Here is a 126,971-nt window from a genome sequence, read left to right as displayed (position 1 = left end):
CTTCACATAGTACAATAACATTTCATAACTTGATAACACTTTAATTCAATAGATAATGCATTCAAGTCCATGTTCATAATACATTCCATAATTAAACACCTCCACCATAAGTGGATCAAACTAAGCAAGAACAATTTTATCCATAATAAGAGATTAAGCCAACTTACCATCCTCCAAAGCCATAATCAACAACACTCAAGTCCCAACCATTTTACTTACCACAAGAGAATTCATCCATAACTTGCCCATAAGGCCACAACTTTCAATTCATCCATACATCATCAATTCATCATAGATAGATGTAGAAAATCATAAGAGTCACTAATACAATCCAATCCAAACACAATTTCATAAACTTGAATCATAAGCAAAAGACCCACTTCATAAGCAAATTTAGGAATTTAGGGAAAACATGGGTTCTTCAAGGAATTCCATACGAAATCATCTTAAAAAAAATATTAATTCTTCAATATAATGGCTTAGAAAACGTTTTGCCAATGAACCCATGCTTAGATTAGAATTTGAGATTTTTGTTTTTTGAAACACTTTTGAAACCCTTTTGATTGGACTCCTTGAAAGAAAGATTCATCAAGGATCAAGGGTCACCATACCTCTAAGTTGAAAGCCTACGAAAAATTGAAGAAGAAAGAACTCAAAATCTTCAACCCTAGCTCCAACTTCTTCTTCTTCTTCTTCCTCTCTTCTTCTCTTCTTCACTCAAGAACCCTAACTTTACTCTTTTAAAATGGAACAAAATGATCCACAATCAGCCTAACACAATAATATAACCTCAAAAGAAAAGATTTGTGAAATGACCAAAATGCCCTTAAATTTCCGGACGGACTCCTTGCCAACTACCCAACTTTCAAAGGGCATAACTCACTCATACGAACTCGGAATCGAGCAAACTCGGTGGCGTTGGAAAGATCATTCCAAGGGCTTTCCAAACATAACTGGAACTACTCCTGGATCATCCTGATCTAGGAGTTATGACTGCTCAAAGTTGGCCAAAAACTCACTGATTTCCCACACTTAACCAAATTTCCAGATTCAGAACTTATTTTTTCCAAAAGTGACTACTTCCAATTTATGCTTAAACTTTAAAAATTCATACGTTAGGCTCTAGTTTCACCTATCTATTTTTAGGGTCGCTACACACACAAATCCTCCGGTGGAAGAACTATTACTATAACTCAAACAAACAAATTTTATGAAAACTAAGACATTTAAAAATACGGAAGCAGGTTTAAATGACTATAAAAATGGAGTCCCCAAAAACTCCAAGGTTTTAACAAACAACTAACCAAACTAATGCAGAAGAACAACCCCTAGAACCTGAAAGTCATTGTATCAAAACTTTACTAACGACAAGTCTAAGAACAAGGGGTACAACCCCGAAACAAAACAAACACCTTAAACAAATAGTCTGAGTCTGAAAAGAATGGACTTAAACAAGAGAGATCCATGGCAGCCTAAAAGAACTGGCTCACCCTTGAATCAGGTCACGCTCAATAGTCACCTAGTTGAGGTCTATCAATAGCCGCCTAAAGATGTCCTGTACTCAACAAACAACAAGAGAGTGCAGTATCAGTACACAACCACAGTGTTCTGGTAGGATCACGCGGCTATCCCAGAGGTGAAATATACATGAGCAGTCACAACAAAGTAAAACACACATATACAATATTAGTCATCACTTACAAATAACACACAATTTCACAAGTCTCAAGAGATACAATTATCCTTTTAGAGCAACATACAGTCTTCCAATATCAATCATCATTAGATACGAACGTAATTATCACAAGTATACACACAACACAATTCAATGGTCCTCTCAGGGAACCCAATACAATGGTCCTCTCATGAAACCCAAACTCGAATTGTTAGCATATCGGTTCGTGGTATCTGATCCAAGTTAGTGCGCTGGAATGTGGCAACTGATCTCATGTTTATGCTGGAACGCGACAACCGATCCCATGTCTGTGCCGGTACGTGGCAACTGATCCCATGTTTATGCCGAAACGTGGCAACCGATCCCATATTTGTGCTGAAACATGGCTATCGATCCATTCAACAAGCCACAATCACAATCACAATGTACATTCTCATAATCATACAATCAAGTGTTGATTCATGACATACAATCATTCGTTCATACTCAATTACGTTAGGTGTGATCAGTAGGTTTCATACATACATGCATTACAATGAAACAATTACAAACATATATCGCACCAACATGAAATCACAACCATGACCTACCTCGAATCCAAGCTTAAATCCTCTAAGGCACTTGAATCTTCCTTTCCGGATTCTTCTCGCTTGTTCGTGGTCTACAAACAACAATTCATACGCAATGATCAACAATCAAAGGTCTAATTATCCGAATTATAACAAACTCAATAAACCTAGACCAAACCCTTGATCCCCATACCCAAATTAGGGTTTTTTCCACCATAAATTACATATCAAAACCCCCCCTCGATAATTACATAAGAAACTAAGTTCTACGGATCGAAAAATAGATTCGGGGAGTGAAAACCTTACCTTTAGCCTCAAGAATGGTGAAAACGGTCAAGAACTCATCTGGGGTCTTCTCCTAGCTCTCAAAGTCGAAAAGTGCGGAATAAAATACTTTTGGGGTTTTATTTCTGACTTAAGTCACGTCTATTCTGTTATGGCGGCCCCAACCCGAAACAACGGCAGAAATCCCGCCCTAACGGCTTGCATGGAACCAGTGAACTATTTTAATAATTCCAAAATCCCTATTTCACAACACACATTCAATTCAGAAAATACCCATTCATGACACTCAGAAAATAACTGTTCACGCTAAGTTCAATTTCGGGAGTTCTAATAACCCGAATTCAATTCTGTAAAGTCGTACGGGTTTCTTAATGTCTTATCTATCTACTCATGTGATCAAATTCATAAATAGATCACCCAATTGCTACCAGATTTTCCTAGACCTCACTGACTCCGATTTCGTCCAAATCTGAACTAGGTTAGGAAATCTCAAGTTACTATGAAAAAATTTTCTGACCCCAATTCTTTCCCCATTGACTTTCCCATAACGATGGAAATTTGGTCGTTACAATACATCATTTTTTTCCCTCTCAATATCAGGAAAAAAATAATCACCAAAATAATCTTCTTCAAGATTTAAAAGATCAAATTCTTTAATCGAATTGTAATGAAACAAGATTAGTTCATTTACCATTTTTATGAATATATATTTTCTATTTAATAATTTACTGGGTGAATTCTATAAAAAAAAATTGAGAAATATTTGTTGACGTTAGTTGAGTGGTTGGTGAATATTTACCTTTTTTTTTACTAAGAATATAAATACGCGTTGACTAAGTACTGACAAATTTATGAATGCTAAATCAAATTATGGGCAAGTCAATAATTGTGTATGGTCAAATAATTTATTCTTACTTTATATTTAGCTATTAAATTCAATTTCCAAATATGAAAAAAGAAGAAGTCAATTTCAGTTGGAGTTAGTAATTAATAGTCTAAATATATATATCCATTTTTAGTTGTGCTGGTCAATATACGTGGTCACTTCTTACAAGTTTCCTTATCTCCCGTTTCAATTTATGTAAAGATATTTGATTGAATACGTAATTTAAATATAAAAAAGATTTTAAAATTTGTGCTCAAGACATATTTTGATTATTTGTATGATTATGAATCATCTTATTAAAGATAAAAAGAAAATTTAAAAATTAAATTATTTTTTATTATAGAAATGTGACATACTTTTTTAGATGGGTAAATTAAGATAGAAACAATACTAATTTACTACTATTAGTTTTTTCTTTTTAACACAAAGAGTCTGTTCGAAATTTAATTTGATATCTATAATGAAGTCTGATTTTATTCAAATTCATGCCATATAAGATTTCATTTGAAAAAAAAGCATTTCCTACTATAATAATTGAAAATTGCCTTCTTCGATAACGACCACAAGAAAATAACATTATATATATGTCATTTTTTATACTCTCCTTTTAATTTATTTATCTTGAAATAAACAAATATTTGTATAAAAAAACATGAAATTATTAGGTAACAACATAACCCACATGAGAATCAAATTTTACATAGTCATCATACATATATTATCTTTTCTCACCAACCCCCTTTCTTCCTAATTCATATTAATAATTAATATCAACTTAGCTTTCGTGTCCTAAATATTTGTTTTTTTTCCTATTATAAAATGCCAAATGGTTTAAAGTCATTTTTCTCAAAATCTTATCCAATTATAGGGCCCACTATATTCAACTTTCCATCTGTGCATTTTGTCCTGTTTTATTTTTTTTGTCTAAAATTTGTGGAATTTAAGATGTGGTGATATTTGTGGTATTTTTTGTGGTATTTACTATGTTATATTTTCTTGAAAATTTATCCAATTCCTAATGTATTCATTATTTGGAAAAAATGATCAAAATGGTCCTTCATTTATAGGAATTGAATTATTTTGGTCCTTTATATATATCACCTTATTCAAATAGTCCTTAATGTATAGAAAAAAAGTATCATTTTGATCCTTGACCCTAAAGATTAACTGAAAAATAAAAAAGTTATTAAACTTAACAGTGGGTCCCACACTTGTTGGACCCTTTCTTCCTCCCTCTTTCTTCTTCTCCATTTCTTTCTTCCACCATTTTTTCTCCAATTTCCATTTGATTTACTCTTCTATTCACAGCCAAAATCCTCTCTTACATACAAAAATTTCTTCAATCTTTTTTAAAAAATGTTAGTAAATTTTTATTTTCCATCTGTCAGTTCAGTTTTTGTATTTGTAATTTTAAAAGATATAATCGTGCATTCGCTTTGCAACGTTGGGAGACTGAAAAAAGTGTTTGAATTACTTAGAGAGAACGAAAGTGACATTGTTACTTACAACACTTTGATATGGGGGTTCTGCATAATTGGATTTATTGAAATGGGTTTTGAATTTATAAACATTTTTTGAAATATGGAGAAACTTTTGTATGTAAGAGAGGATTTTGACAGTGAATAGAAAAATAAATCAATTGAAAATTGGAGAAAAAAATGGTGGAAGAAAGAAGATAGAGAAGAAGAAATTGCAGAAGAAAGAGGGTGGAAGAAAGGATCCAACAAGTGTAGGACCCACAATTAAGTTTAACATTTTTTTTACTTTTTAGTTAATTTTTAGGGCTAAAGATTAAAATGATACTATTTTTATATAGGGAAAAGGCATAAATTCCCCCTTCAACTTGTACCGAAAAATCAATTACACACTTCAACTATTATGACGACCTATTACACACCTTTACTACTTAAAAGTGAATTTATTTACTCCCTAAAATTGACGTGGCAAAAAAATAAAAAATAAATAAAAACTGGCGTGTCAGAAAAAATTAAAGTTAAAAAAAGAATTTAAAAAATCAAAATCTTCCTTTCCCCTCCCATTACCCTTTAGAAAAAGAATTAAAAAGTCAAAATCTTCCATCCCCATCCATTACCCTCTTCTTCTTCATTCTTTAATTTTCATCACAACTTTTTATTTTTCATCACAACCTTAAAGATTCACAATGACGTGAGTGTAGTAGTGGTGTTGTTGGTTGTCCAGATTATTTGTTGGTTTTTCAAATGAAAGTATGGAGCTCTTTGGAACTTCATCGGAGCCATGGCTGAAGCTTTGAGCTTTCCGACGCACCTTTAAAACAAATCAAAAGAATAAAATCGCAAAGGGATAAGGTAAGGGGGTTTGGTTTGGTGTTTGTTGGTGATTGATTTGGATTTTGAGTGGCTGTTTTGTGGTGGTTGTTTGGTGGCTGATGGTTCGTCAAAAAAGAAGAACAAATGGCGTTGTGGAGGTGGACTTATGGTGGTGATGGGTTGGTTGTTCTTTGCCGGAGAAGACAAAGAAAATTCTTGTATAAAATGAATGATTTCTCCGATGAGATTAGAGAAAGTGGGTGGGATTATAAAAAAGATACAACTATTAGAGAATTTTAATAATTAATTAGAGATTAATTAGTGTAAAATAGAGTTAACAAAAAGAAAGTTAATTAATAAAGAATAGAAAACAAAAAGAATAGAAAAAATTATAAAATTTGACGTGGCACTGACATGGCAATGACGTGGCAGCGAGTGTAATACACTACATGCTGTGAGAGTGGTGTTACACGTCTCAGGGAGTAAATAAATTCACTTTTAAGTAGTAAAGGTGTGTAATAGGTCGTCATAATAGTTGAAGTGTGTAACTTACTTTTCGGTATAAGTTGAAGGGGAAATTTATGCCTTTTCCCTTTTTATATACATTAAGAACTATTTGGATAAGGTGACATATATAAAGAACCAACCAACCCCTATAGATGAAGGGCCATTTTGATCATTTTCTCTCATTATTTGTATTGAAATTTTGATTAATTTAATTAAAATGAGTCACTTAAATTAGGTTAACAAGAAAAATATTTCTTATCAAAATTTATAGGTTCGAATTTGATATTAGAATAAAAGAATTTTATTCATTTCATCATGATTTTTAATATTAAATACATGATTTTAAATATATCACAATATTTAAATAGTTATTAAAAATCATGTCATTAAATATTAAATTTAATTTTTAAATATTGCAAGAAATTGTTATATTTGGGCCTGTTATTAAACTAGTGTATCATAAAAACGGAGCAATAATATTAATTTAGAGGTGAGTGTTCGATAGTGCGAACTAAAAATGAAAATTAGTTTAATTTATTGGATTTTTGGATTGAAGAAACTAAAACTCAAATTTAATTCAAATAATTAAGTTTGGAGTTTAGTCCGTTCTTTTAAATTTCTTTAATTAAAAAAAGTTCTTTTAAATTCAATTTTAGTAGAATTTAATAATTTCGTTGTTTTAAATTTATATATTTGTCTTTATATATTTAGAGAGAGTGTATTACGCTTAATTAATCGTACGTCTTTTGCCAAATATAGTTTAAACAAAGGTTATTTTGCACCTACTATGGATAAATGTTCAGCCATAATCATTGATTAGTGTCACAATCTAAAATTAATTACTAGCATTTTTTTTTTCCAATCAAGTAGTGAAATGACTTTTAAATGTGGGATTATTAGTCCTTTCGATACGTGGACAGCACTAAACTTTTATTTGTTTTTTCAAAAAATATTATTCGTGTGTTATGTCATGCTCTTTATTTCACATTATTTCGTTATTGTTACTGCCCTTATTTTTATATACCTATTTTCAAATTGCTTTAATTTGCTTTATTTTAAGTCTAGAGTCCATCAGAAACAATCTGTCTTAAGGGTAGCATACAATTTATCCTCCGCAAGCTTAATTTATAAGATTATCCTGAATATATTGTTATTATATACTTCATTCGCTACCCCACCCCCTTATCGTGAATAATATACGTGTTTGTATTTAGGAATGATGACATAATATATATTTAAATTCAATTAAAATTAAAGGCAAATTTAAAATTTAAAGTCTCTATAGTAATCTCGAATTAATACATGATTCATAGGCCTTAACGCCAATAAAACAAAAGATAATATATATATATATATACAGAGAGAGAGAGAGAGAGAGAGAGAGAGAGAGAGAGAGAGAGAGAGAGAGAATGGTCAAATGTCCCCCCAATCTATTATCGGATTCTCAACTACATACTTAAACTTTACGGGAGTCCTATCACCCCCAAACTATTTAAAACTGAAATTATCATCTCCCTAAACGCTTATGTGGCAAAGTGAGAGAGTGATTGAGAGAGTGAGCACTAAAATCAAATAGTAAACTTTTATTTTTTATATTTCTTTTCGAAATGCTTGTATTTATAATTATTCTTTTTTCTTTACTTCTTTCTTTCTTCTTCATTACAACATAGACCAAATTCCACCACTCACCATCTCTAAATCTCCATCGCCACTATTTTCTCCATCGTCATTGTCACTACCATCTCCACATAATTGACAATGAAATTTTAGTATTCCTCTTGATTCTTGAATTTTTATTTTTCAATTTGTGCATGAAATTAGAAAAAATTGAAAATCAATTCCTTATTGATATTATTGGAGTTGTTAATCATCACTTTACATGCCAATCCACAAGGCTGATTGGTTCGGAAATTCATATCTTGATTATTCAATGCCTCAATTTGGTAATTTTATTTCAAAACCCAGAAAGAATTTTGGGTTTTCGATGAAACCCACATGTGATTTTGAGAATGAAATTGGATAGATAAATGTCACATTGTTATGTATACATAGCCTCAATTTGAGCAATTTTACAGATACATCCATAAAAATTATCTAGTATCAATTAAATAGTGTATGAAACATATATAAATCAAAAATTTTGCTGGTCTTTTCCTCTTTAAAATTGTCATTGCTACCGCCCGTTGACTATAGCAGCTAGCTGGGTTATTTTGTGATAAGATGGTGTGACGCTTTTTTTAAATAAGTTCAGATCTAATGATTTCGAAAGATAGTTAGAAATTTCCTTTTGCTATCATAAGTCATCAAATTGTTTAGAGTTCCACCAAAAAGATATGAATTAATTTATGGGCAATTGTAAAGAAAGAAAAGACGCATTAATAATTGAGGTTTTTTGATATGTCAAAAGATTTAGAACTTGGTAATGTTGGTGAAAAGACTTTTCTGAAAGAAAAAAATGGTGAAAGCATTAATTTCTGTTTGTAGTGAAGGAAAAAAATGGTGAAAAGATTTTGGTGTTGGAAGGGAAAATGAAAATATAGGGGGAAAAGGTAAAGAATAATAGTTTTTTAAAAAATCCACGTGTTAAATGCGTGGGTTTTACCCGTCAATATAAATGTGGTTATTGCTTTTTAAGAATGTAATAATTTCAGTTTTAAACAGTTTAGGGTGTGATAGAACACACGTAAAATTAAAGTGTGTAATTGAAAATCCGGTAATAGATTGTCGGGCATTTGGCATTTTCTCTCTCTATATATAGGGATATATTATCCATTGATCTTTACGGATAATTGAAACTTTCTTACTCTTGTTTTTCTATTCTATATATGCACGCACATATATTCTTTTCACATTGTATGCACATCTTGTATTTACAAAAAAAATTAGGTAGTCTTTGTTGACAAAAATATAAAACATTTATATATTACCAAAGAAAAGAAGACAGGATCGTCCTCTTCGGATTCACGTGAATTGAATAATATTTCCTCAATCATGAAATATGTATAAAAAATAATTTACTAATTAAATATTTATAAATTGTAATTACGAATCCAATTATTATTAATATGTATTAACTTGATGTTATTATAAATTTATAAAATTTAAATTTTGTATTTATATATATTAGAGATAGAACCAAAATATAAAGGTTCTGAATTTAGATTAATTCAAGTCATTTTAAATTAATAATTTATATATATTTAACTAATATTTTAAAGATATTTATAGAATTTGAATCAAATTCCTAAATTCACGAAATCATAAATTATATTCTAGCTTTTCCCCTGACTTTTGTCAAAGTACCCTTCATTATTAAATAGAAATTTCATATTTGAAATAAAGATAGAATTGATTTTACTTTTTAGTATAAAACACTTTGCTCAATAAAGTAAATTTTGCCAACATGAATATAAATGAGTTAAATTCCAAAATAAATATTATAGGTCACTAAGACAAGGGAAATATCCTATTAAGACCTTGTCAATTAGACATTGGTGGTTGGTGAGTCAATCAAAGTTCCTATAAGTTTATTCAAAAATATATAGTTAAGTTTTTATAATATCTATATCTATATTAATAAAATAACGGGAAGAAAAGTAAACAAATTTTTAGGTACACTAATCCATAAGCTTTTATGACGTGGACAACATAATATTTTTAAAACTATAGTATCTGAAAATATTGGAATATTGATTATTTTATAACAATAACAATGACTAGATACAAAGCAATTTAATGGTTACTTGATTTATTTATTTTTTGTAATTGTAAATATGGTTCCTTGATTATTGATAAATTTTACTTATTGATTCTTATGTATATAAAGTAAGCACATGATTTAACTTTTAATTTATTAAAATTTGTATCTTTGGTCCATTATGTATGAAGTACGTTAATCTGGATTATTCTTATATTACCTTTGATTTGTTTATACAGATATAGCTATACCTATCTATAAAAAATCATCTTTCTATAACTACATTTCACTATAAATGTCAAGTTTTTTTTGCAATTATGTTATATTATATGTTCTCTATAATAACATTTTGCTATAGCAATAAAAAAATATCAGAACAAATGATGATGTTATGGAGAAATTTGACTGTATCAAAAGAACCAAAATTATAATTCATTGATATTTGAAGGATTATAAGTGCAAATTTCCCTTTTATTTGAAATTAATTAAAGAAAACGTCAATAGTAAAGTTTGGTGAACTCAATGATATATTTTGACCACAATAAAAACAAAACAAAAAAAAAATAGTCAGTGTATTTCCTAGTAGGCCCTTGATTAATTGTCATTTGGACAATTTGTGGTTGGTAGGTCAACAAAATCTTCTATAAATTCAACTCCAATTTCATAAACTCCTTAGAGGACTTCAAATAATAATTTTGAACCCTCTAAAATATCCAATAGCCAAAAACACAAAAAACCATTTGTTTTTATAAAAAAAAAACTTGAAATAATTTCCATGGCTTCTTCTTTTAATAATAATTCTTTTATTTGTGTGATTATTTTGTTAATTACTTCATTTGGACATGTTCATGGATGTTATGAGTCGATAATTAGCTTCGGCGATTCGTTAGCCGATACCGGAAACTTAATTCGCCTCTCAAAATCCAATAAAATTGTTGCTTCATCAGTACTTCCTTATGGTGAAACCTTCTTTCATCATCCTACCGGTCGATTTTCCGATGGCCGTCTCGTTATAGATTTCATCGGTACGTATTAATAATATTTCGATATTTTTTTATCTTTTAACTAACGTGATTGTATTAATTATATATATCAAAGAACGTGTCCCATTCTTCTCTCTATACATTTTTCCCTATGGCTTAACGGCTAGCTATGTATCCCATTACACCATCAAATCAGTATTTTTGACATGGAACATAAATATATATATATTGAGAATTATGAAATTAATTTCTAAAAATATTAAATGTTGAATTTTCATATATTTTGAAAGCTACTATTATTTCAGTACTGAGAACTTTATAGGTTTAAATTCATCAAGTTTGAATTCTGATCAGTCTATTAATGTATACGTCCTTTCGTCTCGATTATGCAATACTATTTCATCAAGCTAAACGAAAAACTTCTGAAACTTTTGATCTTCTTTACAGCGGAGGGTATGGGATTTCCACTTGTGCCACCCTATGTTGGTGTTATGAAAAACATGTCACGTAGCAAAAATTCACTAAGAGGAGTGAATTTTGCAGTGGCAGGAGCAACAGCAGTGGATATTTCATATTTAGAGAAAAGAGGAATCAAGAATCCAGCCACTAATGTTTCACTAGGAACTCAATTGGAATGGTTCAAACAAATGTTACCAATTTTGTGTGACTCACCAACAAGTAAGTCCCAATGAAATAATGGATTAATTTTTTTTTTGGAGTTATTCTAGTTTTTTTTTTTTTTTTTGCAAACATCCAAAGTGGACCAAACACCTAACAGATGACATGTCATTTTCACCACCAATTTAGTTGTGGTGGAATCAACATGATTTTTTCCTTCTAAATAAGAGGTTAAGAGTTAAAATTTTGGATAAGAAAAGAAATCTGATAAAAAACGTTTTTCCTCTTAACTGGACCAAACACCAATAAACATATTTCAGTCATTTTCAAAAATAGCAACCAGGGTATGGTGGGATTGAACATGATTTCTTCACTCTTAATTAGATGCTTTGGATTTAAATGTTCGACACAGAAAAAATCTCTATAGGGAGCGTTATCGCTTTAAATGGATCAAACACCATATATAGTAGATGACATGTTATTTTCATTACCAAAGATGTGGTGGAATGAACACGATTTTCTCTTTTGGATTTGAAAAAAAATTCTAATATGGAGTATTACTGTACACATAAATTCAAATTCGTCAAGCCAGAAAAAAAAAAGATACTATATCGTTTTCGTAACAAAGACGTAAAAAGAATACAAGAAAAAAGAAATTCTAAGCAGGTTAAAAATAAAATAAGATTGATATAACCTTAACTTAAGGAGTACAACCTATAAATATTATTATTCATGTTAAGCAACCAATTTATTGCTTTTTCTCTACTCCAATTATTAATTAGTACTATTAACTTATATTACATATTAGTATAATAATCTTTTATTGAACTTTATACAAAGTCATTAATCTTGATCCCGGTTTAATGTTGCGTAACACATTTTTATGAGTACACCACATCATTAAGTATATAGTTTGTTTCAATTTATATGGCGTAATCTGATTGAACATGACGTTTAAAAAAATAATTTTTTTAAAAAAATTTGTGATTTTAAATATGACATATTAATTGTGACCATAAACCTTTTGAATGTTGTTCTAGCTCCTAAATATATCATAAATATTTGTTATTAAGGATAAAATAAAAACTTTAAACTAAATTGCTTTTAAATTTTAAAATATGTTTATTCCTTTTTTTTTTTGGAATAAGTGAGGCAAAAGTCATCACTCTCTTAAACTCACAAATAATTCAAGTGGACCAACCCCTGTATTATTTTTAGCCTTACATTTACTTAATGGAAAAAAGAATAATTGATTTAGAAAAGACTTGACAAGGAGTAGTTGAGAAGTTGATCCAACTTTAAGTTCAAGCTTTAATTAAGTAAAGAAATGTGGTTGCTAAATTGACAAATCAAAGATGAATAGAGTTTGTCAATAAGAAAAAAAAAAATTTAGCTAGTCATACCAAGTTAATTATTTTTATAGACGAATTCAATATTTAAACTTATATATCAAGATGTATAAATTTAATTATTAAAAATTACATTAAAAAAATATTATAAGCCACGGTAATTAACTTTTAAAATTTCAATATTGCCACGGATCCGATAGTTGATAAACCTAAAGACTAATAAAGTATAGTCTTTAAATCAAATACACTTTTGTTTAGGATAAAATCTTATTCCCTTCATGATCAACCACTAATAAAAAGTAATCAAAACTTATCAACAAGAGTAATTATATATTTGAGTCCTAATAAAAAACGTAATTACTGGATTAGATATATGGACAATATCCTTTATTAAGAACTAAAGAAACAAAAAGAAATACATTAGTGGCCTAGTGGGGACACCATATTAAAAGTTTTTTTTTTAAATGTAAAATAAATAGTTTTGTGGATGATATATTTTTGTAAAATAGAAAACTAAAACTATTACACATATTATTAAATAATATTCTCCATCAAACCCTAAATATGCATTTATAATATAGTACTATACTTTAAGTGCACTAATAAATTTAAAATAAAAAACAAAGAAATACGGTTCTAGCTGGATTTTAATGATAGTCTTATGGACAGTTTCTGTAGCTTGTACTAGTGGCACAAGGTTAATTTTATACTCCTTATGGTGAACTGTTAGTTATATCCTAGTTTTTGTCCTGTTTTTCGAGATGTTTCTCGAGACAGTCTTGAAAATAGTAATTAGGAGGAAAAATAGATGATTATATTTTTTAAAAAAGTATGTGAGCCATTTGATTTTATTTATATATATTTTTTTCAAGGTGCCTCTATAAATCATTATTATTCTAATTATATGAAATATTAATCAGGTTGCAAAGAATTTCTTGAAAATTCATTATTTTTAATGGGAGAAATTGGAGGAAATGATTATAATCATCCATTTTCTCAAGGAAAATCAGGAGAAGATGTTCAATCATTTGTGCCTGCAGTTATTTCAGCCATTGGCCTAGCCATTAATGTAAGTATCAATTATTTTTTTCATTAAACATTCCACTTTTAAAAAAAAAATAGAATTAGTAAAAAATATTTTAAGAAAAACGATAACTAATTCTCGCTAAATAATTTGTCATATAATATAATTTTCTGATGATCTATCACTAACTCTTTTCTCTTTTGAAAGACTTAGTAGTACATTATCAGATCGTGATTGTTCATATATTAATATATTCAGCATATCTCCATCGAAAAAGATTTTCCCATAATAACCATGAACAATAATTGTCATGAGGTGGCCAAATAAGCTAAGGCTTAACTAATCGTATCACTATCAAGTCTAACATAAACAAGTACAACTTGACCTAATTTGGAGGGAGGTCCCCTTTTTAGGCTATACATACATTTTCACAAATAAATTGTCCAATATTAATTATTGTTAAATAAGATAAGTCATAATTTTTTTTTGTTTAACCATAAAATTTATCTGTCTCTAAAAATCATACTCCCCCGTCCACTTTTAATTGTCATGGTTTTCTTTTTTAGAGTTAAGCTATAAGAACTTTAACTAATATTTTACGATGTATTTTTTCATCATATTGATATGCAAAAACTTGCAATTTATAGTGTTTTTTGTATAATTTTTGAAAATCTAAATTTTTTGTTTAAAATATCGAATTAATGTAATCTAATTTAACTTTGAAAATTAGTCAAACTGACTTTTGAAAAGCATAGCATGACAATTAAAAGTTGACGGAGGGAATATTATATAGTTTTCTAGTGTTACTTAAACATTTTTTTTAAATTTCTATGAATTAAGATTTATTTGATTATATTTGCAGGAATTAATTGAACTTGGAGCACAAACATTGATAGTACCTGGAAATTTACCAATTGGATGTTCAGCTTCTTATCTAACAATTTTTAAAAATTCAAATAAAGAAGATTATGATGATTCAACTGGTTGTATTAATTGGTTAAATGATTTTGCTGAATATCATAACCAATTACTTCAACAAGAAATTCATAAACTTCGTGAAATTCATCCTCATGCCAACATAATCTATGCTGATTACTACAATGCAGCCATGCAAATTTACAAATCTCCCAAAAAATTTGGTAAGTATATTTTTTTTTACATTTTCATATATTTAACTTGTATACTCTGACAATAATTTTTATATATATACTATCAATGTATTTAACACATTTCACTATTGGAATGGGGGGGGGGGGGGGGGCAGATGAATAGTCAACTCCGAAATATGATTTCAGTTGAGAGTATATAAAAAATAATCACTACAAAAAACACTTTAATTTTGATGGAAATGTCTGAGGTAGGTTCGTCGAAAGTTTTTCTGACAGACCTATTAAATTTTCGATGCACCTCCCTCAAAAATTTGCCTGTTTTTAGTGGTGTATTTGCGATGAGATCGAATTTCTGACAGAGTTCTGATAGAAAGTCCATCTGAAATTTGCATTTTTTCAAAAGTGTTTGTCCAATTTCCCAAGTTACTAATTCAACTTATTCTAGTCAGTTACTCGTATTTCATTTATCTTTTAAATCATTAAAAAACATGAAAATTATTTAAACTGTCAGCACATAAAAGTTAAACGTCATCATTATTTCCATAGCATAAATTTGGAAGGTCATTGATCACAATTTTTTTGTAAATTTTTTTTATGTAGGTTTTACAAGCACTATTGTAGCATGTTGTGGAGGAGGAGGTCCATACAATTATGACTCAAAGAGACCATGTGGATCACCATCCTCAAATTATTGTGATACACCTTCTTCATATGTTAGTTGGGATGGTGTACATTTGACAGAGGCAGCATACAAATTAATTGCCAAAGGTTTATTACAAGGTCCATACACAATTCCCCAAATGAATAATGGACTTTGTAATAAGGGAATATCAGACCAATAGTGTATACACTACAAGGGATTGTGTATATATAATTGTCCAATATATATTAGAGACTTTTATCTTGAAAAGTTGGAATTGTAACATACATAATACACCAACTTTTAATTAGCTTGTTTGAAAGTAATCTTGTAATTTAATTTGTTCTTGATATGCAAATGTAACTTTATTTAAGTTTACAATTATTTGATTTACTATAGTCTATAGAGATGTACGTTTTTACGTGTATTCAGTTTCAATTGTTACTAATTTTGTATATAAGAGGAGTATTATGTATTTTAAGAATACATCATATAATTCTATTGGTTTTACGTTGATTGTTGAACTTTATATCACCTTCTTCTTTATTTAGATTTAAGGCAGACAATGTGAGCGTGTTGATAAGAATCACGTTATGGATTCAAGAACTCAATAAAGAAAATCAAGAAACGTGAGGAAGCTAACAAGAAATAAGTAGAAACAAAAAAAAGAAACTGAAAATAAAGATAAGATAAATTAAGAATAAAGAAAATTCAATAATGTTGCTATAATTTATTTATAAATAGTGCTATTTATAAAAATTTCCCAAAAGAAAGTTAAAGGGCTGGGCCGAAAAGACTGATGAGAGAGTGGGCCTATGGTTAGCCCAGTAATATATGTATATAATAGTATATACATATATTATATACTATTAATTATATAATATATGTGGGATATATTATATAATTAATACTAATACCTAGACATAGAGAAAAATATATAATGAGTAATGAGTTGGGATATCACCTAAGATTAGTTGTCTCACTTTTTATATGGAATATCTGACCCACACAATTTTTAATATAAATGGTTGGATAAATTTAATAATTTTAAAATTAATTAATATTCATAATTAAATGTGATAAAATAATTTTATATTTTTTCCTACAATAATTATTCTTATCCTATTAATCAAACGACTATCTACTTTTGTCCTTCACCTACTTCAAGTCTATATATTTAAGATTTTGCTTTTCCCAAGCTTACTACCTGTATCATTTATCACCACCACCAAAAATAGTAGCACAATTTAATATTCATACACCTAATATTTGACCAGTGCTAATAATTGCTACAAATTAAAATTGACGGAAATTTATCGGTTATGATCTAAAATCGAGTAAAAAGAGTTCATTTTATAATTAAAAAAAATTGATGTTGTTGAGAAATCAATATCTTTCTTTATAACTTTGAGTGAACTATAGCCTGACAAATTCTTACGCATTTCTCATTCGTCTATCACTTGGAACACCATTTCTTTTCGTGTTTTCTGTCCGACTTGCATGTGTTAAATATGTTGTGAGCGTTCATTCTGAATCAAGATCAAACCGTTCATGAAATTCATTTATAGTTGCATTACTTATAACTTTCTTGTTTGTAGACAAAGTAGATACGAATGTTATAACATGTTTAAGTTCAAAAAGTCTTATAGTGTACACAAATATTAAGAGATTCTCAAATCACAAGATTTGTATTTTTTATTTCTTTCTTAAATTTTATCAATAATTAAATTGAATCACGTAAATTAAGACAGATATAACAATATTACTTTTTAATCCAAAATATACAACACATATTTTCCTTTGTACCAATTATATTGATGTTGTTTTTACTTTGTTAAAAAAAAGTCATATTTTTATTTTTACAAATAATTTAACATTAAATTTCTATTTTTACCTATAATGGGATAAATTATATTCATATAACTATTTAAGACTTATTTAGACCACAATTTTTTTTAAAAAAATATTTCTTTCTTAAATAATTAAATTTCGTACAATAGTGTCACCACATCCATTCATTTCCATGCATCGCCTTGCTGTATATAATCCAAATTTCAAACATAACCTTTAAAGTTTAATAAATATGAACACAAGTTGACAATAAGAAATATCAGAAATTAATTTATGTTTGAGGATTTTTGTTAAAATTGACTAAATTAAGGAGAGGAAATATTTATATATCATGCCCCACCTCAACAACCAAAAGGTCTCAATAAAAAGTGTCATGAAATAAAAATTGGCCCCCACTAATTTGAATTGAAATTTCGCAATCGCGTAACATTCATTTAAAAGAGGATCTTAGTCATTTCACTATAATTTTTGAGAGTTCAAAATACTCCATTTAAATATTGTTTATACATTTCATTTTATGTGATGGAAATTTATATTATGATGATCAAACTACTTAATTTTCTTTCTGAAAACTATACAAAATGAGCATCAGTGATTGTGGTGGGATGTATAAGATTTTTATCCTTACACGATATAACCAACTCCTTTTAATTGATCTTACGTAACATAAATTTAAATTAATCGAGACTTCAAAATAAGGTATGAAAAACCATTTAAAAAATAAATAATATAAATTGTCCTCTCTTATTAATAGTAGTAGTGAAGCAAACTAAGAAAGAGCTTTGTACTCTTTTTTTTTTATTTGTTTAGTGATAAAAATGTCTATCTTCATGAAAATTATCATCTTCTTGAATATTGTGTTTTGTTCTTTGAGCTTAGTTTCGTCCCATCCACAATCTTATAATGCAATATTTAGCTTTGGTGATTCACTCGCCGACACCGGAAACTTCCTTCTCTCCGGCGCCATGACTTTTCCGGTAATCGGAAAACTCCCCTATGGAGAAACATTCTTCAAACACGCCACCGGCCGGTGCTCAAATGGAAGATTAGTTATTGATTTCTTTGGTAATGTTTCTTTTGTTATGTTTAGTTCAATGTTAGTATATAAAATGTCAGTAGTCAAGGGTGTGACTTAGTAGTCAATTAGTTAAAACGAGAACTATGAGGTTTTAGATTCAGATCTTAGCGAAAGGCTAACAATACTAGGTAAATTTTTCTCGTATGATTAAATCTTGGTAAGTAGAGTCAGTCGATACCTGTGCTAATGAGAGGTAGCAAATATTCGATGAAATAGTTAGTCGAGATGCACATAAGCTAACATAACACTAGTGTCATAAGAAAAAAGAGAAGTTTGAAATAGGGTGGAGATACATGATCCAAAGAGGTATGATTTAGTAGTCAATGAATTCTTGGACGAAAATCATGATCTTAGCGAACACAAAAAGCACTAGGTCAATTTTTTCTCATATGCCTAAATTTTGATAGGTAAAGTCCCTCAGTACTTGTGTTGATGAGAAGTAACAAATACTCTATGGAATAATCAGTCGAGATAAAAGGGGATTGCTCATAGAGTAAACACTATTATAAATGAAGTTAGGGGGGTTTGGATGAACTTCTTTTGCCAGAAAATTATACTGAATTACTGAATATTAATTAATTTATTTTTATGTATATATCATAGATATTGATTAATCTTCTTAATTTCTTCATATATTATTTCATCATACAATTTTTTTAAACGAAAATTCTGATTATGCCGCTAATACTTTTACTATATGTAGCTGAGGCATATGGATTGCCATTTCTTCCACCTTATTTGGCATTGAAAAAGGGCATAAAAGCTGAAAATGGAGTGAATTTTGCTACTGCTGGAGCTACTGCTATTGCTGCTGAATATTTCTACAGTAAAAATATTAAAATTTTATGGACAAACATTTCTTTAACTCACCAATTGGGATGGTTCCAAGAAGTGAAGTCTAACATTTGTGCCACCAAAAAAGGTATGGTTATAATTTATCTTTTGCAATTTACCATGAACGGTTTACGTCCTCTGTTTTATTTTATGTGACGATAATTAATGGATATGTAAATTGAATATATGTAAAGTACCAAAAATGTCATTTAAAATGAGTGATGTAAGAAGTTCAAATGTCTTGTCATTTTTTATGAATACTGGTTAAGGTTCCAATCAGAGGCAAAACTAAGATTTTGAGTTTTGAATTCTAGAAATACAACTTACTAGATTCTTGATAAATTATTTATATATATTGAATATTAAGATTTGAGTCAAAGCGATTGAGTTATGCCGAACTGTAAACCAATGTTTTAGCTTTCACCCTAGTCCCAATAACTCATGTCATTAAGGGTTGAAATAAGATGCAAAAAATATTTTTGGGAATTTTCAACAAAGATCATAGTTTTTCTTCCTTCCCCTTTGTGTTTTTAATCTTTAAATTTTAATATTTTTATTATTTGTTATGCAGATTGTAGAGAATATTTTAAAAAATCTCTCTTTATAGTTGGAGAAATTGGAGGAAATGACTATAACTACCCCTCCTTTCTTGGTGGAAGCATTAAACAACTTAAAGCTCTTGTACCACTAGTTGTTGAAACCATAATTGAAGCAACAAGTGTAAGCTTTGACTCTATTATTTCAAATTTCTCATCTTTTTTTTTTTGTGAAGTACAGTTTTGAGTAGACATAATATATAAACAGACATTTAAACTTGACTTCAATCGGTAAATGAATTTCCAACTTTGAGTATACATATTTAGACGCTTAGACTCATCTCTATTGTGTGAGTTGAGCGCAATTGATCAACTTACAAAATAATTATTGAAATTTATGTATCACGTCAATGCCGGGTGTCCACGAAATACAACTCAGACAAGTTGGAGTGTTAATTAGTTGCCAGTTGAGAGAAAATTAAGATGTTTAGATGTGCACTCAAAAAGTTGAAGTGTTTAATACTTGTCAGTTGAAGTCAAATTTAAGTATATATTGTACCTTTCAGTTAATATCTAAATTTATTATTTACTTTTTCTAGTCAATATACATAAATTGTCATTAATTATACACGCATGATACATTGTATAAAGAGGAAATCAAAATATACCCCTCCGTCCTCTTTATGTGAAAGTGTTTTTGTTATTGGACTCAAATAATACCTTTTTAGAATATTTTGATTCATTAGCTATGTTGACTTTAGCACACTTTATTAATGTGTCTATTTTTTACCGTTAAAAATTATTTTGTTAGAGTGAATTAGTTGTCATGTTTGGTCTATATTTTAAAATGTAATTTTTTCGTCATACTAAAATGAGAAAAATTGTGATTTGTAATTATTTTCATGTACTTTTTTATTTTATATTTTAATTTTAAAATATTATTTGAATCTAATTCAATTTAGTTAAAAAATTAGTCAAATCAACTCTCGAGAAGCGAAACATGCTGATAACTAATTTGGGACAGATGGAATAATACCTTGCGTGTAGTTTTCGAATATGTAAGTTTCATTCTAAATATATATAAAACAAATTTACCATTAGACAGAGTGTCTAGCGGTCTTTTATAAAAAAAAAATAAAAGATATCAATAGGGATAAGTACCACAAGGTGGGCTAGATCTTACCTCACCAATCCTGATGAAGTACCTAACTTCTACTAACTAACAAGTATGAAGAAAATAAGTGCAAGAGAGCACTAAGTATGTATTTTGTGATCACCACAGAGTTTATAATACACTCTATGACGATATTACAAATGAGGATGCTTAAATAATGTAAAAATATGACAATCAAGAAGAAGATTGAGTTATCAACCTCAAACTTTCTGTTGCGAAAACATGAATTAAAAAAGATTGATTGTCCATCAAAAGTAACTTGAAGTATTTTTCTCTTGTCTACCTCTTCAAACATATCCAACAACACTTGATAATTCATACCTTATTTATGGATTTATTGGATCTTGTTAAACCTATTGATACTGTCATATGGTTCTGCTATGCCTGTCGCATCGCTAGGTGCCTTGGAACAAACTCCTCAGTCACTTTACCGTCCCAACTATGTTACCTTCGATGTGTCTTCCTTTTACTTTTATTGTTTCCACTTCTTTGTTGTCTAAGTCACATAAATTATATTGATACATAGTATTAACTATTTCCCTTTCATAATTTGTTCTTAGGTATTGATAGAAGAAGGGGCAGTTGAATTGATAGTGCCTGGGAATTTCCCAATTGGTTGCTCAGCATTGTTCTTGACCATATTTGGCACTACAAACAAAGAAGCATATGACAAACATGGATGTTTAAAAGCCTACAATGCCTTCTCCAAATATCACAATGCTAAGTTAAAACTGGGAATTGAGAATTTAAGAAAAGAATATCCTCATGCAAAGATCATATATGCTGATTATTATGGAGCTGCCAAGAGATTGATTCATTCCCCAAAGCATTATGGTAAGTTGATGTTGAACTTTAGATTCTTGTTTTTTTAAAAATTACCCAATCCTTGTGACTTTTTTTAATACGGGATAGTACTAAGTTTTGAATATTGAATGGTTATATATAATATTTGATATATAACCATCAAGGATTATGGTGTGATGGACATGATCCTTCAGTCCTTAACTAGATATCTCGGATCTGAATCCTGAGAAAGCAATCCTGAAGAGTGTGTTTCCTCATTTAAATGTGCATGTGTGTGAGAGAGAGCATGTATGCATGCTAGATAAAAGCGAATTTAAGACTTAAATTTGATAGATTCAGAATTTAAATTTTTTAGAACTAAAGTTATTTTACCTTTGAGATTATGATTCATGATATAATATTTGTTAAAACTTTAGTCCTTTTGAAAAATATATATATATCCATATTTTGTATCGAGAATACTTAATTATGTTGAACGGCATGTCGCTAATAAGCTATATCTGCCTTTGACTTTTGAAAAACACTCAAAACAAAGATGCATATATACCCACGTCTTTTAACAAAAGTGATGCATATATATATATATATCTTCGTCGTTCAACAAATAATGCATATATACCCTTGCCCGTTTAACAAAACTTTGTTTAATTAATTTCTTCTAATTTTGACAGGATTTTCCAATACACTAGTAGCATGTTGTGGAGGTGGAGGTCCATACAACTTCAACAATTCAGCAAGATGTGGTCATATTGGCTCTAAGACATGTTTGGATGCTTCAAGTTTTGCAAATTGGGATGGAATTCACTTAACAGAGGCAGCTTATCACCACATAGCCAAAGGATTGCTCAATGGACCATTCATTTCACCGTCTCTCACATTTCCTCCCATCAAACAAATTTAAACTGAGTAAGTAAGGTTGCATACACACCATCCTCCTCAGATCCCATTTGTGGGATATACTGAGTATGTTATTATTGTCATACTAATAATAATAATATGTAAGATTTTTCATTTCCATCGGAATATCGTTGGTTATTTGGGATTTTTCTATAGGAGTACTCTGTCAGAAATATTTTCATCTCTAATGCAAGGATAGGTCGTGATTTTTCCCTTCCTTGTACATCATCGTGTGTGCCTTTTTATTTGTTGTTACGTTGATTGTTTGCCTTCTACTCTTAGCTATTCTCAGTCAGGAACCTGGTCCCTTGACTCGTGGTGGACTCACACAAGCCATCAAATGCAAATATCGTAAACTTTAAAATCCTTCTTTTTTCTATAGTATACTTCATATTATTAGGGGAATGAATAGAAATAAATTGCTTACATAAGACCTAATGTATGAGATTGACAAAAAACTATAGTAATAAACTAAAGTATTCCACAAATAAAAATGAATTGAATTTCAAGAATCCCAAATAGGACCAAATGCAGGAATTCCAGATTTTTTGCAAGCATTAACCACATCTCTACTCCCTTCTGGATTGCTAGTAACAATTACAACTTCAGCTCTCCATTTTCGCGCTGCTTCAACGCTCATTTCTGATACGTTTGGACGTCCTAACAAGGCTGTATCGTGTATAATCACTTTCTCCTTCAAATGCCCACTTAACATCTCTTTTATTTCCTTACCATAATTTTGTTCCACCCCTTTTGTCACCCATAGAAAACACACGTTAGCCGCGCTAGGTTGCAAAAGGAACGATAAAAATACACATATACCAGACCCTGTTGCAACCACTAGTACCCTATTGTACATGTTCACTAAATAAGGCAACCCCGCGAAATGAACTTGTCGTACCCATAAATGGCTAGGGGGGTTCGATACTAAGGTTTTCGTGAAGTCACCAACTGCCCCTGCCAACATCATGTGCTCATCCTTCCCATCCGAAATGATCCCAAACGCGTGCCATTCAGAGAGGGGAGAAGGACTAATTCGTCCTAATATCCCTGCTTTGACTCCTCCCTCAAATTTTATAATCGTTGCATGTCCTGATGGAGACGTGACCTTAACTGGGACACGTCTCACAGTCATCCAAGGGATGACTATTAGCAACGTTATAGACAATGTGAACAAAAATTCTTGTTGTTTGATAAGTTTGGAGCCAATTTCCGCGTTGTTGTAAGATTTAGTTTTAGGATCATAAGAAACCGTTAAGGTAATGAAAATCCAAAGAAGTGATAACGCTATCCATCCAACAAAACGATGAATCCTCTCGAAGAAATTATGATGGAGATGTCGAACGAGAGGAAATGCAGCGAGGGAGGAGAGGGAGAGAAGTGAAAGGATTGCAAAAGCAACGATAACGATTTCAGGGGAAGTGTTTTCTTTGTCATTCAACGTTAGAATTAACGCGTAAATTAGCCATGCAATTGATGAAATTGCACAACCACTATGGATTCCACCTAGTGACTGGAGTAAAGACGTAACAATAGTCTTGATTCGTGTAGGAATCCAAGACCATCCCAAGCAATTCACCGCGACCCAAAATACAACTCTTAAAAATGCTTCGCTTCGACAGAGTGTCAAAGCGAAGATATTGCCAATTGAAAATAGGACAACTTTTTTTCTTGCGTATGGGAAATTTCCCGTACTAGCAAGAATTAAAAAAGTCATATTTAGAATAAAAGATAGCGTGAATAATTGCTTGTATACTGTAAACAACCCTTGATCAAGAAGGATGATGGATAATCGCGATGAAAAATTGTTATTTTTTTCGCGTTTGCTTAGTGTTTTAGGAGGTAGAAATGGTAATGGGGATGAACCCTTTTGAGGAATTTGTAAAATTAACCCCTCCTTGTCATAACAACCTTTTTCAACGTAAGACAAAGTATCAACGTCTTCATCTTCATTTGCGTCTATATCTAGATCACAAAAATGACTACTAGTACGACTCATTGATCGTTGCATGAAAGATGAAGACGATGGGACGATTTTTTTGCTAATATTTTCCCATGGTAGCCAAAATCTATTGCTACCATGGGAATTAGCTTCACTAGTAGGTGGTTTAGGGACGGAAAATGGATCGTTACGAGGCTTTATTTCGAAAGCTACACCTCTACAACTTGAAAATCTCTCGAACTTGTCTCCAGTTTTCATTTTTTTCTATTGCGAAAAAGAAGAAGGAAGTTATATGAAAAAAATGAAATAATATAAGCTATGGATGAAGAATTTAAGTTAGGATATGGAATGTAATTGAGTTAATGTATTTATAGTCCAATTTATGGCTCGAGTAGACATTCAAAGTCCAATTATGATATTTTTATTTATATAATATTAAAAAAATAGGCGCATTATGTCTTACTTCATATTTCTTTTATAACTTCAATAGATATAAACCAATCGTGCATTAACGTTGTGGAGGACAACTCTCCACTTTTAATTAGAGTCTCATGTTCACGCTTTGGTTATAGAAAAAATCTTGTTGAAAGCAGAGTTCGTCGCTTTATGATGTGCGACAGTCTACAATACGTAAATTTGGATTAACCAATTGAATTTCAATATCGAATATCAAATGAGAAATAATTTTTATAATATTTTTTTTTCAATATATATGGTTTGACGTTCTTTTTAGTTTATATTATTTGTCTCTTTTGGATTTAACAAGATCATAATTCTTTTATTAAGGGGTTGCTCCCAATGTTTTTTATCCTTTCCTTTTTTGAGTGCATTCAAGTGATCGGCTACTTGAAGAAAAAATTAATGTAGTAAATAGATATTTATTTGTTGTAACGGGTAATATATGCGATATTTTTATAATTTATATGTATAAGTTTCACATCTTAATCTATAAATATCATTTGTTTATACAATAATATAAGAAATATGTTTATTACATATTCTTCTGGTCAAACTTATTATATCAAATTTATTTATTATAATTTTACTTCTTCAGTATGATTTGTAAACTATCATAGTGGAGCAGAATTTATCGGTAACACATTCAAAGCGCACACATTATAAACTTTTCTTGTAAACCAAATTTATAATATTTATATTGATAATGAATTTAATGTAGATTTAACCCTAGTTTGGCTTGGTGGGAAAAACAATAAGATAGGTCGATGTTAGCAAAACAACTCAACATCTTTTATGTCTTAATTATATTGAGTTAAATTAAATTATAATATTTTAAAATTAAAATTTATATATTAAAAAATTATAGAAAAAAAATATTATTAAGTTACATTATATTCATATTAAAATATAGCGTAAAGTTTTGATCTTATAGCATCAATCATTGACATAGTCAAATTCTCAACTCAATAATGACTGTGCAATTATCAAACATATCATACAACATCATAAATATATTCAAACACTCAACACAAATATATGTATATATCTTAATTCATATAGTATCATCATAAATATATTCAAATTAAATAGTCAACTCAAAGATCTATCATTATGCAATTAACAAACTTATCATAAAAACTTCAAACATTCAACTCAAGCAATAATTATATTAAGTACGTACCTACATAAATTAAATTACAGTGAGATGGTTGAGATTCTTATACGACTGCAATCTTAACTGACTGTCTAGAATTCAAACCTCTAGAATCGAAAAAATCATATTGAAAGCGTCGCACCTCTAAAATGGATATTACTATACACGAATCCAAATTTAATACAAATATCAAATACATACCGATTGAAAATAATAAAAAGATCTATATTAAGTCAAATTAAAGCTGCTTATATATAGTGCCAAATTATTCATCAAACAAATATAATCAAAGTTTTGATAAAAGTCCATTCAAAATTCAACAAGTCAAATTTGATGATACCACTTGTACCCCTTGGATTTTGTATTCCTGATATATAGATGGACCAGGTCGACATATAGGCTAGTTGAAAATAAAATTTTTAAAAAATAGGATCCATTATTTTATATTTTTCAAAGAACAGTTCGATTGATTGATAATAAATATAAATATTGTATTTACTAGCCACTTTATATCACATCTGAATTATATGATATGTGAGTTTCTAATGTGAACTATTTATTAGTTATTTATAAAAGCACATTTTAATTATTAATCGTTTTTTTTTTTTTTTACCTAAATGATGATGATATTTCAGGTAGAAAAGAAAACAACTGATAGCTAAGGTATATTTTGATAAATAGTTAGGTTCAGATAGAAAATTCGCGCATGCACTTGATAGTTCATTAAAAACTCAAAGTTTAGATATGTTTTAACCATTAAGTCTAAAATAAAATAGAACTTGTTATATCAACAGTTTGAACCTATCAACTCCGATCTTAATGGATAGACTTACTCGATACATATACATGTGTTTGTTGCATGGCAACTTAATCAAGCACTATACCAAAAATATTTTTTAACGACAATAGCTTAATTGCTTCTAAGTATATTCTTTTAGCGGCAATTTACACTCTTTTAAATGTTTCTAAAGTCTATATACATTGAATTCAATGACAATTAATTAATGTCATTAAAGACTTTAATACTTTTTTTAATGTGTATATTTATTGCTGATGATTTTATTATAGTTAAGGTGCACACTAATTGATCTCAACACTATTGTTATCAAAATAACTTAATAAATAACACAGACGAAAACTTGAAATAAAGTCCTCTAGCAGATAACTTGTCTTAATTTCATTTTTTTTCCATGAACGATTATTCGTACATATCATTCTGATTGACCTGATAGTATAAAAGTTACTTTATACTGTCTGTGTATATAAGTTAAATTCTAATTTTACATAACTAATGATGCATAAAGAAGTTGGTTCCAAGTGTCTGGTAGACCAGGAAGACACCAATGGCTACAATCATTACCAGGGTGTTGTCCACTATATGCTGATGGATGAGCATCTTTCCTTAATTGTGACAAAAATGTAATGTCAAGTAGATAAACTTGTGTCTTAATACTACTTAATACTTTGTTAACAACAATAGTAGATGATGGTAATCCTCCTGGATATGTTGATCCTGATAGTGGCACTTGCTCTGAATTGCAATTCTTTGTTGATGAGCCCCATTCTTTGCCCCTAATTAATCAAAATGTAACATAATTAGTTGATGTGACTCATAAGTTTTGAAAGTTATAAATTCAGGTATGTTTGATACGACGAAAGTCATTTATTTCATTTTCTTCTTCCAAGCCCTTCTTAGAAAGCACTCACTGAGTTACTTACGAAATCTCAAATCTCTCTCGACGCCGAGAATTCTTTATTTATTTCTTATAAGAGGATATATATTAGAGATTAATAATAATATTAGCCAATTGGAGATTGTTTTGATGAATCTTTTGAGTAATACTAGAGATTAATAGTAATGTCTAAGAGTGTGTTAGGTACGATGGAAAATATATTTTACGAAAAATGTTTTTTTGAAAAATTAGTAATTTTTTAATGTATTTTCTAGTGTTTGATGATGAAGAAAAAGTTATTATACGAGAATAATGTATATATAATCTAGGCAAATATTATAGGATGATGATGTTGGGCATTTGATTGGTAAGGGTGGGGTAAGTGTGTGGGGTCGGGCATTGAGGGGGCGCTACGATGGGATATAAAATGTTATTTATGAAGCTTATTTTCGTATTTTCACTTTTAAAATCATTTTCCCAATTTTTAAAGAGTCAAACATGAAAAATTGAAAAAAAAAATTAGAATCTTCTTCCATACCAAACTCATCCAAGTGTTGGTTTAAACAAATAATATAAGTTAAAAATTACAATTATTATAAGGAAAATGACTTCCTTCGTCCATCGTCCACTCACAAGTATAGATCCTTCCTTTGATTTAAAATGTTTTCCATTAAAAATAACTTTTGTCTTATTAAACATTAGAAAATATTTTTCTAGATTTTTTCTTCTCATACCAAACACACCATTATTGTATATAAAATATTCTTTCTAGATTTTTTCTTCTCATACCAAATATATATATATATATATTAGTTTAACATTTGAAGAAATTAATTAAATATAATAAAAAAATAAATAAATGAACTTACATATAATGAGTGGGAGAAATGCCTTGGAAGAAGACTTTGGTTTTAGAAGAATCAACATTTTGATCAATCCATCTTGCCCAAGTTGTTAGGCCTTTGTAAAATGCTGTCAAACGGTCCATATCTTTTGACACTTTTGTGCCTTCTTGCATATAGTCCCATCTACAACAATAAAAATTGTAAAATTGGTCATTTCATGTGAACCTCTGCTTCTAATTAAAACGACCGCTAAGGTTATTCACTCGATTTTCTCAATGGCTCTGCTATGATAGATCAAGATATGTTGCTTGCCTATGTGTTAGTGGTGGATATGCCAAAGATGTTACTCTATGGTTATAACTATGGAATATAAAATTAAGTAAATAAAAATATGTTGTGTAAATACTTAGGTGTTTAGATGGAATGATTATACACTTCAATATAATATCACAAGTAGTTAAAGGTCCTAGGTAGAGACGAAACCAAAATTTGAAGTTTATGAGTTTTGAGCTTGCCACCAAACTCATAGTTTTTTAGTTAATAGGTTCTCAACTATATATATAAAAATTCAAACCCCTCTTTAATATTGTAGCTCTGTCCATGTCCAAATTCGAGTCTTGTATCACCTATTATCAATTACTTCTTAACTAATGTATTTGACTTGTAAAAAAGAATCAGACTTACACGTACTTGATACATAAAAAAAAATCAGCCTCGCATATTAATGACTCATTTCTTTGTGTATATCTTTGGAATTATTTGAAGAGAGATGAAAAGTGGAAAGTAGATATAATATATGTTACCCTTGAGATTTTCCCTTGTGAGTCCACCAATGCCATGAGTTGAAAATCAACATATCCATTCCTTTCCAAGCATCACCTTGTTGTATAGAATCCAATTTCAATACTCTACCAATTTTTTCTCTTACTATATCTACCAAATATGGGGTTCTATAAAGGAATAAAGTTACTCCATAATCCTGTGCAAATCATTAAGAGAATTAGCAAAAGAAAAATGTTGGAGCAGGTAGTAACGAAATCAGAATTTTCACTAAGATGATTTAAAATATATAATAAAAAAACAAAATATATGAAGAACCTAAGAAATTCAATATTATATATGCAACGTAACTTTCAACAAAGAAGTTTAGATGAATTCCTCTGCACTCTCCTAGCTCCGTCCAGGTGCAAGAGAGTAAACATTAAATCATTGTTCAGGGGCTAATTAAGCTAGGATTTGAAATTTATGAATTCTGAACGGCCACCGAACTCATCTAGTTCTCAATCAAATGTTTATATGTATGAAATTTTTATAATACAAATACAGAATCTAATCAATCAAATATTTAATGAAGTTTATGGATTCTGAGTGACTAATGATTTCTTATGATTGATTACAATTTGATTAGAAGAAATTGATCCTACAAAGATCTACTGAATTTTATTTATAAAATCTCTTATTATATAACTAAATAACATCTATAATAAGATATAAAACAAATTCTAGACCACAAATATAACAGAATACTCTTAAAGTTTCAATATATATAAGCACAAGTTGATAACAATAAATATCAGAAACTAATTTTACACAATCAAGTCAATGACTTTTAATGTTAGGTTTGAGCATTTTGCTAAAATTGGTTAAGGGGAGAAAATATTTATATGTGCCATGAAATAAAAATTGGACCTACCACTAGTTTGTTACAATATTCTTGAATGTCAAGTGGCTAATCGCATCACGTAAGATTCATTAAAAAAATAATTTCTATTAATATATTTTTTTCATTTCAAGACTCGAGAAAGAGATCTAACTCATTCCACCATAATCCATAATGGTTCATAGGCTCAAAGAACCTTTGAATATTTTTCTTGATTTCATTTTATATGTCGAAGATTTATATATAGTACGATGATCAAACTACTTCATTTTCATTCTAAATTTAAGTGTATAATTTTTTTTTTCAAGTCTTTAAATATAATATTTATATATTGAAAACTATACTTCCTCTGTCTCAATTTATGTGACTTACTTTCCTTTTTAGTCAGTTAAAAAAAAAATGACACATTTCTATATTAAGTAACAATTTAAATATAAAATATCTATTCTACCCTTAATAAAATGATTTACAGCCACACAAATTTCTATCATTCATTTTGAATCACAAGTTTTAAAAGTTTTCATTTCTTTCTTAAACTCCGTGCCGAGTCAAACTACCTCACATAAAATGGGATGGAGGGAGTATAAAATGACCATCAATGATTATGGTGGAATGTATAAGATTTCCATCTCGATTTCGAATCATAATAAAACAAAAAATATTGGTAAAAAGTGTTTTCTCCCCTTAATTGGCCTCACGCGAGACATATTTAAATTAATCGAAACTCCAAATTAAGGTACCAAAGACCAAGCGAATATTCAAAACAAAATTCAAAAAAATATAAATTGTTATAATGAGACTATATAATAATGGTGTTTAAGGAGAAATATTATTGCTCCAATATAACCAAAAATAACAAAATAATAATTTCTTAGCAAATTGGAAACATCAATTTTAAAATAAAGTTAAAATTGTTGTTCACGCCTCTGACAAATCACGGGTTTTTACTCAATAAAAAACAAACATAAAAACAATAAAAATTCTTGTCTCCCATGCACATTCTGAGAAAGCTAAAAATGGCAACTTCTAGAAAGAAAAAAAAAAAAGCAAAAATATCACAGGCAATTTTTTTTTTGTTTAATTTTCTTTCGATATTCTTATTAAAAAACTCGATTAATGTTAATTCGCATAAAAAAATCTTACTTATTAATTATTTTAATAAAAGTGACTCTATATTTAATGCTTAAACCTTGAAACAAGGTAACAAAGAAGTATTTAACATTCCATAATAAATAGAGCGAAGGATCAAAATATACCTAAAGTAATTTCGTTTTTAAATGTGTGAGTTTTTTAATCTGAATTATCACTAATTATTTAGTAAAATACATTTTAACTATTAGTTTATTATTACTAATTATTTATTAAATTACATTTTGACTATTAATTTTTCTATTTTCCTATTCAATATTTAAGATATATTTTAATAAATAATTCAAATAGAAAACTCGCAAACCTGAAAAGTCACCGCAGAAATTGATTCTTTTCTGGTAAAAGAAGTGGTGGCATTTGGCACTGATGAATGTAACATACAAGCTAAAGATTCCCACATATTTAAACTCAATGAATCACCAACAAACATTATTTTTTTTCCATTCCATCTTTTCAAAAAATCAATTCCATCAAATCTGCAAAAAAATTTAAATTAAATGAATAAAAGTGAAGAAAACAAAACTTATAGGGACACAATATCAATCAAAATCTTGAAAAGGGCAAAAAAACAAGGGAATGGACCCCTACTCTCAAATGTCCATATAAAGAACACGATGAGAGCATAAATATTCTCTTTAACTTCTATTTTTAACGGATTAAATATCTTTTATAAAGAAATAGAGGAATATGCGATAGTATTTTCTTGAAAATCTCCACCAAAGACATATATAGCAACTTGAAAAATAAAATAAGTTACTTACTATAACATGTTAAAATATCGCGATAGTAAATATTTATCCCTTTAAATGTAAATGTTACACTTGTATTTGAAGTATTGTAAAGTTAAACAACTTTGAACTCCTTTTACCACAACATAAGAATCTACTTTTACGTTAAAAAAAAAGATTCAACAATTTATATATCGAACCTTTTAATTTTACATACCTCAGCCCTGAACAAATTAAACATATATTAAAAAAAAATCTTTCACACTGATGGTTTAACAATATCATACTAATATTATAGTCCTACAATATGAATTGTGAGGTCTGAAGGAGATAGAGAGTATACCAACTTTATCTCTAATTCAAGGAGGTAGAGAACTTGTTCCAAGATCCCAAACACATATTAAAGAATTTATACTGATAATACAACAACAACAATGACAACAACATATCAGTATTATAGTCCTGCAAGGTGAAGTCTGTGGAAGATAGATTGTATACAACTTTTATCCCTACCTCACGAAAGAGATATAAAGGTTGTTTCAAGACCCGTGACTCAAATAACGCATATCAAAGAATTTACATTGACGATATAATATATTTTTTTTGTACCTTGGCAAGTTGCAAGAATTAGGCTTCCAAGCATATTTGAGATACTCTTTATCAGGTCTTCCATATTTTTGACAATCAAATTCTGGATCAATAAATGGGCAATTCGAAGATTGGTAAAGAGGAAATGAAGGGTCAATAACCCATTGGCCTTGAAATAAATTGCAATTACTCAATAATTCTCTATTATTGTGTACTATAAGCTCTGATTTAACAATTTCTAAAGAAATAAAAATAATAAATAAGGCAAGTGATTTAAGAAATAAATTTGACATAATTAGCAAAAAAATATTTGGTTTTGGAGTTTTTTTTGGTAAAGAAGAATGGAGAGAAAGAAGAGAGTAGTACTATGGAAAAGAAAGTTGGTGCTTCAAAATTGATTCACTATACGTGTATATATATATACAGTTTTTTCGTCTCAATTTATGTGACAGTATTTAATTGGATACGAAAAACTTTTTAGTTATGGTATTAATAAGTTAATGCTACTAATTAATTATGTTATTAAAGGTAAAATAGAAAGTTTATAATTAAATTAATTTTAAATAAGGAAATTTGATATTATTTTTGAGATAAATTTAAACGAAAAGTATGTCACCAAAATTAAAGTATGGTGGGTGTACGTAATTTCTTTTCCCCATTTTTTTTGTCCTTTTACTTCTTTAAATTTTATAGCAATTGATTTTAAAAGCCACTTACTATTTTTATTTTAGTTTTATATTCATTTTAACACATACAAGATTTAAAAAAGTCAACTTTTTCTATTCATTTTGTAAAAGTTAAAAAATTTTAATTCCTCAAAATTTTAAATATGATTTTCTTCATACTTGTACTAGTACTTGAAAAATAGTAAATAGATTCCTACCCTATTGTCATTTAAAAAAAATAAATTAGATCAGACAAATTGATCAGACTATTTGATATCCAAAGAACTTTTACTTCTCAAATGACCTATACCTAATTCATTTTTTGCTTACAATCTCTAATTAACCGTTTTATATGAGGATATTATAAAGCGTGTGAAGAGAAAAATACAAAAATAGACAATAACTTGCGTACACCTTCACTATTCATCTCGAAGGATAGGGAGTTCACGTGTTAAGTGCTAAAGACTCATGTTTATTTCAAACATTGAGTAGTAATATATATTGGGAATTATTTTGGCTCTTAGTTATCTTTATAAAAGTTCTTCATTGATAGTGTATATTATGCTCGAGATTTTTAACTTTGATTGGTTCAAGACAAAACTATCGTCCAGATCATCTACTACCAAAAAAGACAAAAAAAAATAAAATGTAAACCTATACTATATATATAATAAACAAGCTACTTAAATTAGTAGTACTTTTTATTTCTTTCTATTTTATGTGACATATTTTTTTGTTAATTAATTTGTTAAAGAAAGAATTACCTTTTTTATATTTGAATATATTTCACTTTAAACTCTCATTCTATTTTTAGTGACATATTTTTGTAGTCGTATGTTATGTTTAAAACATAAAATTCAAAAGAAAAAAAATTCAAGATGTATCCCAAAAAAAAAAGAGCATCATAATCCAAGTTTATAATACATGTGTATTGCATGTTTGACATAGTCAGTCTCTTAGCGATTAGTCTCTTGAGCTATGCTATTGAGTTTAAAAGCGTACGATAATATAAACTTATGTTATGTCTCGTAAAACTTTTTATTTTTTCATTATACTCCAATATAAAATTCACTTAAAATATTTCTTTAAAGATTTATCAACCTTGCCATAGAGAAATTTATAGTTACTATGGCTAGTCAAGTACCAATATTAGCATCATTAATTACCCATGTTCATTGTTTCCACCATACATTTAAAAAATGTATAGTGCGTTGCTTTAATTAATTTATTATGATTCAATAACACTTTAATTATTTGTATTCTTATTCTTATTGAACATAAAAGGGTGAGTTTCTCATTTATTTGGATTTATACTCTCACTATATATAATTTTTTTGGAAAACCAATAGTTAAATTAAACATTTGTAAGTTCAAAAAACATAAGAGGGTGAAAGACAGAGAAATGAGAATACTCCAATTATAGTGTACTATGATTCGTTTGATCATGAAAATTACAAATTCATTACCAAATAGTTTTATATTTTATTTTAAAATCAGAGTTTAGCTATAAAATTTAACTTGAATTTAAAATTTGAAAAAGCGTGTCAAATATGTTTTACAATTCCATCTTCACAAATTTCGAATGAAGTACTCGTTTTCTCCTTTACAAAAATACAACCATAGCGTCATAAGTTCTAAATACCATGAAAAAAAAAATGAAATTTATGGATAAACACCTACTGAATTTCAACACAATATTCTTTGTTAATGATCACAAGAGGGCCAAGACATAATTATAGTGTACTATGAATTCGTTTGATCCTGAAAATTATTCATTTATTTTGGAATAATTTTTTATTTTATTTAAAAATAAGAGTTTAGCTATAAATTTTCAAATTCAATTTGAGGTTGAATTTAAAATTTTAAAAAAGGTCAAATCTATTTTTTAACTCCATTTTTAGCAAATTTTGTAGACCTCCTTTACAAAAGTACAATCAAACATAATTCTAATATAATAAATTTTAAATAACGTGAAAAATATTCAAAATTTATAAATAAACGCATACTAAATTTGAACAAAAAAATCATTGTTAATGATCACAAGAGGGCCAAAACATAATTACTATTAACTACAAATGAATTATCACTTTACAATCTTTTCTAATCAAGTTCCCGGTGATTACGGCACCAATTACAATCTAGATATTTTCTTTACGAAAAAAGTTATTTCATTTTTAAATTTTTTGATAAAAAAATATAGTTTTATCTTTATATTATTTGAAAAATATTATTCAGTTATAATAGCCCTCATCAAACTTTTGATGCATTATAATGGGACGGATCTATTATTAATTTGAGGTTATTATAAAATATATCAGTGATAAACTTAGTCCGTAGAAATATAACTCATTCAATCGTTCAAGTTTGATCGGTCCATTCATCAACTTGACCATTTTTTATCTACCCAATTTAGCCTATCTGAAGTTTAGGTCTATATATATGCCTCAAATTGACGGCCATAAGATATTTTATCAAAATAATTTTTGAAAGAATACTCTTTTACTTGATATGTTATATATAGTTATAATAATTTAAAAAAATTATTAGGTACGTAAACAAATAACAAAAAAATTAAAATTTAGTAAAAACTGAAAAAGATTAGGTCATGACCAGTCATAAATTAATTATAATCCATTTCAGTCAAAATAACTTATGGACAAATCATAATTTACTTATTTATTAAGTCAATTCATTTTAATCTGTATGTACTCTGCCCAAGTGCTTATTCGACATCTCTAATAAAAATTCGTAAACTTCATATCTTAGATCCACATTTACTCGGGGCAATGCCATGAAACACACTTGTGTTTCCCTTTTCAAAATGGTAGTGTGATTTGTGCTAATGCGTGTAGTGTTTGTGTTGTGGTCACATTGTTTTGTCTCCCTCAGACAACTTGTTCAGGATGGACCAAATAAATAAGAATATTAATTATAATAACTATTATTTAAAGATGAATCCTTTCACGAGTATCGCTAGACGCTAGCTATTATATAAGTAAAATATGTTGTCAACCACTAAAGATTGTAGTGATCGTCGATGGTGGAATCATTAAAGAGTGTCAAAATGTAAAGAAGTATATCTTACAATAAGCTAAAGGGAGTTGATATATATTGTATATATACATAAAAAATACGTACCTAATTACACAGTGTAATTTTCCGACAAATGACACCCCTGGAGTATATGTGGCTGCATACGTTGGTGGTTGGCACTCGGCAGATTCAATATTTATCGATTTTGTTTAAATTCAGTATACTTTTGATGTGGATGATAATTTTATGTGAGTTTCTTAAGAAATCCTCTTAACTTTTCTGGAGATTGAAATCTTACTTCTACTTCTGAGAAAGATAATCTCCTAGTTTTTAGCTTTTACCGTCCTCTTTCTTATGATTCTTCACACGTTCTTTATCCTATTTCAATTCAAAATCCACTAAGATAATCAAATGTTAAATCTGAATTCATAACTCTAACTCTTTAAGACTACGATGAGTTGAACACTAAAAAAACCTTAGAGAATGAACTCACAGAGTTTAAATTTTAAATCTTGCTCTTGTGGTAAGTAGTATTTAATTCATCTTTAATCATAGATCTTAAATTAAAATTTGAAAATGAAATAACCTTCGATAATGAACATTTTGTCCCAAATAAAATTTTGTGAATCTAATTTAATTGAATGAACATTATTGTATATCGTAAATTCCCCGATTTATCTAGTGTCATGACTGCCCATGCACAACAACTAGGGTCATTGTCACCACCCAACCTCTTCTCCTTTTTACCTATAAAATACCACTAACTGTCTACCTTTACATGATTGATATTTAGAGAGAACAAATATAATATTAGAAAAAAGATTGTGGTTTGAAATAGTTAAGGCATGGTCTTGTATGCCAATGATTGTTGGAAAAACAAAATGGGCTTTAGGTGTAAGTGGATTACATCTAGATAGTGGGATTCATGTGGAGATGAAGGCCCACTTGATTGGTTGTATTGGGAAACTTTCAAAAACAGCAAATATTAGGCCGTAAATAGGATTCCTTAGCTACAGTTTCACTAATTATCATTTGTTGCTATACTTTGGATTGCTATGCATTTGTATTCATTTTTATTTTTTTTGTAGAATTTAGAGAAAAAATACAACTACAAACTGATTTGTATCCAAATGAATACATATTAGGAGGAGAGAGGCGAGTGAGATCGAGAGAGCAAGGAGAGAGGTGAGCGAGATCGAGAGAGAGAGAGAGGAAATAGGCAAGTGATATTAAGAGAGAGAGAGGAGAGAGGATGAATACATGTTGTATTCATTGTATTTCAAATACAACTGATAAAAAATACATATTTAGTTTTTCAAATACAAATCATTATAAATACAAATTTCTCGCATATATTTGATGGGATACAATTGATACATAGTACGTTTAATAGAGAGGATGAATACATCTTATATTCATATAAATACAAATACAATTGATACAAAATACAAATATAGTTTTTCGAAAATAATTGATATAAAATATAAAACTCTCACCTATATTTGATTGAATACAATTGATACATAATATATTTGAATGAATTTCTTCTTATTGACGGGGGAGAGTGCGTGTGTTTGCTATAAAACCAACTCATAATGGTTTATTATAATTTTTTAAAACTATAGTTGTTTCATAAATATGTTGACATTTTTGCTTTTTCCATAATTTTCCCGATATTATATGATGTTGTTTGCGAGTTGCCCAGCATTAATATTATTTCTTAATCTAGTAAGACATGATTAAACTTGGGTTTTGCTTCTTTTCTTTTTCTCATTGACATGTAAATTACTAGTGTTTTTTCTTGAATGCTAAACCACTTGTACACTAGTGTTATCATTTGAAAAAAATAAATCAATTAAGCTTTATCATTTGAAACCTCGATTCAAACATTGAAATTTTTAAATATTCTTGTGATGAGAATAAAATGAAAAAACTAAATTGCTTGAGATTGTTTATCATATCCTGCGTCAAGCTATATAAAGATGTTTAAATGCGTCCTAGGTAAAACTAAAATGAATAAGCTATTACATTTCTTGGTTATTTATAAACTTAAATAACGAAGAAATGTTATAGCTTATTCATTCCAAAAAAATAAAATAAAATAAAAAATCTTATACTTCACAAATATTAGAACTTATCCATTTTGTAGGAGGAATTAATCAAAATAGTCCATGGATTAAATTTTAGTCCAAAAAAAACATTGTTAGGTTACTTTATTTAACCTAATTCATGTCTTATTTTATCCCTAGAAAAGGGAGGGATAACTAATCAAAGGTTTAACAATCCTTGGATAAGATCCCCCTAAATGACTAAACTATCCCCAAATCTTTTTTCCTAAATTTCTTATGTAATTTAATGCTCTTTTTTTATTTATTTATATTAGAATAGTTATAAATATTCTTTTAAATTCTTCAAATTTGTTCCATGTAATTTGATGATTTCACAAACTAATATTTTTTCTCTCCATGTTGATTTGCTATATTGGGTTGAATTCTTTTTTTCTTTTTTAATGTAGTTCGTCGATTGACCATGAACTATTTGTTTTCTTTTTTAAAATAAGTTTCGTCTATTTGAACAATTTAAGTAGCCTTAAATCTATGTTAAGTTTAAGGTATATTTGACCAACAAAAAAATTAGAAATATACCGTGCTATCAAGGATAGTGGCACATCACACCTCAAAATTAATAATAATTTTTCTTTATATTTTAGTATTTAACTTGACTAGTTAAATGAAGTAGAAAATCTCATAATAACCCAAGAGTATAATAGGAAATAATTTTTTTCTAGAGTCTTAAACCAAACATAAAATTAGATGGGAAGCAATAAACCAAACACTTGATAAAAATCAATCCCTACAACCATGTGTTACTAATCTCTGCATTATTAACTCCTGTGTTATTAATCCCTGCGTTAGTAATCCATTTGCTATGCATCTTTTTACCAAACGACCCCTTATAAGTGATGAAACAAAAGGTTGTTAAATATACTAAGGAATGAAATTGTTTCACCATTTCCAAGACACGTTCCTTGCAGCTTTTAGAAATTGGATAATTTCTTACACTTTTTCACATTTTGCGCAATTTTCGCAAAGAAATCATACAGTAAATTGACATAATTTACTCAACCTGAAGATAAATTTTAATAGTACAATTTTCTGAATTTTTATCTTGTTAGAGTTCCAGTTACTTTGTTTGGTCAAGCTTTTCAAAGATAATTGTGTTTTTATTTATAAAATATAAAATAATATTTATTTTGGAGAATTAAGGTATAATTAGGATTGACAATTGGGTGGGTTAGTCATAATAAGTTAAAATAATAATTGGGTCAAAACTTAACCCCACCCAAATTTGCTTGGGTCAAAACGAATTGGATAATGAGTTAATAATGGGTCAAGACCCAAACAAACCCAATTTTTACTAAACTTAATTGTTTTATTTGTTCTTTTAAATTAGGGATAAAAGTCTGAAAAATACCTCAACTTTGCTCGGATTTGTTGTTGCGATACTAAACTTTCATGAGGACCTATTACCTCCCTAGACTATTTAATACCATATTTTTTACTCCCTGTACTATTTAATGGTGTATTTTAAAGTTATATATGTGTCCACGTGGACACATTACTATTTATAATTTTGCATTATTTTTTATGTCCACGTGGGCAAATATATATGTTTAAAATACGGTATTAATAATAGTATAGGGAGGTAATAGGTCCTCATGAAAGTTTAGTATCGCAACAGCAAATTCAACCAAAGTTGAGATATTTTTCAGACCCTTATCCCTTTAAATTATTTTAGTACTTAGTAAATTAGTTTTTTATTTATAATGACTATATATATAACATTGAAAAAAAAAAGTTTTGACATGATTTTTCATGAGTCAATTCGAATTACATATCAACCCAATTTTTAATGGGTTGAGCTAATGAATGGCGGGTCAATAACATGCCAACCTAAACGGGTTGGGTGGATTAAACATGTTGTGTTTGATTTTGCCACTCCTATATCTGGTCAATTAATAATTTAGGGATAAAAAAGAATCAGTGTTTTTAAATAGTAGCAAAGATCTCTCCATCAAATTAAATATTTTATGAATAATTTTTTAAAGTTATCAAATATGATGCACGTAATTGAATGTTGAGCTATAATCCAAAAACATATATAGTTGTATATCTATAACAAATAACTTGAAAGTTTGTAATACTTTTATGAAGTAAAAAGAAAAAAGACTTGACTAAAGGCAAGTTACACATTCATGTTGATTAATAGGCACAAAGACACTGACTTGTTTACACTTCTTTGTGGACTTTGATCAAATAGCACAAACACATTTTACATTTTACGCGCAAGAGAATAAAAAAAATTAATGTCAATCCACTTTTTTCTTATATGACGACATTCGATCAGTTCAAAAATTTTATATGTAAACTTAATTTAACTTGTTTCAGCTATCATACAATATTTATATTTCCTAAAGAAAGCATATGTTTCTTGATAAATATTTTATAAAATTCTGTATGGATCCTCAATCATCAATCCCTGCATGAATATAGTTGTGCACGAGAAGCTATATATGAACCAATTGGACATGTCAATCTGAATAACACTCGTAATGATTGATTTTATCTCAATAGCACCTTTGTCTAAAGCTTCGAATGAGGCTTCATATTTGAAATGCACGATCTGACTCGAAGGTCATTTAAAACTGGATATAAAATATTGTGTTTATTGAAGAAGTTATGGAGTCGATTACTAATAGTACTAATGTGAAAGGCTCGTCGAAATTGATCTGCTATAAAATTAATATTATACACAATATAAGCATCTCAAGTACTAAATGTTATAGGTATTAGTTTCGTTAAAATAATAATGATTATGAAAAAGTTATCTAAATTTATATGAAGATATTGACTGGACACGATTTATTTTTTTATTTTTTTTAAGTTTGAAATTTGTTATGTCTAGTCTCTATCATCTTAGAGAAGTTAAAATTCATGATTTTTATAAGAAGGTATAGAAGTGGACCACAGTAGCTCTCAATCTAAAGGAAATTAATTTCCTATTTCATGCTGCAAAGGTTGTTAAATACACATCTCCGTATAGATATATGTGAACATCCTACCCATTTTCTTGGAATTCTTTCTCAAGTAATATTTAAAAATTTCATATCGATAGTTGAAAAGGAACAAAGAAATTACTTATACTATAGTGTTAAATATTCTTATTTGTGGTCTTGTAGGGAAGAAGTCTTTGTGAATTTGACCTAAAGCAGATAAAATTTCACCATGTTAAGGGTATTCTTTGACCATTTTAGCTCAACTACTTGCATCGAAACCAATGATTTTGGTGATACGAGTATGAAAATGACGGAGAGTGGCGTGAGGCCGGACTTAGTGCCTTTAATTTGCTTGTCTATGCTAGTTTACGATATTTACATGTAGCTTTGAAGACACACACAACAATTGGACTTCGGCCTTCTAGGGAAAACAATGCAATCTAATCTAAAACAGAAAATATCACTCCTTAGTAAAAGTATTTTTGGACCATTTTAGCTCAATATTTAGAGAAAACCCTTTACCACAATGTAAAGATCTCTTTTGCAAAAACTGAAAGTCTTATTAAAAAGTATTAAACTACATTCTAAAATTTTATAGATGTAAGACGACACTTTAATATTTTGTCGGTCCCGACTCAAAGGCTAAATTTGCAATGACTCGTCAAAATAGGGACCAAAATCTAAATAATAACCTAAAAAAGGATATTTGCGTAAAAAACCATATCCTAACATCCCTATAAATAGCCCCCTATAGACCAAAGGATATCATTGTGAGCCTTTCAATCAATATATCTTATTACAATAACAAAAAAAAATCAATTATTTACCTAAGTATTTGCTTGTAATTATGGCTTTGGTTCTTGCATGGAAAACACAATTCACCCTTCTCTTTGTGATTTTTGGGATGTATGCATCTCAAGTCACTTGTAGAAACCTTCAAGATTCATCCTCCATGTTGGAAAAACACGAGTCGTGGATGGCGCGACATGGAAGAACTTACGAAAATGATATAGAAAAGGCGAAAAGATTGAATATTTTCAAGAAGAACGTCAAATTTATTGAGTCATTCAACAATAATGGTAGTAGGTCATATAAATTAGGCATCAATAAATTTTCTGATCTTACTTCTGAGGAATTCTTGAGGTATTATACTACTAATCATGGACTTAATAATAAATTTTCTTCTATAAAATCTCAAAAATTATCTCCAACAACAATTTCATCATTCAAGTATGAAAATATGAGTGATGTTCCATCTGAAATGGATTGGAGAAAGAGTGGTGTTGTCACTAGCATCAAAGATCAAGGAGGATGTGGTAAGTCACAATTTCCCTATTCAAGAAAACTTTTGACTATACTTGTATACTCTTTACTTTTTGGATTTCATATTCTCTTCTTGCTAAATACTCATTTTGTCTCAATTAATATGACACATTTTTAGTCTGTTTCAGAAATATAATGTCTCTATATTTTGAACTTACCTAGCTTGTACTTCTTATTTTATTCTTAATAAATGGTTTATCGCCGTACAAATATCTATACTTTGCGTTTGAGATCACAAATTTTAATTTTTTTTTTTTGTAAAACTTCATCTTCAGTAAACTACATCATATAAATTTTTATAAGACGAAGAAAGTTATACCACTAATGATTTACATCATTAGTGTGGTTTAATAATTAGCCTATTATATATAGTAGGTTAATTACTATTTTCACTAGGGTATATTATCAATAATCCATCATCCTATACTATAGTCTATATCATGAATCTCTTGCCACAATATATGTATATTATTTATTTTACATCGTTATCGTTATCGTTAGCCTATAAAATTTAAACTCATTTACGTATTGCATTCAATATATAGGATGTTGTTGGGCATTTTCCACGATCGCTGCCTTAGAAGGAGCAAATAAACTCTCAACGGGAAAATTAATTTCACTCTCCGAGCAACAACTACTAGATTGCTCAATCGAAAACGACGGTTGTAACGGCGGATCAATGCCCACGGCCTACGATTACATCGTAAAAAATAATGGTATCGCAGCAGAATCCGATTACCCTTACGAAGAAAATCAAGATTCATGCAAAATACAAGACTCGATAGTAAAAATGAGTAGCTACGAAATGTTACCTCCATCAAGTGAACCAACGTTACTTACCGCGGTGGCGCGACAACCCATATCGGTGGGTATCGCGGTGAATAAAGAGTTTATGTCATACCAAAGTGGAGTTTATGATGGAAATTGTGGTGATGAAGTTAATCATGCAGTTACAATAATTGGTTATGGTACAAATAATGAAAATGGTGCAAAATATTGGATAATTAAGAATTCATGGGGGTCTAGTTGGGGTGAAAATGGTTATATGAAAATTGCTAGAGATATTGGAAATAATGATGGTCTTTGTAGGATAGCTACTATGGCTTCATATCCTATTGTTTAGAAAATTTGGTCTAAATTAATAGCACATGATTTTTAGTGCTTGTTTGGTTAATGTTGTACTAAGTCAAATTAAAAGTCCTTGTATTACATAATTGTAGTACTATATATGTTGTTTTGAAGAAAAGGGAAGTTATATTTGAGGAGTTAATCATATTTATCATATGATCGTTCAATTAAAAGTCATTTGATTTTGTTTCGTAACATAAAAGTTATACAATTAATGATATAATTATCTCACAAAGTCACTCATCTTTATTGTGTGACACTAAAGTTCATCAATTCTGGTCATTTCACCTACAAAGTCATTCAACCAATTCAAGCGAAAGAACTTGTGTTGTTTTGATGAGAAAAGAAGTTGTTCTATCCGTGTGAACAATATTTACACACTACAAAATAAACAAGAGGTTAAGTATTATGTATTGTCCGTGTGAACAATCTTTACACACTATTAAATTATTTTTACCCGTTGTAGCAAATAACATATTTTACTATTAAATTATTTTTACCCGTGGTAACAAATAACATATTTAATTTTTAAGATCTTATTTTAAGGATAATTATGTAAAAATATCATTTAAATGACCTGATAGCCGACGTAAAAGAGTTATTTGCGCCAACGGTATATAAAACTTAAACTTAATAAGCAAATCTAGTAGACTATAGATGTGAACTTCTCTTGAAATCAAAATGAACGCAAGTGATCTTCTAAAGCTTGACCCTCCTTCATGTCCGAATTAAAACATAGTTTGATTTTGGTTTTTCAATCATATTATAGTGTAATTGCTTATAAAGATACACTACGTACGTGGAGGATAGATTATACACATGAAATATCTGATTATAACAAATACTTTGCGACAATTTTAAGAAACTATATATCTATGTATTTCGTCAAAAAGAATGTCTTTCATTTCTCAATATTGAATCTTGTTTTACATTGGACAAGTTCCATCACTACATTTACATACAAATAATATAATACTCCGAATTAAACCACATACATAGTCGATTACTCGATTAATTAAAGATGAAAGTATCGTATCTGTGAAAAATTTAAGCGATTGGGTAAGAAGCTTGCATGGCGATCCCACATAGTCCTCCCTTAACATTAACATCTCTTAACATTCTAATGTATCCGTTTTCGCCCCAACTAGTTCCCCATGAGTTCTTAACGAGCCAATATTTAGTACCACCTATAGTTACTCCATAACCAACTGCAGTAACACCATGATCTAATTCATTTCCACAATGTCCTGTGAATACACCACTAGAATAAAATTGAAAATCTGATCCACCAGCATCAATTGCAACAGAAATAGGTTGATTTGCAATAGCTTTAACTAAAGCTGATTCACTATTACCTGGAACATCTTCATATCTATTAATTTTCGCGATTTGGTTGAATATTTTTTTCTTGTTACAAGTACTATCGATTCCCTTGTAAGGATAACTATTTTCTGAAGTAATTCCATTGTTTTTTATAATGAATTTAAAAGCATAATCCATTAAACCTCCTTCACAACCCTCATTTGAACCTATATCGCAATCAACCAACTCTTGTTCAGACAATGAAATCAATTTACCCGTTTTAATCTTGTTAAGTCCTTCTATAGCAGCCACAGCGGAAAATGCCCAACAACATCCTGCAAAATCATTCATATAATAGTGTAAAACGCGAAAAAGGTGTTACTATAAAATAACTTAGTCCAATTTTGTATCGCGAATTATTAAGAAAATTGATTTGTTTGATAACTTACCACATTGCCCTTGGTCTTTAATCCTAGTAACCGCACCTTTTTTCCTCCAATCTACCATAAATGGAGATGAGGCATTTTCATATTGAAAAGACGTAGTTTTTATTTGTTTCTTAGACGATATTTTGTATCCATTACGAATAGACTTAAATTCCTCTTTTCTACGATCAGCAAATTCATTGATGCCTAATTTATACGATCGTGATCCATTTTTATTTATCGACTCAATATACTCGAAATTTTGTTTGAATACCTTGAACCTCTCTGCCTTTTCTATTTCATCTTTGTATTCACGTCCATACTTTGCCATCCACGCTTCATGTTTTTCAACCATTGATGATTCGTATAAAGTACGAGAGGTAGCTTGAATAATCCACAAATTCAATACTAGTAAAGTAGCAAAAATGTAACTACAATTAAACATATAAGCCATAATTTAACACTTCAAATTTTCCAATATTTTTTTAATGAATAAATATTTCTTGGGTATTTATAGACCTATTTTTATGGTTCTTTGAATTATTATTTTTTAAAGCATATCCACACAATACAACAAAAACAAATCAAGAAAATAGATGTGAATATTTCTTCAAACAGAAAAGAACGCATTACAAAGTGGAAACAAAGAGGCAACACTTTTTTTAATTAAATTTTTTTTAGGCAATATATATGGAAGTTTGTTTTCTATTTTCTTTTTAATTAATATGTTGGATTTAATTTTTTAAATATATTTAATCTTTTATGTCCACTCTTTTTTTCTTTTTTCATTTTTTTGGTAGAAAGTAGATGATATATTATCTTAATTACAAGTAGAAGGCTATACAATGTCGCATAAGAGTGTCACAAAGGGACACTTACATTACCTAGACTAGTCAAATTACTCAATCCGTCCCCTAACACTTGTCATGTTTCACTTTTCGAGAGTTAAACTATATAAAAAAAAGTTATCAACTATACTTAAGATATATATATTTTTACCATATCGATGTTTCAAATTGTGACTTATAGTAATTTTCATATACTAATAGAATTATATAGTATTTAACATGAGTAATTAAAACAATGTTACTCTCTCTTTTCTATATGATTTGTGCACTTTCTCCGTTACACACCTTTTTAAAAATTACAAATAAAACGTGTATTTTTTTTTTTAATTTACTCTAACTTTTTTTTAATATACTCTATTTATGTATCTTATCCATTATACCAAAATTAACAATGTAGGAACTTTTTTTTAAAAAAACTTACAATATTTATACTTTAAAAAATAATAATTTGAAGGACAAAACTAAAAAACTTAAATTAATCTTAGCTTAATTTATAAATTGATTAGTAATTTGGTACATATATTTTTAGTGATGTGAACAAATAATATGACACAAAGAAAGTAGACAATAATTAATAATGCAAGCAAAACTGAAAAAAAAAAAAAAAAAAAAGAGAAGGGGGTCCAATTAATATAGCTAGAGCGTTACTTTATTTATTATCTAAGTTCATCAAACGAGCATTATGTTCAATCATAACTAATGATCTGGACCGCCCACTTCTTTTGTGGATTTTGCCATAAACAAGATATTAACATTACCCAACAACTCGGCCCCTCCTAACACCTATCCTCATGCAGGATGTTGCTCTTAAAAATCAATTCATCACTTTGACTCTGATATCAGTTGAGATCGAGTGATTTTTTCTCTCTTCACCACTGCTTGGCAAACAGTAAACACACAAGTAGTTTCAATTACTATCTATATCCTCTAACTTTAAATGTGCACAAGAAAAACATTTAAAATGTATAAAATTGAACTAATAGACATTCACATTTTATATGACAGTTCGCATGAGATACACTCAAATAAATTTATATTATATCACATATGACGCATAATATAACATATTGAATGCGTATGTCAAACATCACGTTTATGTATTATGCCATTTTTGTTCGCGGGCCTTGTCCTGATGGGCCGTTAATTGATTTGGGCCTCATGTAATGCATTCGGGTTTCCCCTAATCCCCCTTCCTAATTTATCATCAACAACAAAAAAAAACCTAGCTCAAAAAAATTGAGCTGAATCTTCTCGGTTCATCCATGGAGAATTCTCGTTCCTGCAAGAATTGTCAAAAGCGTACAATCGGTTCAGATGATACAACAGGTAATGCCGTTTGTTTATCATGTGGAGTTTTACAAGATTACGATAATTATGATGCCCAAATCGGTGGAATCAGTGGTCCAACCGGAACACAAGTCCGCACCGGCACCGCCGGTACCGGAACTGTTTATAACTACAACGAAACAAAAATTTACAACGCCCAGAAAGAAATCGAAGATTTAATGTACCAATTAGGATTTTCGAGCTCGAAATCTAGTGAAGTTAAGGATATGGTAGTGAAAGTTACTAACGGCGAATACGGGCAGGGTAGATGGTTTACTGTATTAATAGGTGCTTGTGCTTGTATTGTTATGAGGATAGATGGGAAGCCGTTGGCTATTGTTACGGTAGCGAATATAGTGTGTTGTGATATTTATGAATTGGGTAGGATGGTTTATCGGGTTGTTGATTTTCTTGATTTGAAGTTGCCTGAATTTGATATTGTTGATTCGTTCGAGCATTCTATTAGGAATGCTCCGAGTTTTAGTGAGGTTTCTGAGGATTTGATTGGGAGGATGTTGAAACAGGGTGTTTTTTTGGTGCAGTGTTTGGTGAAGTGGTATGTGACAACAGGGAGGAGACCGTTGCCTGTTGTGGCAGCAGTTTTGGTGTTTGTTGCGCGGCTGAATCAAGTTGATGTGGTGATTGAGGATGTGGCAAATGAGTTGCAAGTGGCGGTTGTTACTTGTAGGTTGAGGTATAAGGAGCTTTTAGAGAGACTTGTAAAGGTTGCTCAAGGTTTGCCTTGGGGTGAGGATGTTACGGTTAAGAATATTATGAAGCATGCCACTTTTGTTATTCAATACATGGAGTTGAAGTCAATGTCGAAGAATAGAAATAAAAATAAGAATTTTGAGGATGTTGGGTTTGATCTGGATTATTTGATTGATGATTGTTTGAGCAATGGAAATGAATATGCTTTAGATGCTGACGACACCGTAAATGACTCACAGTACTTTCAGATAGATCACTCTACAAGGTTGAGTATTGAAGGTCCAAATAGATTCCAAATTTCCCAAGAGTGTTTGGCAATGATTTATTCGAAGATGAAGAATGAAATGTATGTACAGGAGTCGACAAATAGCAGAGATAATAGCATTAGGAAAAGGAAGAGAAGGTATGGCATGCTTTCATACACAGATTGGTGGAAGGGCGAATCAGAAATGAGCAAAAAGCTTTTAGTGAAGCAAATAGTGGAGAAAGATGTGGGCTTAAGTGTTATGCCTCCTTCTTTTGATAGTGGGTGCTTGGCATATGAAAGGAGAAAAGAGAAGATAAAGGCTGCAAAGTATCGAATCCATAAGACAATGTATCCTTCGGATGCTAGTTCAATTGATACTATTGATGTAGGCTCCCTCGAACACATAAATGCTGGTAAGAGAAGGAGAAAGAAAGTGAAATTTGATGTTGATTGGGAGGATTTCATTATTGAAACCCTTCTGCTTCATCAGGTGGAAGAAGTGGAGATAGAAAAGGGGTATTATAAGACCCTGATGGACTTGCATGTCTTCAACTATTGAAGATCTTACCGGTCAGCTCAAACCATTGTCAGTTTATGTAAAACTATTGCAGAGAAAAATTATGTATGTTTCTTTGACCGATCGTGCTAGAGTATAGGGGAACTTTTGTTAATATTTTCAATCTGTAGATTTGCCTGAGTTCCATACTTTTGCTATAATGAGAGAGAAACTGGTGGAATTTAAACATATATATTCTGTTTCTTTGGGTCCTATCTTGAACCTTTAACAACTGTCTTTTTATTTCCTTTTCTCCCAGCACATAGTTGAAAGTTCTTTCTTTTAAACTATCTTGATCTTAGCCCCAAGGCCTAGCTCGAGTGGCAAAAGGTGGAGGATTTGTGGCTTAGGTCGCAGGTTCAAGCCCCACACCATGCAAAGCGAAGCCCGGTATTTAAGTGGAGAAGGGTAGAGGGGCGGCCCCATTATCCACTGAGTTTAGAAGGCTGTGATTGGTCCAAAGGGCGGGTCACAGGCGAGAATTTCTCGGTTATCAAAAAAAAAACTATCTTGATCTTAGGACTCAGAAATGTGGAACAGAGAAATTATTTTCTGGAATGCATGAGGGTTCCTCATCTTAGATCCAGTTCATTACGGTTTCCTTATTGGCTTCTAGTTATACTGTTATTTTCTTTTTGATAGGTAGTCATTTTTTTAAGTTTCTATGCAACACCTTTTCATGCTGAATACTATGGTGATTTGAGGGGCCATAGATGGTAAACAATGACATTTTTTATGTCAAGTTGAATGGGTATATTTGTAGAAACTTTATTTGTCCATCTTCCGCCAATTATGATCATTGCTTTTCTGCTACCAAAGGGGAACTCAGAGTGTCAAGATTGCAGGGAATTATAATTTCAGGAAATCAAACACTTTTTTAGGCAGCAGCTCTTCTGATAATTTGACTCAATCTTTATTGGACATTTATTTAAAGAAGTAAGAGATGAGATGTGTATGTTTGATTAACAAAATGAAGCAAATGCTGAACAATTCATTAATAAATGCTGAATGTTCATACATCCAAACCTAGTTCATGTAGACAGAAAACTTCCTACCAGCATTTGCAGCATTGAGTAAATCTTTTTATATTTTCAAAAGAAAAAGAAAGTTCTTTACATCTTCAAAGTGACTGAGGTATTTATAGTTGTAGAATCGTTCACTTTGGGTAGGGGAGAGTCCCCTGGAGATCCAAGAAAGTTATTCAAGATTAAAAAAAAAGGGCAGTTCAGTGCACAAAGCATCCCATGTTAGCAGGGTCTGGGGAAGGGCCGTACCCTAAGGGTTGTGATGTAGACAGTCTACCCAAATGTAAACATTAGTGGCTGATTCCACATCTCGGACTCATGACCTAAGGGTCACATGGAGACAACTTTACCGTTGCTCCAAGGCTTCCCTTCCAGAAATTTGGCTTCCCTTTCAGAAATTTATGCAAGATACGGACAATTAATGCTCTGTAGCTGTTGCGCTATAAGACTTCATATTATCTTCACTCTTGCAATTTTCTGTTGAGCTTGTTCCACAATTTTGTACACGAGTACATATAATTAGCTTTTATCATATCTCAAAATTATTCAGTCTATTTAGTTGCCTTAAAGACAAACGAAGGATCTGCAGTGATCAATACCAATTCATTTTTTGTTGATATTCCTGATACCTTGTGTTGGGGGGTGGGGAAGAATGATATGTTCTTGGTTTAGTCTTATTTTGAGAAACTTTTGTGGTTAGGAAGAGGAAGTTTTGACGCAGTTTACATAACCAAGGTGCCGAGGAAGGTTTGCTTTTTCACTTGGCTAGCTACTAGAGGGGTGATCTTGATGACGGAAAATCATAGAAGGCAGAAGGTTGTCTGCGTCACCTGGTGTTATTTGTGCATGGAGGTGAGAGAGGATATAGTCACGTAGTTCTTCTTCATTGTGGTCTTTCCATGAGTTATGGTGGGATACGTTTGAATAGTTTAGTACTTCTTGGGCTATGCCAAAAACTATGAAAGAATTGAGATGTTCAGTTCGAAATGTGGAATTAAGTAGAAGAAGACGCAGCATTAATGTGGGTGGTGTGGAGAGAGAGGTATGAGAGCTTTTGAAGGGGTAGAGTCGAGCTTTTCTCAATTGAGAAGTACCCTTTGATCCCCGTCTTTTTTTTTAGAGTTCCGAGTTGTATAGAAGATTGGGTGAATTTTATAGAAAATCATATTTTTTTATTGATTCTTTACATTTTGGCACACTCCTTGTATACGACCAGGCCTTTGACTATGTGTATGAATGAATATACATTTACTTGATTAAAAAAAAGAAAAATCAAGATTAACCAAGATGAAGTTTTCTGCTAATTTACAGAAACTTCGTGGACAATGATGGCATTTTCAGCAAATTTGAGGTAAGGTTCACATTCAAGTTGCAATAAATTTGGTTATTCAGTAGCATGGACAGGATTGACGAAAAGAGTACCTCTACCTCCTTGTATTGTGCTTGTTTATACCTAGACTAGAATTCCTGTCACCTTGTGCAACTTTGTGTGATTTTCAGCTTACAGGGCAGAAGCTAATGTTACTTGCAGATGATTGCAAACAAACCTCCCAAGCTTGGGGTAAGGTCTGTGTGTACACTACCCTCCCCATACCCCACTTGTGGAATTACATTGGATATGTTGTTGATTGTAAACAAAGAAACTTAGTTACACAAAATGTATCTTTCATCAATCATCATTTCTTTCATGAAAAAACATGTAACGACAATTTCTTATTTGGCTCAACATAGAGTTGACTATCAAACAGGTTCAAGCGTAGGAAGAAAGCAAAACAAGTGCAGACAAAAACATATAAATCTGAAGATACGCTTTCTCCCGTTACTGTCCAGCTGCAAAAGCCTCAACTGGGAAAGTTTTTGTAATGCCAGCAAGACTCTTGAAGTGAATCTTGCCAGTAGGAGAGTCGTCGACTGAGATGTCACCAACTGGAGGCCATAGCATCAGTTCCTTAGCCTTCACTCCCTTGAGCTTCTTGATCCTCTTCTTCTCGACGTATCCAGTTATTTCAGCACCATAACTAACCAGCTTACTAATCATCTTGAAGTTATGTTCAACTTTTTTAGTTTGCAGGATCCACATGTATCCGGTGGTCTTCACGAACCCAACTTCGATCACATCAGCCAGAGGGAGAAGCCCTGCTGGGAGTTGATATTCTTCAAGAAGGGAAAGGGCCATTTTCAAGCCTTCTTCATGGCCCTTCTTGACAATTGCTCCTTCCTTTTCTGCCATGACTTGCTTCACTTTTAATGACTTTTTGTTGCTGTTATGCTTATCTGATTGAGGGAACTGAATTTATAGTATGGTACTATGGTATTTGCATGTAAAGAGACAAAACTTAAATGGAGATCCCAAAGAAATCAACATTGTATTAGCCACCAAAGCTACTGATTTTACTTTGTACCAGTCTTCAGTTTTTGTCTGTCTCACGGTCTCCACACTGCCAGTTTTTTTTCTTGATACATGCTGCATCGTTCCGTGGAACGAAAGCCTTGGAGTAACAATAAAGTTGTTTTCAGGTCATGGGTTCGAGCCATGGAATCAACTATTAATGTTTGCATCAGGATAGATTGTCTACATCACATCTCTTTTGGAGTGCACCTTTCTTCAGACCTAGTACGGGATGCTTTGTGCATTGAAATGCCTTTTAATTTATGTGATACATTGTCCAAGAATAAGATGACAATTCCATTTTAATTGATAAAAGGCTTGTCATGGATTTATAACATACTTAAACCATGGTATCAAGGTTCCTTGGATTTAAAAAGTAGACTCAACTAAACAATAATGCAATATTAGCTAATAAAGTTTAGTTTTGAGGGTGAGATTAAATATATGATATAATTCAAGTTTGTGATGGTGAAAGGGCAATTCGGTGCATGAATCATTCCATGTTTACGCTGAGTTTTGGAAAGGACCCGAAGGATTGTGATATTGATAGTGTATCTTGATAGAAGTTGTAAGACTTAATGAGTTAAAAAAAAAAAAAAAATATATATATATATATATATATATCATGTTTTATCTGAATTTAACATGTTAGATTGTGATTTTCTATTTAAGATATTTGCCATATGCATTGCATTTTATCTTGAATAAAATATGGACGACTATAATTATGACTCGTTGGTCATTTAACATGGTTAATTCATTCAATCAAAGACCAAATCCGACCATTTATTCAATCTATCTTTTCTCACCTTCCCAACACACTCTTGGTACGAAAGAAACCTCCTGTCAAGTTTGATCCATTCAATCTAGAACAAATTCGTCCATTTGACACACAATTTAACCTTAGAAACCATGTAGATGAGTGAAAATAGGAGGAACTTCTCAATTACTAAAAATTATTCAATTTAAGTAAAATAAAATTACTTGTAACCACATAAAGACCAAAAGAACATGATAACCTCACAACAATAACTGAAAATACAAAATATAAATCAACCCTCAATTACACATTTCACTCACTTTCCTCTTTAAAAAAATTACAACATACAAAAAAATAGAAAGAATAAAACAAGAAAAAAAATTAAAAAATATGACAAAATCAAGTGAAATTATTCTAATTATCAGTGTAATTTGTTTGTTTTCTTTCTTTGGGGTAATTCAGGCTGAGGCTGAAACTCCAACTCAGAGTCAAACTCATTTCAAGGTAGATGGAAAAGTGTATTGTGACGTTTGTCGCACTCAATTCGAAAATCGGCTTAGCAAGCCCATGTCAGGTATACATCGTTAGTGTAATAAATTTTTATAAAAATATTTTTCCGAAGTTATGAAAAGATGATGTCTTGTTTATCATTATTATCAACATAATTTGTAATTATTTGGTGGTTGCATACATGTAACAATTTTGATTTGAGTGTTTGACCAATTTATTAGATCTATATGATTTGGGATTATAAGATTTACAAAAATAGTTTGATATGCACATTTGCCTTATGTTATATTGTTTGATTAAAAATGATGTCATCATATATAGGTCAAATCCTTCAAATGTATTATGTATTTCTTGAGAATCCGATATAGGACTATTACCTACTCAGATATTTTCTAAATTATTTAACCGGCTTATTTTTAAAAAGCTTTAAAAATTAGAGATAGTGTTAAATTAGGTCTTAGGCCTAACTCACACCCCAAAAGCTAGCTCAAAGGGAGGAGGATTGTCCAAGCCTTATAAGGAGTCCACTCATCTCATTAACCACCGATGTGGGACTTTTGTCATTCTTTAACACCCCACCTCACACTCAGTGCTTAGCATTTGGTGCATGGGCAATTTTGATTTTGGGGGCCCCAACATCGGGTCATGAGACGGGCCCTGCTCTGATATCATGTTAAATTAGGTCTTAAGTTTAACTCACACCCCAAAAGCTAGTTCAAAGGGAGGAGGATTGCCTAAGCCTTATAAGGAGTCCACCCATCTCATTAACCACCGATTTGGGACTTTTGTAACAGACAGTATATTCGTTCAATTTACTTAAATATCATGCATGCATGCAGGTGCCGAGGTACAATTACAATGTAGGAACCAAACAACTGATACTATCACCGTGACAGTAGAAGGTAAAACCGATGAGCATGGTTTCTATGAACTCCTCGTGGAACGCGACCACGAGGATGAGATCTGTGAGATGATGCTCAAGAAGAGCACCATGGATGATTGTACTGAGATACCACATGAAAGTAATGCACAGGAAGCTGCAAGAATCACCATCACAAACAACAATGGTATTGCTGATACTACTCGCCACGCGAACCCTCTATTCTTCCTGAAGAAAGAAGCTTCATCAGAATGCGATGAAGTATTTAAAGAACTCGAATTATTGCCTGAAGATATTAGTTTATCTTAAGAAAATTGAATCTAAAGTCAAACTATCTAAATAGAGTTTAACTTATATATATCGATAGTGTAAAGAAGTTTTTACACTATCAAATGGTCATGAACCATAAGATATTGACAGGTAGGATTTAAGTTGTGTGCACAAAAAGTGCAGTGAATTTTGATATTATGTTAATGTAATTTAACCTCTTATAGCAGGTTACTTACCAGTTGTTGTAGGTTATCAAAATGAATATGAATTAAATAAAGTTATCTACAATTACTTTTTTAAATAACCTGATTATGTTATTTAAGTTTTTTATTTTAATATACTGTCAATATATAGAAACTTAAACTCGTGCTTATAATATATAATGAGGTGGTTTTATATGTCTTCCGATCCTTTAATTTTTTAAGAGGGGGAAATATTTTTCATGATTTTTGATTTTTTTTTTTTTTATCCAGCTCGTTCTTTGCTAGGTATCTAAGGTGAACCCATCAGATTAATTATATATCTGTAGATACGAAAGGCTTATGAGTGACAAAAATATTTTTTTTTGCTTTGAAAATATTTTTTCAAATCGATGGTCTACCGAAAACAGTCTATTTATCCTGCAAAGGTAGAGATGAGTCGACGGTCTATTGAAAACACATCCTATTTATCCTGCAAAGATAAAAATAAAATTTACATATAATATATTAAAACCCCACTCATATACTAAATATATTGTTATCTACGATCAACATTAAAAATGACTCTCTATATATATAGCGGTAGCTAATGCTTTTCTTTTCCATCACAATCACTAATAAAAGTCAATTATTATTATTACTAGTATTTTTGTTTCTTGTTCCAAGTTCTTTGCTCTTGGCTTTGTAGTTGGAGCTACATGAACTAACTCAATATGTTTGTCTTCTCAAAAAGAATATTTCAAGTTCTATGTTCCCCATTACTCCAAAGTTAATTGGATTATAATGGAGTAGGTAAACAAATTGAGAATTCAATTTTGAAATTAAACCACATATGAATAGTCACTAAAACCTTTATAGTTATGTCAACACAAAATATACAAAATCTCTACGTAACAAGTTGAAATTACATTATACTGTTGGCGGGTGGGACAATGGTGTCCCTGAATTTTATCTAAACCATGTCAAAAGTGAATATTAGTTAAATAAATTTTGAAAAGTGGATACAAATTAAATGACAACGTCCAAATAGAATGCCTCTTAAAAAAATTTACATACAATTAATAAAATGTAACCTTAAAATGGATATCAAAAATCAGATAAGAAATAAAAAAGGAAAAATAAAAGATATGGAAAGGAGAAATTATATTGAAAGATAAAGACTTAAGAGCAATAGCATATGTACATCTATTATTTAGTTTTTCTTTCTTCAATTAGAATTTCTTCGCTATTTTCGGATGAGATAATTGAGATTCCTATGTCATTAACTAGAGAATCATTTTAGTTTCAAGTCACGAGTGTAGAATGAATTTCTGGTAAAAATATTTCCCTTAATGGATCTATCTAGTACAATTCAATTAATTCAATTAATAAATTTCAGATATCGAATGATTAAACCAAAAGATAGGAGATGTTTATTTCCTTAAACATTAGTAAAAGATTCTTGATAAAAAAAATTTGAACATATGTAATATTATTCTTTTCTATCTCTAAATAAATACATCCATATATCAATGATCCAATAATTTTATATATTCCAAATAATTATATATCCCTTTTTTGGTCCCCTATTTAGTGGAGAAAGTTTTAGAAACTGAAATGAATCAGAATGTATGGTATCATCAATCATCTCTCCCAACCCTAGCCATGCTAAAAAAAACATAGCTTAAAAAAATAATTAATTAATAACTTTTTAATTTCTTAATTATTGATAAATTTTATTTATATTTCCTGCGATATTTTACTAAGTATATTTAAGTACTTTTAATTAATTGAATCATCTTTTTTATTCCTTGTATCCATAAATCTGTCATAATTATTAACCGTTTCACTATTTACTTACTCACGTGTTATATTAGATTTGTATTGCTACTTCATATATACTTCGACAATAATATACTTCTATAAATTGTAAAATATAACGTACTTTTTTACACGAAGCGAACTCGCATTTTAAGCAATTGAATAATAAATATCTTGAAGAAATAGTCCTAGTTGACCTTGTAGACAATTGAAAGGTCTCAATGGTGATTTTTTATGAAACTTTTTTGGGATTCTCATGGCATGAAAAATAAATAAATTATATTATATATAGTCTCATAAAAAAAATTATAATACAAAAGGAGAAATGCCTTTGTTTAGTTAGTGCAAGTAGAAATGCATTATTTTATATTCTATGCTTGAAAAAAATATGAAGGAAGGCATATTTGTGGGGACAATTATTCCCCAAATTGTAGTCTTTTAATCATCGTAATATTTATCTCCAAAAGAAATAAATAGTCACTACTAGAAACATATATTTTTCTCATCAATTTTCACTATTAAAAACTCACTAATTCTGGCTAACATTTTGTTGAGCTTTTATCTTGTTGGTAAAGGATTTCCAATGAAAAAATCATCAAAAAAACATTAATCATGTTTGACAGCTAAGGGCCGTCCGTACAAAGCATTTCGAGTTAGTAGGGTGCGGAGAGGGGTTGCAACACCCTAAGGGATGTGATGTTGACATTTTTAGTGGTTATTTTCGCATGGCTCAAATCCATGATATAGGTCACACGGCAATAACTTTATCGTTGCTAAGGCTTTCCTTCAAAAAACTTCCTACGAATTACCCATCCTAGTAAGATTTTCACCTAAACATATTTAACTTTGGAGTTCTGATGAAATTCGATGTGTTAGTGTTAGTACGATCACACCAATGAGCAAATTTTGACAGATTCTATATTTATAAAATAAAATTGATTCCCGACAGAAATTAATGATTTTCTAATAGTATCTCCTATATAATTCAGGGAAAATATATTCTTTGAAACACTATATCAGAAAACCGCTAATTTTCAATAATATTCAAACGAAAACATCCTTAGGAAATCCATAAATTTATAGTAATTAGAGTATATATATATATATATATAATCATAACAATATCTAAGTATGATCCAAGGAAGAATCACTTATGGATTTTCCCTAGCTAGCTTAGTCTATTTATTTATTCCCACATGGGTCATGATTTTTATTTCTCTTCTTTAATTTTTTAGTTGTGAATATTCTATCATTAGCTTGGCCACAAATATTCTAATGCCATTTTAAAAAAATAAGAATTAGCAACCAATAAATTTAGAGCAACTTTCACATATAACAAACATAAAAATCATATATGTATGTTATAGCTATAGTTTGCACAATTACGCTTCATGACAAATTTTATGTTTGCTATGGAGCTTTTGATTTGTAATATTCGCTACAAACATCCAATTTTATACAAATTATTCAGTTTTGTATAAATTCATTTATACATTGTAATTTGTATAATAAGATCTGTTTTGTATAATTATAAGTGTATAGGACGAAAATATATGTATTTGTATTTGTATATACACTTTTCTCTCGCTTTATACAAACAAAAACACATTTTATACATTTTATAACGAAATGTATTAAATGGCTAATTGTATACCGAAAATGGCTAATTGTATATCGAATCAGATGGTAAAAAAAGGGGGTGTTTGATGCGAATTACAATTAAAATAAATTATGGCTATAACATTTAATTTGAATTAATAATTTGCTAATTCATACAATTTTCCCTAAATTTTATTACTAAATAACAAATATACATCGTTAATTTTATTCAGAGACGAATAATATATGCGATCAATTATACACTACAAAAAAGGACAAAGTTGCTACATAATAAAAATAAATCGTTAATCTAATTTAACGGTGAATTATTCAACAATAAAATAATATCAGCTATGAACTTTTTAGCGATTGATCGGTAAAAAATTCATGTTCTTATTTCTAGTAAATTATTTTTTTCAGTGTTCTCCGATGTAATAATTCCTTTTCAAAAAAAAAAAAAAAGATATATTCTTTATTAATTTAAAATTAATAAAAGTTGGAAAGAAGAAGAAAAAATAAACTATTTTAATTTTAGAAGAAAATCAGATTTCAACATCATGCCGACCAGTGGCGGCTCTACAGCTTTGAAAAAAAGGCAACTGCCTTAGGCCCCAAAATTTGAGGGGCCTCATTTTTTAAAAATACAATATGTTATACATATTTTTTTAAAAAAATATTGCGTAAAATCTGTAGAAAATATAATTTTTTCATAAAAGAGCAAGGAAGTAATAGAAGTTTGATAAATTATGAGTACTATGTCTCAAGAAAGATTAAATAATTGGCTATAATACACTTCATAAAAAATATATATTCGAATTTAAGGTCTCCATTCGGATTTTGCTTTAGGCCACCGATTTATTAGAGCCGCCCCTGATGCCGACAGAAGAGGGGAACTAGAGCCTGGAAACAAGCAAATTGATAACTTTTTTTTTTAAAAAAAATTAATTATTATTTTTCACAAACAAAATCATTTCTAAGATATTGATATTTAATTTATTGTACTTTGATCACATGACCATCACTTCAATATCATTCAATTCAGACCAACTAAAATATTTACTATCCGTCTCAATTTATCTGACATCTTTCAAATTTCAAAAGTTATACCATTTTTTCTTTGGTCGTAATTTTTCATACGCTTTAAGATTGTTATTTATTATGACTTATCATACTATATAATTTTTAAATATATAAATTTTATTTCAAGAAACATAAATATTGTATATCTGAATTTAACGATCAAGATTTAAAAGTTTGATTTTTGATTGAAGATCAAAATTTAATAGTTTAATTTTTGAAATTTAATCAATGTCACGTAAATTGAGACAGAAGGAGTATATTTTAACAAAACAATGACTATAAATTTTTCCAAAAGAAGTAAAAATAATATTATGTACAAAATTCAAAACTATCTGTACAACTTCTTAGCACATTATTGTTTTTCTTTCTATGCATATATACAAAAAAATAAATTAAAAGAACGAAAAAAAATATATAAAAAGCAAAGGTTCACCATAGAGCTAATAACTTCTTTTTAGAACCCTATACTTAATGGAGGAAGAATATTCTTGCAATGAATTTTAAAAACATACAAGACAAAAGAAAATAGATTAAAAAAATAAAATATCCCTCTAATTATACAAAATATTTGAATTTTATTCTCCGTTATACTTTTTGGTGCATTCATATCCTTGTTTTAAGCATAAATTTTCATATTCGCCCTTGACCCAAACAAAACTCCGACCTAAAGTATATAAAAAAGTAATTTTATACCCTAGTCAAAAGTGAAACGGTAAATTTAATTATTTTTTTGTCTCCAAATTAAAGTACTTGACACTAAAATATATACCATGTTGAAGCTAAGCTTCGTTAAAATTAAGAGCAAATACAAATCCTCAAACTAATAATCGAAGCAATATGGATGATCCTAAAGTATAACGAAATGTAAAATTGAAATATTTTGTTAAGTATAAAGATAAATTTGATTTGAACATTTTTTCAATATAAAAAAAATAACAAGTAAAGTGCGCGAATTTATCATAATTCACTAACAATCTCAGAGATGCTTTCTAGATGAGGTCTCCATACTCTAACTCTTCCTCTTCTTTTATCCCTTTGAGTTGATGCCTTTTCAGATAATATATCACTTAGATATTCATCATCAGAAATTAATAGGTTAGCATTATACTCATTTTTATGTCCCTCGGATGTAACTTGCCTCATCTTCTTCTTATTCCTCGTGGATGATCTAGAACGAGTTCTAGACTTTTCACGAGGGGTAGAAGAAGAAGAAGATGAGGAGGAGGATGAGTATGACGATGGCATTGGCATAAGGAAGTAAATTTTGCCGCGTTGTAGCTCAGCATCAGGAGGGACAATAACAATTTTTGGAGTAGTAGAAATATTTTGATGATGATCATTTGATGATGAATATGAAGATGTTGGTTTTTTTAATATGTGTTTGGGATAAAGTTTCATAATTTGTGAAGCTTTTATATGAGAATCACTAATTTCTTCAACTTTACCATTAGAATGAACAATTCTAATAACATCAAGTGCACCACATGGGAGAATACAAGATATGAAACATCTAATTGCATTTCTCATAATGGATAAAAATGATTTTTTGAGGTTTTTTGGGAGGAGAAAGAAGGGAAAGAATATAGAAAAAGGGAAAAGAAGTCTCTTTATCAATGAATTATAAGTGTAGTTTTTATTTTATTTTTTTCTACCTTTTTAGATAAAAATGATGATTTATTTTGTGCTTTAGGGGGTTTTGCCTTTTTTTGCTTTCTTTTTGTAGATGCTTCTACTTTTTCTATTCCTTTTAGACTTTTGAGTTAGTATTTTATATTTGATAGTGCAAGAAAAATTGTACCTTTAATTTGTTATGTAGCATATTAGTTGTACTCTTATAATTTATTTGTACAATATTTTCTTATTAATTCGCTTCATTTAAAAAAAAAAACATATTTATATATTTAAAAATAATTGGATTTAAGTTTTTTTGTGTCATCCTTATTGAGAAGATTTTATAGTAATGCAGATGTTATGACATATTCAAAAGTATTATCAGCTCTAGTTTTGAAACTCTTAATTCGTACAGATGTTAAGAGATGTTTAAAATTACAGATTGTAAAAGTTTTCTTTTAAAAAAATAAAAATTATATTGAGTTAAACTATGTCATACACACTAGAAAGGATATAAGAGAGTACTAAGTATGTGCTTATTATAGAAATCTACGTATAACTAATTTATAAGTGATCTGATTCTGTAATATTTAAATATGTCATGAATAATTAAACCTCATTCTATATTTTCCCTTTTGAATCCATCAATATCAAGATCATTTTGCAAATATATGAAAATTTGGGACCTATGGGGTGTATGCCTAATTACTAGTGACACATGTTTGTCCATGGTTGGATTTGCCAAGTCAGCTAAATGGGGTCCACAATTTAAATGATATGACAGGTGTTTACCAACTTTGACACATGTCAGCATTTGTATGGTTGAATTCTCCTAGTTGGAGTAGTTGAACAGACTAACTACACTGTAGGCAATACTATAAATGCTATGAAATCTATTAAAATCGCAAGATTCAAAAATCTTATAATCCAATAGTCATAAGATATGTTAGCACAATTTTCAACAACTTTAATTCTCTGTATTAACCTTCATGATCTATTCAAACTTCGTAACATAAATTGAAATAGACAAAGTCAGTAGATTTTATTAAAGTCACTTTCTTCCACTTAAAAATTGAAATAGAAGAGATAACAATCTTTTTTTATGATACCATTTCACGTCAAGAATCATATATGTCCATATTGATAGAAGACTACTCAAAAAAATTTGTCGAAATTGTATTCGTCACACCTATTTTTATCTGTCTTTCCATCATACATCCCATGATAGAAACTTTCATCGAAAAATATGATTTTTCATAAAACTAAAATTATAAAGAATAAAAAAATAAGAGAATTGGACCATCTTTTTTCAAGAAATTATGAAATTGATTTGTTTTTCTCTTATTTTTATTTTTTTTTATTTTTTATTTTTATGGGGTTGGGGTTGGGGATTATCTTCTTTTGAGACTAGTTTCAATCTTTCAATATCTCCAAGCAAAGTGAGGTGGGATGTGGTTTTCATGGGAAAGTGAGGTGTTAAATATGGACCCTTTTACTTATATGAAGAGTCAAGTATAATTAAATTATATAGTGCTTAGAGTAATGTCAAATATTTGCTTGTCCTATTTCAAAAAATATATTATATTATTAATAATAACTAAAAAAAAATGTCTAACAACAAAACCATGTGCTTCTATCCTATCATTTACCAAAAAGTTCCAATATTCAAGCAACAAATATACTCCACCAAGATTTTCCTTTTTAAATTCAAGATTTTTCAGATCCAATACTAAGTTTTCCAATAGTAGCATACTCATTAAATTTACTATCAAGAATTGTTGCACGATAAATAAAACTCTTTATTTTTAATTAAAAATTCTGAGTTCAATTCTTGAATATGAAACTTTTTTTAGTATAGAGTATTTCACCCTTAAATAAGTTTTATATGATGTGAATCGATATTAATATGTATTCTTGATATCAAATGAGAAATATAGCCATTATATATCATGAAATAAAAAAAAGTTAATCAAAAAGATCCATTTAATGTGCATTAATACTTGTACAAGTTAGTGGGTAACATGTTAGAGAAGGGAGAGAGGGTGCATTAGTGGGGTAGGGGGTGGGGGTCCTTTTCTAGTGAATACATGAAATTGAAACATCATATAAGAAAATCCAAGATTGATTAATTAGATTTATGGTTTATGGTTGATTTAAGTGACAAAAATAGGATACTATTAGAAGTCAATTTTTAGAGTTTTTCATTTTTTTCTCGGTGGTTTATATCTAACATTAAATTTATTGAGATAGATTTATAACCTAATAAATATATATAATGTGTTCTAGATTATAAATTTCAAATTAAATGTCCTTTATTACTTTTAAAATGTTGTATCATAATATTCAACAACTTAAAATATTTAAAAGACATAAAAATCGAAAGGACTCTCGAAATTTTATCAATGCCAATACTATAACAAAAAAAGTTTTCATTTCTTATCAAATGTTTAAAATTTATTAACAAGAAATATGTATACATAACGTATACTTTATGTTGAAATATACATACACTACACTATCCATATAATATACATATTTATACATAAAATATACATCCGAACAACTATATTGATAAACTAGAGGACTGAAGGATACATTTATACAAGTTTTCCAATTTGTTTTGATAATTGTGTTAGACTTGTAATTAGGGATGGCAATGGGGTGGATGCGTGGGGTGGGTTAAAGGCTATGTGGGGCGGGGCGGGTTGGATGCGGGGCTGGTTGAAGTGGGTATTTTAAAAATTAATGTGGGGTGGGGCGGGTTGTGGGTATATGTGATTTTATGTGGGTTCAAACTTAATTTTAACTTTTTACATGTTATAAGAGTGATAGAACATTATTTATTAAGATAATTTCATTAAAGCGACTAAAATATTCAAGATAATAAATGAAAATGGTTCAATAAAAAAGAATACAATTTCTTACATGTTTCCCAATTGAGCTCTAAAATTAAAATTTTAAGTCACTATCCTATTAAATTAATACAACTTAATGAAAAAATGAATTTATTTTTATGAATTTTATTTTTAGTATCAAACATAACTAGAAAAAAAATTATTAAAAAATTATGCAGGGCGGCGTAGGGCGGGTTGAAAATGAAAAGAGTTGTGATGCGGAGCAGGACGGATTAACCTCAACCCGCACCGCCCCGCCCCGCCCTATTGCCATCCCTACTTGTAATTGGAATTAAAGGGCTAAATATTTGCTATATCTCCTCGTGCTTATGAAATCTATAGGATATCAAACTAAATTATGTATGTACATTTCTACTATTAATTTTTTTTTAAAAGTAACAAACACAACTACATGCATGCACATTCATGTGGTTATCATATTGAGCCAATTAATAGATTAATAATACAAAAATACTTTTATCTTTTTTATTTGTTTAGGAAATAAAATATCTTAATATAAAGTAATTTTGGAAATTTATTTATCTAAAAATAATATCCTTCCAATTATCGATTAAAGTTGGTTAATTTGCAGAATAATAATCGACATATTCATTGGTTAAACATGGAATCTCTTTACTCCAATATCCATTACTGGCTTGTTGACCATCCAACAATCAGCCAATTTGAATGGAAACAAGGTCACACTTTTGGTTCTTCCATATCTTTTCTTACAATTTCAGTGTCTGTTTACTTATGTCTGACTCTCTTATCGCTCCGTTTTTCTACATTTATCCCTACCCTCACTACCACCACCATTCGCAACATTACCGCGATCCACAGCCTCATTCTCTGTCTCCTCTCTCTACTCATGGTCATTGCCGGCATCCTTTCTGTCCAACACCAAATGCCACCTCATGATTGGAAGTGGATCGTATGTTTCCCCGGTGCCAATCATACTCTTCCACGTGGACCTGTGTTCTTTTGGATTTATATTTGCTATCTTTCAAAAATTATTGAATTTATCGATACACTTTTAATTGTCCTTAGTAGTTCTAGATCGCGAAGGTTATCGTTCCTCCATGTCTATCACCACGCACTTGTGACCGTTCTTGGTTATATTGGGCTTCAGTATGCGCAATCGATGTTGGGTCTTGCTCTTATCGTCAATGCTTCGATTCATGTTCTAATGTATGCTTATTATTTCCTATCGGCTATTGGAAAAAGGCCATGGTGGAAAAAATTGGTGACAAATTGTCAAATATACCAATTTATTCTTGGGTTTATAATATCGGCTATGATGTTGTATTATCACTTTACAACTGAGTTTGGATGCACAGGAGTTGGAGCATGGTGTTTTGGTATTGTTTTTAATGCATCACTATTAGTGCTCTTTCTTGATTTTCATTCCAAGAACTATACCAACAACATCAAGAAAGAGCTTTAATTTATGGTCCCTTAATTTATATCACTTAAGTCGAGGTCATGTCTTGTCCTTCAGTATAATGACCGCTTTTATGTTTTTCCAGAATTTTATCCGTTCCAAGCTCAAATGCTTGTTCATTCATTTTCATTTCAAACAAAGGCGAGCATCTCCTATGTATCCATTGCTTATCCCTATTGCTCCGCTACTTTGTTTTTTTTTTATCATATTTTTATTTAATTTCCCACTTGATGTTAAAAAAAAAAATAAATAAAAAAAAAAAATAAATAAATAAAAATTTGCAGAATAATATATATTGAAAGTAAGACAGAGTTGCATAAGGTTGTTTTGCACTAAAAAAAAAAGAAAAAAGAAGCAAACCTTATTGGTCATAATATTTCATAGAGAAATTTACGATATATATATTTTCTAGGGACGTGTTAGAATGAATTAGAATGAATGAAATTCCTTCCTCCACTCCGATATGATCACTTAAATAGAATTGAGGGAGTACTTTTATTTGACTACATCAAGATTTTGGAATTTGAAAAAACAAGTAACAATCTATTTCTTAGTCCATAACCCGGGGGCGGAGGGGGAGGGGGATGCATACATGCCAACCTAAGAGAGTATATATATAATGACAACCTATGTTGCTCGGATATATTAAACAAAATTTATGTTGCATGCATATCGAATCCTCTAAAAATATAATTAACTTTTGAAGAATCTGATACATACAAAACGATATTTTTGAAGAATTCAAGCAACACAAATTGAACAACCAACAAAAGCAAGTACTTAGGAGATCTCACCCAATGCAATTGAACCTTTTTTATGATATATGCATACGTAGTGAGATATCAAGTACTAGCCTCCTACCTAGGTTGATCCTATATATATGTGCCAATAACATCACAACAAATGTAATAAGCAGATCAGATATTTTATACGTTTTTCAATAACTCATTTTCAACCTGTTCATATCCGATCCAATCAATCCATTTGTCAGCACATCATAGGGCGATCTCTTAGGTTGCACTTGATGAATAAGAAGGCAAAGAAAGAGAGAGCATTGTGTTTATATCTGATGAGTTTTTCTCCTTAATATTATTGTCTTCAGTTGTGCTCAATCCCAATTGTAAATCACGCAACCAATAATCTTTTTCTTTAATGAACATCTTGTCTTGTTTCATCTACATATTAATAACAAGTAAAACAGTCATATGAGTGAAAAATTACACATATGGTAACCATACATACTTACAACTTGCACTAAACAAATAAAGAATTTTGCTCCAATTATTTAACGATAATAATATAATTATCGCTATATTATATTTAGCGGCAATAATATAATAAAAATATTCTATATAAATATCACTAAAGACTTTATAGCGACTCTAGCTGCAATGATATTAACTCAATATATAGCCACTAAAATGAAAATTTGATTTGTTACCTCTAAATGTCTCTTTTATTGTAGTGTTAAGTACATGAACCTTTGAGTTAATACTTAATAGGGAGGGGAGAAAAGAATAAGTTTTTTCATGATTACCCAACAAAATAATAAAATATTTCCTTTCCAAGATTTTTATCAAAACAACCTCTTTACCTCTCCCCCTCTCCGATCCTACTTATGGAATTATACTGCATATGTTATCATTGTATTTTGTTGTATTGTACCCATTTTCAAGATTCTTTTTTTCTTTGGATTTCCACCCGGTGTCCGAAGCTCGCATTGGAGTCCTGACTAAATTCGAATCGCGCACTGCAGGGTCCATTCGAGGGAGGCGCTCCCAACAGGACTTTCTCCATACCCAGAGCTCGAACCCGAAACATTTAGTTATGAGTGAAGCAGTCTCACCACTAGACCCCAACCCATGAGTGAAGCAATCCCACCACTAAAGGTCATAACCCGAGACCTTTAGTTACTTCTCCACACACCAATAAGATTCAAATATGACTAATTTTTTTAGAAGATAGATAACATAGTATAAATCAAAATTAGTACAAAATATTGATCAAGCTTACCTCAAATCTAAGAGGGGTCTTAAATTTTGGACCAATGCTGTTATATGTGCAACTCCATTTTGGTCCAGTTTGATGAAACAAAGATTGAGAATTCAATTTATTTTGATTGAATTCACATGGAGGCCACCTTTTTTCTTCAAGAAAATGCCTTTGCCTAACAGGACAAATTTCATGATTTTCTAAGTATCTGCATATATAACGATAATAACATACTCAGTTGATATTTGTGCGGCTATAAAATAATCGTAATGAGGGTAAATGATAAATTTAAAGTTAAATCAATCACATTTACTTGTTATAGTAGATAACTTTTCGTATCTCAATATCACAAGTTCCAAGTTTTAAAGAGACTTAATTAAAATGAATATAGGTTGAATTTCTACTATTGTAATCAATTTCTTATAATGACGATATATATAACTTAAAAAAATAGTATCACGTAAAATGAAATAGAGGAATACGAGATTAATTAATTACCTTGAAAAATTTTCCTTTGTCTCATGTGGAGTTCTTGCAAATGAATTTTGGAAATGGTTGTTAACATTATTGTCTTCATCATTAAAATTCCTTGCTAAAACAATTGCACCATTCTTCATTTTGAAGTCTTGAAGAGGGTTAAATAATCTTTGGCTTAATTTTCCATAGAGATAACTTCTTCCTTGATTTCTCCTATAACCATGGCCTAGTACTGTAAAAATAAATAACCAAATAGCGTTTATCAATCACTTTTCGGTTCTTTTATCTTTGAAAAATAACTTACATATAGAGTTTCAAATTTCACGACTTCATAATTATCTGGAGTTCACTTATGAAATCTGAAATTATATGACAATAATTCTTGTGATTAAAAAATAATAAAACTATTTATTATCTTGGAGTTACGATTGTGTAATTTTAAATTCCAAAGGCATTAGTTATTTTTAAAAGACAGAATCGAAAAGTGGTCAATGAATACAATATATAATTCATATGAACTTAATTTCTATTTTCTTTGTCTTATTTTATATGAGATGACAGTTTTATATACGGAGAATTTAAGGAAGAAAGAATTATAGTTGATGCATATAAAAAATGTTCTAATAATTTATGATTTTAAATATGTCTTTAACGTTTATAAAAGTACCAATATCTAGTCTACATGAAAAGATAAAATAAGCATAAATAATTAACTCAAAATTAAAAAGGAAAATTTCTATCTTTTTTCACATAAATTTTACCTTGTCCAAATTCTCCAAGTTTCTTGCTTCGATACATCTACATAAAGTAAAGTAGTATGTTATGAGCAACAAATAAGAATTATCTATGAAATTTATCGTTAATCTATAGTTAATTAATCGCATATAGCTAACAATTTTTTTTGATAATTTATCGTTAATCCTTTGTTAAATAAGATTAGTGACAAATTTTTTTTTAGCAATTAAAGTTGTCTGTCGCTAATTACTGTTTTTTTTAAATAGTGAAAAGAAATTAAACCTGGAGGTGACTTTTTACATGGGCTATGCTAAGTCCTCTCACATTCATCATTTGAAGAACCAATTTTGGAGTTGCTCCTGCAAAATACCATTATGTTTCAAATTCTACAAGTAAAACTCAGACACATTATCGAAAAATGGCTAAATATTACTGCACGTTGATTATCACAAGTTTCAAAAAATTTATCGTTCAGTCAAACATAATAATAGTATATTGTTTACAATCACAAGTTTTTTTTTTAAAATGTCGAGTCAATTCAACTTTGTCACATAAATTGAAATGGTAATAGTATTAGCAAATCTTTTTTTTTTAATATTATAAATGCAAAGTATATCTGGATTGTAAAAGAAGTATGTAGACTTACTTTCTTGACCACCAAGTCTATCAATTGCACTAACAAAAGAGAGATGAAGTTCAGGAGTCCATCTTAGCCTTGGTAATTTTGATCTAACATATTGTCTAACTCTTTTGTTACTTTCATAATCCCCACAACTAGTACTATTATTATTTTCATCTATAATTTTCTCATGACTTTCATCACTAATAATAACTTCAATGGCTTCTTCATCACCAACTTCTTCATTCAGATCAATGGAATCACTTGTCATGATTATTGACGTTGATGCAAGAACAAACCCTGGATTACGATAACAATAAAATTCTCAGTATAATCCCACCTGTTTTAGAAATTGTGTATTTATAGAAAAAAAGAACATGAATCAATATTTTGATACAAACTATTAACAAGTTGTAATAAACAAAGAGTTTAAGTTATATATATTGTTTGGTGACAAAAATTGTGTATTTATAGAAAAAAAGAACATGAATCAATATTTTGATACAAACTAACAACAAGTTGTAATAAACAAAGAGTTTAAGTTATATCTATTGTTTGGTGTGAATAACTTTTTTATACTATATATCAAGTTACCTAAAGGATATTTATAAGTAATTACTATTATAATAGTTTCAGTCTCAAATAAGTAGGGGTCAGTTGTATATACGTATCTTCGCTAGAATTCACATAAAAAAACTTTTGTCACTCCATCCCGCAGGAGCAAAAAACCTATTGTTGTCTCGATTGTTCTACCGAAGGGTCAGGGGAATAGGAGAGCACTCATCTTGGGGTGGGTTTACTAATACTGAGATGCCTTCTACAGTTATTTACTCCATACTTTGACTACATACCGAACGTTTAATTTACCGTAGACACAATAATTGACCATATTATTTCATTTAAACTCATATCAGATCTAAATTAACCTCCATAACTCAATTTATGTGATATATTTTGACCGATGAATTTTAAATAAAATAATATTAAAATACAGAAAAAGAAAAATATTGTAGTAATGATTAATCATGATTGAACCCTAACTTCTTATATATGTAAGAAAACTATGGTAGATGATACTTGTCTTATTGGAAAAAGGAGAAATTTAACTCATCCAATAATAACCTTAGCAATATATTATCGATAAAATTTGTAGCTAATAAAACCTTAAGTATATAAGGGATCAAGAAGAAGGAGAACAAGAAACTAATTAACCCTATGTTCCTAATTACAAAAAAAAAAAAGAAAAAAAAAAGAGAGAGACATGAATTAGCAATGGACAACATATGCCAATAAACAAAAAAAAAACCTTATTTATGATGGATTATCAAACGATCTTGTTAGCTACGAGCTATTTAACGATAAATTTGGTAGTTAATCCCTTCTCTCTCTTATTTTAGTAGAAAATGAATAAAAACCAAGTATCAAAGATCCAAAGAAGACTGATTATAAATCTTATCGATCGATTGATAACCGAGATAAAGGAACTAGAATTTTTAGGAATAGCAAGATTTATAACACAAAAGAAAAACATGAAATTTTCCTTCTGTTTGATCATAGATTTGAAATTTGAGTTTTGAAACTTGAAGTTGTCTTTGAACATGCATTTTACTTCGAAAAAAATAAAATTTTGTAAATAGAAGTGAAAGTTCTCCCAAAAACTAGGGTCACACCACTTAAAAATATTTGAAGATAAGATTTTCAAAATCTGATTAAATTTTATGGTCATATAAATATTTTGAGGATAAATTTTCAAAATATAATTCAAAATTTATTATCAAACGCTAATTTTGACAGATTTCATCAAAAATTCATATATTTTTTTACACTTGTATTGTAATTTAAGTGAAGAAGAAGAGAAGTAGTAGTAATTATAGTAATTTCAAATTTATTTCTATAAATACAAACCATAAAAAGAAGTCTCCTTCTTCCTTCAAGATCTTCTATGGATGATGATCATCAGACACAAATAAAAGTCTTTTCTCTTGTTGGGGTAGGGAAAGGAGAAACTTAATTGGTGTCACTTTTTTCTATGGGTGTTGGGAGATTTTCGTTCCATTTGTCAAACCATGGAATTATTTTTTAATGCTAATAGTCATCCACAAGGTTCATATATATTCTTGTTACTATCTTATTTTATTTTAATGACATTATTTTTTAAGTTACTTACTAAAGGCCCCTACTGAATATAGATTGCCTTTTGAAAGCGCTAGTCGCATAGGATGATCGGACGATAGATCAAGTCACACAGACTTTGATGATTCAACATTCATATTAGAAAAAAATTAAGGAGGGTGAGGGAAAAAGGGAACAATACTCGATTCGATCATCCAATTCACTTCAATAGACATGCATGGTACGATTTTGTAGTCAAAATAACACAATCAGTATAAAAAAAATTTACACCATCAGATCGCTTATTTTTAAAATTAAAAGATCTCATATTTTAAGAAGGTTTACAAATAGATATCATTTGAGTGACCTGATAGTATAAACAAATATTTATACCGATGATATATTTAGCTTAAACTCATTTTTTTATGAGTTTAAACTATATATTATATTGAGGATGTTAATAAAAAAATATTGATCCTATTAGATAATTGTAGGCAAATAATATGTTGAAAAACTTTAATGGTGCGATGTCCGTGATGGATGGCCGACGCTGATGAGGGCGCGTCTAACAAGATTGACAGGCTTTCTGCCGGCAAACTTTTAAAGATGAGGTGAACAAGACACCTTATCAGAAACGTATATCTCAAATTTACATGATACTCACGCTTGGTTCAATGATGGTGTAGCCCTAGAAACAATTTTGTAAGCGCGTGCCATGACTTAGTTGTGACAAATTGGTGATCTGATTGTAACTAATTTGTTATTATAGCTTAAAATTCGTAGATAGTAAAAATAATCTTTAAATTAGCGATGCGTATGACTTAGATCATTTTTTGTATTCATAGTTCGTTTTTCTAAAAATAATATATTTTTTCATTTAAAAATATTTAACTTATTTAAACTTTATTATTTTATTCTTGGCATGCTTTTATAGTCACTTAACTCTTACAACATATTTAAAAATACAAGCTTTTAAAAAAATTGTGTTTTAAAATTTATGTTAAGATAAACTATGCTATATAAATTAAAACAAAGAGAATATTTGTTTTATGGATTTTTACATGATAAAAGAAATTTAATAAAGATTCGTTTGAACAAAACATAATTGGTAGCTCATTTTGATGCAATAATTCTTTCTTTATGGATAGTACCGATGAAACTGGTCAAACATTTGGTTGAAATTAATCAATATATCATGTAATTAATTTTCCCAAAAATTTAATTTCTTAAACTCTTCTAATATTCATCTCTTCTTTGACAGTTGTCCCTATAAATCTCTTATTCCATTGGCATGTGATTATCTTAATTGTTTGACCTTAAATTGGAAGTCATGTGGCTATACTCTAAAATAAATAGTCAATTAATGTGTGCAATTTGTAAAAATACTTTTGGTGGGATTAGGAAAAGTTTTATTGTTAATATGAAATTTTTCAACGTAAATTAAAATTTAATCGAGTCTTCATAATATTATATTGCCTAATATCGAGTAAAAAACAAAACAAAACAAAAAGAAATATTCTTGTTGGAGTTATATCAATTGATAGGGTGAGTAGTTTCCTGTATATAGTAACTCAAAAGGTTTCTAAATATTATAATTCCAAATTTTTGGAGTTCTCTTTTTTGGAAATTATCTAATTCAATTAATTCAGACTCATATATTATTGCTAAAAATACTCCTACATTATGTAAAGTTTATTTGTTTACGGAACTCAAATTCGAGACATCTGATTAAGAATAAAATAATCTTATTCATCCCACTATCAAAGACTAAGCAAAAATTTGCATTTGTTTAAAGAAATCTATTAAATTTGTACAAATAAATAATTTAAAATCTAGAAATCTATTTTTTAAAAAAAAAAAAATTCATAAATTCAAAATTCTGTATTTGTTTCTTCCTATCCTATCCTTGATAGTGAAATTTCTCTTATTTATTATTACTAGACAAAAATCTCCATTTTTTTTCTTGAAATATTTTATATCTTCTCCATCATGAGAGCCCAAATTATCTGAGGTAGGTCGGCTATATTCCAAAGAGTCAAAAGAATTCTATGAACACCAAGAAGTGGACCCTAGTATGGACCTTTTTTCTATTAGAAAATATGAAATTAACTATAAAATTGGTGGGTAATCTCTAATTAATATGTCGCTAATAAACTCTAAGCTAATTAAATTTTCTAATAATTTTTAACTAAATGAGATTAGTATAGAATTCTTATTGTTTAGCTATGGAATTTAATTCATTGCTAATTCATTATTTTCTTGTAGTGAGTATGAGGTCTTTGATAGGAAGTTCTTTACACGCAATCCAATATAAAACTTTTCTATGCAAATTCTGATTAATTAAACCCAAAACGAATGTCAAACACTAATGAGATGAGAAACCAAACAAAAATAAAAATAGTTGGTATCCATAGCTAATTGTTATATTTCGTCTAATTATTATGTTGGATTACTCTCAAATCTTGTAGGATCATCATGATATCAATACCTACATATAAAAAATAGAAATACAATACATTTCAAAATTGTGACAGGTAAGTTATGATGGGTCGCATCAAAACTCAAATCTGTATAATTTCATGTTATGACGAAGTATGAACCTAATTATTGTGTTAGATTACTTTACAAACCATATTGGATTGTCGTAATATCAAAGCTACAAACAAAAAGGAGAAAAAAAAACACATTTCAGAATTGTGACATAAAAATAGTGATGGTTCACTGTAACTTCATGCGATATTCAACCTAGTTATCATGTTGCATTATACACAAATCATGGTTGATCATTGTGATACAAACACAAGAGATAAAAGAAAAAATATTATTTACAACTGTATCATATAAGTCATAATATACCGATATAATTTCATGGATTTAAAATAAATCGTGTCATATCATATATCATAATTTCAAAGTGACTATCAAAAATAGGTCTTGATTCTCTTAAATATATTATTGAATTTAACTTCCGTATACTCATTATATATACTATAATTTTTTAATTATTAGGCTAAATTATGGAAGGTAAGAAACTTTGAATACTTATCTTGAACATTTAATCCTCCCACCACCAAAACTTAGACTAATTAAGCCACATTTCTAAAAATTAGTAAACCTCTATGTTCCTAGCTACTCTTAGCACGTTTTTTTTCTTCATAAAAATTATATATCAATAATTAAGCAGCCATTGAAGAGGAAATTAATTGAGAATTACTTGTGAATATAATGCAAAATAGTGGGGGTCTAACAATTGGTGAATTTTTGTGAGACCATTGCAATAAAACAAGGAATAATTATGAGAAAACGGAAAAGATAAATAATATATGCGTTGTGATAGGATGAATAAGATTTTTTCACTTTTAGCTAGAAGTTTCGAACTGATGTCTGGAAAATGAAAAACATCTCAACAGGGAGCACTTTCCTCTTTAGCGTGTTTTAGATGAAAAGAATTTGAATTATTAATCGAGATCTCGAAGCAAGTATTAGATATCGGATGGAAAAGCGAAAAACTAAATAATTAATTAAGTAATCATTGAAGAGAGAATTTATGAATTACGTGGGAATGAAAAGTAGTGGGGGTCTAACAATTGGTGAATTTTTGTTGTAATAAAACAAGTTATAATTACGAGAAATTAATAACAAAAATGGTCCATTATAATTAAGATAGGTTTTAAATGATTTTTAAATTTTATTCTTGATTAATTTTGGTCTTTTAAGTTTGTAAAAGCGAGCACTTTTGATATCTATCAAATATTTAATAAATCTAGTGAAAACCGTGGAAAAACAAAAGAAAAGGATTTATCGAGAAAAAATCCGTCAAATCTCAAAAAATGCAACACTAAAAAATCATTCCAAAACAAAAAGTATATAATAATAGCAAAACATATACCTCAATAAGTTACCCAAAATTTTTAAAAATAGACCAAAAATTGCAAAAGTATTTAATCTATTTATTAAATTGTCCTTTTTGTGACGAAGAGAATGCTAATCTTTTGAATTTTAAATGTCAATTTGATGATAAATGGTTACCACTTACCATACTCCTTTAATTTTAGTTATTTTTAAATCTCTCTCTTTCTTCTTCTAAAAGATAAAACAAGGAATCTAGCTCAATAAATAACACGAATAAAAAAATTAACGAGAAATTACTATGAAAATAATAAGCATTCGAATTATTTATAGAAACAATTCATACTTTATAATTTCTTATTCTTTTATTTATGTTATTAATTATTTGTTGCTGTTTAGAATGATTTGTCATGTTTTTTTATAGAATTTTGTCGTGATTTCCTCACTACTGTTATTTCTTTTTCGTATTGCTTTGAACAGTTTTTTTCTTAAACCGAAATTTATCAAAATAAATTTTCGTACCTTCAAAATAAGGATAAGATTTATATATACTTTACTCTTTTCAAATTGTGAAATTAATTAATTACACTGGATATGTAGTTGATTGACGTGGTTGATTATTTTAAATTTTTGAGTTTGACATGAATTGTGTGCAAGAATAAGAAAATCATATTGTCTTGACGTATGCATGAAGAGTTGACATTCTATTATTTTCAAGTCATTATAAAGAATATTTTTAATCATTTCTTTAATTATTTTTTCTAAAAAAAAATACTACGAATTCTTCATGCATGATGATTGATGAAGACATATTACCTAGATATTTAGTAGGCAATTAAATACTCATTAATTTATTTTTAAATTGGTACTAACACATAGATATTGAAAATTTGTGGGACTATGTAAATATGGTGATATACATATTGTTAATAATTACAATGTACTAATAATTCTTATTTTATGTCTTGTTGCTACTTATTCATAAAAAAGTCATAACCCACATTTCTATGACGTTGTTCTCTTTTTATTTTTTTTAATATAATATTCAACTCTAAGGGGGCAATGGATTTTCTTTTTAATAATTATGAGTTTCTTAATTACTTAAATTTATGATTATTTACATCATCCACATGAATATATATAGGTATGAAAAAAATTATTTAGAAATTATACTTCAAATATCGGTTATCATATAACGCTCGCCGCCATCAAGCTTAAAAGTCCATTTGATGTCACCACTTTTAGCTAATTTTCTAACTTACCAAAGTAATAATGAATAATAATTGGTTCAAAAGAATGATCAGCCACACAATAAAACCTAATGTAGAGGCCTATTTCAAATGCAAACTTAAGAGTGGGGAAAAAAATCTTCTTTCTTCCATGGTGTGGCCCTCCCAATTTCCCATCATGTACACGAAAATAGTAGTACATTTTTAGTCAACATGTCTAATATTAGTAGGTGATAAAAATGATAAAAACTAGTAGTTGGAGTTGAGGACTATAACAAGTTAACAACTATCATTATAGTATCATTCCATTAATTATAAGTTGTATATTTGTTTTAATATTTTTCATGTGTTTGGTAAACTTCACTCCTTTATCCACAACTTGCTTTCAAGATAAAAGAAAATAGAATAAAAGTGTTTTGTTTATAATTATTTGATATTCAGAATGAGTTTGATTAATTAGTTTAGATTCGTGCATCGTAAAGTTCATTTAAGGAAAAAAAATTAAGGAAACATATTTGACAAAGCATATTCAAATTTTAATTACTTGAAATTTTTACTTCCAATCCCTTTACATATTCACAAATTTTTAAAATTATTAATAGTTTTATCTTTAATTACTCTCGTATTATATTTTAAATTTGTATTGTTGAAGGTTAAATGAAAAGAGTTGTGATCTAATTTTCAAAAGTTTCATTAAAATTAAATTATTAATCATTTATAACTTAATTATTTTTTCAAAATTTGAAGCAAATACCTTTAATTTAATTATTTGAAATAGTAACTTTTGAACATTGGAGGACATATTGTACGTATTTCAATAATTCAATTGTTCATAAGAATTATTAATTTATTGAATATTCATTATGACATGTGAGTGGCATAAATGTTAGTTAAAGGTACTTAAATAACATAATTTAATTTCCCTGACTAGTCTAACCAAATAATACTAACTTATTCAATTAATAACAATTAGGGCAAAAACAAATTAAAGATCATTCACTACAAAATAGAAGCAAACCAGACCCCTACACCTCGTAAATCAAAACATTTAATAATATTTGTTAAAATTGTAAATCAAAACATTATTATAAGAGATTTCATATTAAATATCTAGATTTTTTGTTTTTATACGTGGTAAAACTGATAATAAAACACATTTTTTCATCAGATTATCTTTTATTATTATTATTATTAAAAGTGTAAAATATTACATTGAAAAAAAACTCGTAATTGATAAGCTTAGGGAGATAGATAATATACTTGCTATTAAAGGTAAGGACAAGTCATACTCATGAGTTAGGGGCATGCAGAAAGGGTGGTTAATTGAATATTATTCGCTAAAAAATTTATACTATTAACTAAAGAAAAATGAAAAAAATATACTATTAACTAAAGTCAAATATTTTCAACTAAAATCCTTGCTTTATTAGAAGAATTTGAGATAGGCTCGTGTATTGGTCGGATTAGATTGGATTTTTAGATTTATATTAAGTTCAAAAGACTGTAATATAAACCCCAGTCGAATTAGTCTATGTTTGATTATGTTTGAAACATATTTATAAAGTAGAAACATAAACGCACTTTTATTCTACTTTATAAATATGAAAAATTCGACCTACATCTCATTGAGTTGCTCTAGAAAGCATTTTTTAATTTTTGGAAGCTTAATTTGTACGATCGTGAAGAACAATTACATGAAAAGACTTTATTTTTTTATAGAAAAGTTAACGTTCTCCTACTCAACAGGACTATTAGAGAAGCGACTTTGTTCTTTGACTTCATAAGAAGTCTCAAGTCTCAATTGCTTAAGTTAAAAAGATCCCTTTGTTATTTGTTGGATAAATATATTGAGCAACTTTCACATATATCAAACACAAAAATTATATTTGTATGCTATAACTATAATTTGCATAATTGCACTCTATATCAAACTTTATGTTTGCTATGCCTTTAATATGTATACTTCGCTATACATGTATACAAAAGAAGCAATTTCGCTATACATATATACAAAGGAAGCAATTGTATAATATGTTTCGGGATACATATACAAAATAATCAATTGTATAATTTGTGTTTGTATAAAGCGAGAAAAGAGAGAAAGTAAGACAAAAGAAAACTGGGCAGGGGGAGATATGTATTTGTATAATCATACGTGTATAGGACGAAAATATATGTATTTAGATTTGTATATACAATTTTCTCTCGCTTTATACAAACATAAACACAATGTATACATTTGTATTGTATAAGGTGAGAGAGGCGAGTAAGAGTAGCGAGTGAGATCTAGGAGAGGAGAGAGAGGGGAACGAAAAATATGTATACATACAATTTTCTCTTGCTTTATACAAACACAAACACATTTTATACATTTGCGTTTGTATAAAAGCGAAAGAGGTGAGGGAGAAACTGCCGAGAGTGGCGAGAGAGATTCACCAGGGAGAGAGGCAAAATAGCAACAATTTGCTATGGGGTACAATTAAATCACACTGTGGTTATGACATTTAATTTGAATTAATAGTTTGCTATTATATACAATTTTCCCATAAATATTTCATTTTTTTGGGGATTTGGTTTGTGGGCCTTAATTATTGGGCCTTCTAGGAACATGGGCCATGTGATATTGGGCTTCTGAATTACTCCATAATCCATATGAGAATTGAGATAGTTCCAACTTCCATCCTATTATAAGTCGAAGAAGATATTGATTTTTTTTTTAAAAAAAGTATCTCGATGTACTAAGTTTGGAAAAATATCGGACCACAAGAATATATTATATGCAACCTACCTTGGACTTTCATAAGGGTTATTTCCGCAGTTTGAACTCATTATCTCCTGATCACATTTTTCGTCCAGAAAAGAAAAAGTTTACAATCAATTATCGCTCACGAATACATGAACAAAACAATTAACATAATGCTCTATTGATCAATCTTTACTTGTCTACTATATTAAAAATAGTTGTCCAGTAATAGTTGTCCAATTTGAAAAATAAAAAAATAATGAGAATTGGTATTGAAAGATGGAAAAAGAGAACATTTAGATTTAGACATAATATATATGTTAGCATTTAATGTAAGAGGTAGATGTTAGCAGCATTCATGATTGGTCCACCTCCCATCCATTTATTTAAAAATCGAATATACTTAATACTCCATTCGTCTCAATTTATTTGACACTTTTTAAATTTTGAAATTCAAACAAGTCTATATTTGACCGTAAATTTTTCATATATCTTTTAATTATTTTGAATTGTCAATCATTGAGATTTATAGTAATTTTTACGTACTTTACAAATATTAATTTCATTTTACAAAAAATTAAAGATTTCACGCACAAATTTTTGGTCAAACTTAAACAGTTTGACTCTCGAAAAACGAAAAAATATCACATAATTTGAGAAAAAATATTTGTCTTTGTTTTCCCCAATGTGAACTAATTATCCACTTCTTTTTGTCTTTCATTTTTTTTAAATATTTCTTTTTGCGGTGTGGTTTGTTGAATAATATAAAAAGGGGGAGGAAACTAAATTATGGATCCATAGTGCTACTCTCTTTTTTAAAAATAAAATAAAATTATAAGTTATGAGTGCAAATTTTTAAAAATATATATTGTTCTAAAAAAAATGTTTTTAATAAAAGTACAAGAAAATAAGTTTCTTAATGATATTTGAAGTGCATTGCCTCTTCCCAATCTTCCTTCCACCTCAATAGCATCATTTCATTAGATTATATATAAATAGTTTTGAAAAAGTATTTTCAAGACATTCAAAATAAATTAGTCAACTGTTAATTTTTAGAGATATTCTAAATCAAAAGGTATTGATGATATTGTGATTCAACATGTGAAAAGAGAGTGTGTGTTTTTAAATTGAAATTCAATAACTTAGAAATATTTTTGATCCTTTTTACGTTTAATATGTCGTCTTTCTTTACCAAAAGTTTATTAACAAAAAGATGAAATGAATTTAATAGAAAAATCAATAAAAAGTAAATTGAGCATAATAATAACAGTATCCAGTAAGTTTTATAAATGAATTTTAAATAAAGTAGAATGAACAAAAACATTACCCCTTTTTTGAAAATCACAAACAAAACTATTTCAATCAATCTCAACTTCGAAGAAAAGAAGAATAAAAATATTTTTATTAAATTAAAAACTTTATGTTTGAATATTATCACAAAAAATTATGATAACTAGGTCAATATTTTTTATCCTTAATTAAAAAATTTGATTTTGAATCATGTGAAATTACTTTTATCGAAAATCTTAAATATAAAAGTAGATTTTAATTTCTTAGAGTAAATATTTTCCGACTTCAAACTATATCATTCCAAACATGAAATAAAAAATAATGAAAAAAATATATATATAAATTTTAGTCTTTATGAAATTTTCGAACATAATTCAAATTAATCAGACGCTAAGAAAGATATGAAAGGTCAAGTGGGAAAATAAAAAAGAAAGATATGTTTGAATATTAGCCACCCCATCGTCTTCTTCCCCAAAACCCAAAAATCACAGAAACTATACAGAAGACAAATTTTTTTTTAAAAAAAATCATAAATTCGATCCGACGAATACGGCAATTTCGAGAGGACACGTCATCATATGTGGGTCCCACTGCCACCCCTACTACCCAGGAAGTGTAATGGTGAAGTGTGAACCGGAAACATCGTTGTTGTAAAGTATTTTGTACACTTTAGCAGAAAAATGAAGTTTCCTATTATAATTGTAAGTTCATACTTCACTCTTCCGCAACGATTTTGCTGTTTTTTACTTTTATATATGAGTAGCTGATTCTATAAGAATTGCTATTATTAGCACAATTTCAATTTGTAATTCAATTGGTAGAGCATCGGTAATTTCTTAACTTAGGGTTTTATTTTTTGGGTTTTAAGGCGAATTTAGAATTTTGAGATAATGGGTTGCAATCTTTATGTTTTACAATTGAACCCAATTATGGTTTCAAAATGTAGTGTTTTTTTTTTCATCTGCCGAGGTGGAGCCAGGTGGGGCTGAGGGGCGGAAACTTACATTGTTTATACATGATTAATGCTATATCTTACGTGTATGTAGTAGATGTTAACCCCTTTTGTTTTTTTGTGTGTTTACTTGGAGTTAGCTTAAAACTTAGTGTAAAGTTTTGCTTATTTTGTTGATGTTAGAGGAATTCTCAGTTGTTGAGCTGAAATATAGATTGTTACTTGCAATTAGTATTTAAAGTTTGAATCTTTTGAAGTTTTGGTTATAATTCATTTTGTTGTAGGAGGGTGTGTTGGATTGATTAAGCTGCAAGACAGTGTCGTGTTGATAACTTGATGGGGGATTATCTGTTTTTTTTTTCTCCTTTATCTCCCAATTCATTTTATATATATAATTGTTTAGCACAATTTGATGTATCACTTACTCAGGTTCTTTTCCCAATTTGGTTAGCTTATTAGCTCACGAGTAGCTTAGGGTTTATGTTTTTGGGTTTTTATCTTCCTAACTACTTGTTCATTGCTAACAGGTTGATTGGTTGGGGTTAAGTTAAAGCTCGTAACTGCTTAGTATAAAAAATTTCTTATGTTTGTTGATATCTAGAGGATTTCCCTATTCGTTGAGCTGATATAGATCTTTAGTAGCTGCAATTAGTATTCAAAGTTTGGATCTTTAAAATGTTGGTTGTAATTCATTTTGGTATAGGAGGATGTGTTGAACTGATTAAGCTGGAAAGTTGCGTTGCGTTGATAACTTGCTCGGAGTATCTGTTTGTCTGAAAGGTGAGGTTGGGAGATCTATAGGGATGATTTGGTTGGTTCTGTTGTTGTTATTATTATCACAAGGGAATGGGAAAGGAGGAGTGGAAGCTTCCGATTACTTAATTGGGCTTGGAAGCTATGATATAACTGGGCCGGCTGCTGATGTCAACATGATGGGATATGCTAACATGGAACAGATTGTGTCGGGTGTTCACTTCAGATTGCGAGCTCGTACCTTCATTGTAGCTGAACCTCAAGGGAAGCGTGTTGCTTTCGTGAACCTTGATGCTTGCATGGCCTCGCAGATTGTAACCATCAAAGTTCTTGAGAGATTGAAGGCTAGGTGCTCATACCTTCCTTAGTATGGTTTATTTATTTCCCATTGAATCTGCGAAGTATGACAAAATGCAAAAAATTCTTGTTATGTTAACTGGATTTAGGTTCATGTTTGATGGTGTACTAAGCCCAATTCCTATTTTGATTACAAATTTTGTTTTAACTGCTTCTTTTCCAGGTATGGGAATCTTTACACCGAACAAAATGTTGCTATTAGTGGGATTCACACCCATGCTGGCCCTGGTGGTTATCTACAATATGTAGTATATATCGTAACATCTCTTGGTTTTGTCCGTCAATCATTTGATGCTGTAGTTAATGGGATTGAGCAAAGTATCATACAAGCTCATGAAAACCTCCGACCTGGATCAATATTTGTCAATAAAGGTAGGCTATTGATTTCTTCTGTATCTTTTGCGTGACAATGAGACATAGGATTGCAGCTTTTAGTTTTCTTCTATGTCCATCTGTCTTAGATCTTTACAATTGTTCATCATGTGTCATTTTAATACTCCCTCTGTTTCAAAAAAAATGATCCAATTTCCTTTTTAGTCTGTTTCAAAAAGAATGACCCCTTTCTTTTTTTGGGAACACTTTAACTTTAACTTTCCACGTGGCATATTTAAGGCCACAAGATTAAAGGACATTTTGGTACATTTGACATAACTTTAATTTAGAACCACAAGATTAGAAAGTCTTCTCTCTTTTCTTAAACTCCGTTCCAAGTCAAACTAGGTCATTCTTTTTGAAACGGAGGGAGTATTTGTTATGATGGTGGGTGCCTGTCCTCTTAGCTGCTTACTGTCTACTGTTTATGGTCTTATGAAACAGAGTGTCTAAGTGCTGCCAGAGAAAATATATTGGGTGAACTTACTTGTTACCTGCCAATCTTTAGACTTTTGCTTTGATCTTATTAGTCTGGACTTTGGGGTTTATTTATTTATCTATGATTGTTTGTTACTTGTATTACTTAATCAACTATTTTGAGTGGATCAGTTAAATTGCTCAAGTACTGGTGTCTTTGCTTTTGCTTGTGTTCTTTTCAAGTTTCACTACTGTAAAAAGAAAAAGAACTATATATTCCACAGCAGAAACTTTGACAGATCTTGGGTAATTAACAAGTCAATCTCAGCATTAGACTAATTAGATTTTGGCTGTCATCAACAGGGGAGCTACTGGATGCTGGTGTGAATCGTAGCCCTAGTGCTTATTTGAATAATCCTGCTGGAGAACGTGGTAAATATAAGTACAATGTTGACAAAGAAATGACCCTTTTAAAATTTAGTGATGATGAATGGGGTCCAGTAGGCAGCTTTAATTGGTTTGCAACTCACGGAACTTCTATGAGTCGAACTAACTCTTTGATTAGTGGGGACAACAAAGGAGCTGCTGCTCGGTTTATGGAAGACTGGTATGATCAGAGAAATACTGAACCATCAAAGTTTAATATATCTAAAGCAAGCGAACTTCCCCGAAGAGTCTCAAACATCATCCCACCTGTTCGTGGGAAGCGTAAGTGATTTTCTCCTTTTTCATGTGATGAATTATCTCAGTAGAGCCAAAGTGATGATTGGTTACTAATTGTAGATTGTACCTAGATTGTACTTCCCTCAGACATTTTTGCACCTTCTAGGCTGATGTATTGAGTTTGTTTTTCGTTAAACCTCTATATTATATTACTTAACAGTAACCTTTGACTTGTTTGATATGAGCTATTCTAGTCTCATTATTGAAGTAATTAAACTCATTGTAAGCCGATTTAACTAATTTTACTGTCATCATCTACTTTTCCAGACTCCCAACCCCCACGGAGGTTCGGAGGAACAATTGTGGTGGTTTGAGAAAGAGAGATAGAGAGAGAGAGAGATGGGGTACATTTAGGTGATTGGGAGGGAATGTGTGGTCGGGGGAAGAGGTTGTAGCAGAAGGTCGGTGCCAAAACCTAGTAGGGTTAGTGAATCTGATGGAGTTTGTTGGAAAAAAAGTTAGAATGAACATAAGTCTTGTAAGCATGTCGGTACAATAATATAGGGACTAAATGTAGATATCATCTGACTCACATCTACGAGGAGTGTAAGGTTTTTTCCCCATTGTGTATGACTCTGATCAAGTAATTGCATCTAACTGTAAAAGTAAACATCATATACTATAATTACACTTTCCAAGATTGACTTTTTACCTAGACATTGAAGTTAATGCTCTGGTTGTTTGGATTGGAAGGCTAAGAGGTGAAACAGAACGGGAAGGTTGTTTAGCTATTTTGTACCAAAAGTTAGGAAATAGAAGTGTGTGGTCTCAGTTTTTTCCAAACAGTTATGCATTGAGTATGACTCCAAGGTGGTCTTTGTTCCCTGGACCTGGTCTGCAGACGAGGGCTAGTCTTTGTCATCTTGAGGTTCAACTAGTTGGTGAGCGGACCCAGGCAGTCTTTACATAAAATACTAGATGCACATAAGGTACTGATTAAGTGGAAGTATAGATTGCATTCTTCATCAATTATGAGTGAAGTATGGTCACCTGTTCCAATTTCTAATCCATAGAGTTCTTCTCTGGACCTGTCTCTTTCTGTTTGGGATAAATAGAATGATGTAAATAAGAGATAGCTCAGAGGACAATAGGACTAGATTGCTGCTGAAAGTTGAGAAAATTAATTGTTTCAATACCAAGGACACTCATTAATCAGATTGTAATTAAATGCAGATCATGAGCTACTAGAACTGGCTGCTTCTTTCCAGTCTTCTCCAGGTAAGCCAGTCACAAGGTTAATGAGCGTGGCCAGACGTGTCAGAAGTGCCTTAAGGTTGGCTGATCGGCCGAAATTTGTTTCTGCTTTTTGTCAATCCAACTGTGGCGATGTAAGTCCCAATGTGCTCGGTACGTTCTGCATAGACACAGGGCTTCCTTGCGATTTCAATCATAGTACATGCGGTGGAAAGAACGAGTTATGTTATGGTCGAGGACCAGGGTATGCATTATAGTCTATTACTTTGATTTCAGATAATTTCAATCTTTGTTAAGTACTATTTGGATAGTTTGATCTTAATGTCATCCTTCGCTTGGCGGTAGATATCCTGATGAATTTGAGAGTACGCGCATCATTGGAGAGAGACAATTTAAAAAAGCTGTTGAGCTTTTCGATAAAGCAACAGAGCAAGTAAAGGGCAAGATTGATTTTCGCCACACCTATGTGGACTTCTCCAAACTTGAGGTAACAGTTACAAAAGAGGGTGGTAGTACTGAAACGGTTAAAACCTGTCCTGCTGCAATGGGGTTTGCATTTGCTGCCGGTACAACTGATGGACCCGGAGCATTTGATTTTAAGCAGGGAGATGACCAGGTATTTAAAAAGATTTTTCTTGTTTATTTGACCATTATCAATTGGAGTGAATGAAGTGCTTTATGTTTGCTCATTTTACTGGAAAAATCTTCAGGGAAATGCTTTTTGGAGGTTGGTGCGGAACTTGCTTAAAACACCAAGTGCTGAACAAAACAAGTGTCAACATCCCAAGCCCATTTTGCTGGATACTGGTGAAATGAAGGTGCCATATGATTGGGCAGTAAGTAGCTTCTTGCTCTGTCACTTGTTTAATATTTCCGCACGTAGAGGCTCTCTAGCAATAAACAGTTAGATGTTCTTCTTCCTCAAGTTCCTATTGGTAGAATGCATGTGGACATATGTTTTCTGGCTAAAAGGAATACTTCATCTTTTTGTCAGGAAGAGTGCCCGATTGAAGAAAACGTAATTCGGAATCTCAAATGTGTTAAATTACTTTGGCACAATAGAGCACATGTTGCTTAATCTATTATTCTCATTTCAATATTTCAGGGCAAAAGTACATATTTGAATATCATTCTACCACTAGCAGTTGACAACTAAAGCCTGTACAACTTGAAATCCATAGATTGTGTTATCAATCTTTACAATTTTCATCTCACTTTAACCATATGTACAGGCAGATATAGACGAGAGGGAGAAATAATGGTACTGTCTGTATGTCCTGCTAATGATGAGAAGGTTTAAACTCTGTATGGTTGCTAACTGAAGAAAAAAAATATTTTGACTTTGATAAATGAGGGATGGGAAGTCTTCATCCTGCTCAACAATATGCCATTTAATGAATTGCTACCATAGAGAAGCATATGATCCATTTTCTGGTTTACTTGCCATACTTTTTTTTTTTTTTTGGCTTCAATATGTAAAAGTTAAAAATCTTACTCCAAATGCGTAAACCTCCCTCCACAACACTAGAAACCCTCTACATGATGTCCTGTTTATAATGTTCAATGATTGATTCCTTTGTTTTCCATTTTTGCAGCCTTCAATACTTCCTGTTCAGATTCTAAGAATAGGGCAGCTGGTCATTCTCAGCGTACCTGGAGGTATCAATCAAGACTTGCGATCTCTTTTATTTGTGGTGATTTCTTATGCATTGGCAGATTCTAAGATGTCTTCTTCTCATACCTCACATAAATTTTCCTTTTATGCTCAAAACAGAATTCACTACAATGGCGGGTAGACGCCTACGAGATGCTGTGAGGACGGTGCTCATGAGTGGGGGTACCAAGGAGTTTGATAGCAATATTCATGTTGTGCTAGCTGGATTGACTAATACATATTCACAATATATAACCACCTTTGAGGAGTACGAGATACAGAGATATGAGGTCAGTTAAGTTGAAATTATACTGCATCGGTTATAATATAAATGTTCAGAGAAGTCCGGTATACTCATTGCACATTAGTATGTACCTAAACATGTAAAACTTTTCCGTCCAATTTTCAGAGTCAAGAAAAAGAAAATAAAGGGACTAGGTATCCTAGGGTAAGGTTTTAAATAGTCATTCAATTACAACCTTGATATAGTTCTCCCAAAAGATGTGCATATTTAACCAAATATTACAGGAGCTTCAGAAATTTTTGGAAGACGTGGTTGACACTTGATTGTTTTAAAATAGTGCATGACACTAAAGACCGACTCTAATGGTATCTATTGCGATGAGGTTAAGTATAAGGCAGTAGAAACGTCTTATGATTCTTATCTCGAACAATGAGCTAAGTTATATAGCACACTCCTATAACTTCACCTTAATGTTTCACAAATTAAAATCTAGCTTCGCCTTTTTAGTTGCAATCACTCTCTGCTGCTAGCTTTTTTTTCCCTTCTTATGAGGAATCCGTCAAACCTAAAATTTGTTTTTTTAATCTGCTTTTCTCTTCTGAAATTAGGACTAAAGGCCAAAACTTAAGGAATCTCTTTTGTCATGTTAATGTCAATTAATTGTCTCTTAGAACTAGCACATTTCGAATGTGCAAAGTTGCTCTACTATTGTTCTTGAATAACTTTGCGTGATTATTTTTTAGGGTGCCTCTACTCTGTATGGTCCACATACACTTAGCGCTTACATCCAACAGTTCAAGACGCTAGCGTCTGCTCTTATCACAGGAAAGACCTTGCAAGCAGGTCCTCAACCCCCTGATTTGCTAGAAAAGCAGATAAGCTTGTTGACACCGGTTGTAATGGACGCTACACCACTTGGTTCCAAATTTGGTGACTTAATCACCGATGTTCCTCAAAGTTCGACTTTCAAGAGAGGTGACCTTGTCTCGGTTGCTTTCTGGTCAGCATGCCCCAGAAATGATCTCATGACTGAAGGTACATTTGCTCTCGTCGAGATTCTTCAAGGAAAGGACACTTGGGTTCCTGCTTATGATGACGATGATTTCTGCCTTCGGTTTATATGGTCGAGACCTGCTAAACTCAGCACTCGGAGTAAGGCGACAATCGAGTGGAGGATACCAGAGTCAGCTGCTTCAGGTGTATATAGAATCAGACATTTTGGTGCTGCAAAGGCTCTTTTGGGTTCAGTTAAGCATTTTGAAGGTTCGTCTAGTGCTTTTGTTGTTGCCTGAAAAGAACCTTGATGAATTTTATACTCATCCCTAATTATGTTGTTTTTAAAACCGCCTCTTGCATAAATGTAGGGTAAGACTACGTACAATAGAGCTTTATGGTTCGGCCTTTCCCCGAACCCATGCATAGCGAGAGCTTAGTACACTGGTCTGTTCTACATATATACCTAAATTGATAAAGTGCAAGGTTATACCACGTTGCTAGTTGCTTTGTTTATATATGAATGTTAATTTATAAAAATGTTATTTCTACTGTCTCATTATTATTCATACTTTTTTTTTTGGTTTGTAATATTATAAGCTCATTCTTCATATTGCTGGTGCCTGACATTGATAAAATGATATAATCAATCCAAACATCATATTCATCAAAACAATACGATACATTATGAAATGAATTCAAATAAGTTTGGCTCTGCAATACGGACTTCTTCATTTGCAAGTGCTTCATCTTCAACAAAACCAAGAAGGTGAGTTTAGAGGTGGATTCAAAATTTTGTAATTATGAGTTCTTACAATAATTCTTAATCAATAGATAATAATAATTAAATTTATAATAAAGTATTTAATACATATAGAGGGTATACTAATTACAAATATTAAACGAAAATAAATGGGAGAGCTATCGTGGTACACCATGAGTGTGTCTTGCCAGCCATGATCATTTTTTGGGACAAATAAAATATATCTTTAATTTCAATTAGTTTATCCTTTTTTTTTCTTCACGCCATTTTAAAAATAATGTCTATTTTTTTTAGCAATTCTTTAGTTTCAACTTTTCAACTGACATATTTAAAATCATAAGATTAAAACGTATTTTATATATTTGAAATATTTTTAATTTAAGATCACAAGATTTAAAAGTCTTTTACTTTTTTAAGTTTCGTATCAAGTCAAAATAAGACAAACAAATAAAATGGAAGGAGTATTTCTTTAACAAAAAAATTAAAAATAAATTATCTTCCTATATCATTGGATAATGATTGCAAAATTATTTAGTGCCTTTTTATTCTTAAAGTGGCAGGCACGCACTCACGGACAAAGACAATGAGTAGGACCTAAAACAAAAAAATACTAAAAATAAAACTCGCTTCAATGTAATAGTTCATAAATTACATAAAAAAAAATAAATTTTGTATAAAAAACAAGAACATAGTGTCGAACTTGAGACTCACCATTTAAGAAATTCTAGTGTGGTCTCTATGCCGCGTAAAGGAAGTTTCGAACTTAAAACCTCCCAATTGTGAATTCGAATGCCAGCTCTTTTCAATAAGTTCGGCTGAAATAACATAAAGGGGATTGCGAACTTGATATCCCCATTTGGAAAATTCACTACACAACTAACCCATTCTTGTTTAAAATAAAAATGTTTCAGTACGATAATCTACAAATAACACAAAAAGGCAATTTATATTAGTCAAACTTCATGCAATGGATTCGACTAAAAAGACACGAAGGGAGATTCAAACTTGGACTCTCTATTTGAGAGATTCTAGTGTGATCTTCATGCGATGAGCTCAATTAAGCAACCAGAGAAATGATTTCTAATGTCAACTCTGTATTATGAACTTGACATCCATTGGCCAACCAACTCGGCCATCCTTATCGACAATATTTTATCAATCTTAATATTATATTTATATATTTTTAAAAATAGTAAGTAATTTATTAATAAAAATAAATAAAGATTTGCTAAAAACGCGTATTATACGAGTCAGAAAAATTTGGTGGGCTGTGAGAAAAAACTGAAAAACTGAAAAAAAAAAAACTTTTTTGTTAGAGAGAGAAAAGAAGAGAGAGAAAGCTTTTTCCTTTTTTTCTCATTTTTTCCCTTCACCTCAACCCTCTTTCTCAGGGATGGTCGAAGAGAGGTTCCTCTTCTGAGATCATCCTGAACACAGCAGTCAACAAAAAATATTCAAAAAAAAAAAAAAATATTTTTTTGGGATTTTAATTCTACATTTCATAAAAAATCCCACATTTCCATTGGGTTAAATTTCTTGAATTTTTTTTTCAAGAATTTGATCTCTGTTTGCTTTTTCTGGTAAATCTTTCATCTTTACCCCACTTTTTGAATTTTTGTTTGATTTTGCTTGAGAATATGGTTATCTTATGATGGCTTTTTTGCTTTTTCCCAAAAAAGATTCAATTTTTATTAATTCTTGTTGTTTTTATGTCTGCATTTTCAGCTAAAAATTGAATCTTGGAAATTTTGAAGACTTGGGGTTTCTGCAATGATGGAGAAAACAGAGGTAATATAGCCTATATTATAGAACTGTTAAGAAAATGAGAGACCCCATGAAGGGGTGGAGCCAGGTTGGGCCGAGGGGTTCCAAATTACGTTGTTTATACATAGTTAAACTTAGTTTTATATATATGTAGTACATGTTGAACCCCTTTGCCTTGCAGAGGTGTTTACTTCTTTATATTTTGAACGTTGTTAGTGAAAATCCTGGCTCCACAGTTGACCCCATTGTGGCTGATATAGATAGATTTTGTGTGTAATCTTTTTTATTTTTTGTGTCTAGTGTAGAGTTGTGCAAATAAGCAACTGTGTGTTCGTGTGTCCGAGTGATTTTTGTTGCTCGGAGGAGAGTCATTTCATATCAAAAAGCTGGCGATTTTGTGTAAGAATTTGTTCAGAATCCTGGCTGTTGGCAAGAAATGAGGCGTAGATGGAACATATATGGAATCAAGTTATTGCTTCTCACCATTTTAATTCTTCTTTTGGAGGTTCATGAATGTTGCACTCTGAATTCTGAAGGTAGTTACTATTCTCTAGTTTCTTTCTTTTTTTACTTCTGGAGGACCATAGTGTTCGCAATTTGGGCCAGCTTGCATTAATTCGACTGCTCCACTGTATATCCTCTACCTCCAACCAACATAGGCATCAGTTACTATGCCCATCGAGGCTGAGGCATATGATGTGTTAGGCGAACAGAGTTCTACATTGGTAGCTAAAAAGATTGGAAATCTACAATTCTACATAAGGTGTAGGATCTCTTAACATGGTGTGAGGCCTTTTGTGAAAACCGTGCGGGCGTGCCCCTAAGCGGACAATATTGCACCATGTTAAGAGCAATTTTGGGTTGACTTAGCCCAACAAGATGAAATTACTTACTCCCTCCATCCCATTTTATGTGGTCATGTTTTGTTGGACACAAAGTTTAAGAAAGAAAGAATTTTGTAGCTTGTAGTCTAAAACAAGTTATAGACATTTGAGTATGGGTGTAATTTGAATATTAAGATTAAATTGTTTTGATGTTATTCTTTTTGTGACAAACTAAAAAGGAAAATGTGCTGCGAAAATTGAGACAGAGGGTGTCGAGTTTTTGGTCTTTGCTGGGATATGAACCTTGATCTTTCATGGTTTTTTACTCACTTAGGGCTGTGTCTTCTGTCTCCCTGGGCCGTGGGCTATTCTCTAGTTTCTTTAGTCTATTCATGTTATTAGCTTATTCTTTGTTTCGCTGATTACTGTTGATTTGAGAAACAGGATTGTCGTTGTTTGAATTCAAATTGAATGTGTATTCTGATCCAAATGGAGTTCTTGAAAACTGGAATGCTGATCACTGTGACCCGTGCATGTGGTCTGGTGTCGAGTGCATGGATGGTAAAGTGCACATGTTGTAAGTCTCTTGTTATAGATACTCAAGTTTTCTAGTTAAGATTGTGTCAATAAACTTTCTCTAATGGTTAGTGTTTAGTGATTTGATTCTGGAACCAGTTTGTTGAACTAATAATGATAAACCAAATGCAACAGGGTGAAATTGTTTGTTTCGACTCTTGTGATTCTTCTTATGTTGTTAAATTAGTTGACCTATCTTCTTTTTTTCATTCTGTTCAGAAATCTCCATGGATTTTCTTTGGAAGGAACACTAGCATCAGAGCTTGGAAATCTCACTTACTTGAGATCACTGTAAGCTTTAGCTATACTAATATGCCTTTTCTTTAGGCTCCTGCTCATTAAGTCTTAAATGGTATTTTTTACCTGAACCGTCATCCGTAGAAGGTTGTCATAATCTTTGAATAGTCTTCTATCTTCTTATGTAAATTCGAAAGAACGGAAGGGGTCGTTTGGTGTATGATGGACAAGCATAGCTAGTCCTGGGATAAAAAATTAGAAAGGGCTTATCCCTTGTTTGGTTATTAATCCTAGGATAAGTTATATCAGGATTAGTAATTAGTATCGGTATAAGTTATCCCCATCAGAGGGTGGAATAATAGTATTGGATTAGTTATCCTAGGATAAAATAATGAAAATGACAAAAATACCCATGAAGTCCCTCTAACTCTTTTTCTACTAAATAAGGTGGATGGAACTTCTAAGAAATTTATGCAATGCATGTTATTTTTTATACAACAAACCAAACAATCACTAAGCAATAATACATCACCAACATAACTAATCCCAACATAACTTGTCTTCAAACTAAACGACCCCTAAGAGTTATGTTGGTCAAGTAAATTGGGAGGTAGAGACAAAGGTGGATAAGCTTTGGATATCTACTAATATGCTTTCATCATCTTGTATTCTGCACTTACATTGTTCTCCGCATAAGTTGTGTTTGAATCTTAACAGTATTTCTTCTTGCTGTCTGATTGCTTTCACAGCGTGCTCTCAGGGAATCATTTTTTCGGTGCTATTCCTAAAGAATTTGGAAGACTCGGTATGCTGGAAGTTCTTGACCTAAGGGATAATAATTTGAGTGGAACAATTCCAGCAGAAATAGGAGACCTACGATCACTAAGAATCTTGTGAGTTAATGATTTGTTGTGTGCACAATAAACGATTTGTTGTGTGCAGATGGATATATACATATGCATACACATTCATTATGCGAAGTGATTTCAAAATTCTCATCAATTGTGTTTACTTCGTTTTTCCAGGTTGATTCATAACAATAACTTTGAGGAGAGTGTTCCTTTGGAAATTGGGAAGCTTCATTTAGTCACAGAATTACAATTCGACGAAAATCTCACTTCTGCTTTTGCTTCTGGAACTCTCTGTATAAGAAAATTTCGTCATTGGTAGGATTCTTTTATTTGTTTTAGTACCCTATCTTCATATTCATCTGTGGCAACACACTTTCTAATTGATCTAGTTCATTTCTCTATTTGGTATTTTGCATGTCTTTCTCTGATACTTTGATTCCTGTTTGTGACAGCATCTGGCAAGGCAGCATGAAACCATTCAAGACGATAACCTCCTTTATTGAACCAATAAAATGTACACTTTTGCATTACCTCAGTTTCTTCCAACTGTAAGTAATTAAATAGTTTTTCACATCACCAGTCATTTAGTTAAGTTTTATCATTGATAGACATTTTTTCTATTTCTTTAGGCCATCTCCTGGAACGGGTTTTATGGATGACCGAAAAGACTGCTGTGAAAACCTTCCAAGTGAGTAAACACATCATATTTTTTAAAATAACTCCGAAGAACCGTTTACAAATAATAGTTCTCATTGTCTAGCAGGGTTATCCAGGCCTCACATCATCCGCACTATACAACACCAAGAGGAGATTGCACGCCGTAAGTTGGCTGAACAATCCAGTAACCTTGCTGCTGCTTCTGCCAATATCAAAGGACCGTTGGGTCCTGTCATTCAAATGCCAAGAAGCAGTGGGTCGTTTCGTGCGGTGCCAAATTCCGATGGAACACATCCTACAAACTTACCATCACCACCTCCACAGCATGAGTCTCAAGACAAATTACATCCTGTGGGACAGTCTGCAAGTGCTTTAAAACAGTCGCCTGCTGTGAAAAAGCCAACTAATAGCCAAGGTCCCTCTGCTGGAAAATCGGAAAGTACTTGGAAGTACGTAGTTGGGATTTGCATTGGAGTAATTTTGCTCATTCTTGCTGCTTCTGTGTTCTTAATCTACCGAATCAGAGCAGCTAGAACAATTGGCCCTTGGAAGACTGGATTGAGTGGACAGCTGCAAAAAGCATTTGTTACAGGTACTCACATCATATTGTGCCGAAAAGTGATACTGCTAATATTCTGTTCCCCACCCTGATACTAGTTGCATTGCTAACAATATTCTTAGCATAGCGTTAGTTTTTTTTAAAAAATATTCTTAGCGTAGTGTTATAACACTTTAACTGGAGTAAAGGGAGGTACTGATAGTCTTCGTCTTATGAGGAATTAGAGGACTAATGTTCTCAGCGTAGCATTGTTATATACCCTTTTTCACTATATGTTTGCTAAGACGAGAAGGTTCAAATGGAACTATTTCCTTCTTTCTCATGAGAAGTGAATTAGCTGAGATGTCAATACTAATGCTTGAAGGCTGGAATCCTCCCCTTATACTTCTTCTGAAATGTCGCCGATCTTTCCTCATACATTTTACTTTCTCTAACTTATATTCCTCCCACAAATTTGCTTTTCAACGACAACCATAGGAACATGCAATCCTTTATTTCTTAATCTGTGATATTTTTTTGTCCGTTGTAATTCATTTGCCTGTGAAAACATTGTTGTAGGGGTTCCAAAACTGAACAGATCCGAGCTCGAAACAGCATGCGAGGATTTTAGCAACATTATTACCAGCGGCGATTCATATATAGTATACAAGGGAACACTGTCTAGTGGAGTGGAGATTGCCGTTATCTCAACTACTATAAGTTCTCTGGAAGATTGGTCCATGCACTCGGAAACAGCCTTCCGGAAGAAGGTTAATCATTTCTTTGCTTTCACAAATTAACCACCTCCGAAATCCTTTTTCATCTAACACTTCACTTTTTTAATTATAAAACTCATATATGTTTCTTCTTGTTCACCCTGAATAGATTGATACATTTTCACAAGTGAACCACAAGAATTTTGTTAATCTTATTGGATATTGCGAGGAGGATGAACCTTTCACTAGGATGATGGTCTTTGAGTATGCTCCTAATGGAACTCTTTTCGAGCATCTTCATGGTAATTAAAACTTTCTAGCAGTGCTATGTTTCACTTTAATCATTCACGATGGTGTTTTTGGATTTATTACTGAATAACACGAACTAGAACTTTTTCAATGATCCAGTTGAAGAAGCTGATCATCTGGACTGGCCTGCGAGGATGAGAACCGTTATGGGTACAATGTATTGTCTTCAATACATGCATGAATTAAACCCCCCAGTGCCACATTGCAACTTGAATTCTAAATCCATATTTTTGACCGATGATTATGCTGCTAAGGTCTGTTTCACATGGCTATATATCCCAAAATATGTCAACAAGAAACTTTTACTGACGACTGAGTACTTTTTTTTAACAGATTACAGAGATTGATTTCTGGTCAGAACTAACAGCCAAGTCGAAGTCCTCTAGCGATGATTTAGAGAATTCCGTGCTGCCACCGCTTGCTGATCCCGAGACTAATGTCTATAGCCTTGGAATTCTTTTAATAGAAATAATTTCTGGCAAATCACCTTATTCAGAAGAAAAAGAGTCTCTTCTAAACTGGGTAAATATCCTTGATCCTTATTTTCATATGTATGGAACTTAATGTTCTGATCCCTAGGCTGCAATTGTTGTGTCTGGCTAGATCCAGAGGCGGATCTAGAGATTGTTGAAGGGGTTCATCTGAACCCATTGTCGTAGCCGGAAACTGTATGCTTGTGTGTCTATTAATTAAGCTCATTTTGTACCCACTGACAGGAAATTGCTTTCATCTTGAACCATAAGTACATATTCCAAAAACCTATTTCTCGAGACTCATAAAAAATGTTGTCAGGTGCATGTCGGATCCTCCAAAAAGCATTTTTGGAGGATCTGGCACGGGTGCGTCAATATTTTTAGAGAGTCTGAGCTACATTGCCAGAAGGTTTATGCTTGTGTGCATGTATTAATTAGGTTCATTCTGTACCTAATGACAGGAAATTGCTTTCATCTTAAACCATAAGCACATATGCCAAAAATCTATGTTGCTCAGACTCCTAAAAAATGCTACTAGGCGCGTGTTGGATCCTCCAAAAGTAGTGCATTTTTGGAGGATTTAGCACGGGTGCGTCTATATTTTGAGCCAGTAACATAGCTGAAAACTTTGTGCTTGTGTGCGTGTATTAATTAGGCTCATTTTGCACCCACAGACAGGCAACTTCTTTCATCTCGAACCATAAGTACATATATCAGAAACTTATGTTGGTCGGACTCTTCAAATATGCCACGTGGTGCGTGTCGGACCTTCCAAAAGTAGTGCATTTTTGGAGGATCCAACATGTGCCGCGACAACATTTTTGGATAGTCAGAGCAACATAGCCAACAACTTTATGCCCGTGTGTGTATAAATTAGGCTCATTCTGAACTCGCTGACAATGAATCCTGAATTTGCCTCTGGATAGAACTGATTCGTCAAACTTCCTTATACAATTTATTAACATCATAACCATGGTTGTTTTCAGGCGGCACAATATTTTCGTCACGACAAGCAGAATATCGCCTCACTGGTGGATCCATCATTGAAGTCTTTCAAGAATAATGAGCTTATGGTTATTTGTGAAGTAATTGAACAATGCCTTCAAGAAGATCCAAGGAAGAGACCAACTATCAAAGAATCCATTGATAAATTAAGGGAAGCAATTGATGTATCACCAAATGCTGCAGTTCCAAGGCTTTCTCCTCTGTGGTGGGCTGAACTCGAGTTGTTATCCAGCGAGGCAGCGTGATCCAGCTTAATTTGTCCGTCTACTTTGTAAGTTTGAGTACGTACGTGTTGTTTTACTACGTATGAATACGGAAATACGCCATTTCTCTTGAACCCCCTTGGGGTAGTTGTATCTAACTATCGTCTACATATATTTATGATCTATATTGGTTTATTCTTTTATCATTTGAGTTGACAAGAATTGTGACTATTGAATATAGCTGACCTCAGCAGCTTGTTTGGTATTCAGGCGTAATTGACGTCGTACATTGGTTTATTCTTTTATTATTTGAGTGACATGATGAACAATGAGGATTCATATATCCGACCCGTTTTGTTTGGGATTGAGGCATAGTTGTTGTTGTTGTATATTATTGGTTTATTCTTTTATTATTATTTTGTCTTTGCCAAGAATGACATTTCTTCATTTTCATTTGTGGGATATTTTGTGGTCTATGCCCTTTTTTGGTCAAGAATGTGTGTGTTTGTCTCTCATCTTTGAGTATTTCTTCTGCATAATTTTTTTTTACTCTCTAATGAATATGTGTATATATATTCAGATGAATTTAAGTTATATACATTGATAGGCTAAAACCTTTATTTTTTTTGTTTTATACTATGAGAGAATTTTAACCTATGATAGCAAGTTATTTGTTATTTATTATTTTTATTCGATTACTGTTCGTTGTTAAGGTAGATCTTTTTCTTTCTTTCACTTTATGTTTTTTCGAAAACCAAAAATTATCTTGAATACTATGTAATGCTTACTCTCAAACTCTTTGTTTATGAGTGTTAATAAATAGAGTTCATTAAGTATATCTTGCGTTGCTGCGAAAATGGAATTCCCAATAACTAGAACAAAAGATTCATACGTAAATGAGCTTCTACTTAAGCCTCAAAAGATAAAGGTACATAAATAACTATTTGATCGCCATCAAAATTGGCAATGGATCCATTGCATATTTGCATCTAATAAATTATGAGTTTAATTCATCTTGTTTAGCAGAAAGACAAATATTATTTACTCATTATCAGATGATCACTTATTCACAAATTTCATGTGAAAAAAAAGTTTCCATTTCCATCTCATAAAAAACCTTTTTCAATAATGTTTATCCTTATTCCCCTCTTTAAGAGTATTTAAATGATAGATTCTATAGGAGCTAAAAGCGGAAAAATCGAAAACACATGTATACGGTTTGTTGTTCATTTTACGCATTGTATTAAATTAATCTAAAAGTATCAATTACTTCTATCATTTTAATTTGTTTATTTTTTCATGAAAAACTTAGCCAAGCATCTTCTACTTTAATATATATGTATATAAATACTTTTAACAATTTTGAAGAACATGGTATTAAACTCATATTTTTGACTTTTTGTGTTTTTTTTCCCAGTTGGCAATTTGTATTTCCCCCCCTATTTTATCATAAGAAAGACAAAATCCTAGTACTACTACTATCATCACGAATTGAAAATGAGTAGCCACGTGAAGAGTTTTTTTTTTAAATTTATTTTTAATTTTAATGGTATTTATTTCAGAACAATTCATAATTTAGAGAACTCGTTTTTAGAGATGGGGTTCCAAATTTCTATTTCTTATGTGATGATTATACAATATTTTCCATCGTTTTGGATTCTTTCAATTTATTCTTTTATGTAAAAGAAATAATTAAAAATGATGCAAAATAAATAAAAAATTAAGGATACATCATTATTTATGTTCTCTTTTCAACAAACAAAAAACATTTCCACTTTAGTAGGGAGATGGACGTCATTGGCAACTTTTNATTCTTTTATGTAAAAGAAATAATTAAAAATGATGCAAAATAAAAAAAAAAAATTAAGGATACATCATCATTTACGATTCAAGTTAATAAGATTCGCATTTAAAAATCTCACTCTAAAAAATAAAGTGTTTTTCATCATTAACTTTTTTCTTTATTTGCAAACATTTGCAAAACTTTCCTTTAATTTATCTAGAAAAATATCATATTTTTATAATTGAAAATAATTTAATTTTTAAAATTTCTCTTATCCTTAAAAAAATAATTAATAATCATACATATGTCTATAATTTATTCTAAGCCACAAGTTTTCTAAAGATATAAAACTTTCAAACTGGGTCTAAAATTTATTACTTAAAACTTTAGAGTATGATTACTATTATTACATGTCAAGTGTCTAAAATTTGTTATTTAAAACTTCGCTATTACATGTCAAGTGTCTAAAATTTGTTATTTAAAACTTTAGAGTATGATTACTACTGCATGTAAAGATTTATGAGTAATTTTAGATGTGTATAAGATATTTAAATTTATATAATATTAAATAAGTAGATATATGACCACCTGGCCATCCTTATAGATGAGGATGCACGTGTACCTGTTAATTTCGAAAAAAATTATGTATATATATATATCTTGAGAAACAGACAAAAATTAGGATATAAGTAACAGTGCACTCATAAGGAGAATAAGCGTGTCATTATGCTATTGGTAAAAGCATGAGGAAACACTCACGAGAACTTGGTTCGAATGGACATACACACATTCTATATGACAAAATACACATAAAGTGTCATGTAAGACGCAAATTGTCATGTAGGACAAGTTTATCTATTTATTTAATAATATACTAATTTAAATGCTTATTTGTGTATATTCAAAATTAAAGAATATGCATATTAGTAAAATCAAATTAAAAAATATATTTTTATATATCATGCTTTTAACTTTCAAAACCAGTTCCTAAAATATCTGTCCATTCTGAATAAATTATTTATCAGAAAATAAATAACTATACTAGGGAAGGAATAATACAAACAAGAACCAAAAAAAGAAGAAAGACAAATTAAAAGATGATGAATCACATGCATAATTTAGAGTTCCAAGAATTGTCTTTATAATATATACACCTTATAGTAATTCATTTCATTTATATTAGATATATTTTGAAGGCCAAATACGTACGTCGAGATTATCTCGTTTGAACTTTATCTCTTAGCATATGATCTTTATAGTGTGCTTGTTACGGTGAAAAATATTTTTTATTTTATAAGTTTTTTTAATTAATCAAAAAAATAATGTTTTAGTGAAATCAGAAAAAATAAATTGACATTTATAATATTCTTTTCATCCTCTAATATTCTTTATTTTTATTTTTATCTTCATAGCTTTCATTCCCATGACCTTCGCCTCCCATAGTACTTATCTAATCAAATTACTATACTAATAGTTTTAAGAAAATACATTTTATTTATGTATCGATAAAAAAATATTTTTTTACTTATTTTTCTTTTAAAAAATATTTTTTATATAAATTATTTTTCTTCGCACCAAACACACTGATATGTTCATTTATAATAATTTGAATAGAAAATTTAGCAATAGGTCTTTGAATTTAAATCCATCAAACACCCTTGTAAAGTGAGAGGTGGTGTCTAACATTAAAAATTTATGAATTGTGATTTTTTCATTAAATTCATAACTTGTTTAATTATAAGCCACTAATTGAATTTATTCAAATTAATGAGCCATAAAAATAACTATTAATATTTGTATTGAAATAGTCTGTCTATGTCATATCTCTGAGATGCATTCATTAATCCCAATTTTGCGTGAACACGAAATAGGCTACAGATGAGTACAAAACTACGTCACATTGCATTCCCTAAATCACGAAATGTCCAAAATATACCTACTAACAAATGTACAAGACTTTTGGTGCATCTAAAAAAAAAAAAAAACTTATTTAATTCACACCATATATTAAAAAAAAAAATACATCAAAAAATTTCAGTTCATAATATTGCTAGTGAGTTTCTTAAAAAAAACAAAAATGGCAAATTCAAGCTCTGATAGAAAAAAAGAAGAAAATTTATACGATTCATGGATGAACAATCAACAAGAAGAACTAAAAGAGCTTCAAAACGCCATCGTTTATGCTCGAAAAAACGAGCTAAACGATGACGAATTGAATGAGTTGCTAAGGAAAATGGTGAACAACTTCCAAGAATACGCGAACGGCCGTAGTCGACTCGCGAGAGTCGACGTATCGCCGTTCTTCGCCCCCACTTGGTGCACCCCTTTGGAAAATTCGGTCTTGTGGATAGGCGGGTGTAGGCCGTCTTCATTTATACGGCTGATTTATGCGCTAAGTGGAATCGAAATCGAGTCTCATATCGCAGAATATCTACAGGTAGGATGTTAAATAAGCAGGTTGAGTTAAATTTGAATGTATTAACGAATTATTTGATCGGTGAAAAGTTTTTTAAGCTGAAATGAGCTTAAAATAAATTAATGATCTAAACAATAGATCATAGTTCAATCCGTCCAACTTTTACACATTTAATTTTGTTGATTGTTATTTTATAAATTATTTAATTATTTAATAATTTTTTATTATGATTTTTGTATAATGTATTAAATAGGAAATGTCAAAGATCAATTTTTTCCATCAATACCTTCTCAGTCGACGCGAGCTCGTCACACTGAGCTTGTTTATTGTGGTTTATATAAGTTCGTCGCAGCTGACCTTATGCGCTTTATATCTCCTATGATTTGTAGTTCATTGCACATGAGCAGATTTATTTGGTGCGTGTGGACTTAAAAGGACAACGACTACGAGTTTGCTTTCTGAAAAAAAAAAAGTCTTGTTTTTAATACTTTAATTAAGATTGTCATTTGTCAATGTGGGCTATATAACAAACTTTTAGATGAGTTGAGTAAAAATAGATTGAGTTGATAAAGGGGAGGATCGTTATCCTGTCCAAATATAATCGAGTTAGACACAAGTTATATTTTTATGAACTAATTTTATGGACGTACACACAGGGTATGAAAATTGGAGACTTTGGTCAGCTTTCTGGTAAGCAAATTACCATGATTGATAAGTTACAAAGACAGATTATTTTAGAAGAGAGAAAACTTTCTTCAAGGTTAGCTAGCTTGCAAGAAGATGTTGTTGATCAACCGTTTGCCATGGCGGCCAGAATTTATGATGCTGAAAGAGGTACGTAACGATGTTTGATTGAGCATGAAGTTTAATTTTTATTTTTTTAATTTCAATTTAGTATTATTTTTCCTTTTTTATCATATTAATCTTTGTCCATATATACATTTATTGGAAGAATGTAGTGGAGACAAATAATTAATTCTATTTTTATTTTTTAAAATGACAAGTATTTTGAAAAAATTATATAATCATGATAAGTAAAGTGGCCCAGATCAGGGAGTATGCCATTCTTTTTTAAATAAATTAAAAAAGAAAGTATAACAAATAACGACAAATATCATAGTCTTATTATAAGCGTATATCATGAACACATTGTTACCTTTTCGCCCCTCATTTTGTCTTTGTTATTTAACAAGCATATTTTACTTTTTATAAAAGAAAATTATTTTATCCCATATTTTACTTTTTCTTTGTAATACTAAAAGCTTAGTCTTCAAATTGATAATGCATGAGATTATGAAATGATAAAAAATAATATAATCTAACTAGAAGTTATATTCATCAAAATAATATAATACAATATAATAACATATTATGAAACAATATCCAATAACCATATTATCCAAACGAGTTATAATTATTTTAAAAATAAAATTATTTTTTTAAGAAAATATATTTTATTTACTTAATTATGTTTGCAACAGGTGAGAATGAAATCGAGCCCTTAAATAAACATGGTGAGGACATGTCAAATTTACTAGAAGAAGTTGATGAGTTGAGGATGAAGACACTAAAGGAGATATTGGGCATATTGACACCAATTCAAGGTGTGGAATACTTAGCAGCAGCAAAGAGAATAAGGCTATGTTTGCAACAATGGGGAAAGAAGAGGGAACAAGAACATAATAGTAATTAATAAGCTAGAGATAACTATGCTATGGGATTATTAGTGTTGTTATTATATATGATAGTGATCAAAATCTATCCTTTTTTTTGAGTTTCATATTTTAGTTGTCAGCGGCTTTCTTTTTTCTATATGAACTATCACGATTTAGGTATTAAAACACATCTATAGTTAAACAGATGGTGATAGTTCAGTTAGGACAAGAGAACATTTGATCATTGGTTGAAGTAGTTTTGAGGTGTGTTTTAATACATCGATAGTGTAATTCATGTAGCAAAAAAAACAACTAATTAATTGTTAGAATGTGAAACTCGAAAAAAGAAGAAGATGAAGATAATTTAAATATGTGTTAGATCATTAACTCTATAGAATACATTATGTTATTATTATGCATGTTTGAATTTGTTGTACATATATGCCAAATCTTTGGTTTATTTCTTCTCTTCTTCTTATTGCTCCATCTCCATCTGTTTTATTTTATTTATGTGTTTTAGTTTGAATTTGGTCAGATACGAAATTTTTAAAAAGTAAGAAAAACTTTTGAACTAGTATGCAATTTGAATTGAAAAAAATTTAAAGAGAGGTGGAGTTACTTGTTTTTGTTAGGCAGGGGAAAAACTAGAATTCTAATTACATACGGATTCAACAAAATTTAATAGTTTTACTCAAAACTGTCTTTGTGTTAGAAATCCACTTATTCAATACACTGCTTTCTTTAGAGCTTAGAATTCATAAATTCTAAATTCACCTCTATCAAAGAGATAATACCAATTTCCATTTTTTTTTTTACAGTGAATATAAATGTTGCACTAAGGAATGACATGAACTAATCAAGAAATGGTCCCTTAATTAGTGACACATGTTTTTATAGCTATCGAGATGTCATGACATGATTTAAGATTATTAGTTTCAAAAGTTTATATTTTTCTTCTGAAAGACTGAAACTATGTGCTCAATCAAATATCACTATATAAATCGAAACAAATGGAGTAACTTCTTATACGTAATTTTAAATACTTGTAATAAGAACATATGAAAGAATTATTCAATTTTCTAAACGAAAATAGTGTCATATTAAACGGACTGGATGGGATATAAGTACAAATATATAAACTTTTTCTATTTTTATTTGTTTGTTATATAGTAACTACTCAAAATCTTGATATCATAATTTAACCATCTTTCTTTAGTTTTCAAAAATAACCAATTTATACACAACTTACCAATTCTTTAAATTCCATATATTTTTCTCCATTCCATTGGATTTAATTTCTCCCAACACAAACACACCTCCTCTAACTCTGGCTAATTCCCCCCTATGATTAGCTAGGGGAAATCACTAGGCGAATACACGATGATTCGCCAATAATTTCAATTTCTTCGCGCGCTTGGATGCTCATCTATTCTCTTGGAGGATGATGAGCATGAAGAGCGCGAAACGGAGAAAAAAGGGACAATTTTGATGCAAAAATATGAGATTGGTAAATTGTTAGGCAAAGGTACATTTGCCAAAGTATATCATGCAAGGAACCTAAAAAAAGGACAATATGTAGCTGTTAAGGTAATTGACAAAGAAAAAGTCATGAAAGTTGGCCTAATTGACCAAATCAAACGTGAAATTTCTGTAATGAGATTAATTAGACATCCAAATGTTGTTGAACTTTATGAAGTAATGGCTAGCAAAACAAAAATTTATTTTGCAATGGAATATGTTAGAAGTAATGGCCTATATGTGACTTTGCCTTTTGCCTGTAGGTTCATCTCATCTAAAAGTTTAATCTGATCACCTTTAGCTTATGACCATCTTAGCTAAAAGTTTAGTATTATAGAATGAACGAACTTTATTTACTTTATTATGTCTTCAACAGGTGAAGAAAAAAGACGGGACGGTGAAAATGCAAGGAAGCAAAGGGAGAAAAGGGCAATTAGCAATTGATGCAGAGATATTTGAGATTACTCCAGCCATGTTGTACAAGTGACAAAAAAATCAGGAGATACTGCAGAATACAGGAACTTTTTAGATCAAGGATTAAAGCCTTCATTAAAAGATATAGTTTGGACATGGCAGGGCAATGAGCAACAACAAGTGGAAAATCAAGAAATCAAGACTTAAGAGGTAAAGATATGAAAAAAAAAAAAACAAGTTGTGGGGGTAAAGTTGCCTCTGTGGGACCTATAGGTCATGATTTCGAGTTGTGGATTCAGTCATTGATGTTTACGTGGAGGTAGTTTTCCTGCATTACGATTTACAACCCTTGGATGAGAGCCTTCTCCATATCTCGTGCATCGAGCTGTTTCTGTTTTTTTTAAATCATGTAGGCATTATGATCATAGCATTTTTTGTCATTGCTCTTTTTGTTTGTTGTCTTGATGTTATATGTCCTCTTGGTGTTTCCCATGTAAAATATTTACTATATTACTTGCCTATTTCTATTCATATAGATAATTCCTCTTAACAATTTACAAAAAGATCATTCTGCTTCAAGATTTTCAAGAGGATCGATTTAGTTTTAGTCATTCAATTTACTTGTTCTACTATTTTGCAACACTAATATTAAGAGGAAACAGTGACATTTATTGCAACCAACTAGCATTTCTGAAAACAGAATCATGCACAAATCAAGTGCTAAAACAAAACAGAAAAAGTGATCGATTCGAAACAAGAGATTCTGAGAAAATGCTTAGCATGCAAGAAGTTGAATCTTGATCTTCTGTAGCATCCCTACAACATCTTTCATGTTTGTCCTTCTTGTCGGAGATTCAGCACAACAATCTAATGCTACTTTCATGATTGATACCACGATATCTAACTCCTTCTGTAAGTGATTATCCATTGGTGTAACCAAGTTGGCATCCATAATGTCCATTACTGCCTCTGGGAGTGAATAACTCACCCATTGCTTCAAGCTAAGATCTCCCTCAAACTCAGTAGGCTTTCTCCTAGTAAATGTTTCCAGCAACATAATCCCGTAACTATAGACATCACATTTTATTGACACCAGTCCATCCAGTCCATACTCTACAGTCAAACAATTAATTTAAAGATGCAATATACTTTCTTGATTGGAAATAAAAAAGACAAAAAATCAATGTTTAAATTAGCAAAAACAAAGAGACGTACCCGGTGCAATATAACCAAATGTTGCTAAGGTTTTTGTGTATAAATCACTCTCATCTTCACCAAGCAGTTTTGAAATACCAAAGTCACTTAGGTGGGCAACCATATCCTCATCCAGCAAGACGTTACTAGGCTTCAGGTCACAATGAATCACCGGAGAGGAGCATCCATGATGAAGATATTCCAACGCGCATGCTACATCTATCATAATGCTTAGTCTCTGCCTAATGTCTAGGAAGTAGTTGTGTGAATACAAATACATGTCAAGACTTCCATTAGGCATATACTCGAGCACTAAAGCCTTAAAATCAAGGTTGGAACAACTAGTGATGACTTTCACGAGATTCCTATGGCGAAGGCTACGCAAAACTTCACATTCTGTATCGAAACTCTTGAATGCTGCTTCCAGTTGCAGATTGAACACTTTAACTGCAATGGCAGTTCCACTTCTGAGAACGCCTTTGTAGACCGAGCCAAAACTTCCAGAACCAATCAGATTACTCTCGCCAAGCGTATCAGTTGCTTGGAGCAGTTCATAGTATGAAATTCTTTCTGTTGTTACAATACACAATGAATCAGCTTGTTGAGGAGCTCTTTTACCTCTTCTATACCTTATCCATACGAACAGAAAGGCTATAGGAACAAATACAAGTGCAATTCCCAGCATAAGAAATAGAGCAAACATTTGTTTCCCATTTGATCTGTGCTTTGATGAAGTGGGGCATCGCGGGACACTAAATCTTGAAGAACCACACAATGCTTCATTGTCGCTGAAAAACTGACTCGAGAGGTTCTTGAAAGGACCCCCCGAGGGTATTTCACCATACAATTTGTTGTCAGAAACATTGAAATACTTGAGGTATTGTAGTTTCTCCAAAGACTTGGGAATAGTTCCTGATATATTATTATGTGAAATGTCTAGGAATTCCAAACTTACCATGTTGCTGATTGAGTCAGGTATAGATCCTTGCAACTTGTTGTGCCAAATAAAGATATACCAGATTTTGCAATCCTCCAATTTCTCTAGGAATTCCATTGGTGAATTGATTCATTGACAGATCCATATATGTTGCAGCCTTTAGATTTCCAATTTCCGGAGGTAAAGAACCAACCATGTTGTTTGACGATAAGTCAAGAACCACTAGATCTTTAAGATTTCCTAAGCTTGTTGGTATATTGGAACTCAATTTATTGGAAGCAAGATATATCAATCTAAGGGAAGTAACATTCCCTAAACAATTAGGAATAGATCCTGAAAGTTGATTTTGTCCCAAGTAAATTTCTCCCAAATGTTGCAATTTACATAAATTATCTCCAATAAATCCCGTAAGCTTGTTGTAACTCAAGTTGAAGCGCTGAAGGCTTCTCAAGTTGTGAATTGATGTAGGAATTGATCCAATCAAGTTATTATCAGAAAGATCAAGGTTTAATAAGTTGCTTAAGTTTCCAACTTCATTTGGAATCTTGCCGTTAATGTTGCAAGCATCGGCATAAAAGGTTAGAAGAGATTTGGAGAAGTTCCCTACGGAGACCGGAAGCATGGCATTTAGAGGGTTGAAAGATAGAGAAACAACTGTTAATCTTGTGCAATTGGTTAAGGAAGTGAGGAAGCTTAAAAATGAATCACTGGTTAAATTGTTTCTCCGCAAGTTTAAGATGTTTAGATGAGTCAAATATCCAAGAGAATTGGGAATCAATCCTGTGAGTTTGTTTTGTGAAAGCTCTAGATGAGTAAGCTTTGAACAATTGGAGATAGAATGAGGAATAGTCCCAACAAGATTGGTTAAGCCATGCAGATAAAGTCCTTCAATGTTGGGTAAGGTAGAACCTATGTTTGGTGGTAGAGTTCCTGATAGATTATTGTTTGTAAGAGCAATATGTCTCAGTCGTGATATGTTGAAGATCTCCATTGGAAGTGAACCACTAAAACTATTAGANTTGCAATTTACATAAATTATCTCCAATAAATCCTGTAAGCTTGTTGTTGATCAAGTTCAGGCGCTGAAGGCTTCTCAAGTTGTGAATTGATGTAGGAATTGATCCAATCAAGTTATTATCAGAAAACCTAAGGATTAATAAGCAGCTTAAGTTTCCAACTTCATTTGGAATCTGGCCGTTAATGTTGCAAGCATGGGCATAAAATTTTACAAGAGATTTGGAGAAGTTCCCCACGGAGACCGGAAGCATGGCATTTAGAGGGTTGAAAGATAGAGAAAGAAATGTTAAATTTCTGCAATTGGTTAAGGAAGTGAGGAAGTTAAACGATGAGTCACTAGTTAAATTGTTTATCCGCAAGTTTAAGATGTTTAGATGAGTCAAATATCCAAGAGAATTGGGAATCAAGCCTGTGAGTTTGTTACCTGAAAGCTCTAGGATAGTAAGTTTTGAACAATTGGAGATAGAATGAGCAATAGTCCCAACAAGATTGGTTAAGTCACTCATAATAAGCTGTTCAATGTTAGGTAAGGTAGAACCTATGTTTGGTGGTAGAGTTCCTGATAGATTATTGGAAGTGAACCACTAAAACTATTAGACGCAAGACCAAGTCCTTCCAACTCAACGAGATTTCTTATCTCTTTGGGTATTTCACCTAAAGAAAGAATGAGTTTATCTCTTAAACTGTTCAGATTGCTATCACTTAAATTGAATGTATACGTACCAGTAAACCTATTCTCGTCTAGAATTAAAATTTGCATCTTGGTTAAGTTGCCAATCTCGCGTGGTAAGGATCCCTTGAGATTGTTCGTCCGTAGTGAAACCAATTGCAACGATGAGATATTGAATATGGAGATCGGGATAGAGCTGGTAATCTGGTTTCTCTCCACGTCTAACTCCATCAAATTAACAAGATTTCCGATTTCTTGTGGAATTATCCCTGCATTTAATGTGTAATAAAAAAAGATCTAAGGTAATTAGATACAATAGTACTAGTATTCATCATATCATATCTCATCTCATCTCATATATATATATATCATCATCATCATATCATATCATACTAAAAATGGGAACATCAAAATGAAAAGTTAAAATACCTTTTTACCCTTCAAAACACAATTNATCCCTACACTAAATATAAATTTAATCAAATATATTAATAAATAATAATATTTTAATTATATAAAGATAGCATTAAAAGTCCAGCAACTATAATTGTAAAATATAAAACTTATTAATAATCATATGCATTGAACCGGATAAGCAATAGATGGTTCATCTGCCAGTAATTATTATAGTAGCAAATTTCCTCAATATTAATTAGAATACAACCTTTTCACATTCCAACATTTATTAGTTTGATTGAAGCTTCTACATGTTTTATTTGTTCATCTATCAAATACTTATTATAGCATATTATCTTAATATGTAGTAATTTAGAATACAATGTTTTCTCAACAAAACATTTTCTTGTGTAATTTTTGTTCATTCTTTTTCGTAGTTTTTTTGTACTTGCAATGTATGAATCACATAACAATGGTTGTACGTAGCTGTTGTTTGGAAGTTGGAAAGAACATTGTATCATAGTTCAAGTCTTTTCGTTTCCAACAATAAAACTTTTGATTTTCTTTAGTTACCTAACTTAATTGATAATGAATGATCTTATCTATTCCATTAAATTATGCTCAATGATCAACTTATATAAATGAATTCATAAACCAAGAATATGTACAACTCTCTCCATTAGGGGAAGCATTAGAGGAAAGATTTTAAAGAGTAAGTTCATTTTTCAGCTTTGTTATTTTCTGTGAACGTGTTCGTAAAAATATATTATTCTTGTTTATATAATATTTTATGAGTTTTAAGTTTTATAAATTATCAATGTTTCTTATATTCATGTTTATGAGTTAAAATTAAACTGATGTATTAACATAGAAGTGTTAGAGATTGACTTTTGGTCCTCTTATATGTCATACCTTTACCATTAGCTTTGAGTCTTTGCTTAGCTTGAAGTTGTTTGAAACTTTAATTTTTGATACCTTAAATTTGCTGAAGTTGGTAAAAAAAAAATTTGGATAAATGAAAAAGAATAGGTATTCATATATAATATTTTGGTGATATATGTTTAATAATGTTTTCCTAATTATATAATTAAAGTGGATGAATGAAACTACTCTAACCGGTGAAATCGGTAATCAAAACAACAAGTGGAATACACATCAAGAACATTACTTATGAAAGAGTATCATGTAATATATCAATACATTAAATATTGCTCAAATATAATTCATTATACATTTTACCTATCTAGATAAATTTAGTTGTTTAATTTTGTAGTTTAAAATATTTAATCATCTACTATTGTTCAACGAAGAAGTCATTTGAATATAAGCTAACTATTCATCTATTTTAGCTTGTACTTTTTCACTTTATTCTATTATTCATTACAATGTATTTTTGATATGATTTATTTTGTATGAACTACTAGTATGGAACACACGTGCGAGGCACGTGTCCAGAAACTAGTATATATATTCATATATATCATCATCATAACATATCATATCAAACTAAAAATGGGAACATCAAAATGAAAAGTTAAAATACCTTTTTACCCTTCAAAACACTATTTCTATTATTATTCTTTTACAAAACCAAATATATATTTTAATAACTAATTAGATATAGATGAAATCAGTTTTAAAAGTATTCAATGTGCATTAAATTATTTAATGATGGAATTAAGTAAGATATGTGAATGAGAATGACTCGTACTGTTGGGTTTTCAAGGTGATTAAGACGTCATGTGGAAGCTTACAATTGCAAATCATAGAGTTGATAAATCAAATAACAAAAACGTATACTAAAAATATAATATCATAATATGAAAACTAATATAAGAGAAAAATATTAAAAATATTAAAACTATTGAGAGAATAAATCTCCCCATAAACTAAACTCTTAAACGTCTACATTGTTGATGCTATTGTGTTGTGTTATGGGAATAGGGATCTTCAATTTATAGATCGCCAAACTTTTCCTCTAAGGAAAGAATAAACCAAATATGGAAGAAAAATATTTTTCCTTTCATGAAAAGTAAATACATTTTTCCTAACACGTACTTTACTCAAAACATTTTTACGTTNTGGTAGGATTCAATACTTGATATGATCCCTTAATAAACTAATAAAATTAATATTGATTATAAATTGTAGACTTCATATTATTTTAATTAACTCTATGAAGTGGCTATCAAATCCTATTCATTTTTCATCTTTCTTCATTTCTCTTAACTTTGTCTTGCAGGTAATTAACATATGAGATAAGAATATACATATATTAATTTGTGTTTATAATTATAGTATTTTAAAATACTAAATATTATCGTCTTTTATTTCATTTGGAGAAGAGATACTTTGTTGTCATATTTTAATTTGTTATTGGTATCCAAGAGTAGATTCCAATTATTTGAACTATTTTTTGTTTGAAAATGAACGATATTCATGTAATTTAATTATAAATCTATTTTAATACAATGATAATTTGAAACAATTTATGTCAATTTAGATGACCACACACGTGTCCAGAAACTAGTAAGATAAAACATACCTGTGAAATGGTTGGAATCAAGATACAAGAACTGCAAGTTACTCAATCTTCCAATTTCACTATGTATTGGTCCATCAAACTCATTTTGGGATAGAGACAATATTTGAAGTTGTGAACAATTTGACAAGCTTTTAGGCATATGACCATCAAGCTTGTTCATTGATAGATGAAGCCCTTTGAGTATTGGGAGACGATTGCATAAACCATTGGGAAGATTTCCTGATAAGCTATTGTCTGTAAATGCAATGAATTCGATTCTAGAAATATTGAAAATTGTGAATGGTATAGAACCCGAAAGCTGATTATGTTCTATGGATAACCAATTCAGGTTGTGAAGATTGCCAATCTCTTCCGGGATGTTTCCTTCAAGTAAATTAGCAGATATTTCTAAAGTCTCCAACCTTGAGGCATTCGAGAGTGACGGGGGAATGAAACCAGTGAAACTATTATTTCTAAGATTTAAAACTTGAAGTTGTTCTAAAAACCCAAACCAAGAAGGAATTTCCCCTCTGAATTTGTTGAAACTTAAACTAAGAAACTTAAGCCGAGACAAGCGTACCATTTCGTGAGGCAAATTTCCATGGAAATTGTTCCTTCTCAAGTCAAGAGAAACAAGAAATGTGAGGTTTCCAAAATCGCGGGGAATCTTGCCTGTAAGAGTCATGTCAGATAGATTCAAGGACTTCACTCGCTGGTGACGAGAACCACAAGTGACTCCAACCCAACGACAAACATTAATAGCGGGAGACCAACTTTCATCCAAGTAATGAAAAGGGTCTGAACTAATTTGGGATTTCAAAGAGAGAAGAGCTAATTGATCGGTCGTAATGTTGGTTTGGGTCATAACATAGTGAAGCAACAAGAGTATTGTTAAGAGGAAAAATGTGAAGGCTTTCTCCATTAGTGCAAATATTAATAGAAAAATGATATGGCTAGTAACATGTGGTATTGAGGCTTTAAATAGCAATGGGATCAACATGATTATTTTTCTTAAAAAAAAATAAAATTACTTTTATTTATTCATATCAATACTAATACTACCTAATCTGAATAGAAGCGAGTAGACAAAATACCAAAGGGGTTCAAGGATATACAATAACGCCGAATTGAAGTCGAGTTTCAGCTCTGATTTGATGATGTATCGAGGAAGAGACGCTGCACCTGCAAATACTCTTCAACTTCCACTTTCCTAATTTTGTTTTTTGATATTTTTTAGTTGGTAGGTGTTGTCTTTTATTGTTTTGTTTATTTATTTGGTGGGCTGTTCACTTAGGCAACCCACATGATTTTGTATATATTTTCTTTTAGTTTAATAAAATTCTTGACCCATGTGGTCTTTGATTTAAAAAAAAAAAAAATACCTAATCAATCAGAAATGCAAAATGGTGCAAAAATTCTCCTAATCATCCAAAGACTTGTGCAAGTCAACTAAGTCTCCTATTTTCTCTATAATTGGTGGCAAAATTATTCCTCTAATCAGTCCAAAGACTTCCCAAGTTGCCTTCTACTAAATTATTGTTTTAGGAAAAATTTCCTAGTTACGTGGGTCCTAAAGATTTGACAAACTGAAGAAGACCAAAATCAACCAAGTCTTGCAAACGTAAATGTGGGGGCAAATATATACATCTAATTAACTGGTTCAAAAGATGCTCAAAGTTATATTTAATGGGCATAATATATAAACATGACTCTTAACTTGACTTCAGCTACAACTATGTTCTTTAACTTTGGGTGTGCGCAACTAGTCACTTAAATTTGTATAAAATTAAACAAATGAACACATTTGTCCTACGTAATGACAATTTTGTATCCTACGTGGCATCCTATGTGTATTATGTCACTTAGGACATATGTGTCTACTTCTTCAATTTTACACAAGTTTAAGTGTCTACCTAAGCACACCCAAAATTGGATGTCAGTTGGAAACTTGAGGCCAAGTTAAAGAGCATATTCCTATTCTATTTGTAGTTTAACATCTTAACCAATTTTTTTAATAGACAGATGCATACTGGGGAATCAGATGGGATAATTAGTCCTCCTTTGAAAAACAATAACCCTTCTGGAAGGACAATAAAGGGGCGGCTCTTGCATACAAAATTTGAGGCATATGCAAACTGGGGGCCTCAAATTCTTACCAAGAATAAATTTTTTGTTAATTTTTTATTGTTCTCCTTAACCCTATTCAAATAGAAAAAATTAATTATTTTTCGCTAATACTCATATTATTTATCTGTTTGAACTCTTTTTTTCCAAATCTTTGACAAGGTAGAGTAATAGTCCGTCAAAAATATGAATTAATAGTCGAAAAATGTTGAACAAAGTAAATTGTAATTTTTTTTTAATTTCTTCTTAAATTTTCAAGCAATACAACAAACATATTAAAGTAGGATATACCAAGTTATCAACTTCTTGAATCAAATTCTATGATTTTAACTCTTGTTTTTATTTAAAGTTTGTCAACTTATTACCAAGACTTATGTTAACAATTCATATAGTAATGGCCCAGTAACAGAGTGTTTTCTAATGTTGAATTGATAAAATTTTACCTAAACCTAATAATAACAAAAAAGATATTTGAAGAAATCATATATAAAGAAATTTTAAGAAAAAAATTTACATCTAAAAAGTTAGAAAAATAATTTTTAAATAAATACATATGAAGTTTATTTAGATTTTAGGCCTCTAATTGAAATCTAAAAGTTAGAAAAATAATTTTTAAATAAATATATATGAAGTTTATTTAGATTTTAGGCTTCTAATTGAAATTTTGCTTTAGGCCTCTACTTACTTTGAGCAGAGGTAGCAGTTTGGTGCTCAATGTCATGTTTAACGGTAAGCATTTCCGGATGGGATTGGGATTTGGGTGGCCAGTCGAATCTCATCAATCCAGACAAAAGTTCGAATAGATAAGTCATTTAAAGTCCCTTCAACAGGTAATGTAAAGTAAAATAATCGATATGCTTTGGAGCAATGCTAAAGTTGCCTCTATGGGACCTGTAGGTCATGATTCCGAGTCGTGTCAGAGTCCGTACTCTACAGTCAAACAATTAATTTAAAGATGCAATATACTTTCTTCATTGAAAAAGAAAGACGGAAAATTAATGCTCAAATTAGCAAAAACAAAGAGATGTACCCGGTGCTTTATAACCAAATGTTGCTAAGGTTTTTGTGTATAAATCAATCTCATCTTCACCAAGCAGTTTTGAAATACCAAAGTTGCTTAGGTGGGCAACCATATCCTCATCCAGCAAGACGTTACTAGGCTTTAGATCACAATGAATCACATGTAAAGAGCACCCATGATGGAAATATTCCAACGCACATGTAACATCTATCATAATGCTTAGTCTTTGCCTGATGTCTAGGAAGTAGTTGTGTGAATACAAATACTTGTCAAGACTTCCATTAGGCATATACTCGAGCACTAAAGCCTTAAAATCAAGGTTGGAACAACTAGTGATGACTTTCACAAGATTCCTATGGCGAAGGCTACGCAAAACTTCACATTCTGTATCAAAACTCTTGAATGCCGCTTCCAGTTGCAGATTGAACACTTTAACTGCAATAGCAGTCCCACTCTTGAGAACGCCTTTGTAAACAGAGCCAAAACTTCCAGAACCAATCAGATTACTGTTGCTAAGCGAATCAATTGCTTGGAGCAGTTCATAGTATGTAATTCTTTCTGTTGTTGCAATAGACAATGAATCAGCTCGTTGATGAGATCTTTTACCTCTTCTATACCTTATCCATAGGAACACAAAGGAGATAGGAACAAATACAAGTGCAATTCCTAGCAAAAGAAAAAGAAGTAGCATTTGTTTCCTATTTGATCTATGCCTTGATGAAGTGGGGCATGGCGGGACACTAAACCTTGACAAACCACACAATGCTTCATTGTTGATGAAAAACTGACTCGAGAAGTTCTTGAAAGGACCCCCCGAGGGTATTTCACCATACAATTTGTTGTCAGAAACATTGAAATACTTCAAGTTTTGAAGTTTCTCCAAAGACATGGGAATTGTTCCCGATATATTATTATGAGAAATGTCTAGAAATTCCAAGCCTACCATGTTGTTCATTGAGTCAGGTATAGATCCTTGGAACTCGTTGTGTCTCAAAGAAAGGTGCGCCAGATTTTGTAATCCTCCAATTTCTCTAGGAATTCCATTTGAGAATTGATTCATCGATAGGTCTATCTGGTTCGCAGCCTTTAGATTTCCAATTTCCGAAGGTAAAGAACCAACCATGTTGTTTGATGATAAGTCAAGCTTTATTAGATCTTTAAGATTCCCCAAGCTTGTTGGTATATTGGAACTCAATTTATTGGAATCAAGATATATCAATCTAAGGGAAGTAACGTTCCCTAAACAATTAGGGAGAGATCCTGAAAGTTGATTTTGAGCCAAATAAATATCTCCCAAATGTTGCAATTTACATAAATTATCTCCAATAAATCCTGTAAGCTTGTTGTTGTTCAAGTCCAGGCGCTGAAGGCTTCTCAAGTTGTGAATTGATGTAGGAATTGATCCAATCAAGTTATTATCAGAAAACCTAAGGATTAATAAGCAGCTTAAGTTTCCAACTTCATTTGGAATCTGGCCGTTAATGTTGCAAGCATGGGCATAAAATTTTACAAGAGATTTGGAGAAGTTCCCCACGGAGACCGGAAGCATGGCATTTAGAGGGTTGAAAGATAGAGAAAGAAATGTTAAATTTCTGCAATTGGTTAAGGAAGTGAGGAAGTTAAACGATGAGTCACTAGTTAAATTGTTTATCCGCAAGTTTAAGATGTTTAGATGAGTCAAATATCCAAGAGAATTGGGAATCAAGCCTGTGAGTTTGTTACCTGAAAGCTCTAGGATAGTAAGTTTTGAACAATTGGAGATAGAATGAGCAATAGTCCCAACAAGATTGGTTAAGTCACTCATAATAAGCTGTTCAATGTTAGGTAAGGTAGAACCTATGTTTGGTGGTAGAGTTCCTGATAGATTATTGCCTGATAGAGCAATATTTCTCAGTCGTGATATGTTGAAGATCTCCGTTGGAAGCGAACCACTAAAACTATTAAACTCAAGATTAAGTACCTCCAACTCAATGAGATTTCTTATCTCTTTGGGTATTTCACCTGAAGAAAGAATGAGTTTAACTAAAAATTGGCTAGTTCAGATTGCTATCACTTAATTTGAATGTATACGTACCAGTAAACCTATTTCCGTGAAGATATAAAAATTGCAACTTGGTTAAGTTGCCAATCTCGCGTGGTAAGGATCCCTTGAGATTGTTCGTCCCTAGTGAAACAACTTGCAACGATGACATATTGAACAAGATTTCCAATTTAATGTGTAATAAAAAAAGATCTAAGGTAATTAGATACAATAGTACTAGCATTCATCATATCATATCTCATCTCATCTCATATATATATATCATCATCATCATATCATATCATATCATACTAAAAATGAGAACATCAAAATGAAAAATTAAAATACCTTTTTACCCTTCAAAACACTATTTCTATTATTATTCTTTTACAAAACCAAATATATATTTTAATAACTAATTAGATATAGATGAAATCAGTTTTAAAAGTGTTGACACCCAATTTTGGACCTCCACAATTTAAATTAATCATCGAGCTTCTCAAATTTCGAACGATTTGAAATAATTAGTTTTTATAAAGTTCAAATATTTTCCCAAGTTGCTTTTAATTAATTTTATTGTTTCTATAATTTTTAGACTATATATATATATATATATATATATATATATATATATTTCATAATTATGTATATAATTAATATATTTTATGATTACTCAAAAATCGTCCCAAAAAAGATTTTAGTTTTACTTAAATATTTGTTTAATTAGTTTAGTTATATAATAGTTTATATTTTTGGAAATAATTAGTTTATAATTGAGTTAATTATTTTATTTCGTTAAGATTAAGAAGCTCATTAATTAATTTATATTAATTCATTTTATTTAGTTATTAGCCAAATTCTCTAAACCCATTTGGGACAAAATCATTTTGGCCCTTTTATTTTGCAATTTCCAGCATGCAACTTAACCCACTAGAAGCCCAATTCCTTCTCACTTAACCAACCCACATTCATACAATATAACAACAACATAACAGCGTACAAACAGTAGCCGCCTGACCCTGCCAACGTCTTCTTCCTCGCTGCAAATCGAAGCCCAGAAACGCTCCAATCGCGAGCCCAGTAGCTGCGAATTCAGTCCAGAACTCGACCCGAGTCCAGAACTCGAATCCATGTGGAGCAATCTCGCGCTTCCTTTGTCCTTTCTCCTCGAATCGGGCGGCTATCTTCATTCTTCCGTTGGAGATTTGTACCAACTTGAGCACCTTATCTCAAAGAGATTTGAAATTCGAATTTAAAAAGGGATTTCATCGATTTCCACTCCGGATCNCCCCCCCCCCTTTTTTTTTTCAACCCTAAATTCCTTTTATATATACCTCCTCTTTCTCCATTATGGGGGGTTGGATTTTGGAGAGTAAAAAAAAAAATATATAAAAAATTAGGAAGAGTTAGCTTATAGAGAGTTGAGAGAAAATATTGGGAAGGAGCTAGCACTAAAAGAGAAAAACACCCTAAATTACTACGAGTGTTTAGTATAGGTGTCGAGTATAGAGACTAGAGAGGATATTTTTAGTTTTTCTTCTCGGATTGGAAGACTCTTTTGCTTTCCTAAGCTCATCAAAACTGGCTCATAGTGGTGGAAGCACTTTCAAGCTCGTGGTTCTCGTTCGCTGCCCAAGGAAAGGTGAGGATTTCACCCATATTCCGTTTACAACTCTTCCTTCTTTTTAATCTTTGTATATATAAGATGATCTTGCATAATTAGTTGTTTTCGTTAAGATTTCTTTGTTGTTAGAGAGTGTTCGTATTTCCTTGAAATATAAACTGAATACCAGCATCACTTCTTCAAAATGCTTAGTCGTAATGGTTTTCCGTGTTGCTTCGGATTTGATTTAATGACTCGCTTGCCATGGCTAATATATCGAATGCTCCTCATACCCCATTCCCGATTTGTTTGGTGAGTATGGGCTGTTCTGTTGCTTGTTTTGTGAGGTTACCTTTCGTCTTCCATGGATGTGATCATTTCGGAATGTTTCCCTGATGTTTGCAGGCCGGCATGTCGGTATTATATCGGTATAACTTTCATATGCCTAATTTCGCCCCTTATGGTTACATTGTCTTTGCTTGCTTGCCTAAATAATGGTCTGGCTTTATTCATGTTTGTCTCCTAAATCAAATCGGTTTTGTCCCCGTTCTGAAAGGAGTCATGGTTCATTTCCTTTCCTGGTTGTTTATGCGTATTAAGCAAGGATTAATTTTTCTTTTGTGTTCAAGTTAACTCTTATAAGCATAAACTTGTTTATTTAAAGACTTAGTCTTATTCCATTAGTGCATAGGTTGCTACTGCCTTTATTTTTTAGTAGTATAAAGCATTGTTTAGGCATTTCTTCATGGTTTTGTGGTCAGCTATGTGTTAGGGAGGAAATTTGTTTGAATGTGGTGGTTTAATTTACTTTAAATTAGCTTTGCCTCACTCTTTGGTTTTCAAACTCAATTTTTCTTACTCTCACATGTTACATTTCAGATCTAATTATATCGATTCCCACCTTGTTAAATGCCTCAATTCATGTGCTTCATTTTATTCATCCGATTGTTGACATTTCTGATTTTGAAAGAGTGTTACTTTCTATTTTGCCTTGGGGAGTTCAAGTTTGGCTAATTCTAAGTTTACTTGATCTACATGTTTCTACGGTGGTACATTAGCTTTATGCTTGGTTCTTATTTATTTATTTGCTTCCTATGTTAAAACTTTTCATTCGGTTTGATTTTTAGAAGATTTTCCAGCATGTTTATTGCTTTGAGATTAAAGTTAGCATATTATAAGCATTGTTTTCCTCGTTTAGTCAATTCTTTAAAGCTCCTGGCATATCCGTTAGTTTTAGATTATTTGTCAGTATAGCGTCATTCCTTTCATTTTATATATTTTAGCATATCTTTTCTTTATTTTCTCATATTATGTATTAACTCTTTTTCCTTTGTTTCCTTTGCATGTAAAAAATTGCTCCGAGTCTCTTTTCGACTCGATCTCCTCTCATTCACTCCTCATGTTGAATTGGGCCATGAAAGCCCAATTTTACTCTTTCCGAGTCAACCATCCACTAAAATCGACGAATAGGTCCCGAAGTTGGAAGAATCAACATATCGAGAAATTGAAAAGATTGGGTCAAAAGGCCCACTAAGTTGTATTTGGTTATGTTTGGGCCTAAGACCTTTTACTTCTATTATTATTATGTGTTAGTTATTAGGACAGGTACCAAATGCAAGAAGTGGGCCTAAACCCTCGCATAAAATTAGTTTATCCTAGGACAGGTGCAAATGGGCCAAAGGCCCAAAACTTAAATCAGACCCAAGTGCTGGCCCAAGCGGACAGGAAAACCAGATTTGGGCCCAAGTCCTTTTCTTTTCTTTTGCTTTATTGTGTTTGCTTATTTGCCGATATCTGCTATTTAATCTTAAGGTTTTAAAAATTCAAAATCCCCAAAAGACACACACATTCTGAATTAATCACTTAACTTAATTATTCGTCTTTTATTTTACTTAAATAATAAATAAATAATTTTACAAAAATACTTCACTTAGATAATATTTCAATATTTTTCTTTTTCTCCCTTAAAATGGTCTTAACTACGGAAAATTGTTCAATCAAATTAAGTTAAGTGAATTTAGCCAAATAATTAATTGTTGGATAACCACATTAGTGGACATTTTAGGTGCTTTTTTTTTAAACCTTCCTACAATGTTAATAAGAACATCGAACCCTTTTCAAGTTTTCACTAGATTCCTGTTTTAGTCTTGTGAAAATGAATAGTTTTCTTAATTTTTCCTAAAATTAAGTGGCGACTCTTAAAACCAGCCCAATTAATATGTTTTAAATAAAACAAAAAGTATTCAATGTGCATTAAATTATTTAATGATGGAATTAAGTAATATATGTGAATGAGAATGACTCGTACTGTTGGGTTTTCAAGGTGATTAGGACGTCATGCAAAAGCTTACAATTGCAAATCATAGAGTTGATAAATCAGCTAACAAAAACGTATACTAAAAATATAATATCATAATATGAAAACTAATATAAGAGAAAAATATTAAAAATATTGAGAGAATAAATCTCCCCATAAGATAAACTCTTAAACGTCTACATTGTGGATGTTATTGTGTTGTGTTATGGGAATAGAGATCTTCAATTTATAGATCTCCAAACTTTTCCTCTAAGGAAAGAATAAACCAAATATGGAAGAAAAATATATTTCCTTTCATGAAAAGTAAATACATTTTTGGTAATGTTTTGTCTTTTCTTTTAGGAAAACCTAACTTCAAATAACGTAAGAAAATCAGGGCAAAACCCTAACACGTACTTTACTCAAAACATTTTTACGTTTTTGTCAAAGCATGAAGAATTCTAAGAGATGAAATTCAATGCACACAACATTCATTGTAAATGAATATAGGACATTTAAAATTAGTCTAACCAATTTAGACTTCTCCAATTGAACTACTATAAAATAGTATAAATACCACTCCTTTTCCTCAAATGGATAAAGGAAGTTGAAAAACTAAATTTCATATGACAATCAAATTACTCGAAGGTAAATGGCAACTATCCATCCAATTATTTTACAAGATGGTAAAGTTAGTTTCATCATTTAGACAGAATATGTAGTAACAATTTGGCTAATTCTCATTCTTTATTTACGAAAAAGATATTCATTTTTGGCCTTACATATTGTAAATTATAACAGGATGTTATCTATTTCGAGTGATTTGTCGATACCATCATCTAGACAACTTTTTTAGATTTGTGTAATACAATAATTATAGCTATTTTCTTTTGCTATTTATTGTAATTGACACTTTAATTATATTGTAATTTTCCTTTGGACAATATCTGAAGTTTCATGTACTATGAGGAAAAAGGTGACCTTTATTTGAGAAGTTTTATATACGTTGCAGATTTTAATAGGAGTATGCCAATAACATCTGTTAGCCCATACATATGAGATAAGAATATACATATATTAATATGTGTTTATAATTATAGTATTTTAAAATACTAAATATTATCATCTTTTATTTCATTTGGAGAAGAGATACTTTGTTGTCATATTTTAATTTGTTATTGGTATCCAAGAGTAGATTCCAATTATTGAACTATTTTTTGTTTGAAAATGAACGATATTCATGTAATTTAATTATAAATCTATTTTAATACAATGATAATTTGAAACAATTTATGTCAATTTAGATGACCACACACGTGTCCAGAAACTAGAAAGATAAAACATATATACCTGTGAAATGGTTGGATCCGAGATACAATATATGCAAGTTACTCAATCTTCCAATTTCACTATGTATTGGTCCATCAAAATTATTTCCGGATAGAGACAATATTTGAAGTTGTGAACAATTTGACAAGCTTGTAGGCATATGACCATGAAGTTTGTTTGTTGATAGATAAAGCTTTTTGAGTATCGGGAGACCATTGCATAAACCATTGGGAAGATTTCCTGATAAGCTATTGTTTGTAAATGCAATGACTTGGTTACTAGAAATATTGAAAATTGTGAATGGTATAGAACCCGTAAGCTTATTATATTGTATGGACAAGAATTTCAGGTTCTGAAGATTGCCAATCTCTTCCGGAATGTTTCCTTCAAGTAAATTGGCAGATATTTCTAAAGTCTCCAACCTTGAGGCATTTGAGAGTGACGGAGGAATGGAACCAGTGAAACTATTATTTCCAAGATTTAGAACTTGAAGTTGGTGTAAAAACCCAAACCAAGAAGGAATTTCCCCTCTCAAGTTGTTGAAACTTAACTTAAAAAACTTAAGCCGACGTAAGCGTACCATTTCTTGGGCAAATTTCCATGGAAATTGTTCCTTCGCAAATCAAGAGAAACAAGAAATGTGAGGTTTCCAAAATCACGAGGAATCCTGTCGGTAAGAGCCATTCTGGATAGATTAAAGGACTTCACTCTCTGGTGACGGTAGTCACAAGTGACTCCCACCCAACGACAAACATTAATAGCAAGAGACCAACTTTCATCCAAATAATGAAAAGGTCTGAACTAATTTGGGATTTCAAAGAGAGAAGAGCTAATTGATCAGTAGTAATGTTGGTTTGGGTCATAACATAGTGAAGCAACAAGAGTATTGTCAAGAGGAAAAATGTGAAGGCTTTCTCCATTAGTGCAAATATTAATAGAAAAATGATATGGTAAGTAGGGGTGTACAAAACCGAACCGAGAACCGAACCAAACCGCAAACCGAGTCAACCCGAAAAAAAAACCCGACTAGTGGTTTGGTTTGAAAAAAAAAACCCGACTATATTTGGGTTGGTTTGGTTTTAACTAAAAAAAACCAACCCGAGACCAAACCAACCCGAATTTATATATATAATTTTAAAATTTTATTTTATACATAAAAATATTTACTTTGATATAATTTTTAAATATTTCTTATACTTTTCCATAGTTTTTAGTATCTTTTAATATATTATTTCAAGTTTGAAACTTAGAATTATGAATGAGCCAATAAATATTATAGTCCACAGATGTTGGTAATTGTAATAAAGCTTAAATCAAAATCAAATTAATACTAATGCAAAAAGAAAATCAATTCAACACTAAGAATGACAATAATATTGAATATTTGTTCTTTAGTTTTACATTGGTTTAGACAATTAAAATACATAATCTAATTTTAATTTTCTTTAATATTTAGTCATGTAACTAATACTTATTAAACTTAATTTTAGCATGATTTAGTACTTTTAAATTATGATCATTTTCATTCTGACTTGTTAATTTGCAATATTTGTTTTACGCGATTTCATTATTATTATTTTTGTTGGATATTTTAGTGTCATTAATCATATCATATTGTGTTATATTTTTAAGAAACATCTTAGATAGTTGTATTTTGGTAGGACTAAAGAAATATTTGAAGTACAAGTAAATTATATGTTGTGTATGAATACTTTACGGAAAAACCCGAAACAACCCGAAAAACCGAAAAACCCGAAAAAACCCGATAAAATCCGAGGTTGAAAAACCCGAGTTTTATTGGTTTGGTTTGGTTCATAAATTTAAAAATCCGACACAAATGGTTTGGTTTGATATTTGAAAAACCCGAACCAACCCGGCCATGTACACCCCTAATGGTAAGTAACATGTGGTATTATTGAGGCTTTAAATAGCAATGAGATCAACATGATTATTATTACTTTTTTTTAAAATTACTTTTATTTATTCATATCAATACTAATACTACCAAATCAATCAGAAATGTAAAATGGTGCAAAAATTCTCCTAATCATCCAAAGACTTGTGCAAGTCAACTAAAGTCTCTTATTTTCTCTATAATTGTGTGGTGAAATGTAGTGCTACTTTTAGCAACTGTGAGGGTATATATGCATCATATTTTTAATGAGGGATATATTTTCCGTTTTCTTTTTTAAAATAAATTAATACACAACATTAATTTGTATTGGCTGTTATCATTTTAGGGAATTTTCCAGGTTATGTGGGTCCAGAGACTTGACAAAATTGGTTAGGACCATATATACATCAAGTCTTGGCAACCATAAATGTGGTGGCAAAATTATTCCTCTAATCAGTCCAAAGACTTCCCAAGTTGCCTTCTACTAATTATTGTTTTAGGAAAAATTTCCATGTTACGTGGGTCCTAAAGATTTGACAAACTGAAGAAGACCAAAATCAACCCAAGTCTTGCAAACGTAAATGTGGTGGCAAAATTATTCCTCTAATCAGTCCAAAGACTTCCCAAGTTGCCTTCTACTAAATTATTGTTTTAGGAAAAATTTCCAATTTACGTGGGTCCTAAATATTTGACAAACTGAAGAAGACCAAAAATCAACCAAGTCTTGCTAACGTAAATGTGGGGGCAAAATATACATCTAATTAACTGGTTCAAAAGATGCTCGATCAAAGTTATATTTAATGGGCATAATATATAAACATGACTCTTAACTTGGCTTTACCTGACAACTATGCTCTTTAACTTTGGGTGTGCGCAACTAGTCACTTAAATTTGTATAAAATTAAACAAATAAACACATTTGTCCTACGTAATGACAATTTTGTATCCTACATGACATCCTATGTGTATTATGCCACTTAGGACACATGTGTCTACTTCTTCAAATTTATACAAGTTTAAGTGTCTACTTAAGATGTCAGTTGAAGCCAATTTTTTTATTCAGAAATGTTTTTATAAACTAGTTTCTAGACAATGCACGTGTATCCCAATTATATGAAATGGATATTTTTGAAATTTTAGGAGAATATTAAAATATGATTGTGATGATTAGTTAAGTATGAGAGCAATTTGACTAAATATGTATGAGACTTTTTTTTGTTTCCCATTTGGTGTTTCGCTGATTCGAATTCATGTGTGACATTCCACTTTGAGGGTACTTCTTATAAGGTCTTTCCATTATCAAGAATTGAATTCATAACATTGAATTAAGAATGAATGAATATTTATCAATCAATCAACAGATTTGATGAAAATATATATGAATTTCGGTGTGCACATATTATAAAAGGACAAACTTCAAATTTATTTCAAATTAATTAATTAATAAGGGTTCTTACTAACATGCTGATGACATTTCTTTCTTACTCATTAAGAGAAATATATTTCGCCCTACAGTAAAAAACAACCTTTCCAGGAAAGAGTGAACAAATACATTGAAAGTTTAAAAAGCTTACTCCAAAACATACCACGGGAAAAATAAAGAGAGATCACAATTATTTCCTCTTTTAGAAATAAAAACTACGACTTTTATGATTAAATAAAGAATTGTAGCATAGCGTAAAAAATATAAAAAAAAAAAAAATCATTTTATACAATAACAAATCAAGAAATAAGAAAAATATGAACAACATATCCCAAAATTGGTTAGACTCTTAATCTGCCAAGATATTATCTAGATTTGACAATCAATTCATCAAAAATAAAAGAAACAACTATAAAAATAACAAAACTCAAACGAAAAGTAATAGGAAATGATTTTTTTAATCTGATTTGATAGGAAAATTGTTACTCACTCGTCTACATGTTTATTAGTATGGACCCATCTCAATGTATAATAACACTTATAAATGTTTTAGGACCTTCTTGTCTATCATACCATTTTAATTTATACAAGATTTTAGAGATAAATCAGAAAACTCTCATTGTATGAGAAAATGTTAGAATGAACTCCTAAAGAAGTAAAGATATGTACCCAATCCACTCTATGGATTTCCAGATTATCCGTTTCACTATGGACACCAATACAATCATTTTTGTGTGACGCCTCTATGATCGACCCGATGTAACTATTCCTTACAACTTAAATATATTCAAAAAATTTGATACCGCTTTGCTGTTGTAGAGTTTTGGAATAAAATTGGCATGTTCTTCATTACTATCCAATTAGTAAATTTAAGATTGCTAGCTAGTAATGGATGAAAGTCAAAACAATAATCATTTATATATACATGAATGAATGAATATTTGAGCATGTAAAAGAGAATTTTCATCCAACAATATATATTTTATTGATTTATCAAAAATTCTAACTTAAAAGAGATTATGGTAAGAATTTTTTT

The 126,971-nt window shown here is 30.6% G+C and overlaps 15 protein-coding genes across 18 annotated transcripts in view; 9 read left to right on the top strand and 6 right to left on the bottom strand.

The window, feature by feature from the left end:
* Nucleotides 1-10,587: 10,587 nt before the first annotated feature.
* On the top strand, nt 10,588-16,159 carry LOC125858341 (GDSL esterase/lipase At1g28590-like). Its single transcript, XM_049538099.1, has 5 exons — nt 10,588-10,932; nt 11,338-11,568; nt 13,778-13,926; nt 14,744-15,020; nt 15,591-16,159. Exons 1-5 carry the CDS (start codon nt 10,683-10,685, stop codon nt 15,830-15,832), a joined length of 1,149 nt encoding a protein of 382 aa, XP_049394056.1. The 5' UTR covers nt 10,588-10,682; the 3' UTR covers nt 15,833-16,159.
* A 2,103-nt stretch (nt 16,160-18,262) lies between these two features.
* Nucleotides 18,263-23,079, top strand: LOC125858342 (GDSL esterase/lipase At5g45910-like). Its single transcript, XM_049538100.1, has 5 exons — nt 18,263-18,546; nt 19,263-19,481; nt 19,965-20,113; nt 21,664-21,937; nt 22,579-23,079. The coding sequence occupies exons 1-5, from the start codon at nt 18,300-18,302 to the stop codon at nt 22,806-22,808; spliced, it is 1,119 nt and encodes a 372-aa protein (XP_049394057.1). The 5' UTR covers nt 18,263-18,299; the 3' UTR covers nt 22,809-23,079.
* Nucleotides 23,080-23,309: 230 nt separating this feature from the next.
* Nucleotides 23,310-25,004, bottom strand: LOC125858333 (adenylate-forming reductase 06235-like). The gene has a single exon (XM_049538092.1). It carries the CDS (start codon nt 25,002-25,004, stop codon nt 23,310-23,312), a length of 1,695 nt encoding a protein of 564 aa, XP_049394049.1.
* A 2,515-nt stretch (nt 25,005-27,519) lies between these two features.
* Nucleotides 27,520-33,355, bottom strand: LOC125858343 (protein trichome birefringence-like 38). The gene is made up of 5 exons (XM_049538101.1): nt 33,023-33,355; nt 31,990-32,161; nt 29,680-29,855; nt 28,901-29,059; nt 27,520-27,930 (listed from the first exon to the last, which is right to left on the bottom strand). The coding sequence occupies exons 1-5, from the start codon at nt 33,292-33,294 to the stop codon at nt 27,639-27,641; spliced, it is 1,071 nt and encodes a 356-aa protein (XP_049394058.1). The 5' UTR covers nt 33,295-33,355; the 3' UTR covers nt 27,520-27,638.
* Nucleotides 33,356-42,522: 9,167 nt separating this feature from the next.
* On the top strand, nt 42,523-44,326 carry LOC125858344 (zingipain-2-like). The gene is made up of 2 exons (XM_049538102.1): nt 42,523-43,071; nt 43,624-44,326. The coding sequence occupies exons 1-2, from the start codon at nt 42,603-42,605 to the stop codon at nt 44,199-44,201; spliced, it is 1,047 nt and encodes a 348-aa protein (XP_049394059.1). The 5' UTR covers nt 42,523-42,602; the 3' UTR covers nt 44,202-44,326.
* A 927-nt stretch (nt 44,327-45,253) lies between these two features.
* Nucleotides 45,254-46,387, bottom strand: LOC125858345 (senescence-specific cysteine protease SAG39-like). The gene is made up of 2 exons (XM_049538103.1): nt 45,958-46,387; nt 45,254-45,843 (listed from the first exon to the last, which is right to left on the bottom strand). Exons 1-2 carry the CDS (start codon nt 46,385-46,387, stop codon nt 45,254-45,256), a joined length of 1,020 nt encoding a protein of 339 aa, XP_049394060.1.
* A 1,586-nt stretch (nt 46,388-47,973) lies between these two features.
* LOC125858334 (plant-specific TFIIB-related protein PTF2) lies at nt 47,974-49,875 on the top strand. Its single transcript, XM_049538093.1, has one exon. It carries the CDS (start codon nt 48,044-48,046, stop codon nt 49,622-49,624), a length of 1,581 nt encoding a protein of 526 aa, XP_049394050.1. The 5' UTR covers nt 47,974-48,043; the 3' UTR covers nt 49,625-49,875.
* A 2,590-nt stretch (nt 49,876-52,465) lies between these two features.
* On the bottom strand, nt 52,466-52,876 carry LOC125859175 (uncharacterized). The gene has a single exon (XM_049538882.1). It carries the CDS (start codon nt 52,874-52,876, stop codon nt 52,466-52,468), a length of 411 nt encoding a protein of 136 aa, XP_049394839.1.
* A 70-nt stretch (nt 52,877-52,946) lies between these two features.
* On the top strand, nt 52,947-55,494 carry LOC125859174 (pollen allergen Sal k 5.0101-like). The gene is made up of 3 exons (XM_049538881.1): nt 52,947-53,075; nt 54,258-54,369; nt 55,145-55,494. The coding sequence occupies exons 1-3, from the start codon at nt 52,947-52,949 to the stop codon at nt 55,492-55,494; spliced, it is 591 nt and encodes a 196-aa protein (XP_049394838.1).
* A 5,581-nt stretch (nt 55,495-61,075) lies between these two features.
* Nucleotides 61,076-61,764, bottom strand: LOC125858354 (uncharacterized). Its single transcript, XM_049538110.1, has one exon. The coding sequence runs from the start codon at nt 61,659-61,661 to the stop codon at nt 61,092-61,094; it is 570 nt and encodes a 189-aa protein (XP_049394067.1). The 5' UTR covers nt 61,662-61,764; the 3' UTR covers nt 61,076-61,091.
* A 3,480-nt stretch (nt 61,765-65,244) lies between these two features.
* LOC125858349 (uncharacterized) lies at nt 65,245-66,267 on the top strand. The gene has a single exon (XM_049538107.1). It carries the CDS (start codon nt 65,262-65,264, stop codon nt 66,081-66,083), a length of 822 nt encoding a protein of 273 aa, XP_049394064.1. The 5' UTR covers nt 65,245-65,261; the 3' UTR covers nt 66,084-66,267.
* A 462-nt stretch (nt 66,268-66,729) lies between these two features.
* LOC125858347 (uncharacterized) lies at nt 66,730-71,984 on the bottom strand. The gene is made up of 7 exons (XM_049538104.1): nt 71,809-71,984; nt 69,931-70,203; nt 69,567-69,643; nt 69,311-69,347; nt 68,571-68,781; nt 68,094-68,280; nt 66,730-67,255 (listed from the first exon to the last, which is right to left on the bottom strand). The coding sequence occupies exons 2-7, from the start codon at nt 70,172-70,174 to the stop codon at nt 67,091-67,093; spliced, it is 921 nt and encodes a 306-aa protein (XP_049394061.1). The 5' UTR covers nt 70,175-70,203; nt 71,809-71,984; the 3' UTR covers nt 66,730-67,090.
* Nucleotides 71,985-81,628: 9,644 nt separating this feature from the next.
* LOC125858331 (neutral ceramidase 1-like) lies at nt 81,629-89,341 on the top strand. 2 transcript variants are annotated; one of them, XM_049538087.1, is made up of 10 exons: nt 81,629-81,827; nt 82,782-83,180; nt 83,352-83,560; nt 84,341-84,685; nt 85,874-86,138; nt 86,240-86,510; nt 86,605-86,730; nt 87,490-87,553; nt 87,669-87,838; nt 88,536-89,341. In XM_049538087.1, the coding sequence occupies exons 2-10, from the start codon at nt 82,882-82,884 to the stop codon at nt 89,082-89,084; spliced, it is 2,298 nt and encodes a 765-aa protein (XP_049394044.1). In that variant the 5' UTR covers nt 81,629-81,827; nt 82,782-82,881; the 3' UTR covers nt 89,085-89,341. The 2 variants fall into 2 exon arrangements, with proteins under 2 accessions (XP_049394044.1, XP_049394045.1); XM_049538088.1 differs by lacking the exon at nt 81,629-81,827 and adding an exon at nt 81,912-81,954.
* A 1,497-nt stretch (nt 89,342-90,838) lies between these two features.
* The window catches only part of LOC125858332 (protein MALE DISCOVERER 2-like), a 172,280-nt gene continuing 136,147 nt past the window's right edge, over nt 90,839-126,971 (top strand). The window contains exons 1-15 of one of the 3 annotated variants that reach the window (XM_049538089.1): nt 90,840-91,128; nt 91,274-91,336; nt 91,618-91,848; nt 92,581-92,713; nt 92,932-93,003; nt 93,699-93,842; nt 93,975-94,115; nt 94,253-94,348; nt 94,430-94,488; nt 94,564-95,049; nt 95,575-95,765; nt 95,881-96,013; nt 96,120-96,274; nt 96,354-96,542; nt 97,480-98,007. In XM_049538089.1, the coding sequence (XP_049394046.1) occupies nt 91,749-91,848; nt 92,581-92,713; nt 92,932-93,003; nt 93,699-93,842; nt 93,975-94,115; nt 94,253-94,348; nt 94,430-94,488; nt 94,564-95,049; nt 95,575-95,765; nt 95,881-96,013; nt 96,120-96,274; nt 96,354-96,542; nt 97,480-97,743 (2,163 nt within the window). In that variant the 5' untranslated portion in view covers nt 90,840-91,128; nt 91,274-91,336; nt 91,618-91,748 and the 3' untranslated portion in view covers nt 97,744-98,007. Of the gene's footprint in view, nt 91,129-91,273; nt 91,337-91,612; nt 91,849-92,580; nt 92,714-92,931; nt 93,004-93,698; nt 93,843-93,974; nt 94,116-94,252; nt 94,349-94,429; nt 94,489-94,563; nt 95,050-95,574; nt 95,766-95,880; nt 96,014-96,119; nt 96,275-96,353; nt 96,543-97,479; nt 98,008-126,971 lie in introns of those variants that run through there. The other 2 variants (XM_049538090.1, XM_049538091.1) reach the window with 2 other exon arrangements.
* On the top strand, nt 101,562-103,593 carry LOC125858350 (protein DOG1-like 3). Its single transcript, XM_049538108.1, has 3 exons — nt 101,562-101,921; nt 102,557-102,734; nt 103,382-103,593. Exons 1-3 carry the CDS (start codon nt 101,562-101,564, stop codon nt 103,591-103,593), a joined length of 750 nt encoding a protein of 249 aa, XP_049394065.1.

This window comes from Solanum stenotomum, chromosome 3 (assembly GCF_019186545.1).
Source record: "Solanum stenotomum isolate F172 chromosome 3, ASM1918654v1, whole genome shotgun sequence".
NCBI lineage: Eukaryota > Viridiplantae > Streptophyta > Magnoliopsida > Solanales > Solanaceae > Solanum > Solanum stenotomum.
Note: the sequence above shows the minus strand (reverse complement) of the source record. Positions and strands in the feature narration are given on the sequence as shown.

Bases quoted from the DNA above. Each gene is read 5' to 3' on its own strand.
- LOC125858344 (XM_049538102.1), top strand. From the start codon at position 42,603: ATGGCTTTGGTTCTTGCATGGAAAACACAATTCACCCTTCTCTTTGTG. The intron at 43,072-43,623 runs GTAAGTCACAAT...TTCAATATATAG, and splicing joins CAAAGATCAAGGAGGATGTG to GATGTTGTTGGGCATTTTCC.
- LOC125858334 (XM_049538093.1), top strand. From the start codon at position 48,044: ATGGAGAATTCTCGTTCCTGCAAGAATTGTCAAAAGCGTACAATCGGT.
- LOC125858341 (XM_049538099.1), top strand. From the start codon at position 10,683: ATGGCTTCTTCTTTTAATAATAATTCTTTTATTTGTGTGATTATTTTG. The intron at 11,569-13,777 runs GTAAGTCCCAAT...AATATTAATCAG, and splicing joins TTTGTGTGACTCACCAACAA to GTTGCAAAGAATTTCTTGAA. The intron at 13,927-14,743 runs GTAAGTATCAAT...TTATATTTGCAG, and splicing joins CCATTGGCCTAGCCATTAAT to GAATTAATTGAACTTGGAGC.
- LOC125858349 (XM_049538107.1), top strand. From the start codon at position 65,262: ATGGAATCTCTTTACTCCAATATCCATTACTGGCTTGTTGACCATCCA.
- LOC125858345 (XM_049538103.1), bottom strand. From the start codon at position 46,387: ATGGCTTATATGTTTAATTGTAGTTACATTTTTGCTACTTTACTAGTA. The intron at 45,844-45,957 runs GTAAGTTATCAA...ATGATTTTGCAG, and splicing joins TAAAGACCAAGGGCAATGTG to GATGTTGTTGGGCATTTTCC.
- LOC125858333 (XM_049538092.1), bottom strand. From the start codon at position 25,004: ATGAAAACTGGAGACAAGTTCGAGAGATTTTCAAGTTGTAGAGGTGTA.
- LOC125858342 (XM_049538100.1), top strand. From the start codon at position 18,300: ATGTCTATCTTCATGAAAATTATCATCTTCTTGAATATTGTGTTTTGT. The intron at 18,547-19,262 runs GTAATGTTTCTT...TACTATATGTAG, and splicing joins ATTAGTTATTGATTTCTTTG to CTGAGGCATATGGATTGCCA. The intron at 21,938-22,578 runs GTAAGTTGATGT...TAATTTTGACAG, and splicing joins TCATTCCCCAAAGCATTATG to GATTTTCCAATACACTAGTA.
- LOC125858354 (XM_049538110.1), bottom strand. From the start codon at position 61,661: ATGAGAAATGCAATTAGATGTTTCATATCTTGTATTCTCCCATGTGGT.
- LOC125859174 (XM_049538881.1), top strand. From the start codon at position 52,947: ATGGTACTATGGTATTTGCATGTAAAGAGACAAAACTTAAATGGAGAT. The intron at 53,076-54,257 runs GTCTCCACACTG...GGGGTAATTCAG, and splicing joins CAGTTTTTGTCTGTCTCACG to GCTGAGGCTGAAACTCCAAC. The intron at 54,370-55,144 runs GTATACATCGTT...GCATGCATGCAG, and splicing joins GCTTAGCAAGCCCATGTCAG to GTGCCGAGGTACAATTACAA.
- LOC125859175 (XM_049538882.1), bottom strand. From the start codon at position 52,876: ATGGCAGAAAAGGAAGGAGCAATTGTCAAGAAGGGCCATGAAGAAGGC.
- LOC125858331 (XM_049538087.1), top strand. From the start codon at position 82,882: ATGATTTGGTTGGTTCTGTTGTTGTTATTATTATCACAAGGGAATGGG. The intron at 86,139-86,239 runs GTATGCATTATA...GCTTGGCGGTAG, and splicing joins TGTTATGGTCGAGGACCAGG to ATATCCTGATGAATTTGAGA. The intron at 87,839-88,535 runs GTCAGTTAAGTT...ATTATTTTTTAG, and splicing joins ACGAGATACAGAGATATGAG to GGTGCCTCTACTCTGTATGG.
- LOC125858343 (XM_049538101.1), bottom strand. From the start codon at position 33,294: ATGTCAAATTTATTTCTTAAATCACTTGCCTTATTTATTATTTTTATT. The intron at 29,060-29,679 runs GTAACATATATT...TTATTGTTGTAG, and splicing joins CACAAGGGAAAATCTCAAGG to ATGGGACTATATGCAAGAAG. The intron at 27,931-28,900 runs GTAAGTTCATTT...TTGATTAATTAG, and splicing joins ATTTCTCCCACTCATTATAT to GGGCAAAGAATGGGGCTCAT.
- LOC125858350 (XM_049538108.1), top strand. From the start codon at position 101,562: ATGGCAAATTCAAGCTCTGATAGAAAAAAAGAAGAAAATTTATACGAT. The intron at 101,922-102,556 runs GTAGGATGTTAA...ACGTACACACAG, and splicing joins ATATCGCAGAATATCTACAG to GGTATGAAAATTGGAGACTT. The intron at 102,735-103,381 runs GTACGTAACGAT...TGTTTGCAACAG, and splicing joins AATTTATGATGCTGAAAGAG to GTGAGAATGAAATCGAGCCC.
- LOC125858347 (XM_049538104.1), bottom strand. From the start codon at position 70,174: ATGACAAGTGATTCCATTGATCTGAATGAAGAAGTTGGTGATGAAGAA. The intron at 68,782-69,310 runs GTAAAATTTATG...TTATTTTTACAG, and splicing joins ACTTGGAGAATTTGGACAAG to TACTAGGCCATGGTTATAGG. The intron at 68,281-68,570 runs GTAATTAATTAA...TTATATATGCAG, and splicing joins ACAAAGGAAAATTTTTCAAG to ATACTTAGAAAATCATGAAA.